Source organism: Eleutherodactylus coqui, chromosome 2, assembly GCF_035609145.1.
Source record: "Eleutherodactylus coqui strain aEleCoq1 chromosome 2, aEleCoq1.hap1, whole genome shotgun sequence".
Classification (NCBI taxonomy): Eukaryota; Metazoa; Chordata; class Amphibia; order Anura; family Eleutherodactylidae; genus Eleutherodactylus; species Eleutherodactylus coqui.
The window spans coordinates 146,102,580-146,209,395 of record NC_089838.1 but is presented as its reverse complement, the minus strand read 5'-3'; the positions used below and the strand labels follow the sequence as shown (position 1 = coordinate 146,209,395).

At 44.8% G+C, this 106,816-nt stretch overlaps 1 protein-coding gene across 3 annotated transcripts; it reads right to left on the bottom strand.

Moving 5' to 3' along the window:
- Nucleotides 1–40,860: 40,860 nt before the first annotated feature.
- On the bottom strand, nucleotides 40,861–106,152 carry SCAF11 (SR-related CTD associated factor 11). 3 transcript variants are annotated; one of them, XM_066591712.1, is made up of 15 exons: nucleotides 105,925–106,152; nucleotides 89,373–89,443; nucleotides 84,785–84,936; nucleotides 82,934–83,011; nucleotides 81,625–81,716; nucleotides 81,055–81,107; nucleotides 79,732–79,766; nucleotides 76,934–77,028; nucleotides 59,566–59,661; nucleotides 58,036–58,130; nucleotides 54,082–56,907; nucleotides 52,384–52,733; nucleotides 49,084–49,302; nucleotides 47,657–47,776; nucleotides 40,861–41,562 (listed from the first exon to the last, which is right to left on the bottom strand). In XM_066591712.1, the coding sequence occupies exons 2-15, from the start codon at nucleotides 89,428–89,430 to the stop codon at nucleotides 41,449–41,451; spliced, it is 4,383 nt and encodes a 1,460-aa protein (XP_066447809.1). In that variant the 5' UTR covers nucleotides 89,431–89,443; nucleotides 105,925–106,152; the 3' UTR covers nucleotides 40,861–41,448. The 3 variants fall into 3 exon arrangements, with proteins under 3 accessions (XP_066447809.1, XP_066447810.1, XP_066447812.1); XM_066591713.1 differs by having other exon boundaries at nucleotides 58,036–58,127; XM_066591715.1 differs by lacking the exon at nucleotides 49,084–49,302.
- Nucleotides 106,153–106,816: the final 664 nt, after the last annotated feature.

The window sequence follows — 106,816 nt, the reverse complement described above, 5'->3', positions numbered from 1 at the left end:
TTTTTCGGTCACACTGTTGCCAAGAAAAATCTTAATAAAAAGTGACTTTAAAGTCATATGTGTTTCAAAATACCAACAGAAACTGCAGGACATACCGCACAAAATGAGCCCTCACACAACTATATTGACGGAAAAATAAAGTTATTGTGCGCAGAAGATGCACAATAATGTAAAAAAATTAAATATCTTAAAAAAATATATAAGTAGTACAGCGAAAAAAAACTATACAAGTTTGGTATCGTAGTAATCGTACTGGCCCATAGAATAAAGTTATTGTGTCATTTTTCTTGCAGTTTGTGCGCCGAAGAAACAGGACCCACTGAAAGATGGCGGTTTTTTCCCATTTCTCTCCACTTAGAATTTTTAAAAAGTTTTTCAGTACATTATATGGTACATTAAATAGCACCATTGAAAAATACAACTCGTCCCACAAAAACAAGTCCTCATCCAGCGACGTGATGGATAAATAAAGGAGTTACGATTTTTTTTAAAAGGGTGAGGAAAAAACGAAAATGGAAAGAAGCAAAAAAGTGTGGTGACTAAGGGGTTAATGTTGCCTGAGATTGGAGCTCTTCTGTATAGAATGTGCTTACGGTTTGTTGTACTGTAACCAAGCTAATCGAAGAGCAAAACCTCACGTTGCACCTCGCCCTGTTCAATCTGAGGTTGTATTCAGACAGGCGATTCTCCCGCTCAAGTTCTGTCTCGAAAAGTTCTGATTTCGAGATGGACAGACCTCCCACAGGGAAATAACCCATTAATTTAATTGCATTAATTCACATAAGTGATTTTTTTTTTTTTTTCCTCCACTTTGACCAAGAGTCCAAGATTGAGAAATCTGCATCTGCACTGCATGTCCTGTTTTTTTAGGTGATTTCAAGAATTCCCCCATTATTTTCAATGCAAGCATTTAAAAAACACATTGCACTCATATGGCATCTCAATTCGTTCCATTTTTTTTTATATATATATATATATATATATTTATGCACTTAAAAATCGGACCGAAATTTGAGGCGTGTTGTGCATTATCACAAAAACGCATCCTATACGCATGAAAATCACAGTGAAATCGAGGGTAAAACTATCAGTTTTTAACTGACCTACATCACGCTCGCCGCTGTGATTACAGCTGTATGAAGACTTTTCTGTTTGTGAATGTAGTTTGCTATTGTAACAAATTTCCTAGAGCTGAATCTACAGATGTTCGTCACATTAATGTCCTTATGTTAAGAATGGGTCTTATAGAACAGTTTTTTTTCAACTTCAGTCCTCAAAACTATCCAACAGGTCACAATTGAGGATATCCTATAGAATAAACACCTATGGCAGTTTTTGAGACACTGACAATAATTACATCACCTCTGCAATGCTAAGGACGTCATGATAATATAACCTCTTAAGGTTACTTGAGGACTGGAGTTGAGAAACTGCACCTTTCTTGGCTGAAGCTTCTTAAATGAAATCTAGACCTGAACATATTTGAAAAGTAGCCTTACCTAACCACTCACTTGATTCTTATAAGGGCTTATTCACACAAGCATAGGTGTTTTTACGTGTGCCTGCTGGCTGCATAAAAACACGTGAATGGGCGCACAAATCTGCCGTTTGTGCCCTTGTTTAGATGGCCTGTGCCCATATAGGCCGAGCCTGTGTTGCTGTCGGGCGGGAGGGAGACCGTTTAGCTCTGCTAAACTGCCTTTCCCCTTTCTGCCCCCTCACGGACTCTCTACAAGGACAGGAAACAGGAGCTAGTGTGCGAAGCTCCCGCTCCCTCTCCGCCCTTTGACGGCTGCCAGCAATGGGAGGAGCTGGAGCTTAGCAACTAGCTCCCTCCCCCTGCTATTGCAAACAGCCGGCAAGGGGGTGGGAGTTTAGCAAACACTCTGCTAAACTTCCTCCCACTTCTCTTACCCGGCAGCTGTCAGGCTCCCATAGCAGTCTATGGCAGCGGCCATATTCAAGCTGGGAAAGATAGTCCCTGAAGTATCTTTCCTGGCTGGAGTAAAAGTGCCCGGCCGAAATGCACTCCTATACGTCCTCTTGACCAGCCGGGCACTTTTACGGGGCGGAAAATCACCCGTCGGATCTGATGCATTGTTCTCCCCAGATCTTGAAGACCACAGCAACACTGAAGCTGATAAACTACGTATTTAGATCCACAGTTCAAAAAAATTGATAGATAAATGTTCATGGGTAACGAAGGGAGCTAAAGGGTTTAACACCGTGACCAATGCTGGAACAGCACAGACACCTAGGTCTACCCCATCTAAAAGACCCAACACTAGAGGGGAAGATACTACTGGAATGTTAATCCATCTTGTGCAGTCGACTGTCAGCCAATAAATTATGAAGTGTATTGCACCTTGTAAACCTAATTTTTGGAGCCAAGGGGATTATTCAATAATCTATACCAATACTTGGCCAGAATGTCCCGGATTCCTCTATGGCTGGAATTAAAGGTCAAAATAAACCTGTGATACCTCGGGACAGAAGCATCATTCCAAGGCACACCACATCTCTATATAATTATATATATACAGCTGGTATAAGTTTTACATATTATATATAGTGATTTAGATAATGCTGGTATAACCTAGGCATCTCCTGTATATAACTAATTATATATGTACAGCTGGTATAAGCTATACATACTGTATATAGTGATATACACCATGCTGGTGTAATCTGGGTATTTCCTGTAATATATATACACAGCTGGTATAAGATATACATCTTCCTGTATATAGTGATATAGACCATGCTGGGTATCTCCTGTATATGATTGCACCCTTTACACACAATTCAAAATGCATCAAAAACCTGCATGCGGTTTTCATAAACTGCATGTGTTTTGTTTTTTTTTAAATCACATGTATTGTTTAAATCCACACGCAGTTTTTAATAGTGTATGCAGCGTCTTTAAAATGCACGTGGTTTTTGAATACAGTGACCTCAGGCTGTATAGTATGGGTACTGGTACAGATGTCTGCTGCTGTATGGTTTACATATGGGTATAGGTGCAGATGACTACAGGTTGTATGGTTTAGATATAGGTACAGGTACAGGTGCAGATGACTGCAGGCTATAGGGTTTAGGTATGGGTACAGGGACATATGGCTGCAGGCTGTAGGGCAGGGGTGTCAAACTCATTTTCACTGGGGGCCACATCAGCCTTATGGCTGCCTTCAAAGGGCCGATTCTAATTGTAAGACAGTAAAGTAAAAGTTAACCCCACAGTGGCCCGATTGGTAATAAGGTCCCCCATAGTGGCCAGTGACACACACCATTCTGCGCATACACACGCACAAATGCACACCATTCTGCGCATACACACGCACAGACGCACACCATTCTGCGCATACACACGCACAGACGCACACCATTCTGCGCATACACACGCGCACCCATTCTGTGCGTGCACAGACGCGCACCCATGCACACCATTCGGCGCATACACACACATATATACGTACAGACACACACACATACATATATACGTACAGACACACACATATATACACAAGGACACTTCTGCATTTTGATACACATATTTATACTTACCTGCATCCAATATGGTCCCACTGGCAGGTATACCGGCTGCTCTCAGTCCTTCTTGAGCCGGTGAGAGGAGGTCAGCGCTGACTGGCTCCCACCCTGCAGCTGCTCCTCAGCGTCGCTCTCCTCGCTGCAGAGATCATGTTCTCTGCAGTCTTCTTCCCTCCTCCGTGGCCTGCTATCGGCACTCCTCTATTACTGTCTGCACTAGACAGAACAAGCCGAGAGAAGATTGCATAGTGACAGCAGCACGGAGGAGTGAGGTAACTTACTGCACAGCCGGCGGGCCACAGAAAATGAGGCGGCAGGCCGGATTTGGCCCACGGGCCTTGTGTTTGACACCTGTGCTGTAGGGTTTAGATATGGGTACTGGGGCAGCTGACTGCAGGTTGTAGGGTTTAGGTATGGATACGGGTGCAGCTGACTGCAGGTTGTATGGTTTAGTTGTGGTTACAGGTGCAGATGACTGCAGGTTGTCTGGTTACAGGCATGGATGACTGCAGCCTGTATATTTTAGGTATGGGTACAGGTGTAAATGACTGCAGGCTGTATGGTTTGGGTCTTAAAGGGATAATAGTAGACTCCCCAGATCAAGAGGATACCTCTCAAAGCCCTCTCCGAGTAAGCTGCAAATCGGGGCCTACTTCAGCCGCCGCGTCCCCGGCCTAAATTTCCAGATGACGCCGGCCGTCGGTAGCCGAGGGGACGGCCAATGGGCTGCTGGGGGCAGAAAGATAGCCGGTCTCACCACCGGAGGTAAGGGGGAACTCAGCACTACCACCGGCCCTCTCTCTAGTAGCAGAAAGCGGAGGAGTGGGAACAAGCAGCGCGGGCGTTGCGCCCCCCTTCCTGACGCCACTGACACTCACCGAGCACAAGACAGCAAAAGCCATCTCCCTCTGAGATCGGAGAAGGTGAGGAGAGGGGTCAGGGGACCTATTAAGGTGCTCCTGAATGTTTTTGCCCCAGGGGGCCTGTGGAACTCTGGTCCCGTGCTGCAGAGAGGCCCAAGCACTTGGTGGGGACCCTGAAGTGCAGCTGGCAGGTAGCCAACGATAAGCTTGATAGCAAGGGGGACCACCTGAGAGCTGGAGGACAGCAGGAGAGATTTATTAACACCCAGAGTGGCTATTTCTGTGCTTATACCACTGCAGACCCAAAGGGGGGGAGGGAGAAAAACAAGTCTCTACAATTTTGCATAATCTCAAGTACGCAATATATCAAAAAGCGAACACTTGCGCTGCAATATATGCGGTTTCACTGCTACAAAGACTTACAAGATATAACGCTGATACTAACTCACCACCCATGTAAATTTTGCTGACCTTCAAAAGTTACAACTATACTCAACTTCCTTGCGGTGCAGCACCTTATACTATAGATCTCAGCTGCCATCTACCATATACCCTAGGCTATGCCTGCCTCCCACAGTCAATGTGTGACACACGGGTGGTCTGAGAAAGATGCTTTGATGTCCGACTAGACAACGCCTGGGCTGGACCTATGCTCCCCTTAAGAAAAGCTCTACATCTCAAATAACGGTGCTCACGCCATATTAAAGATGACCAAAACTAAAAGGATGACCTCTCGGGACTCGCAGCCTACACCTCGGGGCACCCTCCCAGAATTATTTAAGTCCCAAACCCAAGCCGATTTATACTCAGACTCAGCACCACGAAGCCCGGCTACCTCTGAACAGCTAATCGACACCGTAATGTCGCAAGAAAATCAAGACTCTGAGGCCCTTGCACTCAGGGGACCTCAGGCAGCGCTGCTGATCCAAATGAAATCTATCTTCAAAGCAGAACTGTCATTAGCAGTAAAGGACTTTACTAACCAAATAAGAGATCTTGGTCAAAGAATAGACAAATTGGAGCGAATAACAGAGGACATTGTGGATACCCTGGAAGACGACAAACAACGCCTCGAAGAACTTGAAGCCAGACTAAGCCTCCGGGAGTCCAAATGCAAGGACCTGGAGAACAGGTCCAGGCGGGCAAATATTCGGATCCGAGGACTCCCCAAGTCAATAACAGCCCTGAAAGAGACAGTCACCTCTCTCTTCTCCGCTCTTCTGCCTAATATAGATCAGCAGCAGCAGCTGAGGATGTAACGCATGATAATACAGATTTTATTATCTATACAGGGAATATGGTAAAAACAACTTATATGTTAGAGTGTTTTATATATATATTTAAGGACACAACATAGGTTGTATAAACAGAAAGGATAGATTGTTCTGGATGACAATACATTAAGAGTCCTGCCTGCGGAGAAAATTGAATCCAGCGCGCATGTGTTGCACTATGCCTACGTGTGAATACGTACGCTTCTGACGTACACATGCGCAGTTCAGTTGGTTAGCTGAGTAACTGTGGCAACCTGACGCTTATGGATTACGTCAGTGTAGAATCGACCGGCGTCCTGCACGATGCGCCTAGATCACCGGACTCCTACAGGTGAGCACTTCTATTTAAAAGGTATCAAGTTAGGGATAGATTTTGCTTGAGGAGGGCATCTTACAGTACGCCGAAACGCGTTGCACTTGTTTATGAACTTTTATTTGACTGCATGTCGATTGTCTTTTTGATTGCCGTAAATTGAATAAATGTTACTCTGGGAATTAGTCTGAGAGACTTTGTGGGAAACCAGCTTCCTTGACACAGTCCACAGCAGGAGCGCGTACATTATATATTTTTCTCTTACTTTTGGTTCATTACTCCCCACTTGTAATTTGTTTCTTTTGGGTTTTTTTTTTTGTTCTGCTGCTCTCCCTTTCACGTTGGGATTGTCTGGAGGACTACACAAGTTGTTTGATTTCAAGCACACCAGGATCATCCGTGCAGGCGGGATGCCCTCTCTGCAGTAGGGGCCCCGCTATGCACCAGGTGAGTCCATCTTTATTATTTGCTGTTGGATGGCGCAGATCATTATTCTATCTCAATACTATAATACCTCTCTAAGAAATCTAAGTCCACAGAGCGAACAAAAGCAGCTTAAGACCCATTCTAATGGTCCAAATTATCTCCCACAATGTAAGGGGGTTTAACTCCCATCAAAAATGAAAACAGGCCTTCCTTTCCTATATAAAACACCGCCCAGATGTAATATGTATTCAAGAAACACATTTTTCCCAAACCTCCACCCCTAAATACTTTCACCCACAATACTCCAGATTCTATACTTCCACTGCCTCCACGAAACGTAGGGGGGTCCTGACTCTTTTCCACAACTCTTTACCCTTGACAATAAAACAGGTTGATACAGATGAAGATGGGCGATATTGCATAGTGTCGGGATCACTATAAGACCAACAGGCAGCATTTGTGAATGTGTACGCCCCCTCAGAAAACACCCTCCCTACACTCTTGTCGCTGAGCCAGAATCTAAAGCATTACACAACAGCAAAATTGGTGTGGGCAGGAGACTTTAATCTCCCATTTTCCCCGAAATTAGACAGGACGGCGACAAACCCTGATAGGTTTTCTGGGGCGCAGCGAAAAAGGTGGATGGACTCCCTGACATCTATCTCAGTAGTAGATTGCTGGAGAGAACTTCATGGCCCTAAGAGGGGATATATGTACAGTATTATTCCCCGACAGCCCACTTATAATCCAGATTGGACAATATCCTGGTCTCAACTTCCCTTCTACCGATGCTAGCCTAGATTAGACACATTTCTTGCTCATGGTCAGATCACGATATATAGTACTAACCTCCATAATTTGGACATCAAATACCCACGTAAAAACCAGATGGTGTTTAAATAAGTCATTGCTGAAAGACCCAGCGCTCCTCGCCCTAATTACAAAAGAAATTACCGAATACTTTGAACTGAACACTGGGCATAACTCATCCCCCATGTGGACCTGGCTGGCGCATAAGGTCTATATCAGGGGCCACCGGATTAAAATAGCATCCAGAAAAAAGAGGGAGAAGGGACAAGCACTTCTTTCCCTAGAAAGAAAGCTCTTCCTCCTACAAACATTAAATCTGCGACACCCTTCCCTGGCGACAACGAAAGCTATTAAAGATATCAAATTACAGATCAATATACTTCTATCACAGCAGGTAGAAAAAGCTCTTCAATGGACTGGGGCGACTTATTATAAATTCGCTAACAAACCAGACCGTCTGCTGGCAGCTAGTCTACGACATAGAGCAAGAGTCTACAGTATCTTTAAATTAAGCACAACTCAAGGAAAAGTGACCTCCAATCCAGACCTAATATATAACACATTCCATAATTACTACGACACTCTTTAAAAGGCCCAAGCAAATAAGGTCCCACCCCCAGAAACGTTATTCTTAGGAGCACTGAATCTTCGCTCCTTATCAAGTTCCCACCTGGCGCTATTGAATACTGCGATATCAGAAAAGCAAATAATAGAGGCTATAAAAAAATCTTAAATTAGGAAATGCTCCCGACCCCGACAGATTTACCGCCCTTTTTTACAAAAAATTTGAAGATATTCTAATACAACCCCTAAAAAAAATATTCCTGGACCTTCTGAAGGGAGAGACTCCACCTAATGAATTCCTTGATTCCCAGCTCACAGTGATACCAAAAGAAAACAAAGACCACCTATGGCCAAAGAATTATAGACCCATTTCATTGCTCAATTTAGGTTATAAAATTTTCACTTCCATACTCGCTACACGGTTAAATTGCCCTATCTTAGTCTATAGAGACCAAGTTGGATTTATACCGATGAGACAAGTTTCTGACAACATACGCAAGGTTCTAAACGTTATAGACCACGTCTCCAAACTAAATACCCAGATGACATTGCTGGCGCTGGACCTAGAAAGGGCCTTTGATACTCTATCGTGGAACTACCTCTTATGGGTTCTCCAGCGTAATGGAATCAAGGGACCTTTTCTCTCCGCAATTATGGTGCTCTATTCGACACCATCCACAATCCTGAAACTTCCTACCACAAAGGAAACCCCTATTAAAATCCATAGGGGGACCAGACAGGGCTGCCCCCTATCTCCAGCTTTATTTGTCCTGGCTATTAAGCCACTGGCAATAGCTATTCGCAATAACCCAAATGTAAAGGGGGTGAGGATGGGAGACAGCGAATATAAAATAAGTCTGTTCGTGGACGACCTTTTGTTAACAGTATCTCAACCGCTAATATCTCTACCGAATTTAATGTCCATATTAGATAAATGGGCGAATTACTCGGGACTTAGAGTAAATATGGACAAATCTGACATAGCATTTATAAATACCCCAGAAAGCCTTAAAAAATTAATTAACCTTAACTTTCAATTCCAACACAAGCAACATTACATAACCTATTTGGGCATCAACTTAAAGGAGATGTCCCGAGGCAGCAAGTGGGTCTATACACTTCTGTATGGCCATAATAATGCACTTTGTAATGTACATTGTGCATTAATTATGAGCCATACAGAAGTTATACAAAGTTTTATACTTACCTGCTCCGTTGCTGGCGTCCTCGTCTCCATGGTGCCGACTAATTTTCGCCCTCCGATGGCCAAATTAGCCGCGCTTGCGCAGTCCGGGTCTTCTCCTCTTCTCTATGGGGCTCCGTGTAGCTCCGTGTAGCTCCGCCCCGTCACGTGCCGATTCCAGCCAATCAGGAGGCTGGAATCGGCAATGGACCGCACAGAAGCCCTGCGGTCCATGAAGACAGAGGATCCCGGCGGCCATCTTCAGCAGGTGAGTATGAAGACGCCGGACCGCCGGGATTCAGGTAAGCGCTGTGCGGGTGGTTTTTTTAACCCCTGCATCGGGGTTGTCTCGCGCCGAACGGGGGGGGGGTTTAAAAAAAAAAAAACCCGTTTCGGCGCGGGACATCTCCTTTAACCACTACAATTCAGTCCCTCTATAAATGGAATTACCCCCCTCTAATTAAAAAACTGGCAGCGGACCTAGTAAAATGGGATAAACCCCACCTCTCATAGGTAGGAAGAATAAACTCAATCAAAATGGTTACTCTACCACGGATACTCTACCTCTTCAGATGCTTACCAATCCCTGTTCCTTTGCCTGTCATTCGCGAATTTCAACTAACCATATTTAAATTTATCTGGGCCAATAAACGCGCCAGAATTAGACATACGGTAATGCATTACCATCGGAGTCTGGGTGGTCTCTCGGTGCCCAACCTGGTAAAATACTACAAGTCAGCATGAATAGCCCAATGGGCAACTTGCTTAGACGACGCTTTGGGCCCGCTTTGAGTAGAAATAGAGAAAAGACACATAAAGCCACATTCTGTATCTTTCCTGACCTGGTCCACAAGCACCCTCCCCCCGGGACTGCTCCAGATGAGTCCCCTCTCATACTACTCCCTTTTACTATGGAGAAGCACCCACTTTAAGTATAACCTTGCATCTAAACTCTCCCCATTGTTACCGATAATCCCCAACCCGCAGTTCGGCTCAAGTCTCGACCTATCTCGTTTTATATGGTGGAAAATAAACAGTTAACCACGCTTAAACACCTATACAACAAAATGAAACTCTTTACCATACAACAATTCATAGACACCTTTAAACCACCTACACAAGAATACTTCAGGGTAAACCAGGTGTTTCACTTTATCCGCTCCTTATCGGTGCCCCTTATAATCCCCCTACCCACCCTATTTGAAAAGCTGTGTGCAAGAGACCCCTCTCAGAGAGGAATCCTTTTAAATATCTATAGTATGTTAAATAAGCCTGAGGCCGAATAAAAGTTAATGTTTATGAGAAGGTGGGAGGAGGATTTGGGAATGGAGATGTCCCTGGAAAGATGGCGACACTGTTGCACCACGATCACGAAGGGCAGCCAACAAGTCTCCCTTGTGGAAACATCTGTCAAAATACTACACAGGACATATTTGGTCCTACAGAGACTACATTGCTTATTCCCATCCTTCTCTCCGCTTTGTTTTAGGGGTTGTCAGGTTTTGGGCAGTATAATTCACACTTGGTGGTCCTGTCTGGAAGTGGCAAAGCTCTGGACGCAAATACACAACTTGTTAAACCAAATGTTTATTGGCCCGATACCTAAATCACCCACGGTCTTTCTTCTAGGAAATCGCAATCCTAGGATCAGATTTAAAGCCCATAAGCTTATACAGGTTATTTGTATGGCCGCAAGGATCCACATCGCCTCCAGATGGAAATCATCAAACCTTTCTTTTTCGGAGGTGACTAATAGGATCTCTACAATTATGCTATACGAAAGGATCCACGCTATCCGGACGCATACCCTAACAAACTTTCTAGCTACATGGCAACCTTGGATTAGCTATCTTGCAGCCCCAGGACTACAATACATTTCTTCTTCCACTTAAAAACCCCCAACCAAAGCCGGCTTCAGACTTTCAATAAGCCAAGCCAAGGAGATGATGTGGATCCTTGACGACCCCCTGTTTTGTTCCCCCTGTTATACCCTCCCAATACTCCATACTAGGAGTAAAAGGTTTTATTAAAAGCTAACTTGTACTAAATTGCCAATTCTTAGCCCCCTGCGTGGGGACATAAGACTGTATGTTACCGTATTATTCCTGAAAATACCTCAATAAAAACCATTGAAACTAAAGGGATAATAGTACTTACCATAATTCTTACATGGAAGAAGTCTAGAACAACCAGGACTGTTCCTAGAGCTGGCCCACCTACCAAACTAAAAAGTAGGGGGAGAAGAGCCTTGGTAAGAGAGGGACGAAGGACCGAATGTTCACTCTAGCTGAGCTCCAAATATCCTGTGTGCAGATGGGAGAAGCTTCCAGAAGGTCAACCATCACTGCAGCTTCCACCAATCTGGGTTTTATGGCAGAGTGGCCAAAAAGAAGCCTCTCTCCAGTGGGCACTGACAAAGCCCACCTGGAATTTGCCAAAAACCCCTAACGGACTCTCTGACTGTAAAAATGATGAAACCAAGATTTAACTTTTTGGCCTTAATTCTAAGCATTATGTCTGGAAGAAACCAGCACTGCTCATCACTTGCACAATAGCATCCCTACAGTGAAGCATGGTGGTGACAGCATCATGGGGGGTTGGGGTGTGTGTGGAAAGAGCTGAAAATGGCGGTCCACAGACGACCCCCATCAAACCTGACAGAGCTTGAGAGGATCTGCAGAAAAGAATGGCAGAAATTTCCCAAATTCAGGTCTGCAAACCTTGTGCCATCATACCAAAGAAGACTGAAGGCTGTAATCCATGCCAAAAGTGCTTCAACTAAATACAAGGTGTGAATACTTATGTCAATGCTAAATGTCATAAATCTTTGTACATTTAAAAAAAAAATGAAAAACTAATCTTTTGTTTTCACTTTAGCATTATGGGGTATTGGGTGCAGAATGATGGGGAACATCTGGATTTTGCTTTTAACTTGAACAAGGCCACACCATAGCAAAATGTAAAAAAAAAGTGAAAGGGCCTGAAGACTTTCCAAATTCATTGTATGTGATTAGCTGGTTGTTATACATGTTTCAAGTGTCATTAGACTTGCCACTTGAAACAATGGCAGGTGTTGCCCAATAAATAACCATAACCTGCATGCAGTTACTGTGATTTGGCTGCAGCGTGTGCAGTCACGGTAGTGTTGTATCTTGCCTTCTCTGGAAGCCTACTAGGGGTGGAGACATGGGTTGTGCTGGCTCATTGACAGGTGACGCCCCTAGCAATGGAATGGCTGCTGCAGGGAAGGGCCAGGAGATTGTCGTGGATGACCTTTGGGGGTCCACGGCGTGATCAATAGGAATGTTTGCATTCTTCCAAATTAATGTTATGAGGCTGTGCGCACAGCCTGAAGCAATCACACTGACACAAGTTCAGCATATGAAAACTTCTTCATTTCTGCTTTATTAGTGGGTATGTAGCCTCTTTTATAGAGCTTGACATACCTGCCCTTTTTGGGCATGCCAAAGATTGCATAGATAAAACATATTGATTGATTATTGGATAAGCTTCTTGAGATTCTTCCTTCATCCAGTCATCTGTTATTCTTGGCGTTGCCCATCACATGGTATCAGTCAGGAGGGGGCAAGATGAGATGAGCGAGTTGTCTTAGGTACCATGTGTGGATGGTCCGGTATGATTGGAGGCTATGACTTGGATTATTAGCATAAATTTCCCATAAACTGCTTGTGCTGATTATTGCGATTGCTAAAAAGCGGTAATGTTAAAACTGTGGTTTCGTGGGTCTGACTTGCTTCAGCTAAAGTCTGCTAGGAATCGGGAAATAGAGAGTTTCACTGTATGCTTGCTCCTGCTAAAGTCTGCTAGGAATAGGGAAACAGAGTGTTCCATTGAATGCCAGCTTCTGCTAAAGTCTGCTAGGGAAACAGAGAGTTTCATTGTACATTCCCATATGAGGAAGTGGATATGTAAGATATAAAAAGATATATATGTGTAAGCAAACGCAAGATGGAAAAATACTGTCATAGGTATATAGAAGATAAAGAATGTATAGTATGTCAAAGGATATATGAGGGAGACTGTCCACTACAGGTCCACTGTCCACTACATTTGAAAGTGTATGTCCACTGTGATCGAAATATAGATATTGCGTATATCCACTACAAACCCCCCTTGAAACTGTCTGTTTCACTAACTGTCCCTACACTACCCCGCAATCTTCAACAATCGACCCTCCTCAACGTCCCAGATCGAGGCAGGCCCTTCAAGCAAACCAAGGCAAGCTCTCCGGGTCTACCACGGGGTTGTTCACAGCCCTTGCGATTGGACCACAGCTAGCCTGAGTCCCCCGTAGCCACTGTCTCGTTCCAAGGAGGGTGATCTGGCCCTAAGCCTGGAGTGTGTTGTAGACGGGGGCTAAAGCTGTCATGGGGGTGTAGGATGGTTCGGTATCATCATATACTTCTAGGTTCATGATGACAGAGTCTGTATTGACAGTGGACTTCTTGGCAAACATCATAGTGGAGCAGGTAGTCATCAGGGTTGGAATACACTGTTACAGGTGTGCTATCCACCCGCGTTAGCCTCCGCCTGCTGTAGGTGTTTTGCTGGGGATTCCTGTGACTTTCCCTGCCATGCAACCACCAATTTCCCACCAGCATCCTGTAAGTCACCAGGGCGCTGTGTTCAGTCTTTGTGGCAGTGTGCTCTGGTCATACTGTATCACCGCTGATAAAGTAACGGGGGAGAGCAGTTCCGCTGCAGTCCCCCACTGTGACTGTCTCCGCGATCCCCTGGTGTCAGTGTTGGCGCTTACGGCGCTAGAAAGAGCAGCAACAAATTCGGGCAAGCAGCTCCACTGCGGTCCCACGCTGTCAGTGTTGGCGCTGCCCTCCCGACGGAAGCGTACATAGACCGCCCCTCACAATGACCGAGGAGAGCATTGCATGCAGTCCACCAGTAACACTGACAGCTGGGAACGGGAGCGGCCATGCCACCTTCAGTAGCAGAGAAGCCCGTCCGGCGCATCCAGACTAACAGCGCTACTAGCAAGCACTGGGCTGGTGTGAGGAGCAATGTCACATACCCATCCCGCTGTCATCTGCTGGCCCCATAGCTGTATGTGTGGGGGCGGAACTGCTGTGGGAACCGAACAGCAGCACCCAATCGGAAGCTAGGGGCATGACAGGGGGCGTACACTGCTTCAAAGGGCAGTCAGCACCCAGCTTCCAGTGGAGACAAGATAAAACAGTACCTGCAGTCACCGCGAGTTATAATTAATGCAAAAAAAAAAAGAAAAATTGGCAGTGATATCTACTTCATTTCCTGTTGTCCCTACAGGCAAGGTTTGGATTACTAAATCAAACTTCTTGCTGTGGAAAACACTGCTGGATCCACATCATTGAGCACATGGCTATCTGAAAGCCTTTCCTGCTATGCTTCAATTAAATATACTGTATTAAAAAAATCAAGCACTGAGGAGTTATTGTTTTGCTGCAAAACTTGGCATGCAGTTACATCTCATGCAGATATGCAAATAATTAGAGTTGTGGCATTATTAGATGAATGGTCTTGTTATCTGACGCCCTAAAATTGTTTTTTCCCTTGGCCTATCAATAGGCTCTCAGAGGTTACTTGTGTGTAGTGGACCTTTTCCGCTTGTGTAGAGCTTGTTGACTACTAGACGCCTCTATGATGCAATTGGAAGAGATTTCATTCAGTTAACAGAGTCTGAGAGGGGCACATTATTGGAATGCGAAAAGTTGGACAGTTGTATCAATGAATTGCCTACCACCTGGGCCATTCTGACCAGACTGTTAGAAGGTGTTGGGACCAGTGGATGTGTGAGGGCATGCACATAAGAAAAACCGAGCTCAGGACATTCTCAACAGATTACCAGTGGCAAGGATCCTCTGATCATCCAACAAGCATGAGCAGCTCCAACCGTATAGTTGTCCACCAGGCGGAGACAGGTGGCACCATCGTTACAGGCCCCTGTGTCTGTTGGAACCATTTCCAGGTGTTTGTCTAAAAAATATTTGGTTTCACGGCACTTATTACGTGTACTGCCTAAAGGCAGAAGGATAATGCTCAGCCACACATAGCAAGGGTGTCGCAGGACCTCCTCCACAGCATTGCGATTGGTGTACAAGTTTGCAGAATCTGGAGGCTCAGTTAAAGCAAATGTTGACACCTTGCATCCAAGCTAGAGGTGGCCCAATAGGCTACAAATGCCTTGTGTGGTGCATAGTGTTAAGCTCTCACTCATGACCTGAAGGTTGTATGTTCAATCCCCACAAGGTTTAGGTAGCTGGCTCAAGGTTGACTGAGCCTTCTATCCTTCTGAGGTTGGTAAAATGAGTAACCAGCTTGGTGGGGGTTAATAAACAGTAACTGCAGAATAAGTTGGCACTATAGTGAGTGTATGTAGAAGTTGCAGGAGAGTCTCCCACCACTGTGCTGGTGGTAGATGCAGTGGCATATATAACTGGGCTGATTCTTCAAAGCAGGAGTGAAAAACCTGTGGCCAATATTGTCACTGTGTGGCCAGGTCTGGGGTCAACATATGAGGTGATTGCCCCCACCCACCCCCTCCCCCATCTACTCTGAGAAAGAAGATGGTGAGATGAAGAAGCAGTTGTCTCTGAAGTGTAGTTTACGGAAGTAATAAGCCATTCGGCTTTTTCAACATCTTGTATAACTTACACTACGGAAAGCCACATGCATGGTCTCTCTTCCTTTCTGGAGTGTGGTAGTCCTGGAACTGGGTACCTATCAGACATACGTGGCATATATTGATATGCCAGAAATATCTCGGATGGTAATGCTCTAGTTGTATTGCAGCCCTTGTGGTTGGTTCAGATTGATGTACCCCTCAAGACAGGGAAAGGTTGTGCAACCCTGCTTTAAGGCATCCCTTTAGTTTCACGTGGTCCCCCCCCCCCCCCAGAATAACCCATTGTGCACTTGTGTGTATATGAGTAGTACCGTATTTGGTTATTATATGACTCGTATCATGCTTTTTTCCCCTCTAGTTTTCCTCTCTGAAGGCTCCATTTCTTAATTGTGTTTTTCCTGAGCTAGTGGGTGGAAACTTGTTATGTCTCCTTTATACTGAACACACAGGGAGATTTTGCTTCCGTATTACCATCTCTCATACACAGAATAGAAAGCAGCAGCATTGAGGCCATAGATAAGTACTGAGCAGTGCAGATGCGATTTTAGTGACAGGACGTAGTAAAACACTATTAGCTACATCAGCATCTCTGTTTTTCTTCTGTTCTCTCACTCAGCCCCCTATTCCTCCATAGAACTGTATGGGCAGTGTGTAATTTGAGCTACGAGCACATCTGCAAGAAAATCCACACTAAAATTAGTACATAACATTGTTGTGAATTTAAGTCACTGCAATGAATGAAAATTACTGTGAAAATGGGTCACTTTTCTGTGACAGCGCTTACTCCAGATTTGAAAATCTGCAGCATGACTATTTAACGCTACAGATTTCTTGCACTGTGAGTGAATGGGGTTTGATAAATGTTATATTGTACTGTAGTTTGGTCTGGAATTCTGGTCCACATTCCACAGCAGATAATCAAAAATTCTGCACTTTGAATTCACACTTAGGCCGCCTTCATACAGGTGACAAAATCACATGAGATTTGTGAGTTGCGAGAAACGCAAATATGAAACCCATTCTTCTGAATGCGGTCATACACATGTGCCACGTGAGAAAACATCGCTCATTAATGCGATGCAGAAAACAAATCGCAGCATGTTCTATTCTCTTTGCGTGCTCTCGCCCGGCGGTGCCCATGGTTTTTAATGGAGGCAGCAGCAGCACCGTACCACACGCTAGGTGCACACGATGCAATGTCTCCCATTGAAAACAATGGGAGAAACTCAGAAGAGGCTTGCATTCCCACAGTGAAACCTCCTCACATTCAAGGGGATTTCACATGGAGGGCGAGCATGATATGGGGGCAGAATTCACGGCCCCATATTGTGCTTGCCCATGAAAAGTTGGCCTTAGGCCACTTCACATGGGTGTAAGCGTATTTACACACATGTACATATTATACGCAAAAAACCATTCAAGAGCGCTCACATTGATTTGAATGAGCAATTACGTTCAATTAGCTTAATATGTGCTCTTTTCTTACACAATACACACAAAAATAGAACATGCTGCTTATTCAACTAACTTTTGCTTGCCTTGTATGGAAAGAACCATGCACCGCCTCTTCACCAGGTACCATGGGCGAGCCTTGTTCTGCACCTAAGTGCTGATCCCAATTGTGTGGATGTGCCCATTAATGTCCAAGATGAGAATTATCCTGTAGTTTTTTTCATCCTTCTATTTTGGGAAGTATAACTTAACTAAAGTATAACATGGGTACCATGTTTAGCCCATACAAGTTAATGGGTTGAATTTAAAAATGTAGGTTCCATGGTACCATAATTCACATGTGTGCATTTGTCCATGTTTTTTTTTTTCAATCACCTATATTTAAGAAAAAAGACAATATGGAAAGAACTGCAAACTGTTTAAAAAAACACAAACATACAAATTGTGCATTCATATTTTCATATTCAGATGTGAATAAGCCCCAACCAAATCAGTAGTGAAAGTTTCAGGGTGAGGGATACCCTACTGATAAGTAAAATCCTGTAATTCATAGAATGGTAGAGTTGAAAGGGTCCTCCAGGGGCATCGGGTCCAAGGCCTTACTGAGTTACCCACATTACAACAGATGCTGGAATTGGACCTGTGGGTGCCTGCCGCTCTTCAATGGGGCATAGTGTTCATGAGGTTTCCCTTGATTTCATCCAGGCTATGCCGATTAGGTGTACAGTTTTTGCTTTACATTTGCCCACAGCTAAAAATTGCACATGAACAAGCTCATGAAACATGGCAGCCATAACCCCCTGCTCACCATTCACTCTTCTCTGTTCAGTGATATAATAAAAATTTTTTTTAAAAAAGCAAGCTCCTCAAGTAGTCCAAACTAATTCATATGACACCTCTACCATAAAGTAGTACCAAAAAAAAGTACTTTAACTAAATCTTTGATAAAGAGCTGTGTGTTAATGGACATGCTTTATATGCAGAACAGCCACAACAATCTGGGTATAAGAGGCCAACCAACCTTATTGTCTCCATTTGGAATGTTAGGTGCTTGACAAAAAAAACCCAAAAAGGAAATGTAGATTTCATGGCTAGAATTAATTTAACAGATTTGGACAAACAAACAGAGGGATAAAATCCCCCGCCTTTTGATTCAATGAACAATACACCCCTGTCTAGGAAAAAGCTTACTGCACTTATTCCGCAATTAAAAACAGCTACATCAGCACCATCTAAGTGCAGATTTGGGCAGCTTGGCACGGCTGCAGGTATTCCGTTGCGGATTCCCACAGCAATGTCACCATGTGACAAGGCGGCCTTAGGTGTAAACCCTTTTTTCCCGCCGATTCTCTATTGAGGCTGTTGCTTTATTGTATACAGAGAAGACCCTTCTATCTTCCAGATCCCCAATGTCCTTTGGGGGTCCACGGCGTGATCAATAGGAATGTTTGCATTCTTCCAAATTAATGTTATGAGGCTGTGCGCACAGCTAGAAGCAATCACACTGACACAAGTTCAGCATATGAAAACTTCTTCATTTCTGCTTTATTAGTGGGCATGTAGCCTCTTTTATAGAGCTTAACATATCTGCCCTTTTTGGGCACGCCAAAGATTGCATAGATAAAACATATTGATTGATTATTGGATAAGCTTCTTGAGATTCTTCCTTCATCCAGTCATCTGTTATTCTTGGCGTTGCCCATCACATGGTATCAGTCAGGAGGGGGCAAGTTGAGATGAGCGAGTTGTCTTAGGTACCATGTGTGGATGGTCCGGTATGATTGGAGGCTATGACTTGGATTATTAGCATAAATTTCCCATAAACTGCTTGTGCTGATTATTGCGATTGCTAAAAAGCGGTAATGTTAAAACTGTGGTTTCGTGGGTCTGACTTGCTTCAGCTAAAGTCTGCTAGGAATCGGGAAATAGAGAGTTTCACTGTATGCTTGCTCCTGCTAAAGTCTGCTAGGAATAGGGAAACAGAGTGTTCCATTGAATGCCAGCTTCTGCTAAAGTCTGCTAGGGAAACAGAGAGTTTTAGGCCTCATGTCCACGGGGAAAATCAGATCCGCTGCAGATTCTACATGTAGAATCTGCAGCGGGTCCCTCCTGCCCCGCGGACATGAGCGCTGAAAATAGCAATTTAAAAGCATTTACCTTTCCGTAGCGGACGGCGAAGATCAGCTGTTCCTCACGGCCGGATCTTCATTTTCGGCCGGCGGATGAATTCCTGACGCCGGCGGCACATCGCCGGCACGTCGTCGACGTGCCGCGCGCATGCGCCGGGCACATCCGCCGAGCCGAAGCAAGGGAGATGCAGCCGTGAGGAAGAGCAGAGCTTCGCGGCCCGCTGCGGGTGAGTAAATGCTTTAAATTCCCATCATGAAAATGGAGCATGGTCCAGATTTTTTCATGCTCCATTTTTTTTTAAATCACTTTTATTGACGATCCGCGGGTATTTATCTACCCGCGGGTGGTCAATGCATCCCTATGGGGTGCGGATCCGCGCGCGGGAGATCCGCTGCGGATTTTAAATCTCATTTTGCCCGTGGACATGAGCCCTTATTGTACATTCCCATATGAGGAAGTGGATATGTAAGATATAAAAAGATATATATGTGTAAGCAAACGCAAGATGGAAAAATACTGTCATAGGTATATAGAAGATAAAGAATGTATAGTATGTCAAAGGATATATGAGGGAGACTGTCCACTACAGGTCCACTGTCCACTACATTTGAAAGTGTATGTCCACTGTCATCGAAATATAGATATTGCGTATATCCACTACAAACCCCCCTTGAAACTGTCTGTTTCACTAACTGTCCCTACACTACCCCGCAATCTTCAACAATCGACCCTCCTCAACGTCCCAGATCGAGGCAGGCCCTTCAAGCAAACCAAGGCAAGCTCTCCGGGTCTACCACGGGGTTGTTCACAGCCCTTGCGACTGGACCACAGCTAGCCTGAGTCCCCCGTAGCCACTGTCTCGTTCCAAGGAGGGTGATCTGGTCCTAAGCCTGGAGTGTGTTGTAGACGGGGGCTAAAGCTGTCATGGGGGTGTAGGATGGTTCGGTATCATCATATACTTCTAGGTTCATGATGACAGAGTCTGTATTGACAGTGGACTTCTTGGCGAACATCATAGTGGAGCAGGTAGTCATCAGGGTTGGAATACACTGTTACAGGTGTGCTATCCACCCGCGTTAGCCTCCGCCTGCTGTAGGTGTTTTGCTGGGGATTCCTGTGACTTTCCCTGCCATGCAACCACCAATTTCCCACCAGCGTCCTGTAAGTCACCAGGGCGCTGTGTTCAGTCTTTGTGGCAGTGTGCTCTGGTCGTGTGCACTGTATCACCGCTGATAAAGTAACGGGGGAGAGCAGTTCCGCTGCGGTCCCCCACTGTGACTGTCTCCGCGATCCCCTGGTGTCAGTGTCGGCGCTTACGGCGCTAGAAAGAGCAGCAACAAATTCGGGCAAGCAGCTCCGCTGCGGTCCCCCGCTGTCAGTGTTGGCGCTGCCCTCCTGACGGAAGCGTACATAGACCGCCCCTCACAATGACCGAGGAGGGCATTGCAGGCAGTCCACCAGTAACACTGACAGCTGGGAACGGGAGCGGCCATGCCACCTTCAGTAGCAGAGAAGCCCGTCCGGCGCATCCAGACTAACAGCGCTACTAGCAAGCACTGAGCTGGTGTGAGGAGCAATGTCACATACCCATCCCGCTGTCATCTGCTAGCCCCATAGCTGTATGTGTGGGGGCGGAACTGCTGTGGGAACCGAACAGCAGCACCCAATCGGAAGCTAGGGGCATGACAGGGGGCGTACACTGCTTCAAAGGGCAGTCAGCACCCAGCTTCCAGTGGAGACAAGATAAAACAGTACCTGCAGTCACCGCGAGTTATAATTAATGCAAAAAAAAAAATGAAAAATTGGCAGTGATATCTACTTCATTTCCTGTTGTCCCTACAGGCAAGGTTTGGATTACTAAATCAAACTTCTTGCTGTGGAAAACACTGCTGGATCCACATCATTGAGCACATGGCTATCTGAAAGCCTTTCCTGCTATGCTTCAATTAAATATACTGTATTAAAAAAATCAAGCACTGAGGAGTTATTGTTTTGCTGCAAAACTTGGCATGCAGTTACATCTCATGCAGATATGCAAATAATTGGAGTTGTGGCATTATTAGATGAATGGTCTTGTTATCTGACGCCCTAAAATTGTTTTTTCCCTTGGCCTATCAATAGGTCTCAGAGGTTACTTGTGTGTAGTGGACCTTTTCCGCTTGTGTAGAGCTTGTTGACTACTAGACGCCTCTATGATGCAATTGGAAGAGATTTCATTCAGTTAACAGAGTCTGAGAGGGGCACATTATTGGAATGCGAAAAGTTGGACAGTTGTATCAATGAATTGCCTACCACCTGGGCCATTCTGATCAGACTGTTAGAAGGTGTTGGGACCAGTGGATGTGTGAGGGCATGCACATAAGGCAACCGAGCTCAGGACATTCTCAACAGATTACCAGTGGCAAGGATCCTCTGATCATCCAACAAGCATGAGCAGTTCCAACCGTTTAGTTGTCCACCAGGCGGAGACAGGTGGCACCATCGTTACAGGCCCCTGTGTCTGTTGGAACCATTTCCAGGTGCTTGTCTAAAAAAATATTTGGTTTCACGGCACTTATTACGTGTACTGCCTAAAGGCAGAAGGATAATGCTCAGCCACACATAGCAAGGGTGTCACAGGACCTCCTCCACAGCATTGCGATTGGTGTACAAGTTTGCAGAATCTGGAGGCTCAGTTAAAGCAAATGTTGACACCTTGCATCCAAGCTAGAGGTGGCCCAATAGGGTACAAATTCCTTGTGTGGTGCATAGTGTTAAGCTCTCACTCATGACCTGAAGGTTGTATGTTCAATCCCCACGTAGTTTAGGTAGCTGGCTCAAGGTTGACTCAGCCTTCTATCCTTCTGAGGTTGGTAAAATGAGTAACCAGCTTGGTGGGGGTTAATAAACAGTAACTGCAGAATAAGTTGGCACTATAGTGAGTGTATGTAGAAGTTGCAGGAGAGTCTCCCACCACTGTGCTGGTGGTAGATGCAGTGGCATATATAACTGGGCTGATTCTTCAAAGCAGGAGTGAAAAACCTGTGGCCAATATTGTCACTGTGTGGCCAGGTCTGGGGTCAGCATATGAGGTGATTTCCCCCACCCACCCCCTCCCCCATCTACTCTGAGAAAGAAGATGGTGAGATGAAGAAGCAGTTGTCTCTGAAGTGTAGTTTATGGAAGTAATAAGCCATTTGGCTTTTTCAACATCTTGCATAACTTACACTACGGAAAGCCACATGCATGGTCTCTCTTCCTTTCTGGAGTGTGGTAGTCCTGGAACTGGGTACCTATCAGACATACGTGGCATATATTGATATACCAGAAATATCTCGGATGGTAATGCTCTAGTTGTATTGCAGCCCTTGTGGTTGGTTCAAATTGATGTCCCCCTCAAGACAGGGAAAGGTTGTGCAACCCTGCTTTAAGGCATCCCTTTAGTTTCACGTGTCCCACCCCCCCCAGCCTCCCCTCCCCCCCCCCCAGAATAACCTATTGTGCACTTGTGTGTATATGAGTAGTACCGTATTTGGTTATTATATGACTCGTATCATGCTTTTTTCCCCTCTAGTTTTCCTCTCTGAAGGCTCCATTTCTTAATTGTGTTTTTCCTGAGCTAGTGGGTGGAAACTTGTTATGTCTCCTTTATACTGAACACACAAGGAGATTTTGCTTCCGTATTACCATCTCTCATACACAGAATAGAAAGCAGCAGCATTGAGGCCATAGATAAGTACTGAGCAGTGCAGATGCGATTTTAGTGACAGGACGTAGTAAAACACTATTAGCTACATCAGCATCTCTGTTTTTCTTCTGCTCTCTCACTCAGCCCCCTATTCCTCCATAGAACTGTATGGGCAGTGTGTAATTTGAGCTATGAGCACATCTGCAAGAAAATCCACACTAAAATTAGTACATAACATTGTTGTGAATTTAAGTCACTGCAATGAATGAAAATTACTGTGAAAATGGGTCACTTTTCTGTGACAGCGCTTACTCCAGATTTGAAAATCTGCAGCATGACTATTTAACGCTACAGATTTCTTGCACTGTGAGTGAATGGGGTTTGATAAATGTTATATTGTACTGTAGTTTGGTCTGGAATTCTGGTCCACATTCCACAGCAGATAATCAAAAATTCTGCACTTTGAATTCACACTTAGGCCGCCTTCATACAGGTGACAAAATCACATGAGATTTGTGAGTTGCGAGAAACGCAAATATGAAACCCATTCTTCTGAATGCGGTCATACACATGTGCCACGTGAGAAAACATCGCTCATTAATGCGATGCAGAAAACAAATCGCAGCATGTTCTATTCTCTTTGCGTGCTCTCGCCCGGCGGTGCCCATGGTTTTTAATGGAGGCAGCAGCAGCACCGTACCACATGCTAGGTGCACACGATGCAATGTCTCCCATTGAAAACAATGGGAGAAACTCAGAAGAGGCTTGCATTCCCACAGTGAAACCTCCTCACATTCAAGGGGATTTCACATGGAGGGCGAGCATGATATGGGGGCAGAATTCACGGCCCCATATTGTGCTTGCCCATGAAAAGTTGGCCTTAGGCCACTTCACATGGGTGTAAGCGTATTTACACACATGTACATATTATACGCAAAAAACCATTCAAGAGCGCTCACATTGATTTGAATGGGCAATTACGTTCAATTAGCTTAATATGTGCTCTTTTCTTACACAATACACACAAAAATAGAACATGCTGCTTATTCAACTAACTTTTGCTTGCCTTGTATGGAAAGAACCATGCACCGCCTCTTCACCAGGTACCATGGGCGAGCCTTGTTCTGCACCTAAGTGCTGATCCCAATTGTGTGGATGTGCCCATTAATGTCCAAGATGAGAATTATCCTGTAGTTTTTTTCATCCTTCTATTTTGGGAAGTATAACTTAACTAAAGTATAACATGGGTACCATGTTTAGCCCATACAAGTTAATGGGTTGAATTTAAAAATGTAGGTTCCATGGTACCATAATTCACATGTGTGCATTTGTCCATGTTTTTTTTTTTCAATCACCTATATTTAAGAAAAAAGACAATATGGAAAGAACTGCAAACTGTTTAAAAAAACACAAACATACAAATTGTGCATTCATATTTTCATATTCAGATGTGAATAAGCCCCAACCAAATCAGTAGTGAAAGTTTCAGGGTGAGGGATACCCTACTGATAAGTAAAATCCTGTAATTCATAGAATGGTAGAGTTGAAAGGGTCCTCCAGGGGCATCGGGTCCAAGGCCTTACTGAGTTACCCACATTACAACAGATGCTGGAATTGGACCTGTGGGTGCCTGCCGCTCTTCAATGGGGCATAGTGTTCATGAGGTTTCCCTTGATTTCATCCAGGGTATGCCGATTAGGTGTACAGTTTTTGCTTTACATTTGCCCACAGCTAAAAATTGCACATGAACAAGCTCATGAAACATGGCAGCCATAACCCCCTGCTCACCATTCACTCTTCTCTGTTCAGTGATATAATAAATTTTTTTTTAAAAAAAAGCAAGCTCCTCAAGTAGTCCAAACTAATTCATATGACACCTCTACCATAAAGTAGTACCAAAAAAAAGTACTTTAACTAAATCTTTGATAAAGAGCTGTGTGTTAAAGGGGTTGTCCCGCGGCAGCAAGTGGGTCTATACACTTCTGTATGGCCATATTAATGCACTTTGTAATGTACATTGTGCATTAATCATGAGCCATACAGAAGTTATAAGAAGTTTTTCACTTACCTGCTCCGTTGCTAGCGTCCTCGTTTCCATGGAGGCCGTCTAATTTTCGGCGTCTAATGGCCAAATTAGACGCGCTTGCGCAGTCCGGGTCTTCTTCTTTCCTCAATGGGGCCGCTCGTGCTGGATGCCGGCTCCTTGTAGCTCCGCCCCATCACGTGCCGATTCCAGCCAATCAGGAGGCTGGAATCGGCAATGGACCGCACAGAAGCCCTGCGGTCCACCGAGGGTGAAGATCCCGGCGGCCATCTTCAGCAGGTAAGTAAGAAGTCACCGTAGATTTCATGGCTAGACTTAATTTAACAGATTTGGACAAACAAACAGAGGGATAAAATCCCCCGCCTTTTGATTCAATAAACAATACACCCCTGTCTAGGAAAAAGCTTACACCCCCCCCTAATCTAAGAATATGCCTGTCAGGGAAGATCTGAACATCAACTTGATTCCTTCCCCTTAAAGGATGCAGGCTGAAATAAAAGACTGTAATCTTTCTGCTACCCTGATTTTGCTATCATCCTGGTCATTTTTTTTGTATTTAAATAAGTGTCGGAGGACTGACCCCCTTTCTTTGGAAAAGTTCAAATTTCCTTGGTTTTCCTGGACTGTTATCAAAGTTTTGGTTTTTTTTCAATGAAAATAACTTTTTAGGGTGCCTACCCACTTGCGTTGCCAATTTTCGCGCATGAAAAACACGGCGTTTTCCGCGCCATTTTTCGCGCGTTAATTTCGGAGCACAACATGAGGCACTGCATTTTTGCAGCCCTCCATTGACATTCATGGGTGCATTAAGAGAAAAATAAGGAGACATATGCAACTGACAGTTCCTATGTGAAAAAACCCCATGAAACGGAAAAAAACCCCAGATGGACAAGAACACATTCTATACTAATTGCTCTTGAGAAAAAACGCAAAACGCATTTTAGCATCGCAGGAAAAAAAAACACAAGTGGGTAGGCACCCTTAGAACTCAAATCTGTGAAGGGAGGTGGCAGGAACCCTGTGCAGTGGCCGCCGCTTGTAACCGAAATAAGTGGACGCTGAACCTGCAAATGAGCAAGCGCCGGCCATGACACAAGGGTCGGAACAGTGGCGTCTCCTCCAACTCCGGTGTGAGGGTATATATATATATTGCCATATGTTCTTTATACTTTTATACCTATATGCAAGTTTTATTCAATTCCAAATGAGAAAAAACTTATATGTCGCCTTACATCAGATATTCCAAGGCTTTGCAAGGCTGAGAGAGATGTTCTGGAAATTCAGAGATGATACCGAACCAGACATGAAGGACGCGTGTACTTGGCCGTTTTCCCAGAAGCAAGATATCAAGATGTTCCACTATGTACATAATTTTCACTGTCTTACGCCGGAAATCCGGACTTCCCATATATGGAGAATGCATGCTTGGCCGTTTTCTTAGAATTGAGTGGGTGATTCTTTGTACTGGAGTTAATTGAATACGTGATTTTCTGTACATAAGCCAGAGGCGCCGTAGCAAGATAACGGCAGTTTTCACTGTCTCAGGCCGGAAATCCGGACTGCCCATATATGGTTATGAGCCCATCACCCCTTGTTGGTGATGGGACAAAGGGTATAAGATCTCATGTAATCTGTAATAAAGCTCGGCAAATCGCAGCCATGTCCCGTGTGAGGAATGATACCAGACCTCTGTGTGGTGTTTTTTTCTTTACCGCCGGCAACGGGGCAAGTGGGGTGGGCCTGATTGGTGCTGTACTTAGAATATTCAATTACCCTGACAAATGGCGCCCAACGTGAGGCGACAAAGCCAGAGCCTACAACGCATTCCACCCGGATCCACGCCACTGAGAAGCCGTCCTGCTGCAAACCGAGCCTGATCAACTCACAAAACTCCAGGTAAGGCCAGCATATATTTATGTTGTGTTTTACACTGCGAGTCTTGCAGCAGGACTGACTATCTGTGGTTTGTGACCGGACGGGTTGGGTTAAGAGTTCTACACGGTAACTCGTGTGGGCTCCGGGTTTGCCGTCATGGACCACTGACCGTGATATGCGCACCAATCGGTCACCCAGAAACTAGTCTGTAGTTTATTTGTACTTTGAAGTCCGTAGTGTTTTAGCAATAGTGAAGATTGTTTGATTGTTTGTTGTATCTGCAGAATTTTTTATTTTCTCTTACTTTTCATTTGGTCTCACAGACGAAGGAACCCTCTGTTTTAGTTTATTTAGTCGTTAATGGTTTAGAGGAGAGGGAAGCACTCTGTAAGACAGGTCCCATAGACGAAGGAACCCTCTGTTTGAGTTTATTTAGTCGTTAATGGTTTAGAGGAGAGGGAAGCACTCTGTAAGACAGGTCCCATAGACGAAGGAACCCTCCGTTTTAGTTTAGTTTAATTGTTGATGGTTTAGCTGAGAGGGATGCACTCTTTGGGACTGGTTCCATAGAAGGAGATGCCTTCGGTTGTTTTGCCATATATAAGGGGCTGACAATTCGGGTCAGAAGGATGCACTCTATGGAGTGTGTTATTTTTATTATTGTTGTTGTTCTAATATGCGTAAGACCTTATTAAAGAAGACAGAGCCCCTCAAGGGCTGCCGCCGTGTGGATGAATTTGTAGAATGTAAGAAAACTTATGAAAATGTGTGACACCGACCCGCACGGCAGATTACAAAATGGTGTCTGGGAGGAGGTCTTTAGGACCGAGAGGCGCCTTGAAAGATGAAGGTTTGCTAGAAGCAGAGAGACAGTCAGAGAAAGTTACGTATGTACACATTATTTGTTTAAAAAAGTATCCGTAAGTGAAATGTTGAAAAGTACAGTAAGTGATCAAGAGGGCGTCAGGAGAGTGTCTATTGAAGGTTATATTGGCAGCTAGGTAGGGAGAAAGTGCTGAAGGAACAAGCAAGTCGATAAGAAAGTTACAATGCATGTGATTTGTTGGCAAAGAAAGAGGAAAATGTGTATAATACAAGATAGATAATAGATATGGATATATATGTGTATATATGTATATACTGTATGTGCAAATAGTTAACTGAGCTTGCTTTTAGGGGAGAAGAGTTTTGTTGACATGTAGCTGCGAGCTTGTGTTTAGTTTTCAAGGTCGGAAGATAACAGCGAGAGAGAATGAAGTGCTGACCCTGGAGAATGTCTCTGCTTGCTTAAAATGAATTGAAATGAATTTAATTAATTATACCATCTTAGTGCAGGAAATATAGCAATTTCTAAGTTATATTCTTACTTATACAGGGGTTGAAAATGAATGTTGTAAGGTCCCAGCATATGTGTTAATTATGAGTTCAAATGCAGGCAATAGTTTACGCTAAAACAATTCAGTCTGTGTTTCATATTCGTAGAGAGATAACAGTTTGTTTTAAAAAGGTGGGGGCTTTCAGACTTCACTTTTTGTTCAGGGTCAAATACAGAGAAAGAAAGGCAGGGGGGTTGAAAAATACCCACAGATTCTAAAACACTTCAGCGTTTAATACAGCATATAATAGCTTCAGTAGATAAGAAAGATAGAATGTCTCAGTCACTCAGCAAAATTTTTTTTTTCACATAATTTGTCAAAGATAGCACTCACCTCAATGTTTTTCAACTGATGATGTATGTTTGTCAAACTTTTTTTTGTCTGTGCATCTGTATGTACTGGTACACCTTCAATAGGGGGTGACGGAGCAGACTTGAGAGCATGAATGGATGAGAGTTAGTGACCCGTGTTCGGGCTGTGTGGAATGTGTGATGCAGGTAATGACTGGAGATAAAAGTCCTCCCCATGCATGGGACTTTGCTTGGTTGAGATGTGGACGTGTGGACTGTTAAGCTGAAATGAGCTCTGAAAAAAGACGCACGGTGCCAATATCGAAGGGGTGGAGCTAGATGATGTAATAGTACGTAATGTTTCATCCCTCTTGTCCACAAGAGGAAGAGTGCAAGGTCTGATGCTTGATCTCCATATTAAGTTTTTTAGGGGGGTTTGTGAGGGTATATATATATATTGCCATATGTTCTTTATACTTTTATACCTATATGCAAGTTTTATTCAATTCCAAATGGGAAAAAAATTATATGTCGCCTTACATCAGATATTCCAAGGCTTTGCAAGGCTGAGAGAGATGTTCTAGAAATTCAGAGATGATACCGAACCAGACATGAAGGACGCGTGTACTTGGCCGTTTTCCCAGAAGCAAGATATCAAGATGTTCCACTATGTACATAATTTTCACTGTCTTAGGCCGGAAATCCGGACTTCCCATATATGGAGAATGCATGCTTGGCCGTTTTCTTAGAATTGAGTGGGTGATTCTTTGTACTGGAGTTAATTGAATACGTGATTTTCTGTACATAAGCCAGAGGCGCCGTAGCAAGATAATGGCAGTTTTCACTGTCTCAGGCTGGAAATCCGGACTGCCCATATATGGTTATGAGCCCATCACCCCTTGTTGGTGATGGGACAAAGGGTATAAGATCTCATGTAATCTGTAATAAAGCTCGGCAAAGCGCAGCCATGTCCCGTGTGAGGAATGATACCAGACCTCTGTGTGGTGTTTTTTTCTTTACCGCCGGCAACGGGGCAAGTGGGGTGGGCCTGATTGCTGCTGTACTTAGAATATTCAATTACCCTGACAGCCGGCATTGCTTGGAAAACCCCTTTAAGAAAAGCTAGGTCATTAAAAGGCAGGGGCACACTTTCTGGACACCTTAGAAATAGATACAGTCTAAGGCCTCCTTCCCACGAACGGATTTACGCCGCGTAAATTCGTGGCAAAAATCTGCTGCGTTGCCCCCTGCTATTAGGTTCTATTGAACCTAATAGCTCAATGCTCACGATGCAGAATTCCACCGCAGAATTTCGCACCGTGAAATCTCCCATCCTCACCAGCGGCATGCTCTATTTGCCGCGGGTGTACGCACTGACGGCTTCCATTGCAGTCAATGGAAGGCGTGCGTTCATGCTATCTCCCGCTGTAACACAGCGTAAGATAGCGTGAAAACGCTTTCCCGCCTACCGCCGCCGCGTCATATGACGCGGCCGGCGCGTCACATGACACGGCCGGCCGCGTCATGTGATGCGGTGGGCGTGTCACATGACGCGACGGCGGTGGGCGGGGAAGCGTCTTGACGCTATCTTCCGCTGGTAAGTATGGGGTCTCTGGGGGGCGCCGTGACGGGCTTCACTGCGGAATATTCCGCTGCGGAGCCCGTCACGCTCGTGTGAAGCCGGCCTTAAGTGACCTGATCCCAGAAACTAGACTTCTCCTCAAATGCATATTCTTCTCTGCATGTCTATTCATTAGCTGGAATTCTGTTACAAGGGTTGAATTCTGCACTTATTCCGCAATTAAAAACAGCTACATCAGCACCATCTAAGTGCAGATTTGGGCAGCTTGGCATGGCTGCAGGTATTCCGTTGCGGATTCCCACAGCAATGTCACCATGTGACAAGGCGGCCTTAGGTGTAAACCCTTTTTTTCCCGCCGATTCTCTATTGAGGCTGTTGCTTTATTGTATACAGAGAAGACCCTTCTATCTTCCAGATCCCCAATGTCCTGCACAGACCTAGTTTCCTAGGAATCCATGACTGTTGGCCTAATAGCTTTTAACAACTGCTTAGTATCTTCTACAGGAAAGGTAGGCTTAGATTCTGGTTCCTTGTTTTCAGATAATGAGAAAGGAGGCTACTTCCACACTTTCATAATACATACATCTTCAGAACTAGAGATATCAAAGTTGGAAGCTACCGGAAAATGTACACAGTATACAGGCATGTCTGCTAAATTTAGTTATATTTAATCTGTATGGGTGCTACAGATCTCATTCACACAGCAAATCTCTGCCTTCTTAATGCCCCCCGGAGAAACAAAGATGGCCACACCAGCTTCTTAGACTAATAATGCACACTGAGCATCAGTCAAAGACACTACATCAGCTTTGAATGACCAGTGCTGCCCCCATGAGCAGTGTTGGTTAGTCAGAGCAGCATGTAGTGTCTTAGATTACCAATGTATGCAATGCACAGTGTAGATCAGGTAGTCAGAGAAGCGGCGTGGCCATCTTTGCTTTAATCATCAATGTGACGTTTTTAAAAACAGATGAGTATTTCCTTGGCCAGTTTTCTCAATACATTGTTGAGGAATTAATTAGGAGCATTTTATAGCAAATTACTTTCAGAGCAGGGGCGCCCAACTCAAGTTCTCAAGGCAGCCCCACAGGTCATGTTTTCTGGCTTTCCTCACTATTGCACAGGATAAAATATCCTAAAAACATGACCTGTTGGGGTCCCTTGAAGACTGGAGTTGTGCACCCCTGTTACAGAGGCTACATTCCTTAAAGTGACTTTTAGCTGTAGTTTTCTTAGGTTTACCTCCCTGTAACACATATGAAAAATAAGGCATTTATTCACTTCCCTTAGTGCTGGAGAAGCAACTAAAGAGTCCACTACCCACCCAGCACCTACAGTACCAAACTCAACTTCCAACTACAAAACAAGACACCCTCTACTTATGTTCCTTTTAACAAACCTTTATTTGGGGCAGTTTCAGGTTCTTATGTCTACGACAAGGTTGCGCTCAAAGACCATGAATTTTCAGACTTTTTTCTAATGACGAAGAAAAACAACTGTTGTTTCAAGTCGTGGAAGCAAATCGCAAGGATGTTCCAGCACAGATTACCAAGAAGCCTGCGGTCCGGTCCTTAAGCACTGACGGACAAGGATCTGTGTCGTAATTGTGACTATTTTCATATATTTGTAGGTATTTTTGTAGGAACAGCACACATGTGTAGATTGGCAGGACGAATGCCATTGTCAATACTTAACCCTTTCCAATCCACTGTCTGACCTCTCAAGACATTATGATTTAAGGCTGTACAGCTCCAATGTTGGAAGACATCCGTCAGGGGTTCTCTTACTGTATATTGCCAGCCTCTCTGCTGTCGAAGCCTATCCAAGGTGTCACCTCATGCAGTACTGGCTTTAGCCAGCACATAGCGCCATTGTATAACAGCAGAAAAAGAGTAAGCCCCATAGGAAAACCAGGATACAAATTGGATTGGAAAGGGTTAATGATCTAGAGTATAGTGTTTCTTTTGCAAAAGCAAATTGTTAATATTAATGCTGTAGCTTGTGGAATTGGAAATCTTAAGCACTATATCTCATAATTTACATCAGTTTTGAGCACCGTCTTGCAGTTGGAATTTATAGCTAAAACTTTACCCTAACATTACTATTAGTCGGTGTAACAAATTGGGAAGGTGTCTGCCTGTATAGCTGCCACTTTGGCTGGAATCGGCACACGTGACGGGGCGGAGCTACGAAGAGCAGCTCTCCAGCACGAGCAGCCCCATTCAACACGGAGAAGACCGGACTGCGCAAGTGCGTCTAATCGGGCGATTAGACGCTGAAAATTAGATGGCACCATGGAGACGGGGACACCAGCAACGGAACAGGTAAGTGAATAACTTCTGTATGGCTCATAATTAATGCACAATGTACATTACAAAGTGCATTAATATGGCCATACAGAAGTGTATACCCCAACTTTGTTTCGCGGGACAACCCCTTTAATCTTGACTTTCCCATGCCTCAACTTCTGTACACACATCTAGAGATGAGCGAGCACCAAAATGCTCGGGTGCTCGAGTCGAACTTTTTGCGATGCTCGAGAGCTCATTTCGAGTAACGAACCCCATTGTAGTCAATGGGCGACTCGAGCATTTTTGTATATGACCGATGCTCTGGATAGGTCTTCACTTGTGAAAAACCAGAAAACATCCGAAATCCATGGAAACACCACAGAAACGGATAGAGCAGGGCAGGGGCAGCATGCAGGGCTGCATCTCAGGCTCCCAGGTCCCAATATTAAGCCACAATAGGCGCAAGAGTCTGCCCCCCCCCCTAACCATTTTTACTTTGGACAAACCCTCATTAGCAAGGCACACCTTAGCAAAGCACCACAATACCTGCAACCAAGCACAATTACTGCCTGCGGGTCACACCGCTGCCTCTTCTCCTGGGTTACATGCTGCCCAACCCCCCGCAGGACCCAGTGTCCACAGCACACCCAAAGGTTTCCCTTCAGCTGCCCTCATGCCACACGCTCGCTTCATAGCTACACCATCCTCATGTCTATTTCCAAGTGTGTCTGCGATGAGGAGGAACCGGAGGCACACACTGCAGAGGGTTGACAGGGCCAGGCGGCGACCCTCTTCGAAAGGGGGTGCGATAGCCCACAATGCTGTTGAGAATTGATGAGAAATTGACGTTCGATCTTCACGTAAGTGGGCCCAGGGTCAAGCTCGTTCCCAGCCTCCATCTTGTGTGACCCAAGGTGCCGCGAGTTACATAGCAATGGGGAATCTATGTGCCCACACACGATTCATTCTGTGTTGGTGTCGGATAGCTCAATCGACTCCGCAAGGGGAAAGCCATCTGCACTCTGCCCCCTACCCAAGTCAGTCAATGACTTTTTGCCAGATAGGTAAAACACCGCTATGGGAAGTCTGTGTGCACCCACAGCATAGGTGGGTCCTAGGCGACCCAAGACATGAACGATGAAGAAATCAGAGTGCCCAAACATGGCAGACTTTCACTGCGCCGAGCACACAGGCCTCAGCCTACACCCTCAGCAATTGCGGGCATGAAGCGGACTTCGATGCTAGTTCAGCTCGAAGGTCTCAGTAAATCAGTTACGTTTTCTTTCACCGCTCCAATGACTGGATTAGCCAGGAGAAAGTTCCACAGGCCCAACCTGGCGCAGTTGCAGTTCCCCCGGGACATAGGCCTCAGCAATTGCGGGCATGAAGCGGACTTCGATGCTAGCACAGCATTGAACGTCTCATTAATGCAGTAAAGCTACTCTTCTTTGGCCCAAACCAGTGTATCAGATAACTGTAGTAACACGAGAGCAAATACATGATGCCCAGTGCTGATCCCCTGACCCCAAGCAGGAGGAGGAGGTGGCCTTACAAAGCCAAGAAAGCATGACCAGGACCCACTGTAGCCTGTGTGGGAAGTATGTGAGCAGGCCCTGGGTCCGGCTCGGTCGCGGCAAACACACTGTGGTACCCAAGGTGCCGCGAGTTACATAGCAATGGGCAATCCGGGTCCCCTCACACTATTCATTCTGTGTTGGTGTCGGATAGCTCAATCGACACTGCAAGGGGAAAGCCATCTGCACTCTGCACCCTACCCAAGTCAGTCAGTGTATTTGTGCCAGACAGCTAAAACACCGCTATGGGAAGTCTGTGTACACCCACACCATGGGTGGGTCCGAGAAACTTAAAGACGGTACACATAAAAAAATCAGAGTGCCCAAACATGGCTTTTCACTGCGCCGAGGACATAGGCCTCTGCACAAACCCTCAGCAATCGCGGGCATGAGGTGGACTTCGATGCTAGTTCAGCTGTGAACGTCTCATTAAGGCAGTAACGCTCCTCTTCTGTGGCCCAAACGAGTTTCACTGATAACTGTGGTAACACGAGAGAAAATACATATTGGCCTCGGCCCACAATTGATGCCCTAGTCAGTGAGTGTTTTTGGGCCAGATGGGTAAAACACCGCGATGGGAAGTCTGTGTACACCCATAGTATAAACAGACCCCTGTAACATTCCAGTAGAAAAGGTATAAGCAGACCCTTGTAACATTTCGGTTGCAGTAGTATAGGCAGACCCCTGTACCATTCAGTAGTAGAAGTATAGGCAGACCCCTGTAACATTATGGTAGCAGCAGTATAGGCAAACCCCTGTAAAATTTACGTGGCAGAAGTACAGGCAGACCCCAGTAACATTTATGTAGCAGCAGTATAGGCAGACCCCAGTATCAGTTCTGTAGCAGCAATATAGACAGACCCCAGCACCATTTCTGTACTAGAAGTATAGGCAGACCCCTGTAACATTTACGTGGCAGAAGTATAGACAGACCCCTGTAACATTTACGTGGCAGAAGTATAGACAGACCCCTGTAACATTTACGTGGCAGAAGTATAGGCAGACCCCTGTAACCTTTATGGAGCAGCAGTATAGGCAGACCCCTGTAACCTTTATGCAGCAGTATAGGCAGACCCCTGTAACATTTTTGTAGCAGCAGTATAGGCAGACCCCTGTAACATTTACGTGGCATCAGTATAAGCAGACCCCTGTAACATTTTGGTAGCAGGAGTATAGGCAGACCCCTGAAATATTTCTGTAGCAGCAGTATAGGCAGACCCCTGTAACATTTACATGGCAGAAGTATAGGCAGACCCCTGTAGCATGTATGGAGCAGCAGTATAAGCAGACCCCTGTAACATTTACGTGGCAGAAGTATAGGAAGACCCCTGTAACATTTACGTGGCAGAAGTATAGGCTGACCCCTGTAACATTTTTGTAGCAGCAGTATAAGCAGACCCCTGTAACATTTCTGTTGTAGAAGTATAGGCAGACCCCAGTAACATTTAAGTGGCAGCAGTAGAGGCAGACCCCTGTAACATTTATGTGGCAGCAGTATAGGCAGACCCCAGTAACATTCTTGTAGCAGAAGTATAGGCAGACCACTGTAACATTTAAGTGGCAGCAGTATAGGCAGACCACTGTAACATTTAAGTGGCAGCAGTATAGGCAGACCCCTGTAACATTTTGGTAGCAGAAGTATAGGCAGACCCCTGTAACATTTTTGTAGCAGCAGTATAGGCAGACCCCTGTAACATTTACGTGGCACAAGTATAGGCAGACCCCTGTACCATTTCTGTTGTAGAAGTATAGGCAGACCCCAGTAACATTTAAGTGGCTGCAGTATAGGCAGACCCCAGTAACATTTATGTAGCAGCAGTATAGGCAGACCCCAGTAACATTTAAGTGGCAGCAGTATAGGCATACCCCTGTAACATTTCTGTTGCAGCAGTATAGGCAGACCCCTGTAACATTTACGTGGCAGCCGTATAGGCAGACCCCTGTAACATTTACGTGGCAGAAGTATAGGCAGACCACAGTAATAATCTTGTAGCAGAAGTATAGGCAGGCAGACCCCAGTAAAATTTCTGTAGCCAACCTCTGAAACATTAGGGTACCATGAGTGTAGGCGAAGGCTGGAAAAATTAGTTGGATAAGAGTGAAGGGGTGGGCCAGAAAAATTAGTGTACCAAGAGTACAAGTGTACCTCTGAAAAATGTATCAACCGAGAGGGCAGGTGAAACCCATAAATATTTTTTGAAAGAAACAGCTCGCTGTTGCTTAATTTGTAACAGAGCCTGGAGGCAGCCCTGTTGAAAAAATTGTTTCATGTTAAAGTATCAATACTTTTGAAACTTTTAAAAATTGTAAAAACATTGTTAGATGAGCCTTTTGGGCCGCAGAAAAATTGGCAGTTCAGCGCGATGAATGCCCAGTTTTTCCGGTGATAGAGAAGAGTGTTTTTATCTGCGGTTGTAGCGAAAAGAATTTTTAGGTTCCGCTGCTCTCTGCCAGTGGAGAAGAGAAGTCTGGGGAAATCCAGGCTTTGTTCATCTTTACGAGTGTAAGCATGTCGGCACTGGCAGTTGACAGGCGGGTACGCTTGTCCGTGATGATTCCCCCAGCTGCACTAAACACCCTCTGACAAGACGCTAGCGGCAGGGCAAGCCAGCACCTCAAGGGCATACAGCGCAAGTTCGTGCCACGTGTCCAGCGTTGACACCCAATAGTTGTATGGAGCAGAGGCATCATGGAGGACGGTGGTACGATCGGCTACGTGCTCCCTCCGACTCAGCCTTGACTGGGGAGTGGTGACGCAGTCTTCCTGGGAAGCCATAAAGCTGGCAAAGGCCTTGGAGAGTGTTCCCCTGTCTGCGCTGAAAATGCTGCCTGATCTCCGCGCCTCCCCTGCTACTTGGCCCTCGGAACTGCGCCTTCTGCCGCTAGCGCTGTCAGATGGGAAGTTTAGCACCACTTCGTCCACCAGGCCCCTGTGGTATTGTATCACTCTCGTACCCCTTTCCTCTTCTGGAATGAGAGTGGAAAGGTTCTCCTTGCAACATGGGTCGAGAAGGGTGTACACCCAGTAACCGTGTTGGCCAGAATGCGTCTAACGCGAGGGTCACAAGAAAGGCAGCCTAACATGAAGTCAGCCATGTGTGCCAGTACGCAAGACATGGCTGTCCTCGCTAGCAAGATGACTTTCAGGTTCCTCCTCCTCATCCACAGCCCATGCACGCTGAACAGATGAGAGGCAAGCAGCATGGGTACCCTCTGCAGTGTGCCCAGCTGTCTCTTCCCCTTCCTTCTCCTCCAAAACGCGCTGAGATATAGACATGAGGGTAGTCTGGCTCTCAAGCGACATACTGTCATCCACCGTCTCCTGTTCCAACCGCAAAGCGTCGCCGCTCACCATCTGGGTAGACTCCTCAAAGTTTCCGAGGACCTGGCAGATGTCTGCCATCCAGGCCCACTCCTCGGTAAAGAATTGGGGAGGCTGACTACCACTACGCCGCCCATGTTGGAGTTGGTATTCCACTATTGCTCTATGCTGCTCATAGAGTCTGGCCAACATGTGCAGCATAGAATTCCACCATGTGGGCATGTCGCACAGCAGTCGGTGCTCTGGCAGATTAAACCGATGTTGCAGGATCCTCAGGGTGGCAGCGTCCGTGGTGGACTTGCAAAAAAGTGCGCAGACGCGGCGCACCTTGCCGAGCAGATCAGACAAGTGAGGGTAGTTTTCAGAAATCGCTGAACCACCAGATTGAAGACGTGGGCCAGGCATAGCACGTGTGTGAGGCTGCCGCGCTGCCACCAGGTTACGGCCGTTGTCACACCCGACCATGCCCGGTTGGAGGCTCAGCGGCGAAAGCCAGAGGTTGGTCTGCTCTGTCAGACCCTACAACAGTTCGGGGGCCGTGTGCCTCTTGTCACCTAGGCTGAGTAGCTTCAGCACGGCCTACTGATGCTTGCCCACCGCTGTGCTGCCGCGCCACACCGACTGCTGGCGACGTGCTGCTCATATTTCTTAATTGAGAGGTAGAGGTTGCGTAGGAGGAGGAGGAGGGTTTAGAGGAGGTGGCATAGACCGCCACAGATACCAGAACCGAGGAAGGACCCGCAATTCTGAGTGTGGGAAGGACGTGTGCAGTCCCAGGCTCTGACTTGGTCCCAGCCTCCACCAAATTCACCCAATGTGCCGTCAGGGAGATATAGTGGCCCTGCCCGCCAGTACTTGTCCACGTGTCCGTGGTTAAGTGGACCTTCCCAGTAACCGCGTTGGTGAAGCCACAATTAAATGTTGCGGGAGACGTGCTGGTGTAGGGCTGGGACGGCACACTGGGAAATATAGTCGCGACTGGGGACCGAGTAGCGTGGGACTGCTACCATGTTTTTGAAAGCCTCCGTTTCCACAAGCCTGTACGGCAGCATCTCCAGGCTGATTAATTCGGCAATATGCATGTTTAAAGCTTGAGCGTGCGGGTGCATGGCAGCGTATTTGCGCTTTTGCTCCAACGCTTGTGCTAGCAACAGCTGGACGCTGTGCTGAGAGACATTGCTGGATGGGGTCGAGGACAGCGGAGGTGAGGGTGTGGGTGTAGGCCGGGAGGCGCTCGTGCCTGTGTCCTGAGAGGGGGGTTAGATCTGAGGGGCAGGTTGGGGCACAGTGGAAGAGGCAGTGGTGCGACCCGGAGGTGGTGAACGGCCTTTGTCCCCCCTTGTGGGGTGGTTGGTTATCATATGCCTGCGCATGCTGGTGGTGGTGAGGCTGGTAGTGGTGGCTCCCCGGCTGATCTTGGCGCGACAGGTTGCACACCACTGTTCGTCGGTCGTTCGCGCCCTCACTGAAAAACATCAACACCTTGGCACACCTAGGCCTCTGCACGGTGGCTTGGCCCGAGGGGGTGCTTTGGGAAACAGTTGGGGGATTATTCACTCTGGCCCTGCCTCTACCCCTGGCCACCCCACTGCCTCTTCGAACCTGTCCTGCTGCTGCACTTGCCTCCCCCTCTGAAGACCTATCCTCAGTTGGCTTAGCAAACCAGGTAGGGTCAGTCACCTCATCGTCCTGCTGCTCTTCCTCCAAATCCTCTGTGCGCTCCTCCCTCGGACTTACTGCCCTTACTACTACCTCACTGATAGACAACTGAGTCTCATCATCATCGTGCTTCTCACCCACTGAAAGCTCTTGACAGGTGCCGTAAGTCCCCAGCTTCATCACCCGGACCCCAGGAACTTTCGAAAGGTTGGGCATCAGTCATGACAAACTCCTCAGGTGAGAGAAGCCATTTTTTCCCAATCAAGGCAGAGACCCGAGAACAGTTCCTGGGAGTCTGCCTGCTCATCCGAATGTGTCATTTTCATGGAGTGAGAAGGCTGGGAGGAAGGAGGAGCAGCAGCCAGCAAGATTCAGAGTTGCAGCAGTGGACTGCATCGAAGACTGGGTGGTCGATACATTGCTGGATGCATTTTCTGCCATCCGCAACAGGACCTGCTCACACTGCTCTGTTTGTAATAAAAGGTCTACCACGTGGACCCATAAATTGTGATATGAAGCTGGGGGCCCGTGGCTGTGGCTGTATGCTGTGCGTTAAGTTCACTGCAGACACACACCGGTGTAAATAATTATGGAATTATTGACGTACAGTTTAAGGCTGAGAGCGGTATTGTAACGCAAACTGCAGGCAGAAAAAAATTATACGGAAGGCTGCAAACAAGCCTAGCTGTGCAATAGTGATGCACTACAACTCCCACCAGACACCCTGTAAATTTCAGACAGTCAGAGGTAGCGCAACGATGGATTTTTTTTAAAAAAAGAATACAGGCTATATAGCATGTATACGACTTTCCCTTTATCAGCGGCTGTGGCCGTACGCTGTGCATTAAGTTCACTACAGACACAGACCAGAGTAGAAAATTATAGAATTATTGGCGTACAGTTTGCCGCTGAGAGCCATATTGTAACGCAAACTGCAGCCAGAAAAATATTATACGGAAGGCTGCAAAAAGGGCTGGCTGTGCAATAGTGATGCACTACAACTCCCACCAGACACCCAGTAAAATGCAGACGGTCAGAGGTAGCCCTAAGGACCGTGGCGGTTCTTGTAGACAGGATCCTACACTACCACTGTCCCTATCTCAGCACCACTTTCCCTATACTCTGTATTACAGACTGCAGACTCAGAACGCTATAGCTGTACTAGCCTGCACAGCCAGAGATGAAAAAAAATTTTTTGGTGCAAAACTGCTCCCAGCAGCCACAACAGTAATGCACACGGTCAGATGTGGCCCTAAGAAGGACTGTTGGGGTTCTTGAGGACAGGATCCTACACTAACACTATCCCTGAATAAGCAACAGCACTTTCCCTATACTCTCCCAGTGTGTGTCTGAGGCGAGCCGCGGGCGGGACCGCTTTAAGTACTCGGCGGTCACTTGATCTCGCCAGCCACTCACTGCAGGGGGGGGGGGGTGGAATAGGGCTGGCACGTCACAGGAGGAAGAAGTGGTAATGCCTTCCCCTGCATGTCTATTGGCTAAAAAATGGCGCTAAACATGCAGGGAAGGAAATGGAATTGACTCCAGTACCGCGTGGTGCTCGTCTCGAGTAACGAGCATCTCGAACACCCTAATGCTCGTACGATCATCAAGCTCGGACGAGTGTGCTCGCTCATCTCTACACACATCCTCTGACTTCTGCTTTCTCCCCAGTTCCTGACAGGTTACATCAACTGCTCCAAGATATCTAGACTGTAACTTCAGCATAGCACAATGGAAACCATCACACACGGGAGTAGCATTCTTAGGGAATTATGCAACAGGACTCATCACTACATCCTAAAGCCTCAAAATAAGCTGAATCATTAAAGGGTTAAAAACAGAAACCTTATTTATGTCTGCTTGCTGTTAAATAGGAGCTTTTGCCTACTTATGAGGTCTACTAACGGAGAACAAGCCTCTTTCTGCATACAAGCCCCGAGTAGGAAAAAAAAAAAATCACTAAAGAAGAACAACCCAAACAAGCAGCATATTTATTTATTTGGTGTTTCCATAAGTCATGTCCATCTTAAAAATATATATATTTGTTGGACATAATATTTGCAGTAGGCATATTGTTATTGTGAAAGTTTATTTCTAAACAGATTCTATATCAAGGTACAGACACCTGCATACATTGGGTACACTTAAAGACCAGCGTGTCCAGTTAGACTAGAAAGGAGCCAAGGAAAAAAAACATCTCACTATTAGAAGAAAACACAATCAAAGATTCGTATAATCAGACTTCTTAACCAACAGATTACATGTACTGTACACACATTAACCAGCTGATAGCCAAGAGATTAACATCTCTAATATTACACACATCATTGAGAAGATCAAAACTCTGTACATTATTATTCATATGTTCACCCTAATAACAAAAATTAATTACGTCTTCTGGGGAGGGAGGGGGTAAAGAGCTCTAAATCAAAAGGGTTTTCTACATTGATTTTATTTTATTTTTTTTATCAAAACCCAATCACAGTTGTGACCACTGAAATTGCACTTGGACAATTACTGTAGCAAGTCCTTAGTCTACGGTTGTCATTCTACAGATGGCCGGTGGTTCACAGTTTGTCATCGTTCCCCTTCTTACGAGAGTGCTTATACTTATCCACATAAGCCTTTACAAGATTTGCCACTTTAGCTGAATCAACTTCTCCGCTTTTACTATGACAAACCTAGAAGAAGAAGAAAAAAAAAAAAAAAAAGATTAAAAATGCAAGTTTTGCCATAGACTTACTTTCCTTTCTAAAGGGTGGTAGATCATCTTGGTGGAGAGATGGTTCAGTTAGGGATTGTAGACACCAATTTAAGCCTATTACTCAGACTCAAAAAGACTGGTAGAGTTGGAAGGTACCTCCAGGGTCATCGGGTCCAACCCCCTGCTCAGTGCAGGATTCACTAAATCATCCCAGACAGATATTTGTCCAGCCTTTGTTTGAACACTTCCATTGAAGGAGAACTCGACACCTTCTGTGCTAACCTGTTCCACTCATTGATCACTCTCATTATCAGAAAGTTTTTTCTTTTAAATATCTAATGTGTCTCTCTCCCTTTTAGTCTTTCCTTGTGTAAATGAGAATAGGGCTGATCCCTCTGCACTGTGACAGCTCATCAGATATTTGTAGACAGCTATTAAGTCTCCTCTCAGCCTCCTTGTTTGCAAGCTAAACATTCCCAGATCCTTTAACCATTCTTCATATGACATGATTTGCAGACCGCTAACCATCTTGCTAACTCTTCTCTGAACTTGCTCCAGTTTGTCTATACCTTTTTTAAAATGAGGTGCCTAGAACTGGACACAATATTCCGGATGAGGTCTGGCTAAAGAAAAGTAGAGAGAGATAATTACCTAACGTGATCTAAACTCTATTCTTCTCTTAATACATCCCAGAATTGTGTTTGCCTTTTTGGCTGCTGCATCACATTGTTGACTCATGTTCAGTCTATGATCTATTAGTATACCCAAGTCTTTTTCACTTGTGCCGCTGATTAGCTCAATTCCTCCCATTCTGTATGTGCTTTTTTCATTTTTCTTGCCTAGATGTAGGAGTTTGCATTTCTCCTTGTTAAATACCATTCTGTCACCGCACACTGTTCAAGCTTTTCTAGTTTTTTTTTTTAATACTCTCTGTATTCCCTAGTGTTAGCTATCCCTCCTAGCTTTGTGTCATCAGCAAATTTGATCAGTTTCCCATCAATTCCCTCCTCTGGATCATTTATAAAAATGTTGACCACCACTGGGCCTGGGACTTCCACTTGGATGTGCAGCCATTTATGACCACTCTTAGTCTGATCACTCGAGCCAGTTGTAAATCCACCTAAACAGTTGCCTTGTCAATCTCATATTTGGTCATTTTTTTCAATAAGTAGGATATAAGATACTTTGTCAAATGCTTTACTAAAGTCAAGATATACTATATCCACTGCATTTCCCTGATCAACCCGGTCAGTGATTCTGTCATAGAAGGAAGTTAGATTCGTCTGGCATGACTTGTTTGTTACAAACCCATGCTGGCTCTGGTTAATTACTCCAGTTTTATCCAAGTACTTGCATACATGCTGTTTAATAATTTGTTCAAAGATCTTTCCCGGTATAGAAGTCAGGCTCACAGGCCTGTAGTTTCCTGGATCCACATTCTTCCCTTTTTTGACAATAGGGTCATTTGCCCTTTTCCAATCTTCTCGGACTTCTCCTGTTCTCCAGGAATTTTTTTATAATGATTATGGCGAGTAGTTCAGCAATTACTTTCGCTGCTTCCTTTAGTATCCTAGGATGCAATTCATCTTGACCTTGAGATTTGAATTCATTCAAGTTAGCCAAGTATTCCCTCACCATCTCTCTGCTTATAGAAAGCCTGTATTCTTTTATTCCCTCAATAGCACAGGGAAGATCAGTTGATGTTAACATCTACTTTCTGAGAGAAAACAGATACAAAATAGGAATTTAAAAGTTCGGCCTTCTCAACATCATTGTTAACCAATTCATTATTTTCATCTTGTAGGCATCCAATAGCACCTTTGAGTTTTCTTTTGCTTTTGACATAACCCCCAAATCCTTTTTTATTGCTTTTGGCAATTCATTATTGGCTTTAGCTTTTCTGACACTTGCCCTACAGTTTCTGCAGACCGGAATTATATTCTTCTTTAGATATTACCACCTCTTTCCCATTTGCTAAACATATTTTTCTTTGTTTTAATGTGTGCATGTTCTGTGTTCATCCATCCTGGTTTCTTTAAATGCTTCTATTCTTCCCTCGATTGTGCTTTAAAAATATCATTTTGCAATATTTCCCAACCTTCTTGGACATTGTCCTTAAGAACATCCAGCCATTGGATTCTTTCTATCCTCTTTCTGAGTTCATTGAAATCTGCCTTTCTGAAATCCAACCTTGAGGTCTGAGTTTTCTCAGGTTTTCCTCCCCTTTTTATCCAAAATTCAAGGATAGCATGATCACTGCCTCCTAAGGTCCCAGCCACCCTTACTTCCTCAACCATTCCCTCCCCGTTGGTAAGAATTAGGTCCAAGATAGCAGATCCCCTTGTTTTCTCTTCGACCTTTTGGAAGATAAAGTTTGTCAGCAAGAGCTGATAAGAATTTGTTGGATCCATTACTTTTACCTGAGAGAGATTCCCAACAAATGTCTGGATAGTTAAAATCTTCCATGATCACTATGTCATGCTTTTTGAGAGCTTGGCCATCTGATGTAGAAAGAGTTCATCCATATCTTCTGCTTGTCCAGGCAGCATATAGTAAATGCCTACAATGGTGTCCTTTCTGTTCTCTCCTTGTATTCTTAGGCCGCCTGTCCACAGGCGTAGCGATATCCCACCGCAGATATCCACCACCAGGGAGCACTTTTCCGCGATGCACCCATCTATAATGATAGGTTCATCGCGGCAAATTGCAGCATGCTGCAATTTTCAATACAAGTGGAAAATCTCAAGCGATTTTCCGCTCGTGGACATTTGGGCTGTGCTTTTCATAGTTATCCTATGGAAAGAGTTCACTGCGTTACCCACGTGCGGATTATCGCCGTGGGAAACGCAGTGAAAAAAAAAAAAATCGCCCCTGGATAGGAGGCCTTACCTAAACAGTTTCTACAGAACTCCCATGCTCTGAAGCTTGAATCTCGGGAGATTAATGTTTTCTACCATACAATGCAATACCTCCTCCCCTTTTATTAGGTCTGTTTCTTATAAACAAGTTGTATCCTTCAAGCCTTGTATTCCAATCCTGTGTATCATTCCCCCAAGTTTCCTTGATGTCTATGACATCATATTTCTCTTCCTGTGTTAGGAACTCAAATTCTCCTTGTTTGTTTTCCATGCTCTGTGAATTTGTGTAGAAACATTTTAGATTAGGTAGAATTTGCTAAAACTTAAAAACTGCGAGGGGAAAATTCAGACTGGGCTTTCAAGTTTCTGCTAATAACATTAGCTTCTGTAGGTGTAAGGTATGGCCAATGTATGAAAAGGCGCACGCCTCTTCATACATCAAGCCCATCTTCTGCAGTCTGTGCCTAAAAAAAAAAAACAAAAAAAAAAAACTACAAGCTCCTTTATAATTCACACCAGTTTCTGTTGAACCTGGACAAGCTGCACATTTTACATAAAAATTTGCTAATCTTTAGCACAAGTAAGGCTTGTAGATCACCGCCAGCAGTCATATCCACAAACACCAACAGACCCACAAGGGCAGGTAAAAGCACCACTTCCCAACAGAATGTAGACAGGTAGATTGCTATGTGGAGGAGAGTTATATACCGTATATACCGGCGTATAAGGCGACGGGGCGTATAAGACGACCCCCCAACTGTCACCTTATACGCCGGTATTACAGTGGAGAAAAAAAAAAAATTTATTACTCACCTCCCACGGCGTTCTGTCGCGCTCCGGCAGGATGTCGCTCGCTCCGGCAGGCTGTCGCTCGCTCCTCGTCCCCGGCGCAGCATAGCTTTCTGAATGCGGGGCTTGAAATCCCCGCTTCCAGAAAGCTAATACACACGCCGGCAGCCATGACATCATTGAATGTCTGTGATTGGCTAAAGCACACGTGGCTTCAGCCAATCACACTATTCAATGACATCATTGAATGGGTGTGATTGCTAACACGTGCGCCTTCAGCCAATCACAGCCATTCAATGATGTCATTGAATAGTGTGATTGGCTGAAGCCACGTGTGCTTTAGCCAATCACAGCCATTCAATGCTGTCATGGCTGCCGGCGTGTGTATTAGCTTTCTGGAAGCGGGGATTTCAAGCCCCGCATTCAGAAAGCTATGCTGCGCCGGGGACGAGGAGCGAGCGACAGCCTGCCGGAGCGAGCGACATCCTGCCGGAGCGCGACAGAACGCCGTGGGAGGTGAGTAATAAATTATTTTTTTTTACACTTTTTTTTTTTTTGTATTACCGGCGCATAAGACGACCCCCGACTGCAGAGCAGATTTTTCGGGGTTCAAAAGTCGTCTTATACGCCGGTATATACGGTAAGTGCAAGATACTGATATGCAGCCATTTACACGCCTACCACATATTGGAGGCAGAGGCTTAGTATAAGACTGCGCTCACACATGGTGATTTTCTTATTGTAGTACTTCCGCAATTAGCTGAGAGCTGCCTCTGATTGGTGAGGGCTGTGACCAATCAGAGGCAGCCCATTCAGCATGCGGGGATTTTAAATCGGCCGGCCGGACGTCGCTGAACTCCGGGCTGCAGGAAAAAGGTTAGTATACTTTATTTTTACACAGCTGTGGCAGACTATAGCGGGCAGCGCTGGGCCGTTTCGCTGAAAACGCTGCTAGGTGCAGATTTTTCAGCGAATCGTCGGCCCCGGTCACGCGATTTGCGGATGCGCATCCGTTATGCGATCCGCAAATCGCGCGAAAAACGCCCGTGTGACTGAGGCCTTATACTTGCTCATAGATAAGGCATACAAAAGACAGCAAAACCAAAATATTAACTAATCCCCTGTATTTATTGCTGCTTTTCACAATAAGGGCGTTTTTACATGGGCCAATAAATCGTTCAGATTCCTGCATCCAGTGGGAACCTGAACGATTTCAGTCTAAATAAATGCACCGACTCAAAGACCAATGAGAATTTGTTCAAATCATAAGACTGAACCACGAAATCGGCCCATGTAGGCAGCCCTTCATTTATGTACAACTGACTCTTGAATAGAAATGGGCTGGAACAATCCACAGCCCATTCTGCCTCCATTCACTCAGTGATGCTCATTCCTTTGAAAAGGAAAGTAAAGATCATCACTGGGACAACCTATCAGGCATCTGCTCCCTACAGGTCCGTCCCATGTAAAAGCAGTCTGGTTTTAGATGCGGAAGAAGTCCGGGTGTCGGTTCAGTGTGGCTTGCCCTGAGATGCAGGACAAGCCGTCGGGCTGAATTGTGTGTGGCATCATTAATAGGTTGTAAGCCTGCATGGTGCACAACATATCGCAATGGGACTTCTACAAAGATAAGGAATACAAATGCTATAATACTAAGCAGCCTCTCGCCCCAATATGCGGTAGATGTGAATGGGTTGTTCATCAGTGTCTTGCACTTGTGCATTACTCCTCCATATAGCAATCTGCCTGTCTGCATTCTGTTGGGAAGTGGCGTTTTTGCCTGCCCATGTGTCTGTGTTATTGTGTTGGTGATATTCGAGTTGACTTTTTCCTTTGCAGCGATATACAAGTAAGGCTTGTGCCAAAGTTTGAGAGGTAAATCCTTCCCTCAAATTCCAGATGACCACCAATCATCTGATGCTCTACAATGCATAAAGGTGGCTTCACATCTGCACCAGAACCTCTGGCTGGAGATTCCGTCACAAATGCGGCTGAAAATACCGAAAGAAAAAGCCCTGCATGCAGCGGTTTTTCTTCCGTCCAAAAGCTGGTCAGCTGGGCAGGCTTTTGGACGGCTCTTATAGTAAATGGGGTCTGCCAGCACTGTTGGATTTCGGCCTGAGACAGAACCGTTCGGCTGCAGGGATTCCCCTTTCCTTCTCCCCGAATGGACTAGGAAAGCAGAATCCCCAAGCAGATGTGAAACCACCCTTAGGCAGGTTAAATAATGAGTGGTTCTCGCTGAATATGCCATTAATATGGTAGCCGGGGATTCCATCTCTGGGTCCAAACATCTTTAGAATGAGGGTCTGCTATTTGGCACTCCAGGAAGACAGATGAGGTGAAGACTTGGCTGCATGCTCCTAAATCTAATCTATTACAGATATTACACAAACGCATTCAAGCAGTTACCAATCATCTTACCTTGTCCACAGCTTTCTTCACTATCTCTTTATACTCATCCTTTGTAATATCTTTATTTTGATAGTATGGTTTTATAGCCCCTTTAACTTCTTGCGCAGCCCTCTCTTGAATTAGAATTTTCTAGTATTAAAAAGAGAAGTCGTTAAAAACACACCTACTTGTCAAAATGTCTTAAGATATATGAGCTGCTGTAAACGGAACAGCCAAAGGGCTCCCTGATGAATCATTGGGATTGGAAGTTGGTTTCACCTGAACAGAGGAAACATTAAAGTTTTCCTGGTAGTGACCTCCCTGATCACACTAGATAATGTGGCCAGGAATAAAGAGGTGTGGCAGCAAATAGAGTTTTATGGAGGAATAAACTTCAAGGAGACAACGTTTCGACCATTTACTGGTCTTGTTCAAGCTTTCTCTGTTTGAAAAAGACCAGTAAATGGTCGAAACGTTGTTTCCTTAGTTTTTGAGGAATAAACTAATTTTTATCTGCATCTTAAACTGCTGACACAGCTCTCTGTATTCTTAAGGTTTTGGACCAAAAAACCTCAAGCAATACTCTATTTGTGGCAAGCAGATTCTTTGGAGTTTCAATTCCCTCACCCTCAAGGGTTACTGCAATATATGCTGCTGACCATCCTTGGTATACAGAGCAGATAACGTGACCAGGTTGGCCAGAGACTTTGTACTCTGGCTTCCAATTTATTTGGGGTTTGTGGCACATTACCAGTGACCTTTCCTCAGCATAGGCCACCAACATTAGATCTGCATTTGGAACCACTTATTAATGGCCTAGCTGTCAGCGGGGACTGAGCTGGAAGCAGACGGCTTTGTCCGCAGCCCAGGTTGGTAAAGCCCCCCTTACATGGCACGGTTATCATGCAAATCGCTTGTTAAATGAGTGGTCTGCACAATAATTGTGCAGTATGAACGCATGCAGTGAAAGAACAATCAGTGATAAATCCTTGATGAGTTCTTTCATGCAGACCTAAAATAACCATTGGTCTGCCACTGCATTGTTCCATGTAACAGGCCATTGATTATCTACGACAGACGGCCTGCTTACTGTGAATAGAGGCAAGTGGGCTGGAAGATCTCGACCCGATCCGCCCCCAAGCACTGAGCAATATTCACTCTTGTTGCTGGGATGGCTGTCATGCAATGAAGTGCCCAACAGTAGCCCCGTGTAAAAAAGGGCTTTACTGCAGGCACAACTTCCATTGAATTCAATTTCTGATAAGTCATTAGTAGCCAAGTCTCGGAAAACCCCTTTAAATCCTGCTTTCCATGCAACATTACTGAAACATAGTTTACACAAGTGTCTCAAAATACATAAATTGCTTAAACCACACTCAGACAGAAGGGAAAAAAAAAAAGCAAACAAAAACCCCTTAAAGCAATCCTTGCCCCAGCCATTCTACAGCTGTGGTTACCTTTTCCTTCTTGGAGCTGTCTGCACTGGCTTCCACCGTTACACTTTCCTTTCGAGGAGCAGGTTTGATGGGAGTATGGGAATTTTTGCTGTGACCTGTTGTTGCCACACTGACAGAATTTGGCCCTAGAACAACCCCAACTGTTCCTTGGACTGGTGCTGGCGCAGGCAAGAGTGGTGCACTTACATTATTACTTACATAACTAGCACCAGGATGACCCTGTTTAAAAGGTAACACAATGTCAATGACGTAAAAAACTAAATAAAATAGCGACAAAACTGAAATCCTCCAGTTCTAAGAAAAAAAAAATTAAGGGTTCTGTCCTACTTTGGAAACAGCCTAGTGAGCACTGCAGCCCCCTTTAAGGCCTCCTGTCCACAGGCGATTCTTCATTGCATTATCTACAGCGATAGTCCGCACGCGGATAACGCATGAAACGCTTTCCTATGGAAAACGCAGCCCGGTGTACACGAGCAGAAATCCACTGCAATTTTCCACTCACGCTAAAAAAAAAAAAAAAAAAAAAAAAAAAAAAAGCATGCCGCGATTTTCTGCTCTAAACCTATCAATGATAACGTCACCGCGATTTTCCACGATGAACCTAAGTGTTCTCCCACGGCGGAAATCTGCTTGCGTTAAATGCAATGCCCATAGGCAGGCAGCCTAACTGCGTGAGAAATATTGCATGTTCAACATTGACGTTTTCTTCAGTTTTGTGGTTTAACCCTTTCCAATCCACTGTCTGACATCTTAAGACATTATGATTTAGTTGTACAGCTCCGATGTTGGAAGACATCCGTTGGGGTTCTCTTACTGTATATTGCCAGCCTCTCTGCTGTCGGAGCCTATCCAATGTGTCACCTCATGCAGTACTGGATTTAGCCAGCATATAGCACTGTTGTAAAACTGCAGAAAAACAGTATGCCCCCCTAGGAAAACCAGGGTACAAATTGGATTGGAAAGGGTTAAGAAGCTATTTTGGTGTTTTACTCCTCATATAGACATGCATTTTTCTCAAGATTTTGTTTTCCTATTCAGAAGTCCAAGGGGAAACACTGTTGTGTGCTTCACACATTATTACTAACCTACAGCCAATAGCTGGCCACAGCCTTTTTTGCTGGGAAAAGAAAAAAAACACCCCACACAATAGTACAACAAATGGGCCCCCATAGACTACCATACTTTGGGTGGTATGCTGCCTATGCTAATCCATGGACAGCATATTGCTCCATTACATGCTTATGAGGACATGTACATTGACTTATCTCCTTCTGTCCATGTGAAAAATGCCAATATGCATGGTTTGCACAAAATACGCAAGGTATGTCTAACTCCTGTCTGTTCCACAGACGAAAAATAAGACATGCCAATGTGCTGCCTCTGCGCAAATCGGACTTCTGTCCATATGCTGTCCGATAAAAGCTGTGGCAGAGCCTCTCAGGCACAATGCCAACATTCAGCTAGTGTGCAGCAAGCTGAACACTGAGGGGTGGTTTCACACAACGGTTTTCTCAAAGTGAATCTTCAACAAGGTCATCGTTTTTATGCAACTCATTACAGTCAGGATCTACTCTCCTTGTATAGAGCGCTGCTGCCCCATATCTTTCTGCATTGCCATCTACAAAAAATATATATCTGTTGTTGGAAAAGTGGGTTTGTAGTCACACACAAGAGCGCCGGGTACTGTAGACTTCAGCGAGATCTGCTGGCGATTATCTCATGTTTATGTCTAGCACAAGCCAAGCATGCATTAATAAGCCTTGATTTAGCCCTGATCTCCCTCTCAAGCACATCAGCACTTTCTGTAGATCTTATTTCTTCCTTCAGCTGCACAGAACATCCAATTCAGAAACTTAGAATGGCAAATGAAACTGGTTTTGATACCCGAATTTAGGGTTTTCAGGCAACAAAAACATAAGTAAAATTAGACTAAGGTCCAACGTCCGCTTGCATGTACGGATTCCACTGCTGAATTCCACAGCGGAATTCAGCCGTGCCCGAGGCCGGAGGGGGGGGGGGGGGGGGGAGACACACACACACGCCACATTTTCTTACCTGTCCAGCTCTAGCACGGCAGATGCGTAAGGACATGCCGGCGACGTGCCAGACGCATGCGCAGTGCTATTTTTCTTTTTTAATCTCCTGCTTTCCATGGCACGTCCACAGTAACAACTGAGGCTGTGACATGGATTGGATGGCTTCCATTGACTTCAGTGGGAGCCGCCCCGCAGGATCTGCAGAAAAAAGCGGCATGCTACGATTTCTTCCCGCACGTGCAATCCGCACGCTGGGGGGGGGGAAGAAAAAAAAATAAATGATCACAACCGCATGCTTTTAATTGCCCTGCGGATGCTAATGCATCCCTATGGTCGGCTACAGCTCGTATCTCCCAAGCAGATTTTTTAATTAAAATTAGGCCTCAGTAGTTTGTAAACTTCATTATTAGAAAAAAATTATAATAAACTTAAAAGACCCTTGTCATCAGGTTCATGCTGACCAAACCACGAGTGGCATGAACCACAGATAGGCATGCCACCATTGCAACTTTTATTTTGAAATGCCGTTGCATTTCAGAATAAACACACTGAGGTTTGATTTGAAAGGGGACTCCGAGTAAAAAGGTTGGGCAGTGCCGGCTGTTCCCCGCTTGCAGCATGTAGACTGACAGCTCTTTCCATACAGACAAACATGGATAAGGCCATCACTCTACATTCCCATACTCATGCCGTTATTGCACCCATCAAGCACTGTGTATTATGTAGTCTATGAATCAAAGATGGCTGCACCTACTGCAAGCAATTGTTAAAGGGGTTTTCCAGGGAAATACTATCTATGATCAATCATCAGGATAGGTCACCAATAGTTAATTGGCTGGGGTCCGTTGCTCGGGATCCCAACTGATCAGCTGAGCGGGCACATACTGTCAGCGCCGCAATAACAGAGGTCAGAGCAGAAGCCTCCGGCACTTGTAACTTAAAGCAATGGGAGCCTTGCCTGCAGTTACAAGCACCGGCCACTATAAGGTTGGTGCAGAGGCTTCCACTCAGACCTCCGTATTTGGAGCAGAAGTCTCCGCGCCGACCTGCCATGTAGCGGCCGGTGCTTGTAACTGCAGGCATGGATCTCATTCATTTCCGTGCTGACATGCACCTGCTCAGCTGATCGGCCGGTGACCCGAGCGACGGACCCCAACTGATCAACTATTGATGCCCTAACATGCCATAAAATAGTTGTGTATGAAAGCTGTAGGACATAGTGGTTTGTATAATACAGAAAAAAAACACAGAAAAAAAAAGGTACCTGCAGTGGTTTTCCATCTTGCTGTGGAGTAATGTAACTGATATGCTGGGATGGAGGAGGCGGTGGTGGGGGAGGAGGTAATACCGGAGGTACACTAGATGGCGCAGACACCTGAACTAGAGGTAGTGCTGGGTGGAGATGGATAGGAAGCGGTGGAGGAAGGTAAGGATTGTGCTGAATGTTCACCAAGGGCGGGGGGTGGACACCCACTGAATAGGGAAACAGATTCATCGGCTGAGGGGGGGGCGGCGCAATTGGCTGTTGTACAACATTCATTGGAGTCTGCACCATATTTACAGGGACCGGAGTACTTTCATTTTGTTGACTTGCTTGATCTTTAGTGGTTTGATCTGTTTTAAAAAGAGAACATAAATTAACCTAAATAGCAGCATACATTTCTACAGGAGTCTAACCGTCATGGCGGCTGAGCCAGGGGAATTCCTAAAAACTCTGGGACAGTAATGATGTCTAGTGATCAAAGATTCACTCTTCCTATCACTCGAAGGAGATAGCCTCAGGCGTTTTTGACACCCTGCATCGCCCATTGAAATAAATGGTGTGTGTTAAAAATGCTGTACAGCGTTTTTAAAGCTGCTTACTATTCCACCGGGAGGAAGGGGTAAATGGGGACATCATCAGCGAGCTTTGCCTGCGTTGTTACTTCACAAAATGAGTAGTTAAAAACGCAGGACAAAGCTCATAAAAACGCTGTGAACCGCTGCACTCAACGCTGTCGAAAAACAAAGCGTTTTTACAACGCTTGTGTGAGAGTAGCCTTAGGAAATACATTTTTGACTGGGCTGCGTTCACGTTAAAAGCAATACTATTCTGTCCATTTAGTTTAAAAAAAAAAAGGGTACAAAAACAGCACAAGAGTTTAGGCCCCTCTCACACACGCACCACTTTTTAACGCAATTAGCATGGCAAGGAGAGCGCCGCGTTAACAGTGGCATGATGCTACCATTGATTTTAATGGAGCTTTTCAGACCTGCGCTCCAACATGGTGTTTCAAACGCCGCAATTTTTGAGCGCTGTCTGTTCTATTTTTGCGTGTTTTAGCACTCTTTAAATGCACCTCTTCACCCACCACAATGATGGGGTGTGTTAAAAAGTGCCATCAGATGCTGTGAAATGCGTTCAAAAATGCCACTCAAAATCACTGTAAAAATGCAGCGATTTTGAGCGGCGTTTTCTGAACGACTGTGCGATGGTGGCCATAGTAGTGGGAACATTATCTTATACTATAATCTATTTAATAAAATCGAGATGATTGACATTTTGCTGTATGGTCTTAAATGGGTATTCCCATCTCAGCAGTTCCCAAGTGAGATGGAAAACGTACACAGCTGGTTTTCTGTCCACCTCACCAGGCGTTACATAAAGAGCTGCGGCGGCAGCCTTGTGTTGCTTCCATAACTCCTACTGAAGTGAATTGGAGTTACAGAAACTTCATAGCACGCTAAACTATTTCCTGAAACTCCCTGTCAAACTCCTTAAATGCTGCAGGTCGGTACTGATCATAGCATCTAAGGTGTTGAAAGTTCTGGAGACTAATTTATTGGTTTTCAAGAAGTGCTTGATGCCTAAGACGTTAACAGCTGCAGCGCGCACAATGCCGCTATCCATAAAAACACTATACAGTTGTAGTTAATGGACTAAACACATTTTAAGTAGAAATACATGTTATTAAGCAAATACCTTGCTCTTGAGACTCCTCTTGTTTAGGCCATACTCCTCCTTGAGCGCCTGTGGAGTTTCTTCCCCTTTTTGAGTAGTAATTTTGAACATCAGCAGGAAGGGTTTTTCTAACAGCCCAACTTGATGCAGAAGACCAGCCAGATCGATCAGCAGGCGAGTCAAACGAATCCTCGTATTTAAGTTTCATTTTACTTTCTGGGAACCTTGAAGACTCTTGCCCTGAAGTGTTAGAATTTCCTGAGTAGGGCTGTCTACTGTTCCAATTCTCATTTTGGTCTCCATAATTAAATGCACCTCTAAATCCTCCTCGTCCCCGTCCACCACGACTTCTAGGGGAATTCCAGTCCATGTTTACATTTCTGTTCCATGAATCTCCTGATCCATACTGGCTATCCTCCCAATGGGAACCTCTTCCTCGATTCCCTCCTCTGCCTCTGTCCCCCCTGCCTCGACTATCTCCCCTCCCCCTGAAATCACCTCTGCCTCTAGATCGGTCTCCTCTTCCTCTACCATCATTCCATCCCCGATCCCCCCTTCCTCGGCTTTCTCCCCTCATCCAGGTATCTCCTCTTCCTCTGCTGTCAGCAGATTTCATCTTTTCTATCACCCAATCAGGATAATCATTTTTATTGTCAGGATATGCTTCCGCCGAATCTCTTGCATCATATTTTTCATTTCTGAAATGGTCATGTCTGTCAAGTTCATTTCTTCTATATTTTTCACTTCCCCGAGGACTTTTCCAATTTTCATTGGAATGTCTCTCTTTCCATGGTGGAGAACTACAATCTCTCTCATTTCTATCAATTGTCACACTTTTATTTTTATATCTGGTGTGTGATCCAGACCTTGATCGTGATCTGCTTTTAGATTTAGAATGTCTACTTCTAGATCTTGAATGTCTACTCCTTGATCTAGATTGTCTGCTCCTAGATCTTGAATGCCTCCTATGGTGTCGGTCTCTGCTCCTCCCTTTCCACTGACCACTATGACTGCGTTCCCCATCTTTCTCTCTACTATGCGATCTAGATTTACATTTAACGGGAGAGTCTCTAACTTTAGACCGTGAACGGGATCTCGGTCTTTCTTTAACCTCATTTTTACTAGGTGACCAGGTTGTTGATGGGGAATGAAATCTAGATCTTCTTGTTCGCGATTCTTTTTTCTGTGCATCACCAAGGGGTAATGACTGCTTTGGAGGAGATGGAGGTACCTTGTTTGAAGCCAAATCATCAGATTCAGTTTTGACAGGTTCAGTAACATTCACCGGCTGCTCAACTTCTAAATCATTATGATCACTACACACCGAATCGCACTCCATAGCTACTGGCTCAATGTTATCTTCACAGAAAACCTTCTGATGGTCATTTTGTAAATCAATTTTTCCATCCATATCATGTATGTTCCCTTCCTCTAACTTAGGACTCTCTAGTTTACTGCATAATCTACTGCCTTGAATTTCTCCAGTATCAGATAACTCCTCAGCAGCTGAGTCTTTTGATCGTGCCAAAGACTGTTGTAAGAACTCTACTCTATTAACAAGATCATCGGAGGTGTGTTGATGGTCTGACTCGGAACTAATACTCGTTTTAGTATCTTGCTCTTCGATGTGTTTTTCCTGATTTTCTGCCTGCAAGTTCACTTCTAAAATGCTTTTTTGCTCAACTTGGCTGTTTGCAGTTTTTAAAGAATTAGGCTCAAGTTGGACCTTTTCGAGTTTTTGAATACTTTGTTCTTCTGATGCATCAGGGGATGGGATGTCGTCCAAATCACACTCTTTTTCCAACTCAGGCGGAAGTGGAGACTGTATGGAGCTTGACTCCATGTTTTCAAAATGGCTTTCATTTGCCTGTAGATTTCCCTGGCTGGTGTGCAAAGTGTTCTCTTCATCGTCATCAACTGACTCAGATGATAGCATATCAGCCAAATGTTTGGTAGGAGATTTAATTTGTGTGTGAGATGGAGGCGAAGACACAGATTCCTCTACTTTATCACATGAAAGAAGTGGCATATCAGTATGGTCAGAAGTGATGTGCTTTACTGAATCTGGAGAAAGGGAACTTTCCCCGTGTGAAACATTCAGATTCTCAGGTTCCCAAGAATGTTTTTCTTCAATTTCTAGCGAATTTTCTGCTGAATCCATACCACTCGGCAAATCTACCTTATCCTCCAAATCATTCTCCCCATTTTTAAAGACTGGTGAAGGAGATGATTGTTCTAACGGAAGTGGATGATCGTTATTCACATCAGGACTAGCAGACCTTTCCTCATCAACAGATAGCACATTATGTGCAGGTGAGGAATCCAGTTTCTCCTCCGACTGTTCAGGAGAGGACATTTGTGCATGATGGCCTTCTTTCTCATTGATGTTGTTGGGAGACTGGTTCATCTTGTACAGTTCAGTTTCTGACAAGTCATCTTCTGATCTTTTACATTTCTTCTCTTGCTCTGGCTCACTTTCAGAATTGTCTTTGTCTTTAGAACCTTTCTGAGACTGCGTTGCTGAGCGAAGCCTTTTTCTTGTTTGAGTTCCCTTTTTAGGAGCTTGCTTGCGCTGTTTTGCAGGTTGCTTGCTAGGAGGCCCTGATGAGGAGGTGTTTGTAGTAGTAGTCGTATTATAACCGGGTGCTTCATGATCAGAACTACTGGATTTTGGCGAGCTCTGGAGATTGCTTGCTTCAGATTTGCTATTTCTTGTGGATCTTCGTCTAGTGCTGGATTGTACTGACTTCTTTCTTGTTCCTCTGCTGGTTGATGTGCCAGATGCAGCCTGCTTCTTCTCAGTGCCCTCTTGTACACCAGTGTGAACACACATTCTCTTTGAATAATCTATTTTGAGATACAAACAAACCCATTAAAGGAATTGCACGTTCAGACAATTCTTTTTCATTACTTTGTGCTTGCTGCTGAAAGTATTCGATGCATGGCAAGTTCTCAAGGATTACTACCAAATTAAAAAGTTTTAGAATGCTACTCCCCCTTCCCCAGTCTAAAATAAAAGTTTAACCACATGTCACCAGCAGCTCTTAAAAAGAAGTGCCAGGTATGTGCTCTATACTGTATATGTATGGTCAAGTTCACTTTGGACTTTTGGGGAGGGGTGGGAAGAGTGAAGGTTGTAATGATCGAGTCCTACTACAAAGCAGCATCAGAACACACAAACATCTACTTAGTAGATATAAAAATACCATTTATCCAAAAGAGCTGTAACTGTATAATGTGTTACTAACGGGCAAATGCCTTACCCAAAGTGTATATATATGCATTCTTACAAAGCAGCATGTGATAATTCAGCTTCTTAAATTCAATATGCATGGCCAGAGGTGTGCCTGCTTTTTCCAAAAATCCCTCAGCCAACATCATAGAGAATTTCAAAATACATTTTCCTGTCCTCACTGACTAGGAGTGTACCAGAGAAGAAGTTGCAAGGTCAAGTACTACATCATCAGGACCTGCTCATTGGTTAGGTAAATTTTGCCTCCATTACACCCTTAAGATGTTCACAGAATAGAACACAGGATATTACAAAAAATAAAAATTGAGCCAGGTTTATTAATGCTACCTAAAAGTTAGACGGTGCAAACTAAGTGTTAACATGTGCTAGATTTAATCACAGCAACTTATGCTGGATGGTAAATATGTCAAATTTTAGGACTGCCTAGTTGAAGTCTGTACCACCGATTAGCTTGCTTAGTTTATGCAAAAAATTGCAGCGAGTGTCTGAAAGGGTCTAAACACACATTGTGTGTTGCAAAGAATGCATGAGTGCCGTTTGCAACAACAACAAAAAAAAACTCATTTTGATTAGGAAATTTGTCTCATTAGCTTTAAAAATTACTTTTTACTAATTTACTATAATTTACCTGTTTACTTCACAAATGTATGCAATGGAAATCTTGGAGAGAGAAAAAAAAAAAAAAAGAAAAAAAAAAAAAAGAAGGATTCCCGTATAGTTACCTTTACTCCTGAAAGAAATAGGGTTTGATGGTAAGATATATTCATCCAAAGATGATGGTGGGTGGATAAGCACATCCGCAAGCACAGTGGAACTGCTAGAAGACAACAAGTTACAAGTGTTAAAACTAGTTTAAAAAAGGGTTGGCCCACCCACATTTGTCACGTATTCACAGAACAGGTCATAAATTTATGTTGACCATTAACACCCCCACTGATCACAAGAACAAAGATCTGTGTGAATGAAGCTATAGTCAGTCATATATGTTCTACTGTTCCATTCACTGACGAAGATAGCCACATACAGCTTTTAGCTGTCTGTCAGTTCAATGGACAGTAAATTGAGCGGTAGTGCGCATGCATGACCACCACTCCATTCACACAAGGTACCCAGGACCCCGTTCACATGACAAGTGAGGGTCCCAGTGCTCGGATCCCAGGAATCATACAGTTAACATCTATCCAGTTTGGAGGTGATAAATGTGGTCAGGCCCACTGCTTATGAATGAGGAGAATGATAAGTAATGAATGATGAGAAACTACTTACAACAAATTAAATGCCATTTGGAATGCCCGAAACATTCTGTAATTTATTCTATTACAACAAATATACTTGACCATCATGATAAAAATCATCAAGTTGCTGTGACAAAACAATTAAGTGAGAATATGTTTGAGGAAAGAATAATGTAACTAAGCGTTTTGTTTTTATTTGTACTGGCTTTGCATACAATACAATATTAGGACTGCTGCTTTACCTGCCATGTGTTTCCTAAAACTGAATTACATTCCACGTGTAGCCTACCTAAAGGGGTATTCCCATCTCAGACATTTATAGCATATTCACTGGATATGCAATAAGTGTTGATAGAAAGTTCCATCTCTGGGATCAGAACCCATCTTGTTAAAATAAGCAAAAAACAAACAAAAAAAAACATAACAGAACAACAGGCTCCTCCCTCAACCCAGCTCACCTTCTCCTGCCGAAGGGGCTGTGGATACCAGTCCTGCACTCCCATATCAAATCATTTTTGGTGGAGATGGGAAAACCAGTTTAAATGGAAGTTACCAGAGGGAGCAAGAAATACAGGAAATGTTGCAATGCACCCTTGTTTTTATATTTAGTGTGTGTATACACACACACACACACACACACACACACACACACACACACACACACAAAATATAAAACAAGGGTGCATTGCAACATTTCCTGTATTTGTTCTTGCTCCCTCTGGATATATATATATCCCTTGATGATAAGAAAAAACCCTTCAAGGCAGCCTTCTGTGGTGTTGGAGTTATGCAAGATCTGTTTTTGTACGCAGATTATGGTTGACCAGGTATGCCAAGTTGTAGAGTTTGAAGTCCATACACCCAAATGTCTGACTCAGGTAGCATAATTGGCTTCTTTGAAATGGGGGCATCATATTGTGAACTCAGAGGTGCAGAATTTAAACCCCCCCCCCCCCCCCCCCAAAAAAAACACACAAGAACATTTATGTTCTACCATACGATTCCAAGATATCTTACCACTGAAATCCTTCAGCACCAAGTGGAATCCTCAAGTGCTTCAGCACTTCCCTTTTGCGTCGTATCAAACATACTTCTCTTTCCTCTTGTTCGGTCCTAAAATATTTAAATCAAATAATCATAAGTAATTCAGGAACATTAAATGGCTCAAACATTTGCTTAAAAAGGTAACATTTCCACAATGAAAAAGACCAATGTCATTTTATGACCTTTTAAGAGACATGTCAGATGTTGTGATTTGCGTGGGTCCTGTAACGAATACCCCCACTGATTATTGCATCCAAAAGCTTGGGCACTAAGAGTAAAGAGTGCACTTGTAGGATCTCCCCTCAGTAACTGAAAAGCCATGGCATAGGCAGAGCTTCTCTGTTCTTGCAACCGATGGGTGTCTCACTACCCAGAACCCCATCAACCACCACTTAGGATATGTCAGACTAAACAGTGATTTTACACTAAAATGGGTTATTGACTACCTATATCTCAACCGCCTATTTTCAAACTACACAAAAATAATTTGGCTGCCAATTGATCAGATGACTGTTGCTTAAACGTACAGCAAACACTTCCATTTCAAGATCACAATTATTGGTTTTGCCCATATTCAAAGACAATGAAGAGTAAAAGCTACATTTTTTGCTTAACCCCCAATACCACCCTTAAGCTTTGGTTTACATTATTGTTAGGCTCCTTTGTCGGGTTTCTGGTGCTTTCTGATGGCAAGAATAGCATAGCCTGCTGCACTATTCTTTCCTGTGAAAAACCAGAAGCCCAAACAGACTTCTAAGGTTCTGTTATATAATAAATCCATCAGAACGGTCACAAGTTCAATAACATAGCTTGACCGAGACTACAGGAGGTAGTCGACACGTCGCTATCTATCACGATTGTGACGTAATAAAGATTAATCCTTACGGATGTTTATATCGGCACCATAATCCTGCTGTCCTGCACATCTAGATCTACTTTTGGTTCAATAACATAAGCCATGCCGCTAATGTGAACAGAGCCTTAAAATGGAATTCCTCAAGGAGAACTCCTTTTGAACTGGGAACCAGCAGAGCGATCAGCAGATTGTCAGGCGTTGCCACAACTACCCAGCCACTTCCCCTTCAATGATTGCCAAAATTGAAATGGACTATTACATTGTGCCCAATAAAATGAGTAGATCCGCACTAAGGATCAATGGGGGGCCCACCTCTACGGTGTCCAAAATGTTTTAATAGGGCATCTGGAACATGTTTTCATGAACAAAAACAACCAAAAAAAAAAAACACTCAGCATAAGACAGATTATAGAGTTCAAATCCTCAAATTGACAACTTTTAATATAAGACCTACATTTGTGATGACACACTTTATTTTAAGTAGTTAGCCCTCAGGAAATTAAATCATTTTTGTAAATATAATATGGGTGCTCTCATCCCCTTACGGCATCTGAGCCATGAGACCTTGCTAGTTATCACTGTTGACTATCTCTGTCTTCAGCATTTAGCGAGCAGTCTTTGGTGTATACCTATACACTTTTAGTAAGCCATGACAACTAGGGAGATCTAGGATCTCAGACACTGTCACCAGAGGTGCTGGGAGCACCACTGGGCATGTGGGAAGCCCCTTGCACAGATGTTTGGAACAGAATCCTTCAGGAGCAAATAAGTGTTTATTTGCATAAGGTTATGGTCTCATATAAAGCTTTTTATAAATACAGATTTAAAGTTACTTAAAAAAAATCATTTTTTTATAAAAAAAACAAAACAAAAAAAAACTAACATATTGTCACGGTAGTTCCTCCTAAGTGTGCTCACAGGTATTTGTCCAATGCATTCGAAAACTCTGCATTTTACAGAGTTTAACGCACCCCATTATTGCAATGTGTGATGTGGTACATTGAAAAACAAAACAAAAAAAAACCCAAAACACATCACCCATTGCAATAATGGGCTGCATTAAAAACGTTGTTGAATGCGTTTGTAAAACGCTGTGTTTTTACTGCGTTTTCAAACACGTGTGTGAGAGAAGCCTTAGCAGGAACTATTGTGGCAAATTTTTATTTATTTATTTTTTTTTACACAGAAAAATGATTTAAGTAACTTTGTACTTATAAAAAGCTTTATATGAGACAATAACATTAGGAAAAGTTCATAAGAATACAAAGACTGCTTGTTAAATGCTTAACACAACACAAGCTCTCAAGACAGCTCTTGTAGTCAACAATAATAACTAGCAAGGTCTCATGGCTCAGATGCTGTAAGGGGATGAGAGAACCCATGGGTTTGGTGGGAATCCCTTGGAGGAGTATGGGTCATTTGAATAAGGTTTCTTACCACCTTTTCAAAAGCTTTTTTTTTTTTTTTTTTTTAAATAAAAAAGTTCTATTTACAAAAATGATTTAAATTTTCTGGGGGCTAACCATTTTAAATAAAGTGTGTCATCACAAAGGTAGGTCTTATATTAAAAGTTGTCAATTTGAGGATTTGAACTCTATATTCTGTCTTACTGTGAAAGTGTTTTTTTTAACACACCACATGTTCATTAAAATGTTCACCTGAGCAGCCCCATTGAAATCAATGGAGGCTTTTCACTGTTTTTTTAGCAGCCATTTACAGCACCCTTTTAGGCCATTAGCACAATGGAAAGGAGGGGACCCATTGATTTCAATATGAATCCGTTCTAGACAAGTCTGTGATTCATAGTGATTCTCTGCTCGCGGGTTTCAAATCACGCCATGCTGCGATTTGCCACGGTGATAGATAGGCTCCCCCGCGGCGGAATTTCGCTAGCGATATTCCACCTCGGCCGTGGACAGGCAGCCTTAAAGAAAAAAAAAAACCCCACTTGAGCCTTCCTCTCGTCATTTGGTTGTGTACCTGTCTTTTGTAGTTTGTTTGTAATCTGCTTCTTTATTGTATATTAACCTTGTATTTGGGAATTTCCTCCTATTCTTCCCTGAAGGTGCTCCATTAGTTGAGAAATTTCACCCCAGTCTCCTGTACCGAGAGCTCTGCAGCAAGTTTAATCGATCTCTATACTGTGCTCTATTTGATTTAATCCCCACTAGTTTCCTAAATTCTGCAGATGAAGAAATTACCAATATCATGCTTTTTGGATGTTTTTCAACACTATCTGCTTGTCCTTTAGGACAAAAATTAATCTGTGTTTTATTAGGCCAGATAATCTAGTTTCTCACGTTCTGAGATATACGTGTCATGTGCTTTTGATTGAAGAGCAATTTCCATTTGGGTGGTCTTCAAGTTCTTGGTCATCTCTCTGCAAAAGGTCCTGCTCACCTGATTGCTCAGTTTGGCCATGCAGCCGGCTCTAGGAAAAATCCTGCTGGACCTTAACTTCTAAAGATTCTTTAAAACCTTCCATATTGCAGCATTGGTTGATGAACAGCCCCGTCCCGTGATCGGTCACACAGCAAAACCCCCTCTCTGAGGTCTACATACTTGGTGGCCACTTTTCAACTTTGACCAAGGGACTTTATACAGATAGGTAGGCGCTTTTCCTAATCATCTTTGATCAACCAAATTTACCACAAGCTCCAAATAAGTTGTAAAAACACCTGAAAGTTTGGTTTTTTTTTTCCCCAGTGGTTTTCTGAAATGCAAGCCCAACTGTTAAATTGGCACACATTTCTACTACACAGATTTCACTGAGGCCTCCCACCCACAGGAGTTTGCAGATAATGCAGCGTTTAGTGCAGTTTCAGCAGCGCTGGCATGCATTATGCCAGCATTTTCAGCACAGCCAAAAAAGCTGGAGAAAACAAAAACAGCAATACTCACCTAGGAGGTGCCGTCAGGGTCCCTGCCGCTGATCTCCGACGCTGCTCCAGGATTCCCGACAGATTATCTATTGCTGTTAGCGAGGTTTGAGAACCCCCGCCTCCAGCAAGAGATTGCTGTGATTGCTTCTCGGCGCTGGCTCAGCCAATCAAAGCAAGCGACCTCCGATTGGCTGATCCAGGCAATGAATGGCTGTGATTGGTGCATCGAACCAGCGCCGAGAACCAACCATAGCAATCTCTTCCTAGAGGCAGGGTTCTCAAACCTCGTTACCAGCAATAGATGATCTGTCAGTGCACAGGAAGCCTGGAGCAGCGCCAGACCCCATTTAATGTTGCTTGGGCTGATTTTCGGGGGTAGGGCTTATATTTCAACCCTCCCCCATGAAAACTGGTGTGCAGTTAACACTGCCAAAAACTTGGTATCAAGTTGTGTCGCGTTTTCTGCAGTGCAAAAAAACCCAAAAAACCGCTGCCCATTCATTTCAACGGGCAATGCAGGGCTGAAAACGACCCAAGATAGAACATGCATCGCTGTAAAAGCGCAGCATTGAAGATGCTGTGTTTTAATGCTTGTGTGAACAGCTCCATTGAAATGAATGTGTTCTACAGCGTTTAGCGCAGCGCTAAACGCTGTACAAAAAAAAAAACAAAAAAAAAAAACTACACAGTGTGAGGGAGGCCTTAGGCCTTTTATGAGGCACAATGTATAAATTAAAAAGCTGAAAAATTCTGAATTTTAGAAGGGCTAGTGCCCACGGCCACATTTCTGCTGCGTTTTACGCGGTTGGAAATCTGCAGCATTGCCCCGCAGCTATTAGGTTCTATTGAAACTAATAACTAAATGTTCATGCTGCGAAATTCCACCGCGGAATGAATGCAGCGTGAAAGGAAATGCTGAATGTCCTATTTGCCGCGGGAATACGCGCGGCTGGCTTCCATTGTAGTCAATGGAAGCTGGGTGGTCATGCTATACTTCCGCTGTAGCACAGCGGAAGTATCGCATGAATACGCGCTCCGCCCACCGCTGGCGCGTCAAAAATGTATTATATAATACAGTTTGCTGTACAATACATCAGGCTATAGGAAACCATAGTAAATACATAAACGAATGTGCACTTTTTTTTTTACGAGACAGTTTATTTTGCTGTATATTGTAGCACAGTTAACGAACTGAAGTGCAAGCCTGTGAAAAGTAGACAAGCATATACCATAAGTTGGTCTACTGGTTTTCTATAATACCCTTACATATGTGTCAAAGTAAACTTTGTACTTACTAAGTAAATGTTTTTATACTTTTAACAGCATAAAACAGTTTGGCGTACACAAAAACCAGCGTGAAAGCAGCCTTAAGGGGTCTGAACACTTTCTGGAGGCACTGTGCATTTCTTTCAAGAAAAGAATCTAGACTCCTTCTGGTCACAAAATATACACATATCCTGGATGGGAAGGGGCTCTCACACAATTACGTGCATTTACGTCATATGGATGGTGTGGACTCTGGAGCAGAGCCCGCACGGGAGCCAGCTGTAATTGACCGATAATTGGCGAGAAAATAGAGCGCTGCTGTTAATACCTTACATGCCACGATCAATGTTAATTAGTGGGATGTATGGAGTTAACAGAGGGAGGGAGCTCCCTCTGAGTTCTTCGGCCCTCCGCCATGAAATTGCATACGGCCAATGGGTTGCCATGGCGACAGGAGCCTAATAGTGGCCTCCAGGTCTACCATGGTCTTCATTGTAAATCAATAGCATATTATTCAAGCGATCATACCATCACAAGGTAAGAGGAGGGGGGGGGGGGGGGGGGAAGGGAAAACAAGTGAAAAATTTCAAAGTAAAATACTAAAAAACCTTTTTGTGCGCTCTCTTTTTAAATAAGTGGTCTTTGAATGCAATGAGGCAAAAATTAAAAACATTTCCCAAAAGTTTATTGTAAAAATAAATCATCATAATATACACACTTTTTTTGTATCTTCATAACCACACCGGGCCACAGAAATCAAAGTCACTTAGACCCAAAAAAACAATAGCAGAATTCATAATCCTTTTTTCATCTGGTCCTCCAAATAAATAAAGGTTATACAATGCCCTATATGTACACCAAAACCGTACTAAAACTACAGCTTGCCATGCAGTGAACAAGCCCTCATATGGCTATGTCAATGAAAAAAATAAAGTTATAAAGCTTTTGAAGTGTGTAAATGAAAATCTCCCCCCCCCCCCCCTCCAAGAATTGTTGCATCCTCAGGTCCAAAATAGGCAGCATACTTAGTGTTTTTAAAAAAAAAAACAAAAAAAACAAACATATCTTTCATTGAATTAACCACACCTGCTGGAAGAGGGTTCCATAGCGCTACTACTCTGCTCAAATTAGCATTTGGTGTTTAACATGCAATTCATCCATATCTCCACTGTGTTATTCACTCCAGGTTTTCCACTGTGGAATTCCGCAGCGTGAGATAAACCGTGGCATGCTCCATTTGCCGCAGGAAATACGTGTGGCCAGCTTCCATTGTAGTCCATGGAAGTCGGCCGTCACGCTACACTTCCGCTGTAGTATTGCATGAATAGGCATCCCCACCCACCGCATCATCTGGCACATCACGTGCTGTACTACTCATGCACGCCGGCTCGGCATGAAGGATGTGTACAGCCGATCCGGTGTGGCGAGTATGGAAGAGGGAGGAAGCTATGGCAATATTCCACAGGCGGAGTCCGTCACGGCCGTGGGCATAAGACCTAAAGGCTCATTCACATGTGTATGCGTAAAATGCTGTGGAAGCCGGCTATCGCTGCCTATGAGTGTGTAACACACACACACACACACACAGCGACTTGGGCACCATTGAATACACTACCCTATAAGAGAACAGGGCTGTACAAGCGTAGTACGTGGTGAAATAGAGCATTCTACGATCTGTTACACCCTATTTATATACACTAATGTGAAATCGATCAATGAAAATGAATGTGCCTTCATGGACTCCATTCACCGCGTACTACGCGGGGCGTGCATGTGTGTGTAATTGTGGTGAAATCATGCTCATGGGCATGAGCCCCAAGAGCTATAGATTTCTACACACTAATATAAAATATCTTAGTACAGTCTTTTCAGACCTTTAATGGCGCCCACCAACTCTTTACACTAGTGGAACCTCCAGTCTAGCCTAGGCTCTAGTAGTCTGTACATGAGCAAGCTATACTCTTTAAATAGAAAGAAGGCCACGATCAGGACTAGGAAGTCTGAGTTTTTGATGGAGTTGAAAGAAATGCACCGACTACAAAATAAAAAAAGTCTGTAATACATCACATCTGATGCTAGTTATAAGAAATGTACTGTAGTAAACCATTATAAATGAGCCATTCCTCAGGGAATAGGAGTGTGAAATAAAGAGTCAGAAGTATGGCTTACTGACTCTACAGCCCTGACCATGATGAGAAATCTGAGACAGAAATCTGAAGGAAGTGGTGGGCTCAAGGAAACCTGTTGATGTAATTCCAAAGACTTACAAGTAGAGAAATAGACCAATGGTCCTGCCTCATCTAAATATTTATATTAAAATATGTATCTCCATCTATATATCTAGATCTAAAAGGCATAAGCCCTCACTGGCTAGTCCCTAATTCTCTAACTTCCAGATGTCGTACAAACGTGAAGTTTGACACGACCATTCTTTAGGTCCTAAATAGGAAAAATAAAAGGGGTCACAACATCAACGTTCTATTCTATGCATGAAAAACTGAAAATCCACGATACAGGATAGTTCTTTACTCAGAAATCATAAAGCTTAGGGAAATGATTTGTACCCCGAGGGGAGCCTACCTCACCACTCCATGCGCGTACCCCGAGGGGAGCCTACCTCACCACTCCATGCGCGTACCCCGAGGGGAGCCTACCTCACCACTCCATGCGCGTACCCCGAGGGGAGCCTACCTCACCACTCCATGCGCGTACCCCGAGGGGAGCCTACCTCACCACTCCATGCGCGTACCCCGAGGGGAGCCTACCTCACCACTCACAATCACAGAAAATGGCCGTTACTTACTGACTGAGGAGTGCATATAGATGCATCCTCCTCTCACCATGCAGGTAGCTGACTACCAAATGGAGGAGCCAATAACACCTGTGAGGGCACCGATGAGACAACCACTCACACTGCCTCCTGATAATGAGGGGGGGTGGATGCTTGGTGTACACTCCCACACATAGCGGATACAGGGTGCCAGACCATTCTGATACATGTAGTTCACCATGCAGACCAGCAACCTATTAATGATGCCATGATAAAATCGGCAGGTTGCCCTGCATATCCATCAGTGAACCACATTGGTACTGCCACCCTGGGCTCCCCCTGGAGTCTTAATGCCACACTGCATGTGAATGATAGATAATAAATGAAAGGCATTGGTTGGATGTTGGCCAAGATACATGAGCCCACTAACCACTTCACGGTTCCTTGCGCGTACACTCCATGCGCGTACACCGAGGGGAGCCTACCTCACCACTCCATGCGCGTACACCGAGGGGAGCCTACCTCACCACTCCATGCGCGTACACCGAGGGGAGCCTACCTCACATCCCTCTATGCGCGTACACCGAGGGGAGCCTACCTCACATCCCTCTATGCGCGTACACCGAGGGGAGCCTACCTCACATCCCTCTATGCGCGTACACCGAGGAGAACCTACCTCACCCCTCTATGCATATATACTGAGGAGAGTCTACCTCTCCTCTGTGTGTGCATATACTGAGGAGAATCTAACTGACCTCTATGTGTATATACTGAGGAGCAGGGGGGGGGGGGGGGGGGGGGGGGGGGAGGAACTAAACAGGATGCAGAGGATGTGGTTTCACCTGGGGCCACGAATCTTAGGAGGCCCATATGGCCTCTCTTCTCCATATAGGGAACCCAGTACTTTGAATAAAGCATAGTTGGTGGCCCTGTTGCAGATTTTTTTTTATTGGGGCCTCGAAGCTTCAAGTTACGCTTCTGCTGAGGAGAATCTAACTGACCACTGTGTGCATATACTGACAGGTTGTAAAGCACATAAGGAAGCGGCCATGGACTGCAGGGATGGAGCATGCATTTAAGGCTAAGAAGAGGCTGCAACCTCCAGTCTGGGGGTAAATTTAAATAAAAAGGGGTGTTACCTTTAAGGGTAAAAAGTGAGGAGAGTGGGTGGGGTGGCACATTCTACAGAAGGACATCAGTACATGCAGACTGAGGATAATCTAACACTCATCTATGTGCATACATATTTTATTCCTTGGTTCCTCGGAAATAACCACGACTTCATAACATTTTCCGTGCGAACAACAAGTAAATGCCCGTACCAAAATTAACTCAGGCGAAGCAAGTTATATCAGCTAGTGACATATAAAGTTTAACAAACTCATGCTTGTTTCATATGAACATTTAGAAGTCGAGGGGAAAATAAACCCACTGAACTATGGAGAAAAAGAGAACATGCATGTGGAGCAACGAGTGTCATTTTTGGCTGGAAATACACTTTTATATAAACATCGCTGCAACCTGCTGTGTTGTTGACAAATCTGTTAGGGGGGAGAAAAAAAAACCAAAACACTAGTGCAAGGTGTCAATATTTTAGACACTGTTCATCCATCTGCAAATTAAGTGTGAGATGCAGCAGATTTCACCCTTTCAATTTAATATTTCAAGAGTGAAATTTACTGTAGATCTGCACCAATATCCATAACAAGCTGAAGAAAACCAGCGGTGTGTGAATGCACCCTTACAGGAAGTCAGTCTTTTTGCATATTGCGTGTTGCATTCTCGCTCTAGATGGCAACCAGGAAGTTGTGGCCCAATATGACAGGAGAAGATACTTAAGAAAAACACATTTTTTAAAACAAAAACAGTTTGATAGTCTGATAGTCTTGTAGTTTTGCATTTATCCTCTTACAACGATCCCTTATATGAAAAGGATGTACTTTATGTGCAGCCTGAAGAAGCAATGGTACATGTACAACAAGCCAAGCACTTGCGATTTAAACCACTGGAAAAAAAAGCTGTATAGACAAATATGCATAATTGCTGCATGCATGTGTTAATATATTGGCATTGGATAAGTCTTTGATTCAAGGCTTCTGGCAAGGTATCCAGGGATAACCACAGACACTTCTGAAAAAGTTGGTCCTTACTTCAGCTATCAGAAGGAAAATAAAATGCTACAATGAGCTGCTTGTAAATTAAAGCATGTAATCTCTTCCACACTCGAGGATCTGCTCACAACCGAAAAGAGTTAAGTGCGAGGAAGTCTTCAATAATCATCAAGAAGCTCATGTGTTGGCCTGGTTAATGCCTGCAAAACAGATTTAAAACCCGCTGTAGTAACCAACTTGAAATCGGAATTTCTTTTATTATAAAAAATAAAACCAACCAATATTAGGGTAAATTTTTGCTGTAAATGCACACCTTTACAATAGACGTGGCCAAAATGCAGGCTGGGCAACGGTCACTTATTAAATGGTCCTGCAGGTTGCCCTAAATCCCATTGAGGCAACTTACATGCAGAGGTGCAAATGTATTGTTAAACAGTAAAGGCCTTTCAAACATGTAGAATCATTATATATTTAATGTATCAATAGCAAACATTCTGCATGTCAAAAAAGGCCAATATGTCTAAAATTAGCAGAACTGAGAATCTGGCATGCTCCACTGTTACATGGGTTTTACAATGGAGTTTAACAGTTCATTAGCATAAAAACTATTGTGTTCAAACTGGCCACAAATAACTAAATAGGTGGTACAGTCGATACTGAGCCAAAAGATTACAAAATGCCATTTTTAGATATTCTCATTCTACTAGATGGTTAAGATGCTTACTTCTTAACCTAAATATGTTAAACCCTCCCCCAACACGGATACTGACAGAAGCCTTTACTTAAAACCATGCCAAAATACTAACATGTTCAAATTGCATTTCGATTTGCAAACTAGCCAGAATAATAAGATAATTATCAGTTTCAGCAAATCAAGGGGTTTGATTGTATCACATCACCATATAAACAGCATGAACAAGAGTGTAGCAGCAATGCATACCGATTACTGTGTATTTATAGTTTAGGTGTTGTCCCCCCCCCCATTAATAAAGTATGCAGAAATAATTTGGTAACGTACTGTTAAAGGCCACTCTGGTGAAGACATTTTTCCCCCCATCATCGCCCCGTCACCCGATTGTCTTAGGCCGCCTGCAGACGAGCGGGTCAGATCCGGTGGCGAGAATTCTCGCCGCGGGACCCGACCCGAGCGCCTGCAGGGACGAGCGCGTACTGACCCGCGCCCGGCGGCCCTGGCTCTTTCATGTGCCGGCTGCCGGCGCATGCGCAGACCGGAGCCGGCGGCCGGGTGAGTGACGTTTCTGTGCGAGGCTCTGCGAGCCCCGCACAGAAATAGGACATGCCGCGGTTTGTTTGCCGCGCGACATTTCGCGCGGCCGTCTGCATAGGAGTGCGTATTGTAATGCAATCCCGCCGCGGGATTTCCGCCCGTGTGCAGGCGGCCATAGGATAGTTTTACATGTACGATGGGGATTCAGTGTTCATGCTCCAACCTGGGAGCATGAAAGGGGAATCTCTGCAGCCGAATGGTTCCGTCCAGAGACGGACAGACTCATCGACTATAATGGGGTCCCACTCGCTCTCCGACCAGTTGCTCGGCTTTTGGACGGAAGCAAAAGCGCTGCATGCAGCATTTTTTCCCCCAGTCTGCAACAGCTTGAGGCTCTGACAAAGATGTGAAACCGGCCTTACTCCTACACTCTAGAGGTCTCCTAAGTATATTGCAGTCACTTCCATGAAGTACAGCCTCTTGTCCAATACGTATCAGGCACCATTTTGATATAGAGTTCTTCCTTCTTTCTCGTTGACTATTCTGTGCCATCAATCCCATCCACAACACATCAGCTAGAGACTGTAGTACATCTGCCAGACCATAAGTATACAGTCAGGAGGTTGAACTATCTTCTCTTTCATTGGAACTGTGTGACAAGAGCCTCTAATCAGCAGTAACTGCGATAGGAGTTTGTGTCCCGCCTTAAAAGCTTCTGTGGTGGGGTCCATCAGACAGGGATTACGTTGACTGAAAAACTGACTAATTTGAGAACACAAAGCCAAGTACGGCTGAATATACACAGGTGGAAATTCCACGCAAAATTTCCACCTGTACCAGCTGCCATAGGATTGCATTAGTTTATGTAATCCTAAGCAGACAGCCGCGATTTGATTGCGTGAAAACTCGCACAGTAACAAAATCACGGCATGGCCTATTTCTGTGCGAGCCAACTCTGCACTGTGCATGTGCGCAACCGGCACGTCGCAGAGCGAGAGCGAGCACGAGTGAGAAAGGAAGACACCAGACATGTAAGCGAGAGGTCAGTAAAGGAGAACAGGTCGCATCCCGCTGCGAGAATCTCACAGACGGAATCTGACCCGGAGGTCTGCATTCACCCTACAGCTCAGTTAGTTGGAATGGAGATCACATGACCCACCTGAAGAGGGAGAGTCCAGGCAGTTTCAGATGGAAAGGAATGGAATAACTGAATATGGTAATGCTAGCAGACATATCTACTGGGGGACTAGTTACATAGTAGTTAAAGGAAGAAAATGCTTGGTTGTTGTGTTAAGGTACAGAACCCAAGTGATACACCCCTTAGAAGGTAAGTCTATTTTGTAACACAGCAAAATTACTCAACTTACAGGAGTAACTCACTGGTTGTCCAAATCAAAACATAACCAATTCTATAACATCTAAGGAAGTGGGGAAAGGGGGATTCCATTAAAACCTAATATACCCTAAAGTCATCCTTAAGTAATACGGAGAACCCACCCTGAAACTCAAGTGATGTACAGCACTGCAGAGTAGGTATGCACTATAAAGTAAACACCTCACTGAGGATTCATATTACACTGTACAAAGCTGTAAAGATTACGTAAGGAGAGTGAAGAGAGGCTGCTTGTACGGGTCTCTGATGAAGAACTGTTTTGCTCAGCATTTTCAGTATAAAATCCTAGTTATAATAACCTAAACACTCCGCTGCGCTGTCTGTGGGACAAGGAATAGAGGAAATCTGCAGACAGATTGCTGTAACTAACCTACTACATGAAACATTAAGTAGCAGCATTCAGGCTGGGAGTGCATAAGGAGCTTACCGGAGCTCATTAGAAACATTAGGCCCAGGCAGTGAATTGTGGGCTAGGGAAAGACAGCTATTAGGCCCGCTTCCCAGACTTGCTTTCCCCTCTGCTGTTTCTGGCAGACGTGGGCATTGTCCTGCTTTTTCTATTACATGAACTGCTCCAGTGCTCTCAGCTCAGCTGTAGGGCATTGGCAAACACCTCGCCATTTAGCAGAGCTGGGAATCCTCCCTCATTGCCTCAGTGTTGGTATGCGTTTGTCTCAAACACCCAAGCATAGGTCCTGTCTCCCGCTACTTTGCACTTTCTCTGTATTTATATCTGTATTCATTTGTTTGCTGCCTCCCTGTCTTTATTTGGATCTTGTCTGACATTGTTGTCTGTCCCTCTGTCTTTTGCCCTTGTCTGTGTGGGTTTTTTCATTGCCTTTCTGTCCCTGCCCCGCTCCCGTCCCTGTGGTATGTACTGTCCTGTCCCCTATCAGGTATAACCATGCCCAAGAGGAAGACCGTGGGGCCGTCCTTGTTAGGACGCCTACCCTGCCTTTAGGCAGGGGAATCCCCATCTTCCCGACTAGCAAAGGACGAGATTTCCCCTCTGACCACAGAGGGTCAACTGCCAAGCCAAACTGGTAGGTTGGCACAGTGGGTCGACAGTTGGAGTCCCTAACAAGAGCAAAGGTCTAGTGTGAGACATCAGAGCAATTTAAGCCAGCCCAATTTTAAAGATCAAACTTGCAGAAGGAGGAAATTCTTCACACAGTTGACATTCTGGTACATAATTGCTTTTTCAAAAGTCTCTTAGAATGGATATGTACGTTTTGAACGAAAACTTGGTCTTCTAAAAAAGGTTACCACTAAGGTTGCATTCACCTTCTCAAGTGCATGGTGCTGTGCTGCACCACCGTGCCATAACTTTGATTAATGGGTTTAGACTAAGAATAGGTCATCACTTTCTTTGATAGGAAAATCCCTTCACGGAAAAAAAAAAAATAAAAATAGTACTTAAAAAGATTGTCAAGACCTTTTTCCCCAGACACAGAACGACTCTTCTCCTTCGCTTGTATTTGGTACTTTAATAACAGGAAAGGGCTAATGATTTAGTCACTATGCCTAACATCTAAATCCATAATTCAATAGTAGACCTGACTTTGAAACAGCTGATCATTTCTGGTGCTTCTGCTTTTTCTGAAGAACTTAAGACTTGTGACAAGTCTGATGGCATGACTTCAAATGGCAGAGATCTCTCTGATTTGGCGATATGCCTCAACTTCTGTGAAGAAGTCTGGCAAATGGAATTCAAGTCCTACACAACTGGAGTAGACTTTAGCAGACCTTTGTTTCTGACAATCACTTTCTAGCAGTCTATGCTTTTATGATATCAATTACATTTTCTGCAGTGAAATTACCAGCTGATCCAAGTCTTACAAAAGCAGCCACCATCCTGAAAGATCTTACTGATTTTAAGGATCTTTATTATAATGCGTTAGGATTTGAGACAGAGGATTTTCTGGATAAGGAGTAATAACCGATTGGCATTTCAAAATGTTTGGACATGTATATCCAAAGCTACTTTGTTGACACCTCACTAGACATCCCGAAAAAGGGAAGAACCTACAAAAGCGCAATCACATGCGTTGTAATTCCACTCGTACAAACCCCAGTCTCCATACTTTTGGAAGAGCTTTGCACAAAAATTTTGGACCATGGATTTCTACACATTCAGATATAAAAGTATTAGTAAAGCTGAGCAACTGGCCCTAGCTTTCAGTCAGCATTCTAGGTTATCCCAAACACATAGGGTTCCATAGGGTTGAGGTCAAATCTTTAAGATGAACCACCATCAAGCAGAATAGGAACATGCCTTCCCAAGACTGTACCCCAAGAATCCTAAGCACTAAATTCTGAAGAATATTTTATGCTGTATGTATACAATTCTCCTTCTATTGGGCTCCACCCAAATCTCAGATAGTTCTAGACAGATAGTCCTGCATACTTGGGGATGAAGCCAGATTTGTCTTAAGCTGCCAGATGGTAGAAAAGCACAAAGAACATGTTTTTACAGATCTTCAGTCCAATGAGGCTTTACTTCACACTCCTTTAACTGAAGTTAGACATCACATTAACTTCTTCGTTTTCTGCATACTTACATGGGAACCCCATTTATGAAACACAGTGACTAAGGACAGATACTATGCACTTTAGCATGTGGTGGTCCCATTCTATGGGACCGTGTGGCCTACAGCTTATGGTTGTGTCGATTACAGCAGGTTTACTTCATATTAGGGCCATGTTTATCACGATGTGTTGTGACTCGGAGCCACAACAGTCACCATGCCAACCTCTACAAAACGATGGTTGCCATTTATTTTAAATACCTATGCATTCATACTTCGCTCTAATTTTTATAATAACTGCAATTTGTGTAGCCAATTCTAAACTGCAACATGCTACAGAGTTTCCCCTACAAGACCCATCCCTTGAAATATAAGTACTCCCCAAAAATAAGCCGAAGACAGACTACACTGGAAAAAACAAAAAAACAAAACCACAATACTCACATAGTAGACAGCATTCGGGTCCCTCATGCTGGTCTCAGTTGCTGTTGCAGGCTTCCATGTCCTCCTGCACGCCGACAGAGCAGTTCTTCCTGGCAGGGACGCTTGAATACTCCGCTTCCAGCAAGCTAATGCTGTGATTGGTTAATTGAGAGCTTGCTGGAGGCGGGGTATTCAAGCCCAGCTCCCAGGAAGAAATGCTCTGTCAGTGTTCAGGAGAACACGGCAGCCTGCAGCAGCGACGGAAATTAGCGGAAGGGACCCTAATGCCAGCCGCTAGGTGACAATTATAAGACAACCCCCCCATCTGTTGCTGAAGTGCCACAAATTTTGCAATGGATGGAAGTCTGCAACAAAGGCTGAATGTAAAAGCTGCATAGGGAATAGACTGAAAAAGCAGAGTGGGCAAACCCACACTGTGGATATATCAAAACAGTCTGTCAAAGTAGAAAACATTTAAAAAGCACAGCAATGAATCACTTTGCCTTGTTGCCCACTAGACGCCTCTACAACGCAATTAAAAAGAGATTTTGCCCAGTTAACAGAGTTTGAAAGGGGGCGCATTATTGAAATGGAGGGTCGTATCATTGAATTGCCTAGCACCTGGGCTGTTCTGACCAGACTGTTAGGATCAGTGGATATATGAGGGTATGCACACAAGGCGACCGGGCTCAGGACGCCCCCCACAGACCACCAGTAGAGAGGATTGTCTGACAGGTGTGAGCAGCTCTAACTGTTTCAGTGCCCGCCATTCAGAGACAGGTGCCACCATTGTTACAGGCCCATATCTGTCAAAACCGTTTCCACGCACTGGGCTGAAGTACATTTTGCCTCACGGCGCCCATTACGTGTACTGTGTTTGACACCCACCCGCTGTCACATCTGTCTGCAGTGGTGCACGAGCAACAACACTGGACTGCTACGGAGTAGAACCGGGTGGTCTTCAACAACAAATCCAGGTTCATTTTGGGCACCGATGACAGCTCTGATATTGTAATCGCTCACTTAGATCAACATTACAATCACACATTGAACGTTTCATTTGATTTCAACAACTCCCTCTGGGTACTTTTATTTTTTTACAAAGTGTTTAATTTTTTTATAAAGGATTTAAAAAGGGGTTTTCCCATTAAAGTGAGTGACGACATAAGTAGTGTAGACCATTAAGGCTGCCTTCACACGAGCGTATATACGCAGCTATTTACCAGCGTAAATACGCCGGGCCAGCTGAATGAATGCATTGATTCCAATGCATTCTTTCTGATGGCCGGCGTATTTACACAGGCAAATAGCTGCGTATATACGCTCGTGTGAAGGTAGCTCAAGTAGTGCTGTGACCATCACTAATCCTTAGAATGAATGGACTACATTACTAGTTATGCCATCTACCTCCTTCAATGATTGTTCTTGCATGACAGCACTTTCAGCCAACCATTGGGCAAGGGAGGTACAACTGCTGCAGGTCCTTGTACAGCAGGTGGCTGGGAACAGTGTTGTGCATGAGAAATCTGTGAAATAACCTCTGTCCATTCACTCCTCTGACCTGTGAAGTCAGAACACCCAGCAATCAAAATATTACTGTATATCCTAGCACTATGCCATGACCTTAAGATTTTTATTTTTTTTAAACCAAAAATAGTTTAAAAAAAATTGCTTCTACGATTTAACAAAAAAACAAACAAAAAAACAAACAAAAAAAAAAAGGTAGTTAAAAATGTAATTCCAGCAAAGTACGAAAGGGCCATAATGCAGTATCATTTGACAGTTCCGTCGCACAGGGACCCCCTTATCAAATTACAAATGTAATCAAGCAATTCATGAACATAATTAGATTGTAAAACTAATCTAGGTGTCAGACTTGCTTACCTGTTATTACAACAAGGGGTTGTCTCAGAGGGGTTGAAAGGATAAGCAGCAATGATGCCTCCAGTTAAACAATTAGGGCAGCTTAAGCTTGCAACCTGCGGACAAACACTGCGTTAGTGGAAAGATTTTATTTTTATGCAGTTAGAACAGTATGGTCAATGTGCCAGATCTGCTTCATCTGCAGGCAGCTTGTAGCAGACTGGTATACGGCTTCATGGGAGAAGATCAGTAAGACCTGTCCATGGCCACCTTCACAAGCATTTGGTCATTAAGTTTAGGTACATTTAAGCAAATTTAGCAAACTGTCTAAATAAGAAGTCCTAAATTGCTCAATTGTTCTTTCAGAGAGCAGTTTCACTCAATGAGTTACAAAGCACATTAGACCCAGAAGCCCCGAGGAAGCGGGGAATTAGATCAGTAAATTATAAGTCATATTGAAGCTATTCCCACAGTCTGTTCAAATTGTAGACACACAAGTATGACACGTGGCCTAAGAAAAGTGTGTGTTAGTATGTCCTACAAAAGGAGTGTATATATACACATATATACTGTCTAATTAGACAGTGCAAACTTAGACTAGGCAGTGTTAAAATGCACCAGATTTATCACAGAGGATACATCTGTGCCATCGTTCGACATCTTTGTCTAACTTTTACTATGTTAGTTGGCTTAGTTTGTGGCAGTTTTATGCCAAAATTTGTGCAATTTTGGGCACATTATCATATTCGGCCAAACCCATTGAATAGGTTATAAATGTTTTTCCACCATAGCAAGTTATCACCTATCCATGTGATAGATGAAGTGTTTAATTTCTGTCCCCTCCCCACAAGTCGTGTACTAGAGGACCCCCTTTCTCCTTATTGAAATGAAACCTGCGCAATGCTCCCACATTCACTGTCCTAAAGATAGCCAAATGCTGTATTCTGTTATCTCTGTCAGTCCCATAGACCGTGAATGGAGCAGGACCTCTTCTCCAATGACAAGGGGGATGTGGGACCACCTACCCCTTGTGATTGATGGGGATCTGAAAGGTGGGACACCCAGCAGATACTTATCTACAGGATAGCTGATAAGTTGCTATGGTGGTAAGCCCTTTAATAAGGTTAAATATACTGTTTAGGACTAATTATGGTTAAAGTAATAACAGACTACCATATTAATCGGACCATAAGTCGCACCTGACTATACGGCGCACCCCTGATTTACAGGAAAGGTAGAAAAAAAAGGTTTACTACAAGTTAAAACTTTCCTGGTAGTCTAAGGAAGTTAAAAGGTCAATAAAACTTTGGTGATGCTTCCTCTGTTGGTATTCTAAGGGGCATGTGAAGGGTTTAATAGTGAACAGTCTGCTCCTGTTAACCCTTTCCAATCCAATTTCTATACTGGTTTTCCTAGGGGGATTACTCTTTTTCTGCCGTTATACAACGGCGCTATACGCTGGCTAAAGCCAGTACGGCATGAGGTGACACGTTGGATAGGCTCCAACAGCAGAGAGGCTGGCAATATACAGTAAGAGAACCTCGACAGACATCTTTCAACATCAGAGCTGTACAGCCTTAAATCATAATGTCTTCAGACGTCAGACAGTGGATTGGAAGGGGTTAATGTCTTTATCCATTGAACACAAACAAATTGCAACGAAACATACATGCCTTACATTTCACTATCCATGTCTACTTGTGCAGTTTACCCCCTCAATGACATCGTACACACCCCTCTCATCATAGTTGGCTCGGTCGCTTCCCGTTCAGTTAAAACAGAGCTTGTTCAGTTGCTCCTTCACTAGTACAGCGAATGGGAACAATTTATCGTTTAAACCTGCCAACGACGTATCCAAACAGGCTGCACGAGCGAACTCTGACCTAATGACTCTGTACACACACTACATATAAGGGGTGGATTTTTTGCAGCAGGAAATAGTCATCAAAATTTGCACCATTAGGTGCAGATGTTAAAGCAGACCAGAATCTGACTTCTGCAGATCGGCATCAATCCACATATGCACATTATACACCCGTAGCTCAGGGCCAGACACGATATAGACATACATCATATACAGCTTGGTTACACACACAAGACATAGTACTGCTATACACACACACAGCTCTGTGCAGACATTCTGCTTTTAATAATGATAAATGCTTGCACATACTAGTAAGTTCAGTTTACAATACCCTGTTCCTCTTGCTGCCCCAGCCTGAAACCTCTGGCACCTGATCACATGGTGAAAAAGGTCCTTCACACTACTGCTGCCTGCACAGCCTGTCCAGTGGTCTGCTTACACTGGGAGGACCTGCCTAGTGCAAGGTAAGGGTTTCCTACAGGAACCTTCCTCCTCTGCCCAGCGCTGATAAAACAGATCAGCACTGGGCAGTGAGAGGGAACTGTGAAACTGCACATTTCTCTCAGTTGTCCAGCAGGCGCTTTATCAGCACTCTTCCCAATAATTAAGAAAGTGGTCAGGGAGCTCTGGCATTGTGAGACCTCCCTTACTCGGAACCATAAAAACGCACACACTTTTCAGCTAGATATTTTTTGCTAAAAAGGTGCATCCCATAGTTCAAAAATGTAGTATTTTTCCCAAGTTTTAACCCCTATAGTGGACATTTCAGTTTGTCTGGCATACTATTGGGCTTACACGCCTTCAGCAGTGCCTTTTTGCCAGATACACAATGCTACGCTAAAATCCAGAACATTGTACTGATAATCCCTAATATTTCCTTTCATTGGTTTCTAGAAGAAAACCTAAAGCAAATGCTTTATCAATTACGTACAACTGTTTGCAAAAATGATCTTACCTTTATTTCAGGCTTTTCTTTATGGTCCAGACATTCTATGATTAATAAAAACAAAAAGTCGATGTAAGCAGAACAGGAAAATAAGGAGAGTAGCAAGACATCAACATCTCAGCTATTGCACCAAAATTGTCCCATGTTTAACTATAAAGCTGGTAATTTTGGAGATGGTAAAGTATTGCATTAAAGGGGTGGTTTGACCTATAAGTTTTTTTATCTCTCCTTGCTATGTCTGGCACTGCCACTCCAGGTGTCCCCTGTGACATATTGTGTACAAGCTGCAGCAGCGTGTGTATGGGACATCACAGGCAGCTGCAGCCAATGACACTGTGGAGCCAGGAGAGGCAAGTATAGGCTTGTTTATTATTTTTATATATGGGGAGACAGTTGAGATAAAAATTAAATAAGCAGGACAACTGCTTTAACTAAAAACAAAAAAACAAACAAAAAAAATGCATTAGGCCGCCTGCAGACTGCTGGGTCAGATCCCGCTGCGAGAATTCTCGCAGTGGGATGCGGACCCGTGCCCATGCACAGCCCTGTGGCTCATACGCTCCCAGTGTCTCCTCTGCTCTGTGATGTGCCGTCTGCCGCTCAGTCAGCGCAGACGGCACATCAAAATATACTATAGAACCATTTAGAAGAGGTTTCCAGGACTAAACCATTGATGACCTATCCTCAGGACAGATCAAAAGTTGATTGGCTGGGGTTTGCCGCTCAGAATCCCTGACAAGGCCAAGGCACTTGCATGAGCACAATGGTGTCTTCTCAGGCACGTCATGTACATTGGTTTCATGGCCTGAAAGCAGCTCGGTCACATTCAAGTAAATGGGCTTGTGTGGGAATACAATGTATGGGACTGTGCCTGGTATGCAATGAAGCAGAGTCACTGTCGCTTCAATCAGCCGATTGCTGGGGACCATTACCGATCAACTACTGATGACCTATCTAGAAAATAGGTCATCAATAGTTAAGTTCCAGAAACCATTTAAATTAACCCTTTCCAATCCAATTTGTATTCTGGTTTATCTAGGGGCCTACGCTTTTTCTGCTGGCTACAGCTAGTACTTCATGAGGTGACACGTTGGATAGGCGCTGACAGCAGAGAGGCTGGCAATCTACAGTAAGAGAACCCCGACGGACGTCTTCCAACATCGGAGCGGTATAGCCTTAAATCATAATGTCTTTAGATGTTAGACAGATTGGAAAGGGTTAAATACTTAATAAACGGAAAGTTAAATGAAGATGTGGGGTGGGGGGTTGAGGGAAGAGCCCGAGAAATGGACAATAACTCCAGCAGTACACAAACTAGCTCGCAGAACTTACCAGTAGCCTTATGTGGAGTTACAATCTCACTCGACTCCTCTTTTACACCAATTCTGTTAGAATTAGAATGTTCAAGAAAACAGATACTTGTGTTAATATTTTGAGTTTATACAAGTCAGCTCATTGCAACTTTTTCTAATTTGTCTAGAGACTTTTCCCCCCCATTACTTTTCTTCCCCAACTAACTCCTGCCATCGCTCCCCAAAGAGAAGAGCAAAATCCCCGATACTGGGCCCTCCAAAGTGAGACACATTCTATGTAACCATTTAAAACTCTAGGTCCCAAATAAAGTGCAATATTAATTCAGAAAGCCCTAACAAATGTCCTAAAATCCTTTTTTGCAAAGTAGACAATCCCCTCACTACAAGCTTTTAGAGACACCAATCAGTATCAATCATGTATACATTTTAGAATTGTGTGTTTGGGAATTTTTATTCTGATAATTCAAGTTTCATCACTAGGTACAGGAGTATGCCAAGAATTAGGATGTACTAACGAATTGATATTCCCATTGCATTATATCAAATCAGTTAACTCATGTCTAGTTGACTATTCTTTATTTACACTGACCTGAAACAAAGCTTCCCTTTTGTACAGTATGTTAACTTCTGATCGCAAACACAATTCAGATTTTCCCTTGGTCTTCTTTCCTTTACACTGATCTAAATGGTGGGAAAAAAAATGGTTATCAGGGTAGACATAAAATGAAAAATAACCAGAAAGTCTCAAAATTGTGAAAGGCCTTAACCCACCCCAGCCTAGACCATAAATGCATAGTGCTTGGAGTGAGTAGTTAAAGGGATATTCCAAGATTTAGGGCACCAATAGATGATCAGATGCCCACTTATCGGAGTGCAGCTATTATTTTTTCAGCGGAGGAAGCAGAAGGTGCCGACCATAGTGCAGCAGACCAGGTTGGTGATGAAGCCACAGCTCAAACCGAATTCAAGGGGAGCTGAACTGCTGATGCGCTATGGTCAGTGCTTTATGCTTCCTCCACTGACCTCAGGAACAGTGGCACCAAAAATCAGCTTATCGGCAGGAATCTGAGTTGTGGGTCCCTGCTGGTCATCAACAGAAAAAGTTTGAGTCTTGGAATACCTTTTTAACTGTGTCTGGTGGTGTTTCGGGTGGAATGGGTTATGTGGTTGGGCTCTGTTAAGGCAAATTTTACATGGGGGAGTAATATTGGGCTTTGAAACTCGGCCAGATATTGCACTCGCCAATATGCAATGTCCCCGCAGATGCCAGGCGGTTTTGTGATAAACTCTCTTGGCATCAATTCAGGAAAGTAGGATCGCAGAGTTTTCCATTGTTTTCAATGGGTAAACCTCGCATGCCATGCTTGTACTATTTAAAACTATGGGCGAGGCATTTTAAGGGAATGTCCAAAGATAGGATATGACACGATTTTTCCACCCTGCACTGTGATGCGAAGTTGTGAAATCATTCATGTGTACGTTGCGGTGATCAATAGAGACTGAAGCATTACAAGGGATGGCTTTCAATGAATCTTACAGTTGTAAGGGTCACCCCAGTGTACCTTTTGTTCATTCATTTTATAACTTTCCCCCTACATGGCCAATTACATTCCAGCTTTATTTTCAGAAGTTTTTTTTTTTTTTTGAAAGTGGGAAAAGCAATCCGACTGCTATGGGGAAGTGCTCTACTTCTCCTCTACCAAGTTAGGTGGGATTTATCAAAACTGGTGCAAACAACGAGCATGTGAAACCGCAGTCCAAGAAAGGAGCTAGTAAATAAAATGTAGGAATTTTGCCTAGATTTTATAGAGAGGTTGCACCCAGACTAATACTTTGCTTGGTATATGCTGTTTGTTCCCATTTGATAGCATAGTATATGTGAACTAACAAAACATTACCTTGGTCCATGAACCGAATGAGTCCGTTTTATAAATAGCGCGAAATGGTTTACGGTCAACAGGACAAGAAGTAGAGGTCTGAAAAATACAGAAAAAGCATCTAAGCTTAACGTCATTCTGAGACTAAGAAAACATTCAGTAAACCTTTACATTAATCGATTTTTGTAGGCATAAACATGAAGCATATTCCCATTTATAGCAATATTGATTGTTCTAGTATGCAAAGCTTATAAGATGTACTATTGGAAGGGGAGGGGGGATGGAATTTATGAAGGCTGGCATTTCCACACTTTGTTAGAATACAATAGGCAAAATTACAAGGAGCACACCACTTAAAGGGGTACTCTAGAAAAACTTAGTTATCTAATTGCTAGATAGGTGCAAACTGATAAGATTGGTGGGGGTCCGGCTGCTGGGAGAATAGGAAACCTCCTCTTCCTTACTGCAGAGTTGCTTCTTCCATCAGTAGTGACATCTAAAGGTACCTTCACACAGGACGACTGTCCGGAGCATAAGGACCCAACAGCCATCCCATGGACTACCACCGAATATCACTCCTGTGCTTTACACAGGACCGATAGTTGTTCAAGTGATTGAAGGGGGAGGAGGAGTCGTGAATTCTTATGGCCCGCTCACCTCCATTCACAGTAAACAAGAGTCGCTCAAACATTAAGCGGCTCCTGTATACATGGGCCGATATTCTCTTGGTTTTTAGTTCTGCTACAAACCAAGCGACTGACAGGTGAAGGATTTCTCACTCAATGCTGTCAGCAGCCAAATGTACAAGGGACAATTATTGCCCGAATTCGCAGTTTCCAGTGAGAATTCGGGTGATTACCGGCCTTTGTGAGGGTACCTTTAAGACATTTATGGCATATGCATATACAATACAGGTTTGACAAATGTGGGTGAAGTCTCTAAAAACAATCAGCTACTTCCAGAAAGGGATTGCTGTGAACCCAGCTCGCATGGAGATTGGATAAAGAGGCGGCCATGCACGTGTATGGCCTTCGTTCACCTCTACTGGAGTCACAGAATCAGCGGAGAACACTTGCTCGACTCACTCCCTTAAAAATGAATGGAGAAAGCAGCCAACTATCTTTTAATCCTCTGCCTGCATGCAGCAGCAATCTCACCAGCTTCCACAAGAATCAGGAGACCTTGTTTTGGAGATTAGCAAGGGCCTCACCACATTTCTCAAACATTTATAGCATATACAAAGGATGGGAATACTCCTGTAAATCCTGTGTCCATTTTTCCCGACTTTAGCCATATGACAAATTCTGACAGATGGGAGCGGTAGTTTGTATCCAATTCTGAGCTCAAACAGTGCTCTGCTACAAAAACCAGTCAGACGTAGTGCTGTGCTCCATGGCCAGGTTCAGGGAGAAAGAGCAATGCTCTAGGAACTGGAGTGAAACTCCATGCAGGCATGATTGCCCAATATCACCTATTTGATGGTCTTCAGCCCAACTACAAGCTATGGTAAATTCACACAAACACACAGCAATAAAATCCCAGTAGGTCTCCATTTCACATAGGTTTCAGTTCTTTTCCGGCATTTTGTGTCAGAAAGAATGGTAGTCTACCGCACTGTTCTTTCTGGCATAAAATGCTGTAAACGAGAAGAAACCAGTTCAAAAAGGAGAACTAGCAGTCTTTAAGAAAGGCCCAGAGTGGCTCCATCCAGAGGTTGCATTTTTGGGATTTTAAACAGACGCCCTGATGGGACTTCTAGAGACAGAGTTGAAAACAAGGTGTGAACGGAGCCCAAGATTAAATAAATTATTTAGCATTTGGATGGTAAACAAAATAGCTACAGAGTTCACATTATTTGGGTGTTAAACTTACTTCAGACCATTTAAGAATGCAGGAAACGCAAAATGCATGGCGACATTCTTCTGGAAAGCCAACTTCTAGGGTGAGAATGTTAAGACATATGGGGCACCTCTCAGATGCATTTAATGTTTCTGTACTGGCACTGTTACCATCATTTTCTTCACCTGAAGCATGAAAGAAAAAAAAAAAAAAAAAAAACAGTGTTAGCCATTAGATTCTTAAGAGTTGGGCCATCTTCACACGATTTAAATTAAAAAAAATTTTTAAAAAACCCACAAGATGTGTGTGTTGCGAGATGCACAAACATGAACCCCATTCTTTTGAATGGAGTCATACACATGAGCGACGTTTTCTTGCATGGCACCGTGAAGCGATGAGGGAAGTAAATCGCGGCAGGTTTTATCTTTCTGCATGTTCTCGCATTACAGCGCCCATGGTCTTCAATGGGGCCGGCGGCAGCATCGCACCCCATGCTAGGTGCACGTGATGCAATGTCTTCAATTGAAAACAATGGGAGAAACTCTGCGATCCTCTGCTGTCACTAACAGCCGCGTTGGAGGATCGCTACCTCCCCAAAGTTAGGTGAGGCTTTTTGACATAAAAATGCCTCCCATCCATGGGGAATTGGTGGGGAGCGCGATATGAGGCTGTGATTCACAACCAGATATCACGCTCGCCCTTGTGAAGTTAACCTTAGGGTGTCATTTCATGCATGCTAGCGATTGCCACTAGCGCTTGTGTTTTCCTGATAACTGCTGAGCTAAACCTGCAAGCGCAGATGCATCCCGACAATTAGTACTATTAGGTCTCATGCCCACAGGCGGATCTCATTTGTGGAATCCTCGCAGAAGATCCGCAAATCAAGCCACCCATAGGGATACATGGGGCAAATGTATTAAAGCATGCGGATTTGATTTGTGGACCTTTTGGTCCAGAAAACAAAATCACAGCATGCTCCATTTCACTGCAAATCCCGCACAGACGGCTTCCATTCAAGTCAATGGAATCCATCTGTTCCGCGGACCGTCTGCAGCTGACACTGCAGACAAGCCGCTGATCCCATGGGAAAGCAGGAGTTTGAGAAAAAAAAAAAATAAAAAAAATACTCCTACTATGAACATGTGCCCGCACACATCCATGAGGAAGAACATCCGGTCAGGATACAGAAGACCAACACAGGTTAAATAGTGTCCTCAGACACGTGTACGGTGGGATTCCACTGCAGGCTCCCACATGCAGAATCCGACCTGCCCGTGGATAACAGGGCCTTACACAAGTGTTAGAAGCACTTGTGTAATACGGGACTTAGACTTCTTAAACAAATATATTCAGCAAGTAAATGGCAGGAGTCCTGTAGGCCAATATTTAATAGGACAAGCATGATTATAAAGAATCAAAATCCTCAGACAGCTTCTACAAGAAATCATGCGTAAGAAGCCAGGAATTCAGTGGTCCAGCCACACAGTTTAATTCCACTGGGCAAACTAAAGTTATTTTATGGTCACGAATAGAGATGAGCGAACGTACTCGGCCACGCCCCTTTTTCGCCCGAGCACCGCGATTTTCGAGTACTTTTGTACTCGGGCGAAAAGATTCGGGGGACACCGTGGGTGAGTGGGGGGTTGCAGCGGGGAGTGGGAGAAAGAGGGCTCCCCCCTGTTCCCCGCTACGCCACGCCTCCCCCCCCCCCAATCTTTTCACCCGAGTACGGAAGTGGTGCTCGATCGAGTAATTACTCGAAACGAGTATATTCGCTCATCTCTAGTCACGAACAATGTTGGACAGGGCTGTAAAATATGTGGTCGCCAATCAGTCTTCAGAATACCCCATTGTAGTGTTTGTGGTGGTGGTGAAATTAATATGTGCCCCCAACAGGCCCTGTATAAGGCATCAGGTTTACCCACAGTTCTCCTTTCTAGTGGTCTACCCATCTAAGACATGGGGTGCAGCTTTTAAACCCGCACTATGTCAATTGTTTGCTGCAGATTTTTACATTCCAGTGAGTGGGATGAATGCTGTGGCAAATCTGAGAGTAATGTGGAATCACTTCAACATCTATGGCAGAACTTATGCCCCACGTGGTCGTACCCCAAGGGAATGTTCACCAGTTTGTGGATTGGCCACATAATCCGCAGCACAAGCTCTTGGCTGAACATTTACAGATGTCACGCCAAGAAGTTCCACCCCTTTTCCCCAACAGGTCCCCCGTGTCACCTACTGAGTGCTATGGATCTCTCTTGCTTTCTGTTCCTATGCAGTTTTCAGCATTGAAGATGGAGAGTGGCAATGGGGACAGCAATGGATAGAATAATGTAGGCTGGGACTTCTTGTTCTGTACAGCAGCCTCAAGGGCCATGGCCACAATGAACAGGGTGGATCCAATGACATCTATGGGGCATGTTCTAGGCTTGATCCTGTTACCTATGCAGAGGTCATTGCTACCTCCTTCAGCCAGGCTCACACGAGCAGGTCATGTTTCACATGCGGGAGGCCTGCAGCAGATTGCGTACCTTGCGTACCCAATATAATGGAACTGCAGAGGACCATGGAGGCTTCTGGCAGTCATGCACAATACATTTTTTTTATTTGCATTTCCTGCGCCATCACCCAGCGATGACATGGGTACCTGCAGCCCATACCTAATGTTAACTGCATATGGGCTGTGCGTCGCACGGCCTCCATTGACATTTAGCGGCAAAACACAGCATGCTGCGATTTTTCTTCCATTTGCGAAATGCACAATTCGGGTCTGCGAGTGTGAACCAAAAAGCATGCCTTTCAACGCCTACATTTTACCACGGATTGTCTGCGTGAACGGCGACTGTGGAATTCAAAATATAAGTCTGCCCATGTGAGCCCGACCTTCCCTTTGCACAATCTGTGATCATCACCTATGGTGAATGGTGGATCCCATGTCATCTATACAGAGGTGTTCTCTTGCCTGTGATAAGGAGATCACTGCAGGAAAGCAGCAGGCCATTATTAGGATTAGGGCCCTTTTACAATGAATGTTATTCAGTTTATGGCTGGAATGTGCGAAACTAAACAATAATTGTTGAGCACAAATGCTGCCAGTAACTGAATGGTGAATCGCTTATTGGTCGTCGTTCAGTTTCTGTAAGCATAAAACTCAAAAGATGATTGGCTTGTGAAAAAAGGCAGTAGTTCATCTATGAATGACTTAACTATGATGTCTGTCCCGCTTCGCTTCCATCCACTGAGCCATAATTGCTCCTGTGTGAAAGCACAGCAGCGTCAGCGCTGGGACGGCTGTTGTACGTAAGCACCTGACAATCGTCCTATGTAAAAAGAGCCTTACTGTAGTAGTCACATGCACTCAGCATATGTCAAAAGGTATCATTTTTGGTGTACGATGAGCCCCATCATGGAGAAGGGGGGGGGGGGGGCGGGGAGAACTGATACACACACTTGAGAAAAACTAAGTACATCCTCTTTGAATTCTATGGTTTTACATATCAGGACAAAAAAAAACAACAAAAAAAAAACAACAAAAAAACACAAAAAACAAACCTAGTCCTTAGGGTGTGTTTACATGAGCGATATTCCCATGCTAGTTCTGTTCAATTGTGGATAATATAAATATATGGATGGAACACACATGGGAAAAGAACACATTTATTTGAGTGTGCTCATGTACACAAGCCATTTTTCACTCAGATCGAGGGTCAGAGTTTAAAAAAAAATAAATAAAAAAAAAAAAAAAAAAAAAAAAAAACACACAAAGGCTGCATATCCCATTTTTGTACACGTCTGCAAGTCTGGTATGACACTAGGACATGTAATGTGGTGTCCTGCACGGCACGCACTGAGTGTAAATACAGCCCAAGGACACACACACAGCTTGTTACACTGTTTACTGCGTGTTTCAAGTGCTGCGCTAAACGCTGTTAAATGCCTCCATTGATTTCAGTTGTGGCTTTGCAACTAGTATTGGAACGTGGCATTTCTACTTTACCTGCTCCATTTTCAGGTGTTTTAGTGCTTCTTAATGCACCTCATAGTAAATATGGCGTGTGTTAAAAGCTTTCCTGGATGCATAGTTCCAAAATGCCATTACGCCAGGATTTCAGAACAGTGACGCTGCTGCCTCTTGCAGGTCGTGGCCACTTGACTTCCGCTGTTGGTATAGACCAGAAGGATGGTGGGGCTGCAGTGCTGGATCGCTGGGGCCAAGGACCGGCAAGTACCTTTTTGTTTTATTTTTAACTCATTTGGCTCTAATTTTAAAAAGCGGATTTGTAACCAGACAACTACACCTTTATGCTTCATGCACACGGGGCAAACTGAAGTGTGGATCCTGCACTTGTCACCGGAATAGGAGAAACAAAGCATATGTCAGCGCCTCATCTAGGGAGACCATCTCCACAACGTTAAAATCTTTCAAAGTGGTAACTCAACTGGTGCTCAGCAGAAAATCCCTCAAGGGGATATCTGCCGGCACCTAGTGTCCCCTTTAGCCACTTGTCACCAGCAATCCGCTGCTTAATTTGGAGATTTTTCTTCTCCACGCACACATACGGATGTTATTTGCGAACACAATCAGTGCATATTATACACTATGGTGGAAGAGAATACTCACCGTCCTCTTCGTGCTGCTTATTTCTGGTAGCTGCGGAGCATACACGCTCGTTGTTCATTTTTCTTTCAAAACTATTTAAAAAAAAAAAAAAAAAAGTTAAAAGTTGTGCATGAATAGTCACAGTATGCAGTAACATATATTACACATACACCTAAAGGCAACAAACAAAAAAAAAAAAAAAATGGTCAAACTGTTTCCTGCCATAGAGGGAACCATTTAGAAATTCTCCCCATTTAAAGAAAAAAAGGTGAAATTAAATTATGTCCGCAGATAGAGATATTTACATACATCTTTCTATATTAGTGGACATGACTTCTTTTGGTCTGACAGCATTTTTATATACAAATGGTTATATACGACGAAAAATAACTGCTCATATGTCTTTTGACAGGGGCTCTTAAGGGGCTTCATTATGCAGCACCGAGGGGGAGCGCGTGCTGGCGACAGACCGGCCCTTTGCTCTAATAACAGGGCTACTGAAGTACAGTAGTGTATTAGAAGAGTGATTAAATGTGCTAAGAAAGTCCCCTAATAGGAGTAAAATAACAAAATTAAAAAAAACTGTATAAACGTGGTATCACCAGAATAATGCTGGCCTAGAGAATGTTATCACATTATTTTGCATAATGAACACCGTAAGAAAGAAATGGAAAAAAAAAAATTCCCTCCCAATACCCCTCAAACAAACAAATAAATCTCATCACCCAACAAAAAGAAAAGACAAGCCCTCATATGGCTATAATCGATGGAAAAGTTATGGTTCTTGGGATGAGACTACGAATAAAACTGAAAAGTTAGTTGGTCATGAAAGTGCCAGCAGAAAATATCACTAGGGGGTTCAATATCATCGTGTATGCATGTAAGCAGGAGCAAAAGGGATTCGTACTGTATCATAAGGAGTACAACCTTATACAGACGGTACCCACCAGAACACACAAAAAAAAAATAATAATCCTGGGAAGATAGTCAAAAATACCAATACCTAAGAGCAGACCCAAAATAGCTCAACCTACCAACGGACTCCTGGAATCTGGACAGTCGTGGCCAAAAGTTTTGAGACTGACACAAATGGTTTCCACAAAGCTTGCCGTTTGTTTTTTTAGATCTTTTAGGCCGGTTTCCCACGGCCAAGAATGTCACACAAGATTTACAATTTTACATTATAATCTATATATATTTATTTATTACACATACACAAACACACCATTCTCTTGAATGGGGTCATACACACGAGTGATATTTACCTAGATTGCATTGCGATGCAGCAAAGAGGGGAGAAAAATAAAGATATTGCAGCATGCCCTATCTAAGGGCATGCCCTCGCATCACCCAGTGTTTTCAATGGGGCCAGTAAACCATCGCACCATGTGCATGGTGGACACGAGTGTGATGCAAGGCTTCCCATTGAAAACAGCGGGAAACACTTCGTGATCCACTACCACAGCCATCAGCGGCATCGGAGGACTGCTACTTCCCCAAAGTGATGCCAGATGTTTTTGATACAAAAACACCTCACATTTGTGGCAAAAATTGCATGTTGATGAACGCGATATCGGGCCGCGTTTCACTGTGCTATAGCATTACATCATACTGCAGGAGTGATCAAAGTAACACAAGTTCTGATCTGCTCTGGGGACTAAAAAATAAATAAAAATAAGATATTAACCCCTTAGTGATGGAGCTTTTTTCCCCGTGTTCGTTTTTTCCTCCTACCTTAAAAAAAAAAAAATCAAAAAAAAAAATCGTAGCTCTTATTTATCCATCGACGTCGCTATATGAAGGCTTTTTTGTGGACTGAGTTGTATTTTTCAATGGTGCTATTTATTGTACCATATAAATGTACTGAAAAACTTTAAAAATTCTAAGCGGAGAGAAATGGGGAAAAAAATAAATAAATAAAAAAGACATTCCACCATCTTTCGCTGCGTCCTGTTTTTACGGCGCACAAACTGACTAAAAAAGACCAGATAACTTTATTCTATGGGTCAGTACGATTACTACGATACCAAACTTATAGTTTTTCTTTTTGCTGTACTATGTGTATTTTTTTAAAAGATATTTACTTTTTTAAAATTATTTTGTGTCCATTTTCTGCGCACAATAACTTTATTTTTCTGTCGACATAGTTATGTGGGGGCTCATTTTGTGCGGTACGTCCTGTCATTTCTGTTGGTACCATTTTCGCATACAATTGACTTTTTGATCGCTTTTTAATCACATTTTTTCTTTGAGATAGAGTCACCAAAAAAGTGTATTTCTGGCGTTCTCAATTTTTTTTTTCGGACCACGTTCACCGTGCGGGTAAAATAATGCATTACTTTAATAGATCTGACTTTTACGGACGCAGCGATAACAAACAAGTATTTTTGCTTTATTATTTAGATTTTTTTTTATTGCAAATATGGCAAAAGGGTTTTTGTTTTAACTTTTATTACTTTTTTTTAATAATAATTAGTAAAACCTTTATTGATCTTATTTTTACACTTTCTTTTAGTCCTCCTAGAGCACTACAACCAGCGATGCTTTGATCACTCCTGCAGTATGACGCAATGCTATAGCATTACTTCATACTGTTTTTTGACAGGCAGTCTATCAAGCCACCCCATGAGGATGGCTTGATAGGCAGTCTGCTAAGGCCCCCACTGCCATGACACCTGCACAGCTCCCCCGATCTCACCGCGGGGAAGGGGGGCGTACGGGACCGCTGTCAAAATTGACAGTGGCATTTAAAGGCTTAAAGGAGATGTCCCGGGGGCGTGTCCGGCTAATGGCGGAGTAAGCAGCACTCAGAGCGAGCTCCCGCGCCATCCACCCGACCAGCAGCTCCGAGGCACCCAGCAGCAGCAAAAACCTACCCCCGGACGCAGCAACATGAGCAGGAGACAGCCGCGCACACCGGGCCCCGCGACGAGTGGAAGAAAAGGCGCAATGGAGAGGTTTCTCGGCGCCCCGGCAGAAGCGCCGGTAAAATCCAAAATGGCGCCCGCTCTCGCGAGAGTTCGGGCGCCGAAGGCAGAGGTCCCAGCGCCGGCGACAGATGCCCCAGCACCGGCTCCTGCATGTGAGGAGCAGCGGCACAGAGCGCAGCAAGCAGAGAAAAGGGGACAGGACCAGCGGAGTGACAGAGGAGAAGGAAAATTCCAGGAGCGGGTCTGACATGGAGGGGGAAGAGCCGGCAACCCCCCCAGGCAGGGGAACCGTGAGTAGTGAGGGCAGCAGCCCATGCACCCCGCACAAAACACTCTCCCCCTCAGCAATAGACCCCACAGAAGGTGGAAACGGCAGCCCACATACATGGCCACAGACCCCTGAATCCCACACTGTGAGCTCTGCAATTAAAAAGAAAAAAGGGACACAAACCCAGCAGACAGAAGATAAAGAGGAGGCATGGAAGAGCCGTATAATGGCCATTCCCACAAAATCAGAGCTGGACAGTCTGTTCCAGAGACTTGAAACATCTAATAAGCAGGTCATGGAGCAGATACATGCAGACATGCAGCACTTAGGCCATAGAATCCTACAGGTGGAGGAGACACAGGAGAACACGGCGGCCATTTTAGAAACACATCGTCAGGCAATACAAGCACAAGCCGACCAAATCACAAGTATTATAATGCATGTCGACGACCTGGAAAACAGGAACCGTAGAAATAATCTGCGCATACGCGGCCTGTCAGAAGAAGTAGAAGGGCAACACCTAGAGGCATGGGCGCAATCGTTTTTTCAACAGTTAATAGACTACCCTCCCGAGCGCTCCATTGAGATCGATCGTATTCACAGAGCACTAGGTCCTAAATCAGCGGATCCCAACAGACCCAGGGACGTTATTTGCAGGATCCACTATTTCAGAGAAAAGGACATAATACTTCGCAAAGCTAGAGAAAAAGGGGACTTACAACACAAAGGCAGACCATTAATGCTTTTACAGGATCTAGCTCGACATACCCTGCGGCTGAGGGGGGCCCTGAGACCGCTCCTAACAATCCTACAGAATCAGGGAGTCCCATATAGATGGGGATTCCCCTTTTCGCTAACGGCCAGGAGGAACGGGAAGTCGGCCACGTTCCGCACCCTGGGGGACCTGCCGAACTTCCTAAGCACTTTAAACCTACCCATGATATCCCTGCCAGACTGGCCAGAAACGCCGACAGTAGTGGCCCCCACCGCCCAGGAACAATGGCAGATAGTACAACCAAAATCCAGAAGCGAGAGAAGGAGGCCAGCGGAGGAGGCTACTTGACTCTGGAAGCCATGACCCTGAGGGAATAACCCCTAACAAAAAGGACACAGGGAGCGAATACTACAGCTTCCTACCTTTGGTTACATAATACCCCTTACATGTTACAGTTTAATGATGGCAGCCCCATGTGGATCATGCATCCCCGCTGTTAGTCCATGGACCAAAAAAAAAAAAAAAGGCCGGGTTGCATTTATGTTAATGTTATAGTTCATATTGAAGTTAAAGTGGATGTTGGTGCCTCGAGAGTTAGCACTCAAGGCCCATGATAGTGGCCTATTGCATATTTGGAGAAGATGTTCTTCTCAGGCCTGGGGGGGGACGCGGGAAGACAAAGCTTGCTACTGTCATTCCTTCACGCCTCCTACCTCAGGTGACCAAATGCACTTCGTGCAAAGACTGGCAGCTAACAGGCCAGTAGTTCACCTGTTCAGCACGTGCAGCGGCTTAATGCTGCACAGGGTCCGCGAGACGGACCCCCTCTTTTTCTTATCTTTCTACCTAACCTCATTCTCCTTCCCAACCCCTCTACCCTACCCCGCCTCCGGGAGCCTAAACAGGCCTCATCCTCCCACAGACCGACCCATACGTGAGCCCTTCAAAATCAAAACCAGATGGCTGACATAACTTTCTGCTCCTATAATATAAGAGGGCTGAACAAGCCAGCTAAGAGAGGACAAATTCTCGACCACCTACACAAAAAAAGAACCATGATAGTCCTCTTTCAGGAAACGCATTTTCAAGACACGAAAATACCCAGATGCAAACATCGTCACTACACCACCTGGCTCCATAGCCCGCACCCAAATAAAAAAGCGTGTGGCACCTCAATTGCCATCCATAAAAGCCTGCCTCACAAATTGATATCCTCTGAAATAGATAAAAAAGGAAGATTTATATTTATAAAGATCTTGGTGAATAACGAAGTTTTAACTGTGGCGAATGCTTATTTTCCTAACCAGGGTCAGTTACCGTTTGGCATCCGAGTGTTGGGGGCACTGGCGAAATTCGCAGACGGATCTAACATCATCCTTGGAGGCGACTTTAATCTGAGCATGGATCCAGCACATGATTCGTCAGGGGGTAAGTCGGGGGTCTCCCCCTCAATCACACGCAAACTCAAATCAGAACTAGCAAACCTCAGGCTCATAGACCTATGGAGAACACTACACCCAAGGGAGAAAGACTACAGCTATCACTCATACGCACACAACAGTTATCACAGATTGGACTATCTATACATAACACATGGGCTACTAGACAGGTCCCCTTCCTCAACAATAGGCAAGTTTATTTGGTCGGACCATGCTCCGGTCTGGGGGTCTCTGAGGGCAGACAGAAGAGATGGCACGTCCTTCAGCTGGCGACTGAATGATAACCTGTTGGAGGACGTGGTATGCAAACAAGAGATACAACAGACAATAGAAGACTTCAGAGCAAATCACGAAACAGACCCCACACCAGCCCCCATTAAATGGGAGGCACTCAAGTGTGTCCTACGAGGCATATTTATCGCGCATGGGGCTAGGCTTAAAAAAATCAGAACAGCTAAGATAGAAGAACTACTAGCAAATCTAGACAGACTAGAGACAGCAAATAAATCGAACCCGGCGGATAATATAGCGGCAGAAATATCTTCCAAACGGACAGAAATACTCAGGGTACTAGATCAGGCCTCACTTTGTCAACGGGATAAACTACGGGGAAGATTCTATCAATTCGGAGACAAGTGCGGCAGGGGACTAGCGAGGGCCCTAAATCCCAGAACGCAACAATCGCATATATTTGCAATCAACAAACCAGGAGAGGGGCTAATACATCATAACACCGGCATCTTGGAGAGCTTTCAAAAGTTCTATCAAGATTTATATAATTTGGAGGAAGGTAAGGGAGCACAGGGGCAAGAACTAAATGAAGAGAGGAAAACATACATAGCAGCACACACCCCTAACTCGGTATCGGACTCTGATCAACAGGCCCTCGAAGGCGATTTCACATTGCAGGAACTAAAAGAGGCGATATCTTCACTAAAGATAGGCAAGAGCCCGGGCCCGGATGGCTTTACGCCTCGCTTTTTTAAAACACTTAGCGACCAACTGGCCCCCACAATACTAGATGCCTTTAATGCTATCACCAGGGAATGCCCCTTCCCGCAACAAGCCCTACAGGCGGTCATCACGGTCCTACCCAAACCCGGGAAAGACCCTACTCAATGTGGAAGCTATAGACCAATTTCGTTATTGAATGTCGATACGAAATTATTCTCCAAGATGCTTGCGACTCGCCTCCAGCCCCTCATCCCCACCCTGATACATGGAGATCAGGTGGGATTCGTACCTGGCAGGGAAGCGGGAGATAATACAATAAGAACATTATCACTCCTGTCCAGAGCTCAGAGCTCAAGAGAACAACTTTGTCTCCTAACGGTCGACGCGGAAAAAGCGTTTGACAGGGTGGGATGGGGGTTCCTGGAGGCAGCCCTGGAGCAAATCGGGTTAGGTCCGAGATTTCTTGGGTGGGTAATGGCACTATACACACACCCATCCGCGAGAATTAGGGTTAATGGCAGGCTATCCCAGCAGCTCAAGATTAAAAATGGTACCCGTCAGGGTTGCCCGTTGTCCCCCTTTCTATATATTATTGTTATGGAGACATTGGCAAACGCCCTTCGGGCAAACAAGAACATTCAGGGAGTTCAGACAAATAGCGAGGAGCAAAAAACTGCATTATACGCTGATGATTTGCTAATGTACATAACTAATCCTAGAATAGCCCTCCCTAACATCCTAAAAGAATTCCATCAATTTAGCCAACTCTCAAACTTTAAAGTAAATCTGAGCAAATCTGAGATTCTCAATATAAACATCCCGGAGGAGGAAGTAGAAGCCATTAGACCAGCGTTCCCATTCTCATGGAACAAGCACAGTATCAAATATCTGGGAATCATAATTACACCTGACATAGCTGACCTCTTCCAAAAAAACTATAAACCCCTCCTAACGAAACTAGAAGAAGACATGGAAAAATGGCGTACAGTGCCCCTTTCCTGGTTCGGTAGAACTAGCACGGTCAAAATGAACATCCTTCCCAGGCTCTTGTATGCCCTTCAAACCGTACCGATACGATTACCGGGGACTTTCCTTAATCAGATCAGGAAGACAATGATGCGTTTCATCTGGGGAGGCAGGCAACCTAGACGCAACTGGAGGGTTCTCACCGGCCCCCGGGAACGGGGTGGGATGGGAATCCCGAATATAGCACTGTATTACAAGGCCACCCTAGCAAGACGAGTTCTAGAACTAACACAAAGGAACCCCCAGAAACGGTGGGTGCTGATGGAGCAGGGGGCGATACCATATAAGGGACAGGGACTACTATGGCTACCGGGACATTCAGGCTTTAGAAACATGGGACTGTCACCATTCACAGAAAATTTCTTAGCGGCATGGATAGGGCCGGCTTCGAAAGCAAAACTAATAGCAAGACCGGGCCCCATGACACCCTTGGTAGGCAACAAGGACATCCCATTATTTTTCAAAGGTTCACCTCTCACGGATTTAATGACAGCCACACACCCTACAGAGATCCCGAGGGTCAAGGACATGCTGGGGACGGAGGGCCTTAGGCCTTTGGGAGAGGTGTCAGGAGAAGGGGGGCCCCCGGCCGGAGCATGGTATCAATACCACCAATTGTGCCACTACATAAGATCCCTGGGAAAGCTAGAGGACATAAACACCCCATTGACACTATTCGAGAATCAATTCGTCCTTAATCAGGCGAAGAACAAAAAAATCTCAGATTTATACAAATTCTTGCTAGATGAGGAAACAAAAGATAGGGGGAGGAACTTAGAAAGGAGATGGGAGCAAGAACTGGGTACCACACTCACGGAAGAATCATGGAGGAAAGCATACATACTGACATTTAAAATAAACATATCAAGCAAATTACAAGAACTAAACTACAAAGTCCTAACGAGATGGTATAGGACACCGGAGAGTTTGGCCAGATTCTGCCCCCAACAATCGGATGTCTGCTGGAGATGTAACTCAGAAAAAGGTACGCTTACCCACATATGGTGGTCATGTACGATGATAGTCCCTCTGTGGCAGGAGGTGGGTACCCTATATGCTTGGGTCAGTGGCAACCAGATTCATCTGACTCCGGAACTTACACTATTGTCAATGTTTCCTGGATCATTGGCACAGGCCAAGAACTCATTATTAAGATTTTTCATCCTAGCAGTACGTCAGGTAATACCCAGAAAATGGAAGTCTACATCCCCTCCCTCCCGGATAATGTGGCTGGAAGCCCTAGACAACATAAGGCATCTAGAAGAAATATGTGCTAGAGATGAGTTGAGATATAATAAGTATCTATCAGTCTGGTTCGAATGGAACCTGCGCCGAGACTCACAGGAGGTGATCACATGGGTGGCGAATGGAACCACCCCGCCACCTCGGGTACGCCAACACCTGGTTGCCACGGGCTCCCAAGAGTAGGGGAGCCACATATACACAAACAGAAGCTGACTAGGTCGGTCCATTCCCCCCCCCCCCCCCCCTATACATATTCCTTATATCCTCCTATACGTCACCCCCCCCCCCCCCCTTTCCCTTTCTCTTTCTTTCTTTCCCCAACTCTCTTTTATTTCCACCTTCGTTCTTTATTGAAATTTTTCTTTTTCTCCAAAGTATATACTATTGAGCTGGTTTATATTAAATACAACTAGAGTGAAAATGTACGATAAGCAGTTATGCTATTTATATGTTCCCCCACCCTCCGGTTTGGAGAGATTGAGAGATTTATGTAAATAACCGCAGGCGATGGCTCTCACCCCGGTAATCGGGGAGAAGTTCACAGAAGATACATGGACACTCGAGGAGAATCAAAGACTAGAGCTCAACAACAGTTCTCTTAGTAACAATTTTGATTTATTTGATAAAAGAAGTTATTGTATACAAGATAAAACCAATAAAAATATTTTGAACCATTAAAGGAGATGTCCCGAGGCAGCAAGTGGGGTTATACACTTCTGTATGGCCATAATAATGCACTTTGTAATGTACATTGTGCATTAATTATGAGCCATACAGAAGTTATAAAAAGTTTTTTACTTACCTGCTCCGTTGCTAGCGTCCTGGTCTCCATGGTGCCGACTAATTTTTGGCCTCCGATGGCCAAATTAGCCGCGCTTGCGCAGTCCGGGTCTTCTGCTGTTCTCTATGGGGCTCCGTGTAGCTCCGTGTAGCTCCGCCCCGTCACGTGCCGATTCCAGCCAATCAGGAGGCTGGAATCGGCAGTGGACCGCACAGAAGAGCTGCGGTCCACGGAGGAAGAGGCCATCTTCAGCGGTGAGTAGAGAAGTCACCGGAGCGCCGGGATTCAGGTAAGCGCTGTGCGGGTGGTTTTTTTAACCCCTGCATCGGGGTTGTCTCGCGCCGAACGGGGGGGGGGTTTAAAAAAAAAAAAACCCGTTTCGGCGCGGGACATCTCCTTTAATAGCCGCAATTGGCCGCATGGCTGATTGCAGCTATTGCCCGCGGTTGTCAGCTGTATTAAACAGCTAACGTCCCTCCATACACATCCTGCAAAAGCAGGACATAAAACTATAGGGTCATCACTAAGGGGTTAATTAGAAAAACTTTTATAAAGACTTAAGAAAAAAAATATATAAAAAAGGTAATACCGTATTTTCCAGCGTATAAGAATACTTTTTAACCCTGGATAATCTTGTCCAAAGTCAGGGGTCGTCTTATACGCTGGGAATAAGCTGTAGGGAAGACGAAAAAGTAAAAACACCTTTTACCATATTTATAATACAAGAATCTAAAAAAATAAAACAAAGCAACATATTTGGTATCTCTGCATCCATTAAAGCCCGATCTAGCAAAGTAACACATTATTTACCCCGCACAGTGACCATCAGAAAAAAGCAATAAAAAGCAATCAAAAAGTTGTATGTACTCCAAAACGGTACCAGCAGAAACTACAGGAGGTCTCGCAAAAAGTGAGCCATCGCATAACTATCAATGGAAAGTTTAAAAAGTTGTTGCTGTCAGGAGATGGTGACAAAACAATTTTAAAAGATTAAATATTGTTGAAAAAAAATAAATCAAAAGTAGTACAGGAAAAAAAAGATTACTATATAAGTTTGGTATCGCAGTAATTGTAAGGACCCACAGAATAAAGTTATCACGTCATTTTTGCTGCAGTGTGTATGCCGTAGAAACAAGACGCACCCAAAGATGGCGGAATTTAGTTTTTTCCCCCATTTTACTCCACGTAGAAGTTTTTTTTAAGTTTCTCAGTACATTAAATAGTATATTAAATAGTACCATTGAAAAATACAACTCGTCCCGCAACCCCCCCCCCCCCCCGCCACAGGTCCCCCACAATCTTTACAAGCCAGAAGTGATGCCATGACAGGCCACCACGTGACTGCTGATGCCAATGCTTAGCTGCATCGTCAGGTGCTAGATCATGTGGGGGGGCAGCACGGCATTGAGGAGGCCAGGAGGGTTTGTTGTTTTGTGTCACACATCCTGAGAGAGGACATTGCAGACCCCCCAGGGTGATGGTTAGACAGGCTCCCGTGACAGCCTGACCTCCCTGGTTCTACACTTCCCTCCAAAGGTTTGTTCACATAGACTTTGGAGGTCACATTGTCAATTTCTGTTAGAAAACAGGACAAAATGACACCGCAAACTGCGCAATTTGACCCTGTAAAGTGTTGGACCGCTGGCTGGAAATCAATCAGACCTCATTATAGTCACAGTGCACATTGTAAGCAATGTATATATGCAAGTGTGAAGGGATCAATGAAAATCAATGTACCTTCACTGACACCATTCACCCCACACTAAATAACGTACGTGAGCCCGGTCCAAGGCCTCATGCACACGGGGCAAACTGAATTGCGGCTCCCGCGCCTGTCAGCAGGCGATCCGCTGCTCAATGTGCCCACAGATGTGTGGAGTTTCCGCTCTTCACGCTCACCAGTGGATTTTATTTGCGGCCGCTACGTGCCAAAAATAAGTCGCAGCATGCTATATTCCCAGAGCGGATACACAGGGACGGATTCCATTGAAGTCAATACAAGCCGTTCCTGCCGCGGCACCACTGCAATGAGCATTGTGGAAGTGTCGCGGATCTGCGTCATCACCTAGGCGACGGAATATCTGTCTTGCGCCAGAGAGCCAGCGGCACATCGGCATTACAGAAGAGTCGGTGCGTGCCCGTGTGCATGAGGCCCTACAGGTACTGCTCGTGGACTTACAGTGCAATAGTTTTACTATGCAGCACCATGTACTTTGCATCGTGTTATCAAGTACACAAGCTTACAACCCGGAAGACAGACAACTGCTGATGTTTATAGGAGTTTGTAAAAATACTACTTGTTGTGGTTTAGTGCTTTATGGTGCCTATATGTCAATAAGGAGCTTTAATGCAGTACAAGACGTCTGCGGCGCTGCTTCTCGCGTTGGGTGTGTTTGGGTCCGCGGTATTTTTAGCCTATACTAGGTTTGTGTTTCTTTCTCCAGCAAACATCTCTATATTAACAAGGTTAAAAAATAAGTTACATACGCATGTATACATCTCCTGCCCCTTTACCTTCTGTATACCCCATTACTTGTAGTATGTAAGCTCGTTGGAGCAGGACCCTCACCCCTATTGTTTCCATCAACTGATTACTACATGTAACCGTGGTTCTGTAATGTTTGTACTTTTGTCTTTCTGTATCCCCCCCTGTCTATGTAAGCGCTGCGGAATATGTTGGCGCTATACAAATAAAGTTTATTATTATTATACAAAAAAGTTCTATTAAAGATGTAAAAAGCAGGTAAGTTTAGTGGTGGCTTTTATAAGAAACGCCAGGAAAGGCTGAGTGTGGAGGAAGCCGACAGCAGGTTTCCCAGGAGCCTACTCCGCCATATTTGAGTATCCTGGCCAAAACCAGGGTGTTCTGACCAGAGATCACTGATCCCCCATGATGTTGCGGTCTGGATAGCGGTGGTCAGTCAGGACAGGGGGCCGTCATACATTCATGTAAAACCAGCCCAAGGCCATATCCTTACTAGGCTTCATGCAAACACCATACATATCCATATCCATAGAAGCCCATTGGGCCGCACGGGTTTCCTTCTGGTCGGTATACCTCATGCTCTGCTGCATGGAATAGTGTTATTACATAGAACGTGTACTGGGATTACCAGAGTCAAGGACATGAAGAGCTTTCATAGTCACACACAATACATCTGTTAAGGCTACTAAGGTCGTCGGCGCTCGTGCAGAACATTCACGCTGCAAGTCCTGCCGGCAGCTTGCGGGCTTCTCGTCAGCTTCTCCTCCTATGGGAAGCGCTGAGCGGGGAGCATTTACACGGGATGAGAAGCCAGCGAGGTTTTGTGGTTTTTTATACTGACAGATAAGTCAGCTTAAACAACCGCAAACGACAAGAGACCGTTTTCTTTTGATTTCACACTAAACAATCAATCGCTCATTTTCATTGGTTTGAATTTTGAGCGATCTGGTTGTATGGCCGTTACCTGCACAGGTACATACACCTGTAGCATCATGTGGGTATGAGGGCCAGTAGGCCCGGGACTTTGGGAGAGAAAAAAAACATTTTAGATTTATAGTAAAGGCTTCAAAATGTAGAAGTACAAGGAGGCCTCACCTGTCAGACAAGCAGGCAGTGGGGTTCAGGCGCCCGTAGGCCCTTATCCTGGACCAGTAAATGCTACCACCACACACTCGCTGTATAAGGCCTCATTTACTTGTGGCCATATGTGTAAACCACTACCAGCCTGAGTAAAAAGCAGCCCATGTGCGTGCACCCGTTCCAATGATTGGGCGGTACTTCCATTTAATTTCCAGACTAGCTTTTCGGTCCAAAAATTGGATGGAAAATCCACCTGTGTGCCCTAAAAGGCTTCCGGTATTAGTGTACCTTGATGCCACCGGTAGCTAGGGGTTTGACATGAGGAACACCCCTCTCACAACCCCAGCTCCTGATTGGCTCAAGGCAGATAAGTCCTAGCATCGCAGTGTGGATAGATTGTGGCAGCACTAGAGCCTTAGTCTGGGGGGTGCAATACTTAGGCTGACATTATTACCTGCAAGTGCTGGTATATTACAGCTGTAACATGGCACCAATTACAGGTAATGATGTCAGCCTAAGAAGTATAGTAAGTGTCAGCGTAGGCTGCACGCTGGGGCAAAGCATTGCACAGGCTGCAGGCTCAGCGTTCCATCCCAGACGTCCACCCGCTCACATGGCAGTTTGCTATGGTGCCTCCCTCACGGGCGCCGGCAGTAATCTGTGTTCCACCGGGCAAATTACAGCTGTGTGACGCCACGGGGGCGCACCCATGCAGACGGCCGCTGAGCTATTATTTCTGTGTGGCGCCTCATTCCCAGACAGCGGCAGTGTTGTCCGTTCGGTTGGGCGCATCACAGCTGTCTGCCACCGGCAGTGGTGTGTGACTCCCGCCGGCTCCCGAGTAAGCAATCTAATTTGCATTTTCCCTCCATGTTTCCAACGGCGCCCAGCCTTTCCACTTTCAGGGAAGGGGGGCAGCCGGGGGGGGGTTAGTGGCTGCAGCGCAGCCGGCCACTGTATGCTTCTTAGCAAAATTTTTACTGGCCTTACAGGACCTGCCGCTCCACAGCCTGTCAGCCAATCATCTACAGGGGGCATCACACCCGTCAATCTTGGCTCCACCTGGAATACCTGGTGGCGTCAAGATGCACTAATACCAAGGCTTCCATCTCACGTATTCTCCCCTATGGGTCGTCCAGGGTCCATTCTAGTCTCCATGCTATTGTAGTATTCTGCCTTGAGGATGGAAGCAACACTAGCTTCACAAAACCAACGTCACCCCCAGCACTCCTCCAAGGGTGTGCCTTCATGCTTAATGCATGAGGGTTGAAGGGAAGGGGGGACAGCCCCTACACCAAATATCTAATGTGTGTGGTCGCCTTCCATGTAGGGTGCATTACAAGTACAGGGCTGCGCTCAGCACATCAGGCAGATCTCCCGGTGTACGAGCCACCGTACCCCCCACTAGTGTGCAGGGCACCCCTCCCGTGCAGGAACATCAGAGCGTTCATACTACACAGCAGTGTTTACGAGTGTCTGTATACAGGGGGTCTGCTGGCATAGACCAGCTGCACGTGTTCTGTGTATCACATCTCACGCAGTGCCACTTTTTATTTCCCGCTCTGTCTCATAGCGGGGTTGTGTATGAAATTGCCGCCCCTATGCCATGTATTGTGTATGGACAGGGCTTGCATACAAGCGTATAGGGCTCACGCTGTGCGGCACGCGGAGGACTAGAACATGCTGCCATCTATTTCTTGCGCATATATATACACACACACACACACGTGCATGGATCAATGAAAGGCCATTTACCGCATGTCAAGCGGCCGTGCAACGCACACACAATAGGCAGTGGGAAAACGCCCATAGACACGCGCCCTTAAACAGCAGCTTAAAGGGGTTGTCCCTCGCCGAAACAGGTTTTTTTTTTTTTCAATAGCCCCCCCGTTCGGCGCGAGATGCAGGCATAAAAAAAAAAAAAACCGTCCAGTCCTTACCTGAATCCCCGCGCTCCGGCGACTTCTGACTTACCTTGTGAAGAAGGCCGCCGGGATCTTCACCCTCGGTGGACCGCAGGTCTTCTGTGCGGTCCCTTGCCGATTCCAGCCTCCTGATTGGCTGGAATCGGCACACGTGACGGGGCGGAGCTACGAGGACCAGCTCTCCGGCACGAGCGGCCCCATTCAGAAGGGAGAAGACCGGACTGCGCAAGCGCGTCTAATCGGGCGATTAGACGCTGAAGATTAGACGGCACCATGGAGACGAGGACGCTAGCAACGGAACAGGTAAGTGAATAACTTCTGTATGGCTCATAATTAATGCACAATGTACATTACAAAGTGCATTAATATGGCCATACAGAAGTGCTGAACCCCACTTGGTTTCGTGGGACAACCCCGTTAAGCCTCTTCAGGCATCGGTCAGGCCACCTATACGGTAAGCGCAGAGGCACACGCTGGGGTGCGCTCTGATAAGGACTTGTTCACACGGGTGTATGCGTACAACGCTGTGAGTATACGGCGACATTATACGCATCACTGCCCATGCGCTCTGCAGAGGCTGCATACGGGCTGCGCATGCCTAGAAATCTGGCGTCACGAACATGCAGGGCGATTTTAGCATTTTTAAATTCATCACTCTTCAAAGTGCGGCTGAATATCGGATCCAACAAACATGCGTGATAACGGTTACGTCCACACGCGGGCCGGCGCGCAGTTTTCAGTCGGTGTTCAGTTTCAGCCTACATAAAAATAATTGACTCGTTCGCCTCGTTACGTGTAAACGCTCCCCACTAGCGAATAGCGGAACACTACAGCCTTGCGCATGCGGGAATCCGGAGGGGCGTTCGCAGCAATAACCCTCCAGAGCATTTTATGGGGGAACGACTCTTTACCAACGGAAACCAATTCCAGTTTCTGCTAGTAGATGACCAATCGCAGCACGCGCCATTTCCTGCGGTTCCTACACAGACGGCTTCAATTGAAGTCCACGCCAGCCATCCGACCCGCAGGAAGAGATTTAATAATAATCTGTACTGCGCCCGCGCACCGGCCGACACGTCTGCCATACAGAACAAAGACGACGCGGACAGGTACGTAGGCAGAACCTGCGCATGAGGCCGTAAGCGGTTCTCAGCGGCCGTCTAAACATCCTGCACGAGCGCCAACCACTGGCAGCGACGGCACCTGCTCAGATGTGAATTGGCCCGCGGTAAAGGGGATTTTTTCACCCAATTTACATTAAAAAACAACCATTTACCATACTGAACACGCTTCCGCACTGACCTCAACGTAAAAGGGGGTAAATACCCGCATCCATCGCACCTACTGTGGCTTTGTAGGCCAGAAAAGTGCACTATTTTGTCTGGCAAAGATTAAAAAAACAAAAAACACAGATGTGAGTCAGAAGGCCTACGTTTTGCGCACACAGTACAGTTTGCGGACATTAGACCGCATACTGCGGGCAGAAGCCACCCGTGGCGTGAACAGCGCAGGGTAGCGCGTGCAGCACAGGTCAGTCCTGGGTGTCACCGCCATGACAGCAGTGTAAGCACAGGGCAGGCGGCTCACACACGCCGGCGCGGGAAGGCCTGAGAAGCGCGGAGGAATACACAGCCGGCGCGGGGTGCGGCGGTCCCCGCAGCTTCCAGCGTGCGCCGTGGGAGCGCAGGCGGAGGCACACACTGCCGCAGGCCGCACTACACTCACCAGCTCTGACAGCCCGTCCTGGCCGCCTCGTGCTACAGTCAGGGCCGCTGCCGTCCGTGGATCAGTGCGCGGCGGGCACAGGCCGCATCGAGCGCGTCGGAAGACTGGATCTCAGGCGGAATTCACACAGGCCACATGCCAGTCCTCTGGTAGTACAGGAAGCCCGAGTGCGACACAACCGCACGGCGGCGCTCGATGCTGGAACTCACAGCACAAAAACAGCCCTCGCCATCTTGGTTGCCAATGAGGGGACAATTTTGCTTAACAGAGCCAATCAGCGGCCGCCAGCCGGATGACGTAGAGTGATTGATAGCGAAAACCCGCCAGAGGAGGCGGGGCAGCCGGAGGAAAATCTCTGACGTCGCCTTCCGGAAAATCCGAGTACGGGAGCCGCCGTGGGTCAGTCCGCTTCCTGTAAGTGTTGTTTTTTTGTTTCGAATGTCTGGGCTTAGATGTCTGACCGTGTTTATATTCCGTAGATGGGCACGTTGCGCCTCCTGCTGGTCACAAGCAGAAAGGCAACCCTATTTTTTTGTATAGATTTATAGAAGTAATATTTTTTTCATTTGGAGAAATAGAATCATTCAGTGAAGGCGACAAAACGGGATTAAGTCGGTATTATTATTCTTACGCATGGATTTATTGAAAAGTTCAATATTAGAGCTCTTACCCACTTAGTTTTGTGACTGTTAAATGTTCTCTTTCCTTGCGCAAATGGGCCAAAAAATAGGTCAAGCTGCGTATTTTACTGCAAGACGGAATTAAGCCTGCAAAATACGCATATTATGCGCGCAAATACGGTTGTGCAAATCTGGCCTTAACCCCTTCACTATTCTAGCCCAATATAGGCATTTCTCTTATTCTATTAACCCATTAAAGACCAGAAATTTCT

What these genes read in the sequence shown, in the direction of transcription:
- SCAF11 (XM_066591712.1), bottom strand. Translation starts at nt 89,430, where the DNA reads ATGAACAACGAGCGTGTATGCTCCGCAGCTACCAGAAATAAGCAGCAC. An exon ending in AACTCCACATAAGGCTACTG is followed by an intron (nt 79,767 to 81,054) that starts GTAAGTTCTGCG and finishes TATTAATCATAG; the next exon opens with AATGTCTGGACCATAAAGAA. An exon ending in AGAGGAGTCTCAAGAGCAAG is followed by an intron (nt 52,734 to 54,081) that starts GTATTTGCTTAA and finishes TTTTTAAAACAG; the next exon opens with ATCAAACCACTAAAGATCAA.